At 41.0% G+C, this 144,179-nt stretch overlaps 1 protein-coding gene across 1 annotated transcript; it reads left to right on the forward strand.

Annotated features, from left to right (window-relative positions):
* The first annotated feature begins 56,787 nt into the window (after positions 1-56,787).
* On the forward strand, positions 56,788-115,724 carry LOC148507436 (galactose-3-O-sulfotransferase 2-like). The gene is made up of 4 exons (XM_088446098.1): positions 56,788-57,109; positions 86,576-86,636; positions 106,099-106,354; positions 114,924-115,724. The coding sequence occupies exons 1-4, from the start codon at positions 56,788-56,790 to the stop codon at positions 115,722-115,724; spliced, it is 1,440 nt and encodes a 479-aa protein (XP_088302224.1).
* The last annotated feature ends 28,455 nt before the right edge of the window (positions 115,725-144,179 follow it).

Here is a 144,179-nt window from a genome sequence, read left to right on the forward strand (position 1 = left end):
AGCCTTAACCAATATATCATGGGGGTACCCCTTTTCCTCCAATACTGTACATAGTTCAGAGGCTTGTTCTTCATACTTAAATACAGAGGAGCAATTCCGTTTGATCCTGCACAACTGTCCCTGAGGTATACTTGAGAGCCATTTTTTGTGATGATTACTAGAGTAATCTATATAGGTGTTTGTATCTACCTCTTTCTTATATGTATAAGATGTTATTGTACCATCAATAACTTCTAGTGTGATATCCAGAAAGTTGATAGTGGATCTATGAAAAGTGCTCGTGAAATTCAAATTAAAAGAATTCTCGTTTAACCTAGTGACAAAATCTGTGATAGATTGATCATCCCCATCCCAAATAAAAAATAGGTCATCAATATAACGGCCATAGAATACCAGGTGCGCCCCGAGGTCCGCCCCCCAAATGAGCTCCTCCTCGGCTCTGCCCATATAAAGGTCCCAGACTTAAGAAGGGTACCTTACCTCCCAAACAGATTCGAACCCCTCTACCCGGGGACTCCAAAAAGAAGAAGAGACACAGATTTAGGGGCTCTAGAGGAGGAAAATATAAAAAGAAGTCGAAATTTAAGACCATATTAAACCCTTCTAATGTTTTTAATTTATCCTCCCGTTCATTTAGTGAGGCGGAAATCAAACTTTTATCTAAGGGAATGAAATTCGCCCATCTTCCGGTCCAAATTTTTTTGAGTTATTTATTGAACTCAATCGTTATGTGAGAGCCCTCAGTCGTAAATGTTATTTTACACATAAAAAGATGAATAAGAAAGAAATAGAGGGCTCACCTATTATTTTGGATGAAGGAGACAAAGAGAGTTTAATTCAATTTACAGAACTTTTGGGAGAAAATTATTCGGAATCAGAGAAGGAGGACTTTAATTCAGTGCCCCTCTTTGATATTAATCTCTCCCAAAAGGGAACATCTACCAAATCCAAAAACAAACTATTTACGAAGAAATCTCAATTTTTCCCCTTGAAATTTAAAAACGGATGCATAGATACGTTTTATAAAAATAGTTTGACTCAATTCAAAAATCTATGTAATAAAACTACTAAACCTTTATATCATAATCTGACTCCCCAAGAAAGACAAGCTCTAAAGAACCTCTCAAAGGATACAGCGATTACTATAAAACCGGCGGATAAGGGAGGAGGGGTGGTGGTATTAAACACCTCCGACTATATTGCCGAAGCATTAAGACAACTAGGTGATTTAACCTTTTACACCCCCCTCCCTAGAGATCCATCCCAGGGATTTCAGAGTGAACGTAAGTCTCTTTTGGAGAAAGCCTTGGATGATAGTGTGATATCCAGAGGGGAGTTTGATTTTTTATTCACTATGCATCCTGTTACACCAGTTTTTTATTATTTGCCCAAAATTCACAAGTCACTCACTAATCCACCTGGGCGTCCCATCATTTCGGGGATAGGGTCTTTAACGTCTAATCTTTCGGCATTTGTTGATCACTTATTGCAACCGTGTGCGACCTCTCTGAGATCCCACCTTAAAGATACTACTGAATTTCTCAGTAAAATCTATAAATTTGCTTGGAAAGATAGTTATCAATTCTTGACATGTGATGTTACAGCGCTCTATACCAATATCCCACATGACAAGGGAGTGGAGGCTGTAAATCATTTCTTGATTCTACAGAGTGGGATCTCAGAGAGATTAAGATACTTTCTCACTAATTCTATATTATTTATTTTAAAACACAATAATTTTATTTTTGATCGGTTTCACTATCTACAGCGCACTGGGACGGCCATGGGTACAAAGTTCGCCCCGAGCTTCGCCAACCTTTATATGGGCAGAGCCGAGGAGGAGCTCATTTGGGGGGCGGACCTCGGGGCGCACCTGGTATTCTATGGCCGTTATATTGATGACCTATTTTTTATTTGGGATGGGGATGATCAATCTATCACAGATTTTGTCACTAGGTTAAACGAGAATTCTTTTAATTTGAATTTCACGAGCACTTTTCATAGATCCACTATCAACTTTCTGGATATCACACTAGAAGTTATTGATGGTACAATAACATCTTATACATATAAGAAAGAGGTAGATACAAACACCTATATAGATTACTCTAGTAATCATCACAAAAAATGGCTCTCAAGTATACCTCAGGGACAGTTGCGCAGGATCAAACGGAATTGCTCCTCTGTATTTAAGTATGAAGAACAAGCCTCTGAACTATGTACAGTATTGGAGGAAAAGGGGTACCCCCATGATATATTGGTTAAGGCTAAATATAAGGTTGATAATTTGGATAGGACTACATTGGTTAACATAACCACAAACTTTGCAGATGTGCTTGCACAATCTAATTATGTGCATATAGAAGAGACAGACAACATTAGCACTCAAACCACTAATAAGAAGAAACGCAAAGATATAGGTACAACGGTAGTATTTATATCCAAATACAATCAATCCGCCAACCAAATTAAGAGGATTATTAAAGATAATTATTCCTTGTTATTATTGGATCCATTACTTAAGGAAGGACTGGAGGAATATCCCACAATTATATTTAGGAAAGCCAGAAATTTGCAAAGTTATTTAGCACCTAGTACATTTAGGTCAACAACAGACTCCAAAACTACATGGTTAAACCCTAAATTAGTGGGGAGTTTTCGCTGTGGACATACCAAGTGTATAACTTGTGGATTTATCCAAAATAAAAGTCTTTCAGTTAGATCCACAGTTACCAATAACATACATCAGTCCACAACCTTTATAAATTGTGAAACATCTTATGTAGTGTATTTGTTACAATGTAATTGTGGACTCCAATACGTGGGACGTACCACTCGCCCTTTGAAGAAACGATTTTTAGAACATCGTAGGAACCTAATGAACCAATTATTGACTCACAGTGTTCCTCGACATCATGCAGAGAAACACTGTGGAGAAATTATGGACTGGAAACTATGGGGACTAGAACATATACCTGGAACCATGAGACAGGGAGATAGATTTTCCAGATTATGCATGAGAGAGGCCTATTGGATCCACTTATTGAGCACCCTCCGTCCGGATGGGCTCAATGAAATAGTGGATCTGGAGTTCCTTTAACTCATGCATCGCTTAGCTTCCGTAGAATATATTCTCTTAGTCCCCTGTTACTTTCCATTTACCCTTCACTCTTCTCTATTTCCTTGGGACTTTATATTATTTATTTGTTGCCCCTTTCTTTAGTATTATTTTACATAATTATTGTAGTTCGTTATATGGACAACTTGTGTTGTCTTTTGGTTGTCGGAGGGAGTGTGATTAACCATCCCTAACAGGATGCGGTTACACTCTCCCCTACACCTATTAGATAATTTGTTTATGAGCTGGTCCTCTAGAGTTTTATATATATAAATACTTTCATTTGTGCCAGAATTATATTTTGGTATCTATACACCTCTTTGCATATATATATATGTACGTTTAGTAATAATTCCTAATATATATTTCCTGTAATAGGGAGTATATAATGTTGACCAATATGCACTATGTTTTATTAGTGACAAGGAATAAATAATAATATAGATAGATCTACGATCTGCATGTGCTTCAACATTTACAGATGATGTTTAATTATACATTGATTGCATTTTACTTTGACAGATTTGATATGAGTTTCTATTTACTTAATCTGTGAATGCAGAGTAGATATATGTGGATTACAAACGTGAAAAATGAAAAAAGAAGTATCTAAATCAATTGGGTTCAGGAATGCCGATTACACAGGGACAAAATAGATTGCAGGTGCTGTCTGGACTAATGAATGAAATTGATTGGCAGGTTCCCTCTTTAAATACGACACCTTCCTGCTCCTAAGACATCCTTCTGAAGAAATTCTCAATAGTGAAAGAAACGCGTTAAGGGTGTCCCTGCTACTAACCTGCATTCCTGCCTTGCTGAAGCACCTGTGTAATTGTAGCAGAGCCGTCTTTCTGATCCAGCCGTTAGAGCTCCATCCCTCCTGCTGGAGTCGCAGACAACGCTATGCTCCGGAGTTGATATACTCCTGTGAGTGCCTCCCTAGAGCTTTAGCCTTCCATCACGGCCTAGGATCCTCCGGTGAACAGTCGCAGCTATATATCAGCTAGCGCCTATTGAACCAGCGCTGACATGGGACATATTGCCTCCACACCGTACATTGACGGCATCACTGCTTTACTTTCCAAGGCACAGATCCAGTGCACAGCAGCAAGTGTCTAAGAACACTAGGTGAGAGACATATCCACATCATATCCCCCAACCTTAATCCTAGGTGGGCTAGAGGAGGATTTATATGCATTAATACTCACCCTTCTTTTTACCTCAGCGAGGAACACATTTTTGGTAACATTGGCTATATTATCTGTTACATTTTTGCATTCACAGCAAATGATTGGATACAAAATTTGTGTCAATATGGATTCACAATAACGGAACTATCATTTTATGCCAGTAATAGGCCATTTATTCATCTATTCCTGAAGAGGATTTTATTCTATATTATAGAGGTGTATTTATTAACAGCACTTTAGTACAACACATGTGATTGGAGTACACAGCTGGTGCTCTAATCTCCAATAATACATGTGAGGTTTTTTTCCTTTTTTATGTACAAATTTCTGCAGTAATTTATTGTGGTCATTGACCTTTCAATCTATCTCCAATATCTACCATTTATTATCTACACTTGTATGTTATAATAAACAATTTATCTTTTATTATCAGTGTGTCTTTTGGGTCCGGTTAGACCTACATGCGCCGTTTCTATTTTTTCTACTTTAGCCTTTCCTTGCCACTTCATGTGGTGAAAGGCATATTGCCAATTTTATGTCTTTCTGCAGCTAACTTTCCCTTTGATATTTTTCTTTACCACTGTAAAAGATTGCTTCTTTGATTTTAGATGCCCTGACTTAACCATCTATGCCTTTGACCATTGGTTTTAGTAGATGACGTAGATGGACTAGTATTATCATGACTGGTGGCACTGGCAGCAACTCCAGAACTAGTATGTGGTTCCTACTCTCCTCTAAACTGATCGTTCTCCATATCAACAAACACAAATTATGTGGGGTACAGCACATATGTCAATTTGTACCAATTTTAAATATTACACTGCGGTATAAATGACCTACGGTATCACAATATTTTTTATATATAATATACTGCGCTACCACTTACAGTGTCACAATATTTTTCATAAATAATACACTGTATTTTCTAATTACAGTGTCACAATATTTTTTATGAATAATACACTGTTTCCACTCACAGTGTCACAATATTTTTTATTAATAATACACTGTGCTACTAGTTACATTGACACAATATTTTTTATGAATAACACACTGCACTATTTACAGTGTCACAATATTTTTTATGAATAAAACACTGCACTACCACAGACAGTTTCACAATATTTTTTAAAGTTAATACACTGTTTTTCCACTTATGGTTTGACTATAGTTTATATGAATACTACTCCCCACCACTTACAATGTCACAATATTTTTTATGAATATACTGTCAACCACTTACAGTGTCACAATATTTTATGAATAATACACTGTGTTTCCACTTACAGTGTCACAATATTTATTATGAATACACTGCACTACCACTTACAGTGTCACAATATTTTTATTAAAATTACAATGCAATAGCACTTACAGTGTCACAATATTTTGTATGAATATACTGTGCTACCACTTACAGTGGCACAATACATGTATATAACTCTGCAGTTTCACTTACAGTGTCACAACTCACAATACATCTATGAATATTAAACTGTGCTATGACTAGTATTGTCACAATACATGTATGAATATTACACTGTGGTCTGACCGACAGCATCACAGTAAATAAATATATGTATATAGTACACTGGGGTTATAGCACAAACAAAAAATATATTATTTTTTAAAATGATTTTATTAGCATTTTTTTACACTGGGCAGCATTAGATGGACAGAGCAACCCTGGATGGACACAGCAGTCTCTGCTCCTGGATGGACACAGCAGCTCCTGGATGGACATGGTAGCCCCTGCCCCTGGATGGACACAGCAGCCCCTGCCCTGGATGGACAGAGCATCACTGAAAGGAAACAGCAGTCCTTGCCTTTGGATGAACACAGAAACCCCTAGATGGACACAGCAGCTCTAGAATGGACACAGCAACCCCTGGATGGACACAGAAACCCCTGGATGGATACATAAGCCACTGCCCTGGATGGACATAGCAGTCACTGCCCCTGGATGAGCACAACAACCCCTTGATGGAAACAGAAGCCCCTGTCCTGGATGCACACAGCAGTTTCTGGATGGACACAGCACCCCTCTGCTCACTACACTCTCCACAACCGAAATAAAAATGGCACCGATGACCGGGTAACCTTATATTATAAAAACCTGTGTGAATCCAACAGCAGGATGACGATGTTTTGCCTAATTTTGGGATCTGGGTCATGCCTGAAAACCCGAGCCAGACACGGATTGGAAAGTCCAGGTGGGTCCAGTTCTTTGAGAACCAGACCCGCTAATCTCTAGTGTACAGTACAGGTGTGTGCTTATAATAAAATTACTGGAGTGTAAAATGCAGGGGTGTGCTTATAAGTGTGTATACTACAGGGGTGTGCTTATAATGAAGTAACTGGTGTGTAAAGATCAGAGGTGTGCTTATAATGAGGTCACTGGGGCAGGGGAGTGCTTATATTGAGTTCACTGGTGTGTATAGTACAGGGGAGTGCTTATAATGATGTCACTGGTGTGTAAAATACAGGGGTGTGCTTATAATGAGCTCACTAGTGTGAAAGTACAGGGGTGTGCTTATAATGAGGTCACTGGTGTGTAAAGTACAGGTATGTGCTTATAATGAGGTCACTGGTGTGTAAAGTACAAGGTTGTGCATATAATGAGGTCACTGGTGTGTAAAGTACAAGGGTGTGCTTATAATGAGGTCACTGCTGTGTATAGTACCGGGTGTGCTTATAATAAAATTACTGGTGTGTATACTACAGAGGTGTGCTTATAATGAAGTAACTGGTGTGTAAAGATCAGAGGTGTGCTTATAATGAAGTCACTGGTGTGAAAGTACAGGGGTGTGCTTATAATGAGTTCACTGGTGTGTAAAATACAAGGGTGTGCTTATAATGAGGTCACTGGTGTATAAAGTACAGGGGTGTGCTTATAATGAGGTTACTGGTGTGTAAAGTACAGGGGTGTGCTTATAATGAGGTCACTGGTGTGTAAAGTACAGGGGTGTGCTTATAATGAGGTCACTGGTGTGTATAGTACAGGGGTGTGCTTATAATGAGATCACTGGTGTGTATAGTACAGGGCTGTGCTTATAATGAGGTCACTGGTGTGTATAGTACAGGGGTGTGCTTATAATGAGATCACTGGTGTGTAATGTACAGGGCTGTGCTTATAATGAGGTCACTGGTGTGTATAGTACAGGGGTGTGCTTATAATGAGATCACTGGTGTGTATAGTACAGGGGTGTGCTTATAATGAGATCACTGGTGTGTATAGTACAGGGCTGTGCTTATAATGAGATCACTGGTGTGTATAGTACAGGGGTGTGCTTATAATGAGATCACTGGTGTGTATAGTACAGGGGTGTGCTTATAATGAGATCACTGGTGTGTATAGTACAGGGGTGTGCTTATAATGAGGTCACTGGTGTGTAAAGTACAGGGGTGTGCTTATAATGATATCACTGGTGTGTATAGTACAGGGCTGTGCTTATAATGAGATCACTGGTGTGTATAGTACAGGGGTGTGCTTATAATGAGATCACTGGTGTGTATAGTACAGGGGTGTGCTTATAATGAGATCACTGGTGTGTATAGTACAGGGGTGTGCTTATAATGAGATCACTGGTGTGTTTAGTACAGGGCTGTGCTTATAATGATATCACTGGTGTGTATAGTACAGGGGTGTGCTTATAATGAGATCACTGGTGTGTATAGTACAGGGGTGTGCTTACAATATCGTTTTTTTTGCTGCAACAAAATGCAGATAATTCTATTAATTTTAAACTGTTGATTAACAATAAATGGTTCCAACTCACAGGTCTTTTTTCATGCATATTTTCAATTTAATGGTTAATAGAACTGCCAGGAAGGAATGTGTGCTTGTACAGGGACCCTGGGCCTCATTCAGAGGCGGTCGTAGGATGCAAGCGGTCGTTCTGAAACAGGGCGGCCGCTTGCATCCTGAACGGCTGCCTCCATGTCGGTCGTTAGGCTGTGGGTTAACTCCCACAGCTATAATGACCGCTAAGGGTCATGGTCGCGATGGTCAAGACCATCGCGACCATCGGGGCTTACGACGAGACCCTAAGGTAGGGTCTCTTCAACCTAAAGCCCCAGGGAGCTTCCTGCTCTGTTTGAGCAGGAAGCTCCCCACTGACATCACTGAAGATGTCAGTGTGGCCGCCCCTAAAAAGCAAGCGTTCCAACAGGAACGCCTTCGTTTGGCCGGGGACACACCCCTGGCCCGCCCAGCAAATGGAGCAAGCTGTCACTCAACATCGACAGCTCGCCCCATCTGCTACGAGACCTCTAACGATGGATCACCCATCGTTAGCCGGGTCTCACACATGTGCACTGGAGCAACATCATCCCGGTTGCGAGCTCGTAGAGCTAACGACCGGATCTGAATAAGCTCCCCTGTCTCTTGGGACACGTGCAGTGTGTGACCATGCAAGCTACTGTGTGACTCCTGGGTCTGTCACTCTATGGGCAGATACTGCAGAGTGACTGTTAAACTGAAGGACGCACTGCTGAGTGCATACCTCCCAACTGTCCTGCATTCAGCTGGACAGTCCCATTTTTCTGGGACTGTCCTGCTGTCCCACCCATGGGTCACAGTGTCCCATGGTGGGGGGGAAGATGGGGGAAGCATATTCCATGAGGAAGACCTTTACCAGCACTTAAGTCTAAAAAATACAGAAGCATCTGTAATGTTCGATTCCAGCGGGGACGAATTAATATTTTGTGAAGAAGAGGAGGATGCACACACTGATGGGGATGACGATGACGACATCTAATCTAATGTATTGTAAAGCCAGTTTGTGTATGGGATTATTGCCACCAATGCCCACTGCGCATTGGCAGCTTGTTTTATGGGGGGTTCAAACAAACCAATCATTTCAGCCACAAGTGGCAGTCCCTGTTGCTGAAGTGATTGGTTTGTTAAACTGTGAATGCCCTGTTTCATATATACAACATAAGGGTGGGTTGGAGGGCCCAAGGACAATTCCATCTTGCAACTTTTTCTTTCCCATTTTGCTCCCCCCTGCCGAAAAAGTCTCTGCCCCCCCCCCCCCACACACACACACACACCCGCCTTTGGCATTTTGGTAAATTGAAAAAGGAAAACATAATTCTTGCTAAATATTAGATTTCAAATGACATTAAACACAAATTTTAACATCTAGACCATTACTCACTGCTATAGAGGGCTAATGCAGGTGCCTATCCAAATTCCATGCAGCGACAAAGAACATCACAGGGGTTGCTAAACAGTAAGATCAACTGTCCATTGCCAGTAAAAGATTGAAAGAAGAAAGTTCCTCTATTTCTGAAGTCTACCTTTGCACTCTTGTTAGTTTTCCAGGTTGCTATACTGTAATGTGCCAGTATGGTTTTTTTATGTGCATGCCAAATATGAATTCACGCTGAAATCAAGCTCAGCATGCACATAAACAAAGGGATGTAGTCAGGAAGCCGACGGTCTAAATGTTGACCGCAGGCTTCCGGACTCTCTAATCCCGGCAAGGTACTAAAGACAGGTGTCAAAAACTCAAGCTAGAGCTACGCCGGAAGACAGACGCCCGGCATACCGAATGAAGGTAAGCAGGGCGCAGACAGCCATGTGGGGGGGTTTAGGGTCTCCCAGGGGGGGACTTAGGGTTAGGCACACCCCCCGGGTTAGGTGTTGGCTAGGGGAAGGGAGGGGTTAGGGCTAGGAACCCCCAGGGGGAGGTTACGGTTAGGCACCCCCCAGGGAGACTTAGGTTTAGGCTGCGGGGAAGGGGGGGTTAGATTTAGGCACCCCTAAGGGAGGTTTAGGGGGTAAAATTAGGCTAGTTAATACTTACCTTTTTAATGATCGGGATCTTCACTCCTGCTGGGCTGCCGCTGTCGGGAATTGAACCATCGGCCATGGGGCCGGCGGTAATACCTACTACACCCTAAACAAACTATATTGGCACGTTACAGTATAGCAACCTGGAAAACTAACAAGGGACCCTTGAGAGAGAGAACTTCAGAGTTTCTTTTACAAAAAGTTCAATTAGGCGTTTGATATATATAAAATATACATAGTAAATAAAATATTCCATATAATATATATCACATTACTTTTCTTGGTACAGTCTGCAGCTATTCCACTGTGGTGTGTGTGTATGTATATATACTGTGTATATATACATACACACACACCACAGACAGGACAGCACTATGTAATTATGTAACAGGTTTACTTACAGCCTGTTGCACTACTTGGCAGGCTCAAGCTCCTTTGTTATCTTGCCTTCTGCAGGCTGCTCATTGTGGAAGTCGGAGGGCACAGGGGAGGTGTAGAGGCAGGCTGAGGTCACGTGAGTGACTCCCGGGCTGGAGGCGGAGCCATCAGCGGTGACTGATGGCTCCGCATAGGCTTATGGGAGGAGCTGCTGTGGCAGCTCCCCTGTCGGCCATATTTATTTTGGTTTAGTAAGCAGAACTGAAGACTGCTGTATGCTTTTGCCTGATCGGAGCTGAGCTCCGATCACAGCATCCGGCCCAGCACCCCACGGAGGGAGGGTGTGAGTGAATGGGGGCCAGTGTGGGGACAATGAAACCGGCCCAATCCACCCCTGGCATTATGGGTAAGGACACGACAGTCTTCATCCTCACACAGGCAGGAGCAGCTGCTGCCCAGCCCTGTATCACCGCTGGTGATTCACTGGCTGCCACGCTCCCCGCCTAGTGCGGCTCTCCCCTCAATCCTTTGATGCCAGCGCCGCCCTCATTCCTCGGCACCCCCAAGACAACACGGGGGCTGCAGGGACTGTAGTTACACCACTACTGGTTGGGGCATTGCTGCCTGACATTTTTAATGATATGGTTTATGAATGTCCCGAAATTGTAATGGCCACAGACAGCATCTCCTGCATGCCCCTTTGATTTTTTTAAAAGACAATTCTGACCCAATTGCTGCTTGTTGTGTCAACCCGATGGCACAAGTCGTACAACAGTGACATTCAGCCAAGGGTTCTGAGCTCTTAATGCTGCTACATGGCCCAAAGGCCGCATCCTGCTTCACGGCCCAAAGGCCACCTGTCATCACTCCTCACTGGCCCTTAAGGCTGTAACGGCCGCAACTTGCCAAGAGTTCCAGGCCTCAAAGCTTTTGCAGGTCTGGTTCCTTCCAAATCATAGCTCTGTATTCCACTACTACTCAGCCCAGAGGCACCAATTATCAATTCTTCAACCAGTGGCTGCACCAATTTATCAATATCAACTCTTCTTACTTTAGCCATTAGTTCTCTATTGATAACTCTTAAAATGTAATTTTTCCAAGAGCAACAGGGAGATTCAAATCACATTGTGACTATTGATTTTCCATGGACACGCTGACTACTAATTGGCTTCCAAAACCTAGAGAGGATGTTGTAGCTTGCTGTAAATACATTGAGACAATAGGAAACATTTATGAACCAACTAACCATGAGTGGATATCTTTCCTTGGAGCGGCACTGTCAGGTGACATTGATCAAACTGCCATCTAGGCAGCAATGGGCTTTAACACAGATCACTCTGCTACTAACATCATGAATATCAATAACATTGTTTCTCAACTAATTATTCTATTTCCATAGAAAAGTGACTCCCAGAAATGGTTTAGGGCTAGACAACCAAATCGAAATTTGGTAAGAAATTATATCAAAAGGTCTGCATAGACTATGGACAGCAGCCACAATTCACTGTATCCACCTAAACCTAACACTTTAAATCAGTGGGTAATGAAAAATGGAGGTTCGAAGGAATGCATTAAGGACATACCGGATTATTTCGAAAGGAATCGGTATGAAATACCACCAGCCGCATGTCCGGCGGTTTGATTCCCGGCAGCAGCAGCCCGACACTGGAACAGATCCCGGCTGCAGCAAGCCCAACAGCGCTGGAAATCCCGATCGTCGCAAGGTAAATAATGACTAACCTAACCTAACCCCCTAACCCTAACCCTCCTTAGGGGTGCCTAACCCTAACCTCCCCCCCAAGTGCCTTACCCTAATCCCCCCTCTAAGTGCCTAACCCTAACACCCCCCTTCCCCGCTGCCTAAACCTAAGTCCCCCGGGGGTGTGCCTAACCCTAAGTCCCCCCCAGGGGTGCCTAACCCTAACCCTCCCTCCCCCTAGCCTAACCCTAACCCTCCCGGGGGGGTGCCTAACCCTAAGTCCCCCCTGGGTGCACGAAACAAAACCCCCCCACGGCTGTCTGCTCACGGCGCCCAGCATCCCTTCGATCGGGATGCCGGGCGCCGGTCTCCCGGCATCGGTGAAATGAGCGGCATCTACATCTAGACGCCGGGCATTTCACCCTCGCCGGGATAAGACAGTCTGGAAGCCGGCTTCCAGATTGCATCCCTTTCGAAAGGAGACCAATTCCTGATGTTAACCCTTGTTAAAGCTCTCCACAGCACAGTGCAACTTGTAATTAATGGATTAGGTTTTTTCTACAATTACTTTAATACTTAATTTTTGAGAAATATTTTGATTTATTGATTTTTGGACATTTTTAAGGTTTTGTTTTTTGCTATATGCTATGTATATGTTTACTATGAGGTTTGTTGTTTTTGATATATTTAGCCAACAGTACAAGTCCGGAGTATAATAATATAATATGATTAATTCATTAATTAAGAGGTGCCTCTAGTAATTAATGCATTTAACAAACTTATGCAATTTTATATTTACAAGTTAGTATTTAAATGACCATGATCAAGGTTTTAATATGTTAATGTGCTGAACCGGATATTATTTTCAGATTGCTCCCTGTGGTTCTGCAATTGTTGAATTGGAGTGTCTCACATAGAAAACGCTTTTGCTTTCATTTTTCAGTGCTATAGTAAATCGTCATATGCCTCATTTGTAAAAAGGAAAATATTATGCTTTGTTTTAAAAAAAAAAAAAATGATCGCTAAGGAGTAATTTTATTCACAACCTTTCTGGGTAAGGAACATTTCACTGTTGAATGACAGATGTCTTGGTATGATCAGGAAATTCCTATCTTGCTGAAAGTAGGCAGTGAAGTTGACGCTTACCTGCTGTAGGTGAAGTGTTGCAGTTGTTGTTTAAAAGTTCTAAGGAATTTGCATTATCTTATTTTATTTTTCTATTTTATGGATTGCAATGTAGATATTACTCTGGTCAAATGTGAAATTTTAAACCCACTATCTCGTTACAGGTTGATGAAACTGATGAAGTTTTAGAGAGGGGGTGGGGAGGAGAAAAGTATAACAGTTAACATGTTAATGGTAGCATTGCAGCAGTATATAAATAATAATAAAATAACATGTTTGCTCATCTATTGATACAGTATATGTATACCAAGGGAATCAGTATGATTTACCGCCAGTGTCAGCCCGGCAGGGGTGAAAATCCGATTGTCCAAAGGTTAGTATTGACCAACCTATTCTACACCCTAAACCTCCCTTAGAGGTACCTAACGCTAACCTCCCCCCCTAAGTGCCTAAACCTAACCCCCCTTCCCTGCAGCCTAAACCTAAGTCACCCGGGGGGGTGCCTAACCCTAACCTCCCCCTGGGGATGCCTAACCCTAACCATCCCTTTCCCTAGCCTAACCCTAACCTCCGGGGGGGCTGCCTAACCCTAAGTACCCCCCGGGAGCCCCTAACCTAACCCCCCCCCCTCGGGTGTCCGCTCCTGGTGCCCGGCTTACCTTTGATCAGTAAGCCGGGTGTCGGGCCCCCGGCATAGGTCTTATGACAGGCATCGGGATTTGGACACCTGTCATCAGACACTTTTTCTGTAAATAATTAAAAGAAATTAGATTAAATTTGGTTTTACACTTATGGTGTGTAGTGTTCACTTATAATGTTTGTCACTAATGTATACACCAGATTGCTTTCACTTATCACTTTCACATAAAATTATATTAAAGATACTAGATTCATAGATATTCACAACAAACATTTTGAGACACCTATATACACAACATGCTATCATTCTATTTTGGTATTTATAAGAGTGATATATTTCACATAAAAATTATATTAATATCATATATTTCTTTAATTTCATTTATCATTTTGGTACACATAAAAATACACATTATTTGGTTAATTGATTTTTTGTAATACTTATGTTTTGCGAACCAATTTTTTTGGATAAATAATATAATATTATTTAAGTATGTATATTTAAGTCTGTCATATTAAGTGACTCACGCATGGGTTAATATATATGAATTAATGTATATATTTCATATTGGGTAATATTTTTGTGAAGATGATTTTCATGATATTAATAAAAGTAGGGAGATTAATTTTAGGAGATATATTCTTATGATGTTATAATAATTGTATTTATTAATAAGCACTAATCCTATATTTATGTAGGGAAATAGATGGATTTGGAATCGTTATTTGAATGAGATGAGCCTATAGGGACTAAAGACTAAAGGAACATGGAGGTAATCCCATCGCTGGTTGGAGGGAACTATCCTCCCTTCAGATTGGCTGAATAATGCTATTTAAATCTCCAACCTGGCAGGCGTCGGCTCTACTAGCCTTGATAAAGCTGATTAAGCGAAATGCACATTGGCGTCTGCCGTGTGTTTGTCCGTTGATGTGATAAATTTAATATGTATATATGTTGTGGTTGTAAAGAGTGAGGAAATGCCATCTGTTATAAATGTCTAAACTAATAACAAGACCTGTTGCATTAGCAAACAGTATGTGAAGCAGAAGAGACCACGGGGATATCAGAAAAACAGTGCAGGTGGCACCTTAGTAATGCTGATTCTGATATCAGAGGTACGCTGCACGAGGGTTGTTTGATACGGTTATATTAGATGTATGTGGTTCTGCTTCAGGTATATGAATTATGCTGCAACGACTCATACTCCAGCTTGTATGAAGTAAAGCATAATATAAGCAAAGTACTGCTGAATTTATAAAACAGACATTATGGAGGGTCTAATTAATGCTGATATATTAATTACCTTTACCATCTTATGTATAACAAGGCAGTGCTAAATGCTGTGTTAATTGTAATAAAATGCAACTGCAAATGGCCTTGCTCTGATCTATAAAACACTGCCATAGTATCTACTACATCATACGAAGATTGAAATCTAGCTAGAATTATTAGATAATTGGTAATATTATGACAAATCCAGGAATTAGATCTCTGAATATATAGCAGCTTTAAGCTGCTGCATAAATAGATTAAATAATTTTTCCAAAAATAACTAGCTTTCATTTCAGATATGGGATGTTGGCAAAATATGTATCCATTGTTAACAACTGATGGTATAACAGATACTATGTATATTAATTTGTAACAGCGGATGATGAGATATTATTTATATCAATAAGCAGTAAGAATATACTAAGGCTCTCCGTTAGGATCAGACTGAGCGGGATGTAGTCAGGAAACCAATGGTCGAAATCCCGACCGCCGCTTCCCGACTGTTAAACAGCGGCATGGGACTAATGATAGGCATCAAAATCCCGACGCCTAGCATTATCCACCCACCTAAATCCTGACGCCCGGCATACCGAATGAAGGTAAGCCGGGCATCGAGAGCGGACAGCTGCGGGGGGGAGGGATAGGTTTCAGGGCTTCCGGGGGGACTTAGGGTTGGAACCCCCCCGGGAGGGTTAGGTTTAGGCTAGGGGAAGGGGGGGTTAGAGTTTGGCACCCCCCAGGAGGGTAAGGCTTAGGGTGCAGGGAGGGTTAGATTTAGGCACCCGTGGGGGTAGGTTAGGGTTAGGCACTAGGGGGGAGGTTAGGGATAGGCACCCCTAAGGGAGAATGGCGTTAGGGGGGATAGGGGTAGGGCTAGTATACTTACGGGCGTTGTTGGGATCTTCACCCATCAGGATGCCGGCATTGGGATTGTGACCGCCGCACTAACATCTGGCGGTCATTCATATCACACCCGACTGAGCTAATAAACATCTAGAATTGTTGGACTGAGTCACTATTACTTGAAACTATTATTTAGTTTGCATGAACAACAACACACACAATTTAAAATAACATTATACCTCCACAAATAAAGAGAGCACACTGCCTTGTTTTTAAACAGACTTTACTTTCTTCACAATTTCTTTGTCTTCTTATCACTCTATATTTTTATATTATCTGTCTATATTATATTTTGCTTCAGAAGGCCCTATTTCAGGGCATATTGTTAACGATGTGCTGGCATTGAATACAAGTGAGCAACAAATAGCATTGGCATATTGTAAAGATGTAAGGGGGCGGCTTGGACTGCACACCCTAATTTTTAACATAATAGGAGGTGCTGCCATGCTGAGATTTGTAATACAATACAGGGGACATAGAATGCAGGTGCACACTCTAGGTACTAAGAACAATGATAGACAAAAAAATCCAGATAAACTCTACAATTAACATGGAATATAAGTGAGGTTCTTAGTACATGTTTGGCCATCCACCGCGTCAAGGTGAACCCCATAAGATGGATCCCTAACATCCCTAATACTAACACATTACATTCAATTTATCCAGGACTTACCTGTAATAGTGCCCATTGTTAGTAACCAAAGTGTGCTCCTGCAGTCTATGTCCCCTGTATTGTACTACAAGTCTCAGCATGGCAGCACCTCCTATTATGTTTAAAATTAGGGTGTGCAGTCCAAGCCCCCCCCTTACTGTTATATTTGTGTATATTTTGTACACTTGGAGGTTGAGATGCCTCCTATTTGGAATTTGTACCCCACCCATCTGCCCTCAGGTGTTTTTAATCATCAGCCCAGGTTCCTGCATTTCTGTCTACATATTAGAATGGGCACTATTACAGGTAAGTCCTGGATAAATTTAATGTAATGTGTTAGTATTAGGGATGTTAGGGACCCATCTTATGGGGTTCACCTTGACACAGTGGATGGGCAAACATTTTTGGCCAAACATGTACTAAGAACCTCACTTATACTCCATGTTAATTGTAGAGTTTATCAGGATTTTTTTGTCTATAATTGTTCTTAGTACCTAGAGCGTGCGCCTGCATATCGTAAAGATGTGCAAGTTTTTGAATAAAAATTAGCAATAAATAACATTATTATTGTGACTTGAAAAGCCCAAATAATTTTAAAGCATATCTAATAAAGTTTAAAGTATTTTAATCCTTTAGGAGGGATTGAGTGTACCCGTAACAAAATTGATTCCTTTTTCTTTGTATATAAAAGCATACTATTTTGAATCAACGGGTGGCACCTATATAGGACCTATAGTTTAATATAATATTGGAATCTATAGGGATAACTATAGGATTATCCCTCATTCATTCATTTTTAGTAACCTGGTGCATGTTTCCTTACATTCTTTAGTAAAATAAGAAGTTTCAATTACTTTCTGGAAGCCCTGGGGTCATCCTGTGTAGTTTCTCTTCAAATTTGCATTCAATTATGACTGAACAGGGATATTTAAATACAGCATTCTGTCTAAAATCACATATGAATTTCTTGGACATGTGAAACTGGTACTGAACGCAGCAGGGGCAAGGAATCAGCAGGCTAACCAACAGGTGTGACTGCACATAAACAGTGACTAGAGCTTCAACATATTTTATCTGGTTTTGAAGTAAAATTTATATTTTTATAATAGCTAAAAACAGATACAGTATCTAAAGTATATATGCTGGTTTGGTGCAATGTGGGAATCACTACCACTTATGCTGTGAGAGAAATGGGGGATATGACCAAACACACATCATAACACAGTCATATTTACACTCATATCTTAAATAATGGAGATTAATGTGAACATACCATATATTCATGTAGCGGTATGTAGTCAGGAAGCCAGCAGTTGAAATGACGACTGCCGGCTTTCCCGACTGTCAAATCCTGGCATGGGACTAATAATAGGCATCAAAATCCCGACGACTATCATTATCCACCTGCCGAAATTGCGATGTCTGGCATACCGAATGAAGGTAAGCTGGGCGTGGGGACCTCTTAGCTGCGGTAAGAGGGGTTAGGTTTAAGGACTCCTAGGGGGAATTAGGGTTAGGCATCCACCCAGGAGGGTTAGGGTTAGGCTAGGGGAATGGGGGGTTAGGTATCCCCCCCAGGAGGGTTAGGTTTAAGGTGCGGCGAGGGGGGTTAGGTTTAGACACCCCTGGGGGGAGGTTAGGGTTAGACACTAGGGGGGAGGTTAGGGTTAGGCACCCATTAGGGAGGGTTAGGGGGGAAGGGGTAGGGATAGCCTACTTTCCTCTGCTGTCAGGATCTTCACCCATCGGGCTGTTGGTGTCGGGATTTTAACTGTCGGCCTCACGTCCGGCGGTTATACATACCGATTCCCTTGTAGCTATCAGACAGGAATTTAATCCATGTACAGTTAATTGGGCAGTCAGTCAGCAGAGAATTAGTTATGACTTCACTTGTGTGGTGGGCAGGTGATAAATTACATGGGAGTCTTTTGTTCTAAAACAGACTTTTAGGGATGAATTCTAAATTGAAGCCTGTACCTGGATTTCTTGCCTGTCCTCCCAGCCAGAATAGGCTTCTTGTTATATTCTATACATTTTTCTTTTTATTTGCAACACACGTTTGTCTATGTAATCTGTAAACCTTTGTTCTAACAAATCACACATCACAATACAGTCATATTTATAATCATATTATAGCTTAAATTATGGAAAGTAATTTGAACATACCCTATTTCTTGTAGCTATCACACAGAGGAATTTATGTTCAGTTAATTATTTAAATTACGTGGACAGTCCTGGGAGTGAGCCTGATTTAATTAACTTGTCAGTTAGTCAGCAGAGATTTGGTTATGGTCTCATTAGAGAGGTAGGCTGGTGATAAAATATATGGGAGTCTTTTGTTCTATTACTGTTATTGTTTATTTATATTGTGCAACAAGTGTTCCGCAGCTCATTACATGGACAAGAAGCCAGTGATTTACAGTACAATACAATGCAGAACAAGGACATGGTTTATTAACCCTAGTATGTATGTATGTGTGTGTGCATATGATAGGGAACATAGACTGTAAGCTCCTCTGGGGCAGGGACTGATGTGAATGGCCAAATATTCTCTGTAAAGTGCTGCGGAATATGGGGTCATTCAGACCCGCTCGCGAGCAGCAGTACGCTCGCAAGCGGGTCGATGTTCCCCACTGTGCATGCGTATGACGGAGGGAGCTCCGTTGTGCGCATGCGCGAGACCCGGGGAGCGACAGGCATTCCATCGCTCCGGGTCTCGCTCCAAAGGGGGCGTGCTGTCGATGTTGATTGACAGCACGCCCCCTTTGGTGGGCGTGCCGGGGGCATGCCTGCCAGATGGAGGCGTTCCCATGGGAACACCTACCGTCTGAAGCCGGCCCCACTGACATCACTAGTGATGTCAGTGGGAGTGATTTTGGCTCTGATAGAGCCAAAATCACTCCAGGGCTTGTGGCAGGGAGACCCTACTGCAGGGTCTCCATCGCAAGTCCGATGGTCGTGATGGTCAAGACCATCGCGACCATTTTTTTGGCCGCTCACATATGCTGTGGGTGGTCACCCACAGCTATACGAGCGGCCGGGAGGCCGCTCCATTTTCATGGAGGAGGGCCCTGATTCAGAGCGAGCGCTCTGGTCAGAGCGTCCGGCTCTGAATCAGGCCCTATGTGCGCTCTATAAAAATATCTGGTAATAAATAAATATAAATTGCTGCATTAGCATTCATAACACTCAAAAAAGCAACAGGGCATAAGAAAGCAAGTGTTAGGTTCCCTAGTGGGGAGTACAGAGTACATGAAAGTATAAGGAGAAGCACAAGAGGGTAGAGGGCCCTGATCATGAGAGCTATATTCTAAAGGGGTGGAGCAGACAAACAGGCATGACACATATGGGATGGACAGGAAAGAAGTAGCATGTAGCAGCAAGTTAGATGAAGATGAGAGCTGGAAGGCTTTGATAAAGTAGTGGATCTTGCGAGCCCGTTTAAAGGATTGTAGAGAGGTGGAGAGTCTGATGGGGAGAGGAAGAGATTCCAGAGGTGGGGAGTAGCATGATCAAAACCTTGGAGGCGGGAGTGGGAGGAAGTAATCAGTTGAGAGGCGATGTGCATTTGTTGAACGAAGAGGGCAAACAGGAGAGTGAAGGGAGATGAGGTCAAATATGTAAATGGGAGAGGAGTGGGTAAGGGCTTTGTAAGTGAGTGTAAGAATCTTGATGTCAGACAGTCTCATATAATTACCACCATGATCCAGAAAAGAGGGGTTCTTTAGCAGAAATTATCCTGCACACTGATAGATGGTTAGTGACAAATGTCATAGTAAATCCAGATGGAAGAATCCAAGGCTTGGTCCAGGTATTCAAAAGTGATGATAAAGGCCCAGTGAAAAAGATAGTCCAGTACAGTATGCATTACTTTATGTGACATCAGCCAAAATACTCAATTACAATAGAAACAGGTGTTTGTTGGATTATAACTAGATTATCCCAGATGCCTATGACCAACTGATTCTTCTATATTCTCTAAAAATGTATTAATTCGTAAGATGATATGTTGATTATATATACTGTATATATATTAGGGATGTGCAGGCTCGGTTCTACTCGGTTCCGTTCGGTTCTTTTTACCGAATCTTATTGGCTATCCAAAACTCGTGACAGCTGAAACCCAATAAGATCCGGTAAAAAGAACCGAACGGAACCGAGTAGAACCGAGCCTGCACATCCCTAATATATATATATATATATATATATATATATATATACACATACTGTATATTAATTGATGTATATGGCTAATTGACTGTTTTAAAAAAATTTCAATAATTTTTAAAATATTTTTATTCAACTATATTAAATATTCTATTGCATAATCCATTCCATTCTATACTTGTATTATTTATATGTTGATTATATTACTGTTTATTCTTTCTGTCCTGTATATTCACCATTATGAGGTCTGACTAGCCTCATATTTAACAGCAGCTTTAGAATTACTACCCTGTGCAGTGCCTAAAATAGAACTAATTGGTAGTTTCCTTTTTGGAGAATTGGAGGAGGTCCAAGAACATAACCTTGAGGAACACCTACTGTAAGTGGATGTGGGGGGGAGCTGAGTCATGAGTGGAGACAGAAATAGTTCAGACAGAGAGGTAGGAGGAAAGCCAGGAGAGGGCAGTGTCACATAGACCAAAGGAGGGAAGTATTTGCAAGAGGAGAGGGTGGTCCACAGTATTGAAAGCAGCAGAGAGGTGGGGGAGAATGAGCAGAGAGTAGTGGCCCTAAGATTTGGCAGCAAGGAGGTCATTGCTGACTTTAGTGAGGACAGTTTCAGTGGAGTGGAAAGAATGAAAGCCAGATTGAAAAGGGTCAAGGAGGAAGTGGAAGGAAAGAAAGATGGTAAGGCAGCTGTAAACAATACACTCAAGGAGTTTGGAGACAAAAGGGAGGGGAGAGATGGGTTTGTAGTTGGAGATACTGTTAGGGGTCAAGGGTAGGTTATTAAGAATGGGGGAGACAAGGGCATCTTTGAATGTGGATGGAACAGTGCCAGATGAGATGAAGAGATTTAGGAGGTGGGCAAGATTGGAACAGGCACAAGGAGAGAGGTAGAGATGGGAAGGGATAGGATGAAGGGGGAGGTTGAAGGAAGGAAAATCATATGAGGACCACGACTTCCTCTCCAGATACAGGGGAGAAGGATGTCAGAGTTGGTAAAATGGATGGAGAAGGGTGATCTGGGAAAGGAGGGGGTGGAGTGCTGATGGTCTGGTGGGATATGATGTCCTTGCATATGGAGTACATTTTAGATGTAAAGTAGGTAGCAATGTTAAGGGCAGATAGTCAGGAGAGGGGGCAAGGAGTGGGTTAGCAGAGGAGAAAGTTGAAAGTGGTGAATAGATGCCAGGGATTTGAGGACTGAGATTAGATGAGGTTCATAAAATATGACTGGATGAGAGCATACATTTGAATTTGAGAAAGTCTGCCTTAAATTGTGATTTTGTCAACTGTTGTTGGCAGCTTGTAAACAGTTTTGCAGGTATCTGGTGCATTTGGAATGCCACGGTTGAGGTATGGATCTGCGAGAATGAGTAGTGAATGCCGGAGCAACATTGTAAAGAGCAGAAGTAAGAGATGCATTATATAGGGTATTGGCTTGTTCACAACAGGAGAGAGAGAGAGAGAGAGCAAGAGAGAGAGAGGGAGAGAGGATAGGGGAGAGAAGTGAGTCAAGCAGGGAGGAAATATAAATGGTGTTGATAGTATAAATGTTACACTTATTGATGGTGGCCTTAGGAGGTTGAAGAGAGGAAGGGGAAAGGGAAAGGTTAAAAGAGATAAAGTGATGGTCAGAGAGGGGGAATGGGGATTTGGAGTAATTAGAAATATCACAACGGTGAGGAGGTCCACTGGGAGAGACCAAATGAAGATGTGAGGGTAAGGAGAATAGAGGCAGAAAATTCTGTGGGGATATCAATTGAATATTGAAGTCGCCTAGGATAATGGAGAATAGGTCTGAGGAGAAAAAGTGAGGGAGACAGGTAGCAAAATTGTCAAGGAAATTGGAGGGAGGTCCAGTGGGATGGTAAATGACAGCTACTCGAAGGTGTACTGGTTGGAAGAGGCATATAGCATGAATCTCAAATGTTGAGAATGTGAGGTATGGTTTTGAGGGTATGAGTTGATAGGTGTATCCATGGGATAGAAGAACCCCAACACCACCACCATGGTGACCCCTGGTCCAGGGTGTGTGAGAGAAGGTGAAGCCCCCAGAGGAGAGAGCTGCAGGAGAAGTAGTGTCTGAGGGTGAAATCCAGGTTTCAGTAATGGCTAGGAGATGCAAGTAGTTGGAGATGAAAAATTCTTGTGTTGGGACCAGTTTATTACAGACCAATCTGGCATTCCAGAGGGCACAAGATAGAGGGACAGAGTTTGTGGGAAAGATGTATGTGAAATTGTCAGGGTTGCTGTAGCAAGGAGGTGAGATTAATTTGCCGGACCAAGATGAATAGATGGCCTGATTCAGAGCCGGACGCACTGACAGAGCACTCGCTCTGGACCAGGGCCTGGCTTTTGTTTATTTTTGAACGGCCTCCTGGCCACTCGCATAGCTATGGGTGACCACCCACAGCTTTTGCGAGCGGCCATGATGATGGTCGCGATGGTCAAGACCATTGCAACCATCGTGCTTGCGATGAGACCCTTGTGGTAGGGTCTCGTGGCCGCAAGCCCCAGAGAGATTTCGGCTCTAACAGAGCCGAAATCTCTCCACTAACATCACTCATGATGTCAGTGAGGCCGCCCCCAAATGGTAGGCGTTCACATGGGAACGCCTCCGTTTGCCAGCCATGCCCCTGGCCCGCCTACCAAAGGGGGCGAGCTGTCACTCACCATCGATAGCTCGCCCCCTTTGTTGCGAGACCCGGAGCGACAGAGTGCCCATTGCTATCCGGGTCTCATGCATGCGCACAATGGAGCCGGCTCCGTCATGCACGTGCGCACTTGCCCACCATCGACCCGGTTGTGAGCGCACAGAGCTTGCAACCAGGTCTGAATCAAGACCAGAGTGTAGAAATTGTGAGGGCTCCAGTGCTAGGAAGGAAACCTGTAGAAGATGGGCAGGGAGGGAGTTTAATGAGATGTGGAATGGTGGAAGCAGTGGTGTAGTAGGACCATGGTGGGGCAGAAAAAAATGAAAGTGAAGTAGTGGGAGAGGATGAGGTGGAACGCAGGCAGAGGAGGGGAGATAAGTGGAGGATGAGGTGGAGTAGACAAGGGAAAAGGATAAAGGTGGAAGCAGCTGGCAGAACAGAGGAATCGGTAGACAGTGATTGAAGGTGGGAGTTGTAGAAAACATATGGTGTGGATGAGGTCAATAGGGGGAGGAAAACTTGAAGTGCAATAAACTATAAATGTGAGAGAAAGTGTAGGAAATTTACAGTGAAAGTAAAGTGTAAGAAAAGGTGTATGCACAACAACAAAAGAATATTATTTAGTGGAATAAAAGTAGAGATTTAATGGGTGCAGAAATTGAATATTACACTAGACTGTGTAAGTAAATAGATGACTTGAGGCTAGGCAAAAAAGCTAAGGTAAAATGACGTTATTTCTAAGTGTAGAGAGGATACTGTACAGTATGCATTGACATGCTTGTGATAACCAGAGAGCCAGCAAAAATAGTAGCAAGTAAAGTGCTAAGTTCTTTCAGCGAGCAAACAGAGAGTCCAGTGAGCAATGTCCTGGTGCAGACAGCAGGTGCTTGAAGTGAAGAGATTTTGAACTCACATTTCTTGAATCAACATTGTCCATTTTGTGTTTAGGTTTCTGAGAGTTTGAAGATAGAGTGCTCTCCTTCTGTCTCACTTCGGTTTAATGCCGGTATATCTCCGAAGTTATGTTTAAAGTTTAAATGCACTTTTCAATTCTGCACTTGTAATATTATGCAATACAGCCAAGGCTTACAGCCTAATAATGAACCTTAAATAAGAAAATCGGCATGTGTATGCAATGATTACAAACAACCCCCAATATCCTCCCACTAGAATGGCTAGCAAAAAAATAACTTAAACAAACATACAAGCCATACCACAAAGATAACAACTGGGTCTATACACCTATAAACCAAAAATAATACATCAGATGAGATACTCTGCAGCAGAGTTTGGTTTTGGTTTACCTATTAGTCAATAGAATAGCCTATTGCACAGGTTCTCAAGCTTAGACCTCAGGACCCCAAACAGTGCATGTTGTGCAGGTGTCCTCACAGAATCACAATGAAATAATTAACTCCACCTATGGATCTTTTAATATGTATCGGCAGGTAATGAGTACCTTCTGGGTGACCTTGAAAACGTGACCTGTGTGGGGTCCTGAGGACCAAGTTTGAGAACCACTAGACTTTTGCAAACATCATAATGAGATTCTCTACAACAAAGGTCCAGGACAGACTTTGGGGGATTAGTTCTATGTTGAAGTCTGTACCTACATTTCCTGCCATTCCTCCTGGCCAGAATTAGCTGTGTGTTATATTCTGTAAGTTTTCCCTTTTTATTTGAAATTGCAACTATGTAATCTTTAACCTTTTTTCTTTATATCATTTCTGTAACTAAGCATTATACTTCCTTTGTAAATAAAGTGCCCGATTCAGCAGCGTGTGCAGATGCCTACGCATATCGGCCGATTGTTCACTAGTGCACGTGCATAAATGCCGCAATGACGCAAGCGATCCTTGCTGAATCAGGCCCAAAGTATTAATTTATGTGAGTCCTAAAGCTGGTGTGATACAGTCAAGGTGAACAAATGACTGCCTCTGACCATCAGAGAGCAAATGTTTGGATACTTACTGGGGTCTCTAATGCTTGTATAACCATGTGTGCGGTCAGGGCCAGATTAAAGATTTTGGGGGCCCCCTTCAAGCCAAACGCCCCCCTGCCACAAGAAACCCACCAATCCCTCCCCCACTCCACCAACCAAGCCACATGAAGCCCATACTCACCTGTTATCCTTGCTCAGATCCTCCTGATTCCAGCAGAGCTGCTCCTTAGTCCCATCATCAGCATCACTGATGTGATCTGTCACGTGACACCGATGAGGAGACTCACCCGGGACGGAGGCACGGAGCCGGTTTGCACTGTATGCAGCAGCACTAACTTTGCTGCTGAATGCAGATGTACACAGCCATGGCAGGGGAACCCCATCTAGGAACAGGTGCCACTAGGCACCTGTTCCTGGCTGTGTGGGGGCCCCTCTTTGTGTGAGGGCCCCGGGGCTGCCGCCCCTATGTAATCATATATGGGGTACCTCTGGTATAACTAATGTGTGGCATTACTTGTGATGTAATTATATATTGGTTACCTGGAGGAACCCCACGCATTCACAGGGAGAATATACCAACTTCACACAGGGCCGTGAAGTGAATTAAACTGATGTCCTCTGTAATGCACTCTTTAATGTACCACCCAATTCTCTTTTCCCTTCATGGTCCATTTACACTGAGCAAGGGGTTTGATTACCCAAAACTACTCATTGCAATTATTGACATTTCTGGTAATGGGGGATCTACCAAAGTCGATGCATTTGTATGCACATGTGTATTCATACAGTATGTGCATGGGGTAGGGGGCATAGGTTATACAAAGACACACTAAACTTTCATTCATACATTTTATACAATGAGCAGGTATTTTACTTGCTCATTTATTACACAGACTATCCTGTACTTTGTATATTTAATTGAAAATGTACTCAAATTAGTGATGATAGGGCCTGATTCAAACCCGCTCGCAAGAGCATTGCACTCGCTAGCGGGTCGATGGTGGCTTTGGCACTCGCAGCAAAACGGGGCGGCTGTCGATGTTGATCAACAGCTCGCCCCATTTTGTAGGCAGGTAGGGAGGGGTGGCTGAACAAATGGAGGCATTCCCAAAGGAACACCTACTGTTTGTGGGCATCCCTACTGACATCACTCGCGATGTCATTAGTGGACTTCCCACTCTATTAGAGCTGGAAGTCCACTCGGCATTGCGAGTGCTGAGACCCTACCTTAGGGTCTCCTCGCAATGCCGATGGTCGTGATAATCGCCACCATCTCCTGCCCGCTCGTACTAGCTTTGGGTGGGCACCCACAGCTTAGCGAGCGGACAGGAAAAAAGAAAAAAAAAACTCCCCATCCTGATTCAGAGCGTGTGCTCGCAAATAGAGAGCGGCTCTGAATCAGGCACATAGTTTTGGGTTTATCACCCAGAATATAAAAATATATCTAAGTTTGTCTAATTAACAATTTAAAACTCCTTGTGTAGTAATAAATACTTACATGGTACACATCTCTAACATATTGAAAATACTCTGGGAAGTGATCCAAGGTCATAAGAGAAATAATGAAACTAAGCGTCTTGCCCCAGGTAACAAGAACAAATACTATGGATCTGCAATTATCACCGTCTATAAATATCAATCATCACTATTAGCAATCTCTTCTTTTTCTGTGCAGATGAGATCCGGGTCGTCTCTACCTTCTGTCTTGCACCTGCTGCTACTGTAATTCATCTACATAGTATGTACTTTATTTATTTGTATTTTGTATGATTTAACATTCTTCTTGTCTGGCACTGTGGAGCTTTGGGGCACCATGCAAATAAATGATGATAAAAATAGAAGTTCTGTGGCAAGAGGAGGGTTTACCATGAGGTTGGTGGAATTTATCACTTAATAACATGATGGGCTACAGATTCCATTGCGGTGCTCTGAGTAATGTGAAGTTATGGGGTGACATACCGTAAAAGCCTATACATCAAGATGATATATAAGCCTATGGAAGGGTATAGAGTGAGACAATGTGCAAGTTTCTGGCATAAAATTTCTATCTAGCTTTCTCATGCAGTATCTACATATATCTATAGCTTTAAAACTTGTTTTAGGTAACTGACTACCCCTCTCAGCATTTAACTTACAAGTAATGTTATATAGCATATCACTGCTTAGTATCTCTATATGATGTTTTTTTTTAGTTAGCTTATAGATGTATATAGCCAGATGCCAGCTTAGTGGTATGGCCTGTTTGTTTGTTTAAGTTAATTTATTGCTAGCCATATAAGTGGCAGTGTTTTGGGGGTTGTTAGCAATCAGTGGATTCACATGCCAGGTCTGCTATGTAGAGGTCTGCTATACATCAGCAATTGATTGCAGCAATCGTGCAATTTGCAATCGATTGTGTATAAAAATCTTTCCCTGTTTCAATCGATTGCAGATTGCAGAATTGCCAAAGTCGATTGAAAAAGGGAAAGATTTTTATACACTATCGATTGCAAATTGCACGATTGCTACAATCAATTGCTGATGTATGGGGGCCTTTAGGTTCATTATTAGGTTGATGTGCCGAATATCATAAGTGCCAAATTCAAAAGTGCACTTTACATTTTAAATCTAATTTTATTGTTATTTTATTGTTATACCTATCTACACTCTATAAACAACCAAAACTATATTTGGACAAAGTTGGATCTACAAATGTGAGTTCACAATCTCCTTACAACAAGATCCTATTAACTACATGACCAGGACATTCATCACTGGACTCCCTGTTTGGTCGCTACAAAACTTGTGCCTCCATTGCTACTATTTGTGCTGCCTATGTGCTTTACATATAATCTTAATGCATACTGTATCTGTGTTAATAGTTTTTCCTCTGTAATAATGCATTTTTACCTTAGCTCTTTTGTCTACTCTTACATCATCCAGCTACTACCACTGTCTACTTTATATATAGTTTAGGCTTCCATCAAATCTCCACTTTTATTATACTCAATAATAAACTTTTGTTGTGCAGACACCTTTTCCCACACTTTATTTTTACTTCCATTTCTGGATATCTGCACTTTCTCTTACATTCTTTATTCAATCCTTCTTTCAACTTTTCCTTCCCTATCTACCTCATCCTTACCATAACCAGGTTTTCTTCAACTCCCCCCTTCACTCAGTGTCTACCTAATCTTTTGTTCTACTTTTGTTCTACTCCCTGCTTCCACCTTTATCCTTTACCCCTGGTTTCCTCCACTTCAACCTCCCCTTATCTCCCCTCCTCTGTCTGACTTCCTCCCCTTCTTCTCTCATTATTCCACTTTCATTCTCCTATTACCCAAAGGGGTCCTACTACCCCACTGCTAATCTCTCCTCCCACCCTACCCTCCATGTCACTTCACCCCACCTTCATCCACATCTAATTTTTCTCCCACCCTGCCTACCTCCTACAGGTTCCACTCCAAGCACTGGAGCCTGCATGATCACTTCACTCTATTCACCTCAGTCCCCCAAATTAATCTCACCTCCATACTACAGCAACCCTAATAATCTCATTTACATATCTTCCACAAACTTTGTCCCTCTATCCTGTGCCCTCTGGCATGTCAAATCAGTGTGTAATAAACTGGTCCCCACCCATGACCTTTTCATCTCCAACTCCCTGAATCTCCTAGCCATTACTGAAACCTGGATGTCACCTTCTGTCACCACTTCTCCTGCAGCTCTATCCTCTGGGGGCCTCAATTTCTCTCACAAACCCCAGCCTGTGGGTTAACATGGTGGTTGTGTTGGGGTCCTTCTATCCCCTGATACTCCTATCAACTCAAACCCTCTGAAACATCCCCTACTTTCTCTACATTTGAGGTTCATGTTATATCCCGCTTCAAACCTGTACACCTTTGAGTAGCTGTCATTTACTGTCTCCCTGAACCTCCCTCCAAATTCCTTGACCACTTTGCTTCCTGGCTCCCTCACTTTCTCTCCTTATACCTTCTCTCCATTATCAAAGGTGACTTTAATATTTCAATTGATATTCCCACAGAATCCTCTGCCTCCAAACTCATCACCCTCACATCTTCATTTGGCCTCTCCCAATGGACCTACTCACCCTCCCAAGTGAGTGGGCATTCGCTTGATCTGGTCTTCACTCACTGTTGTGATATTTCTGATTTCTAGCCATTGATTTCTAACCCTCTGAGACCATCACTTTCTCTCTTTTAATCTCTCCCTCTCTTCTTCCCCTCATCTACCTCCTAAGGCCACCATCACTAAGCATAAAATTGAGGCTATTGACACCATTTCCTTTTCTTCCCTGCTTAACTCAATTCTCTCCCCTATCCTTTCTCTCTGCTTCCCCATACAAGCCACTACCTTTTACAATGCCTCCCTTCCGCTTTTGACTCTGTTGCTCTGATGATCACTACTCACCCTCATAGATCCACACCTCAACATTCCAAATGCACCAGATACGTGCAAAAGTATTTACAAACTGCTGAGCAATAGTGGATAAAATCACGCTCTGAGGCAGATTTTCTCCATTTCAAATTTATGCTTTCAAACTACAGTGCTGCCCTTTCCCTCTCTAAACAGTCATATTTCAAGAACCTAATCTCCTCCCAATCCTCAACTCTCCAGCATCTTTTCACCATCTTCAAATCCCTCTTCTTCTCACCCCCTCTTCGATTCCCCTCCTTGCTTTCTGTCCTTGACTTTTCTACCTACTTTACATCTAAGATTGATTCTATATATCAGGACATCATATCCAACCAGTCTGCCAGCTCTCCACCTCTTCCTTTCCCAGATCACCCCTCCCTATCCAGTTTACTGACTCTAATATCCTTGTCCGCTGTATCTGGAGAGGAAGTCATGCCCTAATCTGGTGCCCCCTTCCACCTCCTCCCCTGACCCTTCCCCCACCAACCTCCTCTGCTACTTCTCTCCTTCTGCCTGCTCCCATCTTGCCCATCTCCTTAATCTCTCCCTCTCATCAGACACTGTCCCTTCTACATTCAAGCATGCCTTTGTCTCCCCCATTCTTAAAAAAACTACCTTTGATCCTAACATTCTCTCTAACTACCAACCCATCTCTCTTCTCCCTTTTGCCTCCAAACTCCTAGAGTGTATTGTTTACAGCTGCCATACCACCTTTCTTTTTTCCAACTCACTCCTTGACCCTTTTCAGTCTGGCTCCATTCTCTCCACTCCACTGAAACTGCCCTCACAAAAGTCAGCAACAACCTCCTTGCTGCCAAATCCAAGGACCACTACACTCTGCTTATTCTCCTTAATCTTTCTACTGCTTTCAACACTGAGGACCACCCTCTCCTGCTGCAAAACCTTCACTTCTTTGGTCTAAGTGACAGTGCCCACTCCTGGCTGTACTCCTACCTCTCTGACTGATCCTTCTCTGTTTCCTCTCCACTTCCCCCCAACATCCTCTGACAGTAGGTGTTCCCCAAGGTTCTGTTCTTGGACTCCTACTATTCTCCCTCTATAAGTCCTCTCTAGGTAAACTCATCAGCTCATTTGACCTCCAATATCATCTCTATGGTGATGATACTCAGATCTACCTTTCCTCCCCTGATCTCTCCCCCTTCTCTACTGACTCGTACCTCCAACTGTCTCTCTGCTATCTCATTCATGATGTCCCAGTGATTTCTTAAACTAAATATGTCTAAGACTGAGCTGATCATCTTCCCACCCTCCCACAAAACCTCATTTCCCACTATTTCTTTATCAATTGATGGCACAACTATATCATCTAGCCTCAAAGTGCGCTGTCTTGGAGTTATCCTGGACTCATCCCTCTCCTTCAAACCACATAACCAGAACCTCTTGCAGTCCTGTCATTTCCATTTCAAAATTATTTCCAAGATCAGACCCTATCTCACCTGGGATGCTACTAAAACCCTCTAACACTCACTGGTCATCTCCACATTGGATTACAGTAACCTTCTGCTCCAGTATCTGGCATCCCAAAATCCCATCTCTCTCCTCTCCAGTCTGTCCTCAATGCAGCTGCTTTCATGCCAAATGACTACTTCCTCATACTCCCGCCTCCAATATTTTTCCTGTGCTGCCCGCTACCTCTATAACTCTCTCCCTCTCCCCATAAGACTCTCCACCTCTCTGCAATCATTCAAACAGTCTCTCAAGACCCACTACATTATTAATGCCTTCCAGCTCTCATCCTAACTTGCGCTGCTACATGTTCCATCCTACCCGTCTACCCCATCTGTGTCCCACATGTTTGTCTGCCTCTCCATTTTATAATGTAAGCTCTTTCGAGCAGGGCCCTCTACCCTCTTGTGCTTCTTCTTACATTACTTTCATCTACTTCTTACTCCCCACTAGGGCACCTAACACTTGGTTGCTTATGCTCTGCTGCTTATGTGGGTGTTATGGTCGCTAAAGTAATAATGTATATTATCCATGTCCTTGTCTTGCATTGTACTGTAGTGTACTGTAAATAACTGGTTAACTTTTTGTTTATGTACTTTGTAAGGCACTGCAGAACACTTGTGGCACCATATAAATACAGGATGATGATAATAATAATAATAATAATAATAATAATAATAATAATAATATCTATCTCTCTGTATATCTATCTATCCATCTAAATACATCATGTATCTATCTATCTATCTATCTATCCATGTTTCTATATGTCTTTCATTTTAACAGCTATCTATTTATCTACAGTATCTAAATATTATCTATCATCTTTTGCATGCAGTATCTACAGTATCTATCTATCTATCTATCTATCTATCTATCTATCATCTCTTTTATCATGCAGCATCTATCTATTTATGTTCAGATAGATAGATTACAGATAGATGTTTTTCTAACATCTATCTGTAATCTATCTATCTGAATTTCTTTTATCTATTAATCATCTTTATCATACAGTATCTATCTATCTATCTATCTATCTATCTATCTATCTATCTATCTATCTATCTATCTATCTATCTATCTATCTATCTATCGTTCTTTCTAACATTTGTCTATTTATTTATCTATCTATCTAGCTTAATTTCTCAAATCTATCTTTCTTTTCTATCTATCTTTCTTTTTATCTATCTGTTTTTCTATATGTTTTTCATTTTAACAGCTATCTATTTATCTACAGTATCTATATATTATCTATCATCTTTTCCATGCAGCATCTACAGTATCTATCTATCTATCTATCTATCTATCTATCTATCTATCTATCTATCTATGTTTCTATATGTCTTTCTTTTTAACAGCTATCTATCTACAGTATCTATTTATCTATCTGTATATTTTCCATCACCATGTTCATGTAGTATCTATCTATCTATCTATCTATCTATCTATCTATCTATCTATCTATCAATCATCTATCGTTTATCATGCTGCATCTATCTATTTATCTATATATATTTATATCTGTTTTTCTAACATCTATCTATCTGAATTTCTTTCTAACATTTATCCCCACCTTTGGAACTCCCTCCCTCTCCCCATCAGACTCTGCACCTCTCTACAATCTTTCAAACAAGCTCTTAAGACCCACTGCTTCAAAGCCTTCCAGCTCTCATCCTACCTTACTGCTACATCTTCCTTTCTCTCCGCCTACCCCATCGGTGTCACTCCTGTTCATCTGCCCCTCCCTTAAAGAATGTAAGCTCTTTTGAGCATGGCCCTTTACACTCTTGTGCTTCTCCCTACTGTAATTTAATTTATCTCTTACTCCCCACTAGGGCAACTAACACTTGGCTACTTATGTGGGAGCAAAGGTCGCTAATATATCAATGCTTATTATACATGTCCATTTCCTGATTTGTATTGTATTGTAAGTCACTGGTTACTTATTTGTTCATGTACTTTGTAAGGCGCTGTGGAACACTTGTGGCGCCATATAAATAAATGATGATGATAATAATAATAATAATAATAATAATAATAATAATCTATTAATCATCTTTCTCATACAGTATCTATCTATCTATCTATCTATCTATCTATCTATCTATCTATCTATATCTCTATCTATCGTTCTTTCTAACATTTGTCTATTTATTTATCTATCTAGCTACATTTCTCATATCTATCTTTCTGTTCTATCCTCTACCTATCTATCATATATTTATCTATCTATCTTTCTAACATTTATCTATTTATTTATTTATTTATCTATCTATGAATCTATCTTTCTATCTATCTATGTCATATATATATATATATAAATATATATATATATATGTATATATATATGATTTTTCTCATATCTATCTTTCTATGTATCTTTCTACTTGAGATATGCAGGCTCATATAGGTTAGAATTTGCACACAGAGTTCGGATTTTTCCCTCTAAAAATCGGGTCTCAGAAAGAGGTAAAATGCCATCTTTCATGGACAAACATCATCATTCCTGGACAGAAGCCATGGAAGATGATGTTTGTCCATGAAAGATGACATTTAGCCTCTTTCTGAGACCCAATTTTTGGAGGGAAAAATCCGAACTGAATCTATCTATCTATTGATTTTTCTCATATCTATCTTTTTATCTAAGTATCTATCTATCTATATTTCTAACATGTATCTATTTATTTATTTATCTGTCTATGAATCTATCTATCTATGAATCTATCTATCTATTTTTCTCATATCTATCATTTTATCTATGTTTCTACTTGTGTTTTTCTAACATATATATATATATATATATATATATATATATATTTATCTATCTATATATCTATCATCTATCTATCTTATATCTATCTCATGCAATATCTATCTTACATCTATCTATCTATCTATCTATCTATGTTTCTACATGTCTTTCATTTTAACAGCTATCTATTTATCTACGGTATCTATATATTATCTATCATCTTTTTCATGCAGTATCTACAGTATCTATTTATCTATCTATCTATCTATCTATCTATCTATCTATCTATCTATCTATCTATCTATCTATCTATCTGTTTTTAATATACACTGCTTTCTTTTCTTCCCTACTTGGCTCACTTCTCTCCCCTATCCTCTCTTACTCCTGCGCTTCCCTATACAATGCCTCCCTTACTTCTGTTCTTGACTCTGTTGCTCCAGCAATTACTAATCACCCTCGAAATCCACACCTCAACCCAGGCATTCCAAATGCACCAGATACCTGCAAAAATGTTCACGAACTGCCAGCGACAGTGAAGAAAATCACGCTCTCAGGCAGATTTTCTCCATTTCAAATTCATGCTGTCATCCTACAGTGCTGCCCTTTCCCTCTCTAAACAGTCATATTTCAGGAATCTCATCTCCTCCCAGTCCTAAAATCCCCAGCGTCTCTTTTCCACCTTCAACTCCCTCCTCTGCCCACCACCTCCTCGTCTCCCCTCCTTGCTCTCTGCCACTGACTTTGCTACCTATTTAACATCTAAAATTGATTCCATACATCAGGACATCATATCCAACCAATCCTCCAGCTTTCTACCTCCTCCTTTCCTGGTTCTTCCCTCCCCATCCATTTTACTGATTCTGACATCCTTCTCCCCTGTGCCTGGATAGGAAGTTAAGGCCCTTGTCCAGTCCTCCCCCCCTTCCACCTCTCCCATTGACCCTATCCCCTCCCGCCTCCTCCACTACCTCTCTTCTTCTGCCTGCTCCCATCTTGCCCACCTCCTTAATCTCTCCCTCTCTTCTGGCACTGTTCCATCTGCATTCAATCATGCCCTTGTCTCCCCCATTCTTAAAAAACCTAACCTTGATCCTAACATTCTCTCTAACTACCGACCTCTCTCTCCTCCCTTTTGCCTCCAAACTCCTTGAACGTATTGTTTACAACCGCCTCACCACATTTCTTTCCTCCCACTCCCTCCTTGACCCTTTTCAGTCTGGCTTCTGTTCTCTCCACTCCACTGAAACTGCCCTCACAAAAGTCAGCAATGTTCTCCTTGCTGCCAAATCCAAGGGCCACTACTCCCTGCTCATTCACCTTGACCTCTCTGCTGCTTTTGACACTGTGGACCACCCTCTACTGCTGCATATCCTTCACTCCCTTGGTCTATGTGACACTGCTCTCTCCTGGCTGTCCTCTTACCTATCTGACTGCTCCTTCTCTGTTTCCTCTCATGACAACTCCTCCCCACCACAGCCTATTACAGTAGGTGTTCCCCAAGGTTCTGTTCTTTGACCTCTCCTTTTCTCTCTCTATACGTCCTCTCTAGGTAAACTCATCTGCTCTTTTGACCTCCTATATCATCTATGTGCTGATGATACTCAGATCTTCCTTTCCTCACCTGATCTTTCCCCCTCTCTAATGACTTGTATCTCTAACTGTCTCTCTGCTATCTCTTCCTGGATGTCCCAGCGATTTCTCAAACTTAATATGTCTAAGACTGAGCTGATCGTCTTCCCACCCTCCCACATAACATCATGTCCCACTATTTCTTTATTAATAAATAGCATAACTATCTCATCTAGTCCCAAAGTGCATTCTCTTGGAGTCATCCTGGAATCTTCCCTCTCCTTCAAACCACATATTCAGAACCTCTCGCAGTCCTGTTGTTTTCATGTCAAGAATATTTCCAAGATCAGACCCTTTCTCACCCAGGATGCCACCAAAACCCTCATACATTCACTGGTCATATTGGACTACTGTAACCTCCTCCCATCTGGCGTCCCCAAATCCCATCTCTCTCCTCTCCAGTCGTGCTCAATGCTGCTTCTCTGCTCATCTTCCTCTCCAAACACTCTACATCTGCCTCCCCTCTCTTACAAGCCCTTCACTGGCTCCCCTTCCCTTTTAGAACCGAATTCAAGGTTCTCACACTCGCTTACAAAGCCCTCACCCATTCCTCTCCCATTTACATATCTGATCTCCTCTCCCTTCACTCTTCTGTCCACCCTCTTTGTTCATTTAATATATGCTGCCTTCCATGCCAATTGATTACTTCCTCCCGCTCCCGCCTCCAAGATTTTGCCCACGCTGCTCCCCACCTTTGGAACTCCCTCCCTCTTCCCATCAGACTCTGCACCTCTCTACAATCTTTCAAATGAGCTCTTAAGACCCACTACTTCATTAAAGCCTTCCAGCTCTCATTCTAACTTACTGCTACATCTTCCTTTCTCCGTACCTACCCCATCAGTGTCACTCCTGTTCATCTGCCCCTCCCTTAAAGAATGTAAGCTCTTTCGAGCAGGGCCCTCTACCCTCTTGTGCTTCTTCTTACATTACTTTCATCTACTTCTTACTCCCCACTAGGGCACCTAACACTTGGTTGCTTATGCTCTGCTGCTTATGTGGGTGTTATGGTCGCTAAAGTAATAATGTATATTATCCATGTTCTTGTCTTGCATTGTACTGTAGTGTACTGTAAATAACTGGTTAACTTTTTGTTTATGTACTTTGTAAGGCACTGCAGAACACTTGTGGCACCATATAAATACAGGATGATGACAATAATAATAATAATAATAATAATAATAATAATAATAATAATATCTATCTCTCTGTATATCTATCTATCCATCTAAATACATCATGTATCTATCTATCTATCTATCTATCTATCTATCTATCTATCTATCTATCTATCCATGTTTCTATATGTCTTTCATTTTAACAGCTATCTATTTATCTACAGTATCTAAATATTATCTATCATCTTTTGCATGCAGTATCTACAGTATCTATCTATCTATCTATCTATCTATCTATCTATCTATCTATCTATCTATCTATCTATCATCTATTTTATCATGCAGCATCTATCTATTTATGTTCAGATAGATAGATTACAGATAGATGTTTTTCTAACATCTATCTGTAATCTATCTATCTGAATTTCTTTTATCTATTAATCATCTTTATCATACAGTATCTATCTATCTATCTATCTATCTATCTATCTATCTATCTATCTATCTATCTATCGTTCTTTCTAACATTTGTCTATTTATTTATCTATCTATCTAGCTTAATTTCTCAAATCTATCTTTCTTTTCTATCTATCTTTCTTTTTATCTATCTGTTTTTCTGTATGTTTTTCATTTTAACAGCTATCTATTTATCTACAGTATCTATATATTATATATCATCTTTTCCATGCAGCATCTACAGTATCTATCTATCTATCTATCTATCTATCTATCTATCTATGTTTCTATATGTCTTTCTTTTTAACAGCTATCTATCTACAGTATCTATTTATCTATCTGTATATTTTCCATCACCATGTTCATGTAGTATCTATCTATCTATCTATCTATCTATCTATCTATCTATCTATCTATCTATCAATCATCTATCGTTTATCATGCTGCATCTATCTATTTATCTATATATATTTATATCTGTTTTTCTAACATCTATCTATCTGAATTTCTTTCTAACATTTATCCCCACCTATGGAACTCCCTCCCTCTCCCCATCAGACTCTGCACCTCTACAATCTTTCAAACAAGCTCTTAAGACCCACTGCTTCAAAGCCTTCCAGCTCTCATCCTACCTTACTGCTACATCTTCCTTTCTCTCCGCCTACCCCATCGGTGTCACTCCTGTTCATCTGCCCCTCCCTTAAAGAATGTAAGCTCTTTTGAGCATGGCCCTTTACACTCTTGTGCTTCTCCCTACTGTAATTTAATTTATCTCTTACTCCCCACTAGGGCAACTAACACTTGGCTACTTATGTGGGAGCAAAGGTCGCTAATATATCAATGCTTATTATACATGTCCATTTCCTGCTTTGTATTGTATTGTAAGTCACTGGTTACTTATTTGTTCATGTACTTTGTAAGGCGCTGTGGAACACTTGTGGCGCCATATAAATAAATGATGATGATAATAATAATAATAATAATAATAATAATAATAATAATAATAATAATAATAATAATAATAATAATCTATTAATCATCTTTCTCATACAGTATCTATCTATCTATCTATCTATCTATCTATCTATATCTCTATCTATCGTTCTTTCTAACATTTGTCTATTTATTTATCTATCTAGCTACATTTCTCATATCTATCTTTCTGTTCTATCCTCTACCTATCTATCATATATTTATCTATCTATCTTTCTAACATTTATCTATTTATTTATTTATTTATCTATCTATGAATCTATCTTTCTATCTATCTATGTCATATATATATATATATATAAATATATATATATATATATATATATGATTTTTCTCATATCTATCTTTCTATGTATCTTTCTACTTGAGATATGCAGGCTCATATAGGTTAGAATTTGCACACAGAGTTCGGATTTTTCCCTCTAAAAATCGGGTCTCAGAAAGAGGTAAAATGCCATCTTTCATGGACAAACATCATCATTCCTGGACAGAAGCCATGGAAGATGATGTTTGTCCATGAAAGATGACATTTAGCCTCTTTCTGAGACCCAATTTTTGGAGGGAAAAATCCGAACTGAATCTATCTATCTATTGATTTTTCTCATATCTATCTTTTTATCTAAGTATCTATCTATCTATATTTCTAACATGTATCTATTTATTTATTTATCTGTCTATGAATCTATCTATCTATGAATCTATCTATCTATTTTTCTCATATCTATCATTTTATCTATGTTTCTACTTGTGTTTTTCTAACATATATATATATATATATATATATATTTATCTATCTATATATCTATCATCTATCTATCTTATATCTATCTCATGCAATATCTATCTTACATCTATCTATCTATCTATCTATGTTTCTACATGTCTTTCATTTTAACAGCTATCTATTTATCTACGGTATCTATATATTATCTATCATCTTTTTCATGCAGTATCTACAGTATCTATTTATCTATCTATCTATCTATCTATCTATCTATCTATCTATCTATCTATCTGTTTTTAATATACACTGCTTTCTTTTCTTCCCTACTTGGCTCACTTCTCTCCCCTATCCTCTCTTACTCCTGCGCTTCCCTATACAATGCCTCCCTTACTTCTGTTCTTGACTCTGTTGCTCCAGCAATTACTAATCACCCTCGAAATCCACACCTCAACCCAGGCATTCCAAATGCAACAGATACCTGCAAAAATGTTCACGAACTGCCAGCGACAGTGAAGAAAATCACGCTCTCAGGCAGTCATCCTACAGTGCTGCCCTTTCCCTCTCTAAACAGTCATATTTCAGGAATCTCATCTCCTCCCAGTCCTAAAATCCCCAGCGTCTCTTTTCCACCTTCAACTCCCTCCTCTGCCCACCACCTCCTCGTCTCCCCTCCTTGCTCTCTGCCACTGACTTTGCTACCTATTTAACATCTAAAATTGATTCCATACATCAGGACATCATATCCAACCAATCCTCCAGCTTTCTACCTCCTCCTTTCCTGGTTCTTCCCTCCCCATCCATTTTACTGATTCTGACATCCTTCTCCCCTGTGCCTGGATAGGAAGTTAAGGCCCTTGTCCAGTCCTCCCCCCCTTCCACCTCTCCCATTGACCCTATCCCCTCCCGCCTCCTCCACTACCTCTCTTCTTCTGCCTGCTCCCATCTTGCCCACCTCCTTAATCTCTCCCTCTCTTCTGGCACTGTTCCATCTGCATTCAATCATGCCCTTGTCTCCCCCATTCTTAAAAAACCTAACCTTGATCCTAACATTCTCTCTAACTACCGACCTCTCTCTCCTCCCTTTTGCCTCCAAACTCCTTGAACGTATTGTTTACAACCGCCTCACCACATTTCTTTCCTCCCACTCCCTCCTTGACCCTTTTCAGTCTGGCTTCTGTTCTCTCCACTCCACTGAAACTGTCCTCACAAAAGTCAGCAATGTTCTCCTTGCTGCCAAATCCAAGGGCCACTACTCCCTGCTCATTCACCTTGACCTCTCTGCTGCTTTTGACACTGTGGACCACCCTCTACTGCTGCATATCCTTCACTCCCTTGGTCTATGTGACACTGCTCTCTCCTGGCTGTCCTCTTACCTATCTGACTGCTCCTTCTCTGTTTCCTCTCATGACAACTCCTCCCCACCACAGCCTATTACAGTAGGTGTTCCCCAAGGTTCTGTTCTTTGACCTCTCCTTTTCTCTCTCTATACGTCCTCTCTAGGTAAACTCATCTGCTCTTTTGACCTCCTATATCATCTATGTGCTGATGATACTCAGATCTTCCTTTCCTCACCTGATCTTTCCCCCTCTCTAATGACTTGTATCTCTAACTGTCTCTCTGCTATCTCTTCCTGGATGTCCCAGCGATTTCTCAAACTTAATATGTCTAAGACTGAGCTGATCGTCTTCCCACCCTCCCACATAACATCATGTCCCACTATTTCTTTATTAATAAATAGCATAACTATCTCATCTAGTCCCAAAGTGCATTCTCTTGGAGTCATCCTGGAATCTTCCCTCTCCTTCAAACCACATATTCAGAACCTCTCGCAGTCCTGTTGTTTTCATGTCAAGAATATTTCCAAGATCAGACCCTTTCTCACCCAGGATGCCACCAAAACCCTCATACATTCACTGGTCATATTGGACTACTGTAACCTCCTCCCATCTGGCGTCCCCAAATCCCATCTCTCTCCTCTCCAGTCATGCTCAATGCTGCTTCTCAGCTCATCTTCCTCTCCAAACACTCTACATCTGCCTCCCCTCTCTTACAAGCCCTTCACTGGCTCCCCTTCCCTTTTAGAACCGAATTCAAGGTTCTCACACTCGCTTACAAAGCCCTCACCCATTCCTCTCCCATTTACATATCTGATCTCCTCTCCCTTCACTCTTCTGTCCACCCTCTTTGTTCATTTAATATATGCTGCCTTCCATGCCAATTGATTACTTCCTCCCGCTCCCGCCTCCAAGATTTTGCCCACGCTGCTCCCCACCTTTGGAACTCCCTACCTCTTCCCATCAGACTCTGCACCTCTCTACAATCTTTCAAATGAGCTCTTAAGACCCACTACTTCATTAAAGCCTTCCAGCTCTCATTCTAACTTACTGCTACATCTTCCTTTCTCCGTACCTACCCCATCAGTGTCACTCCTGTTCATCTGCCCCTCCCTTAAAGAATGTAAGCTCTTTCAAGCATGGCCCTCTACCCTCGTGTGCTTCTCCCTGTTGTAATTTAACTTATCTCTTACTCCCCACTAGGGCAACTAACACTCAGCTGCTTATGTGGGCGTAAAGGTCGCTAATATATCAATGCTTATTATACATGTCCATGTCCTGCTTTTTATTGTATTGTAAGTCACTGGTTTCTTATTTATTCATGTACTTTGTAAGGCGCTGTCGAGCACTTGTGGCGCCATATAAATAAATTATAATATATACTGTACATTTATGTTTCTATATGTCTTTCTTTTTAACAGCTATCTCTTTATCTACAGTTTCTATTTATCTAACCATATTTATATTTTCCATCATCTTGTTCATGCAGTATCTATCTATCTATCTATCTATCTATCTATCTATCTATCTATCTATCTATCTATCTTTCTCATATATATATATATATATATATACTGAATATCTATGTTTCTATATGTCTTTCTTTTTCACAGCTATATATTTATCTACAGTATCCATTTATCTAACTATCTATATAATATCTATAATTCCTATATCTATCTAATCTATCCTATATGTTATTTATCCGCCTTTTCATGCAGTATCTATCTATCTATCTATCTATCTATCTATCTCTATCTATCTCTCTATCATCTATATACAATATCTATCTCTTTCTCATATCTATCTATTTATTTTACTATCTGTCTATCTTTCTAACATCTATCTATATTTATCACCTACTGTATCTTAAGCAGTATCTATCTATCTATCTATCTATCTATCTATCTATCTATCTATCTATCTATAGGCACTAAGGGGGGAAGGTTAGGTTTAGGGTGCGGGGAGGGGGTGGCTAGGTTCAGGCACTTGGGGGGAGGTAAATGTATTGAGAGGGGAAGGGTTAGCCTGTCAGGATTCTGAATGCCAGGATCCCTACTGTCAGTGTTTCATAATGATCCCTCTAATATATATATATACTTCTCCATGATCTGCCGGCACTCTGCTCAGCATGCACAACTTACTCAGGTGCAAAGGTATACATAAATAACAACATCTCCAAAGAAACACCCGGCACTCAGAGATTTAAAAAAGCAACAGTAAAAATGTATTGGTCCATGGCCATTTCAGGGCCAGAGCCCCATCTTCAGGACCACATTATATACAAAAGCACTTACACAACATTAAAACACTCACCCCATTAAGTACCTCTCTATCTGTTTGCCCATCAATCCTCCGTCGCCACTCAGGTGCCGCCCGCTGGATGCACGTCACCACCAGTCCTCACTGCCAAGGGAACTGCTGTGTGCATTCCACGGACCCAGAAGTCCGAGCTCCACAGTTGCAGGCTCGTTGCGCCCCACGGCTGTCCGGCTGGTGGCCACAGAAAAGACTGGATGTTAGCAGAGGTACATACATCCCACCACAATATAGAGTATTAATAAGAAAAAATATCACATAAGCAAAAAAGTTCCATCTACATCTCAACTATAACTTGTACAAAATGACCATGAAGGAAAAAAGATAGATTATACAAAAGCTAAACCATTAAATTTAATATTCAAAATTCCTTTCATATAGGAGACTATTCTGGTTAATTTTTATCCAATCTCACAATCCATCTTGATTATTTAATAAGCAATACTTTGGCCCTGTCTCCCTGTCCCAATGACACTGGCACATGGTCAATCATGTAGTACCTTAAGGATGCCAAACTATGTCCCAGTTCCTTAAAATGCCTGGCAACCGGCTGATCTATTGTCCTTCCTGCTAGTGCCAGCCTAATAGCTGACCTGTGCGCAGCCATTCGCTCCAATAATTTGCGGGTAGTTTGACCTACATAGTAGAGATTGCAAGGACACACAATGCTATAAACAAAAAAACAGTTGAGCAGGTTAGTACGTGCCAGATGTCAAAAATCGTATTACTGTGTGGATGTTTAAATGTTTTGCATGTAGTAAGAAACGAACAAGTCGTACAATTGTTGCATCTACAGCAACCAGGGAATTTTCTATGCACATTTGCCAGAAGCTGAATGGCTTTCCCTGTGATATCAGCCCATACCAATATATCTCTGAGGTTTCTCCCTCTCCTAAGTGCTACTATGAATCTAGACTTCTTAAAGATGGGCAAGTCCTTGTCAGAAGATACCAGAGGCCACAAAGCCTGAGTGGCTCTTCTAATAATGGGACTAGCTGTGCTGTGATCACTGGTCCGAGGGATCAATTTTTTGAATCCCTTTTGGTAGGGCACAACAGGTCATCTCAAGACATCCACAGTACTCCTGCTTTCTGATCCTGTAGGGACTTATAACCATAGCCCCTATTGATAAATCTATCAATGAGGATGTCAAGGTGAGCCGATACCTTTTCTCGATCACTGGTGATGTGGGCTATATGCATCATTTGTATTACTTGCAGGCCCCTCTTGAGGGTTTCCGGGTGATGACTAGAGGCTAATAAGAAGGTTCCTATCTGTGGGTTTTTTGTACACCTCCGTCTGAAGAGATTGATCAGTTAATGTCACTTTAACATCTAGGAAATGAACCTCAGTAGAATCATACATCAAAATGAACTTAATTGGAGATTCAGAGTTGTTAATAGTATCCATGGTTTCCTGCAATTTATCGGCCCCCCGGTCCATAGAAGAAATATGCTGTCTATGTACCGGGTATACCACAAAGTATGTTGTTTCACATCTAAATCCCGAAAGAACAACTTCCATTCTTGTTCAAACTTGAACACATTAGCGTACGAGGGTTCTACCAATGAACCCATTGTGCAACCCCGTAGCTGAAGGAAGAACTCCCCATCCTAAAATAAATAATTTGTGTATAATGTAAGATCAAGTAACTGTAAAAATAAATCATGAGCAAACGTAGAATTAGACAAATTTGTTTCAAGGATTTTGTTCATATCCCAACCTGATGTGGAATGGATGTATAGAGGCTGCAAATATCAAGGCAACACAATATTTTATTAGATGGAACATCTGTAAATGTCTCCAATTTCTGTAAAAAAGTGGTCGTGTCTTTCATAAATGTCTCTTGTAGGCAGACAAGTGGTTGTTATACACAGTTCAACAGTTGGGAGACAGGCTGAAGTAGAGACTTCCGTGCCGATATGGGCCATCCTGGGGGTTTACTGCTGCGTTTGTGCAGTTTAGGCAAGGTATACTAGACTGGAACTTTAGGAGATTGTACAGATGGAGCTTTAAATATATTTGGGATGATCTTTTGTTGATCTCTAGCCACCGTCAGGATACCCTCCAATTCTCGCTGATATTTAATTGTGGGATATTTTTGTAGTTTTTGTATATGGCTCCATCTGCAAGTTGAGATCTAATTTCAGCCCTATATTCCTCTATGTCCTGTATGACAATAGCACCGCCTTTGTCGGCGGGCCTAATAATTATACCTTCGTAAGATTCCAAGTCTAGTAACACCTTAGTCTCATCTTTTTAAGCTTTCTTCTTTGTTGTTGTCCTTCCTCTGCCTCTTGTTTTGCCCACCCCTGCGAGTGGCAGGTCTGACAGGGATTCCTCGGCTGTCATGATTACCTGTCCTAAAAGGACACTCTGACCTCTATTGGATTCTTCATTCTCAGACACCTAAAAATCGCTATCAGTGTTGCTATTGGAAGAATTTTTACCCCCTGTCCTCCTGGGATTCATTTTTATACATGATTTTCATCATAATCAGTGTCAACTGTATATTGCTTATTCTTTTTTAACTTAATCTAATACCTTTTATAGGTTTCACATTGTTCTTCAAGTTTACTCAGCCAATCCTGGCTAATTTCCACCCTGAGACTTTTCAGATGTTTTATTTCAAACAAAGTGATCTTTTCTTTTGTAATTTGTAATTCCCGGTTGGCTTCTTGAATTACATCTACCATCAGGTCGAACGCACACTTATTTAGTATTGTGATCCACTTCTGTACAAATTCTGGATTATTTCAACCTACATTATGTACACGAAACCCACGTGGAATTTTGTGTTCTCTACAATACTTAGATAAAGAGATTCTGTGAAGGAAAAAATCAACTTCACAGCGCTTCAACTTAAGAAGTTGATGATAGAAATGTTCTGATTTGTGCACTGGATCACTCAGAGTCAGAACATCTTTAAATAATATTTGTTCAATTTCTGTTGCAGAATAGCTAAACGTAGCTCCTATGTCCTGATTGAATAGTCCACGGCAACCAGTCTGGTCCCTAGACTGAGTAGCTGTTACTGGTGGATCCATCCTTACATAAACTATAGTTCCAGTGTTAAGCAGAAGGTCAGAGCCCCGTCTTTAGGAACACATCATATACAAAAGCACTTACACAACATTAAAACACTCACCCCATTGAGTACCGACGGATGATTGACAGACATGCGGAATTTGATTAAGTTAAAAAAGATTAAGAAATATACAGTTGATACTAATTATGATGAAAATCGTGTGCATAAATGGCTTACGGGGGAGATCCGGCTAGATATCATAGAGAACATGCTGCCAGATGCAGACCGTGGCAAAAGAGAACCCCAGGAGGACAAATAGCAGCACTGATAGCGATTTTCAGGTGTCTGAGAATGAAAAATCCAATAGAGGCCAAAGTGTCCCTATAGGACATGTCGTCATGACAGTCGAGGAATCCCTGCCTGACCTGCCACCCGCAGGGGAAGGCAAAACAAGAGGAAGGATGACAACAAAGAAGAAAGTTTAATTTTTAATCTTTCAAAAAGAACTCTGATGCCACTTGAGATCCAGGTATTAAACTGTGGAATCAGGGCCTGATTCAGACCCGGTCACTATGAGCGTACGCTCGCATGATGCGTATGCAAATTTGTCAAAGCGATGCCATGGGAAGCGAACGCTCGCCATGGCATAAGCATGGCCACCATGTCTTAGCGAGCGGCCACTTTGTCTGAGCGTATGCCCAATCGCACAGACATAGCCGCCCACCAGCAACACGTCATCTCCAGGAAGTGTATTAAAACATTGGTACATCGAACACCATCAGATGCTAACACTACCAAAACACTGTGAGTCAATCAGTGTAAAAAAAAGGCAAGTGACGTGTACTATGACGCTGCCTGTTAATTATGCACGCCTCAAAAATGGCGTTAGAACACTTAGGCATGCCTGCATTCACAAATCCAGCCCACCATTTTACTGGACTTCCCCATCACCACCCACAAAACGGCCTCTCCTGTCACTCACTCTGCTGGGCTGGCTTTGCTGGGCGAGCGAGCGGTCAATGAACGCATTGTGTAGTTCGCGCACATACACTGTGATGCATGCGCAGATTAGCAAACATCGGCAATAGCGAGCGCATTCCAGATACCATCCGGGTCTGAATCAGGCTCCCAGTTTTGTACCTACGAATCGATACAATGAGTTTAATTGGAGACGTGATGCCCATAATTTTGCTCGAAAACTCAGGCTGAAGGAACATTTCCAGCATGAAGTCATGAGTTCAGAACCATCGATTTTTGACATGTTGTTAAGGCACACATCTCATTTAAAATTCAATCCTATCTCCAATAACGCATCAATGAAGACATTCGTAGGTTACTGGAAGAAGACGTGACAAAATTTGCTTCTGCACAGGTCAATGTGCGATGTAATCTCTCTAAAGCCGAGACTAAGACATTACAAGACTTGGAATCTTATGAAGATATAATTATTAGGCCCGCCGACAAAGACGGTGCCATAGTCATATATATGAATATAGGGCTGAAATTATATCTCAACTTGCAGATGGAGCCATATACAAAAAATTACAAAGATATCCCACAATTAAATATCAGCGAGAATTTGAGGTTATCCTGACGGTGGCTAGAGATCAACAAAAGATCACCCAAAATATATTTAAAGCTCTTAAACAAAAAAAGTAAATCCTTTTATCTATAAAGCATTGATGGTGTTACACTATGGTATTTCCCTCTGTATAAATATTTTTGAGGTACAAGCCGCCAGTGAAGCACTGTTTATGCAGGAGAATCCATCGGGCTATATAAGAGGGAAGAATGACACCCTTTTACTAAATGTAAGTAGGGATATATGATTCCACTTGAATTATTGGGCATTCACTGAATTGTGTATCTTTTCTTCTCTTGGAGGAACATATCAAAAAGAACCAGCCTCAAAGGGAAGACTCAGGATACATGTGGACTATTTGACAGCTGTTACTGTTTTTTGTGGACACTTATAGATCGATAAGTACCCCAAAAAATATTGCGCTTGGTTTGTGTATTTTTCTTGTGATATTTAAAGCTCTATCTGTACTATATCCTAAAGTTCCAGTCTTGTATACCTTGCCTAAACTGCACAAAGACAGCAATAAATCCCCAGGATGGCCCATAATATCGGCACGGGAGTCTCTGCTTCAGCCTGTCTCCCAACTGTTGGACTGTGTATTACAACCACTTGTCTGCCTACAAGAGACATTTATGAAAGACACAACCACTTTTTTACAGAAATTGGAGACATTTACAGATGTTCCATCTAATACCTTATTGTGTTGCCTTGATATTTGCAGCCTCTATACATCCATTCCACATGAGGATGTGGGCTATGAAAAAATTCCTTGAAACAAATTTGTCTAATTCTACATTTGATCATGATTTATTTTTACAGTTACTTGATCTTATATTACACAGGAATTTTTTCTTGTATGAATGGGAGTTCTTCCTTCAGCTACGGGGTGCGCGATGGGGTCATTGGTAACACCCTCATATGCTAATGTGTTCATGTTTGGACAAGAATGGAAGTTGTTCTTTTGGGATTTAGTTGTGAAACAACATATTTTGTGGTATACTTGGTACATAGACAACATATTTCTTCTATGGAGCGGAGGCCCGATAAATTGCAGGAAACCATGGATACTATTAACAACTCTGAATCTCCGATTAAGTTCACTTTGACGTATGAATCTACTGAGGTTCATTTCCTAGATGTTAAAGTGACATTAACTGGTCAATCTCTCGAGACAGAGGTGTACAAAAAACCCACAGATAGGAACACTTTCTTTTGCCTCTAGTCATCACCCGGAGGGATGTCTCATGATGACCTGTTGTGTCCTACCAAAAGGGATTCTTTAATATTGATCCCTTGGACCAGTGGTGACAGCACGGCTAGTCCCATCATTAGAAGAGCCACTCAGGCTTTGTGGCCTCTGGTATCTTCTAATGAGGACTTGCCTATCTTTAAGAATTCTAGACTCATAGCAGCACTTAGGAGAGGGAGAAACCTAAGAGATAGATTGGTTCGGGCTGATAGTCATGACCGGCATTTCATGGCATGGTGGTCGATGGGTGTTACCTGTGAGGTCACTATGGCGGGGGGCGTCTGGCAGTGGCACTAGTGTTTGGCGAGGGGCATTGGCTGTGCCTGGTTATATGCGGGCATGTTGTCACTTTGGGCTGGTGAGGCCTGGTGGTGCTTCCGTTCCGCTACAGCAGGGGTGCCGCCATCTTGTCACCGGTCACGTGACCTAATTGCCCAATCCTGGTTTGTCACATGCTCTCTCTGGCCAGTCACAGCACAGCACTTGGTATTTAGGGAGGTTCAGAGCCTCACTTCATTGCCAGTGCAACGTGTTTCTCAACATAGCTGAGAGAGAATTCCCTGTGCTCACCACCTTTTCCTGTGAAATGCTACCTGCCTGCCTGCTTGTCTGCTCCAACCCTGTTGGACAACCCTGTATCCTCCATTACCTTCCCCTTGCCTGAGTACCTGAGTCTGCTGTTCACCCTGCACCTTGCCTCCACTGACACTCTGCTGGATGATTCTTCCTCAGCCTGCATTCTTCATTTCAACCACTACACCTGATTTTCCCTGCCTGCCACTACCTGGACATTCTCTATTAACCAGTCATTACCTGGACAGTTCCCATTGTCTGCAACTACCTGGACATTTTCTATTAACTATTCACTACCTGGACATTTTCCATTGCCGGTCACTAACTGAACTTTCTCCCATTACTTCACCACTGCTCCCAAGTGCACTTAGTGCTATATCTGGACTTTAGTTTTTTGTCATATTCATGTCTACCAAACCACATTAAAAGTTCCACATTTTCATTTAAACTTGCTTCAGTGTCTGCTCCTATCACCACCCTGGGCCCACAACAAAACCAGAACCTCACAGTTTGCACTGGCCCCATGGACCCGGCCATGGAACAGGAGTTTGGAGTAGATTTATTCTGGTGCATTGCTGGCCATTTGGAAACCTGGAAACCATGCAGCACCAAATGGCTCAGTTTTTACAGTAAATGTCTAAAAGACAGGATAATCTGCAAACCTCCTTATCCTCCCCTGGGGTAACAGTCCCTATGCTCTCTCCTGCACCTGGGAATACTGGTAACAGGACATCTCCTTGCTTACACCTTACTATGCCCAACAAATTTGACAGCAACCCTAAACTCTGCCGGGGGTTGCTGAATCAATGCGATATACATTTTACCTTACAGCCTGATAACTTTCCCACTTCAAAAACATAATGTGTCTGTTGTCTGGCTCAGCCTTGTATTGGGCTTCCCCACTCTGGGAGCATTCAGATTCTCTACTGGTTAACTATACAGCCTTTGTGTCATCATTCAGGAGGATCTTTGATGAGCTCGGACGTACTGTATCAGCTTCATCTGGTATTATGACTCTGAGACAAGGAATTCATACAATTTCAGATTTTAGCATCAGAGCTCAAGTTGGAATGAGGAAGCCCTTGCCGCAGCCTTCTGGCAAGGACTGTCTGACCAACTAAAGGATGATTTAGTCACCCGTGAGCTTCCTAAAAATCTAAACGATATGATTTCACTCTGTAACAAGATCGACCTATGCTTCAGAGAACGTCAGGCTGAAAAGCACAGAACCGGTTGACAAAGGTCATCTACCACTTCCTTACCCCTCCTCCTATGGAAGAAGAGCCTATGCAGGTGAACCATACCCATCTCTCCTAAGAGGAATGTCAGAGAAGGATATAAAAAAACCTCTGCCTATACTGTGGAGATTCGGGTCACCTGGTGGCCTCCTGTTCCCATAAATTGGGAAACGCCCGATCCTAACTGCCACTGAGGACTGCAAGTTAGGAATAATGAGCCCGTCCTCAAACTCTAAAGATTTTGTATTAATCTTAGCCCTAGATCTCAAGCCTAAACCTGTCCTCGCTTCTGCTCTATTGGATTCGGGAGCAGATGGAAATTTCATGACTTTCAGTTTAATTAACAAATTTCAGATCCCATGCAAATCCCTCAATCATGCGATTTCCCTGACAGGTATAGATGGCCGTCCTCTGGACGTCACCCACGAAACACAACCAATACTAGTCTGTATTGGAGCACTCCATTCCGAGTCTCTGAAATTCCTGGTGATACCCGAGGCCTCCCAAGAAATTATTTTAGGAGTATCCTGGTTACACCAGCAAAATCCCAAAATAGACTGGTGTTCTATGCAAATCCTCTCATGATGGGTTGATTTCCAGAAATCCTGTCTTACTAAGATTCAACCTGTAAGGAAAACAGTTTCATTAGTTCCTCCAGCTATCCCTAGAGAGTACTAGGAGTACACTGATGTATTTTCTGAGCAACAGGCTAATATCTTACCTCCTTACAGAGAATGGGATAGTCCAATTGATTTATTGCCCGACAAGATGCCACCTTGGGGCAGCACCTATCCTCTTTCCTTGCCTGAGACCAAAGCAATGGCTGAATACATCCAGGAGAATTTAGAGAAAGGATGTATTCGCCCCTCCACCTCTCCTGCCGGAGTGGGGATCTTTTTTGTGGCCAAAAAGGATGGTGGTCTAAGACCTTGTTTTGATTATCGTGGACTCAATGACATAACGATCAAAAATCGATATCCACTTCCGCTATTCACTGAGCTATTCAATAGAGTCAAGGGATCCATCATATTCTCTAAATTAGATCTGAGGGGCCTATAACCTCAGTCGTATTTGCACAGGTGATAAGTGGAAGACCGCTTTTAATACCAGAGATAGACATTTTGAATATCTCGTGATGCCTTTTGGATTGTGCAATGCCCCTGCTGTCTTTCAGGGTTTTGTTAATGAAATTTTCAGGGACTTGCTTTACGTATCAGTTGTTGTCCATTTGGACGATGTATTATTTTTTTCATCTTCAGTTGAAGAACATCACAAGAATGTGAAGGAAGTACTGTCCCATCTGAGGAGGAATCGCCTCCATTGTAAATAGGAGAAATGCATTTTAGATGTACCCAGTGTGCTATTCCTTGGCTACATAATTCCTGGCTCTCATCTAGAAATGGACCCTAAAAAGGTGCAGGCAATCTTGGAATGGTCTCGACCTCAATCCCTGAAATCCTTCCAGAGACTACTTGGATCCGCCAACTACTACAGGTATTTTATCACAGGATTTTCTTCTTTGATGGCTCCAATTACGGCCCTGACCCATAAAGGTGCTAATCCAGCCCTATGGTCACCAGAAGCAGAGACTGCCTTCCGACTTCTGAAACAAGTGTTTATTCAGCTCCGGTTCTAAGATGACCAGATCTGGATAGGCCCTTCCTTTTGGGGTTAGATGTATCATCTGAAGCTGTGGGAGCAGTTCTGTCCCAGCAGTATGAAGACAACCGAATACACCCTTGTGGCTTTTTCTCCAAGTTTACTCCCGCCGAAAGAAACTATGCTATAGGTGAACAAGAACTCCTGGCAGTAAAGCTGGCGTTAAAAGTGTGGAGATACCTGCTGGAAGGGGCCAAATTTCCCTTTACCATCTTCACAGACCATAGGTATCTCCCTTTCCTTAAGAATATCCAGTGTGTGAGCCCCCGTCTAGCCCGATGGTCAATCTTCTTTGCTCGATTCTAGTTTACCCTGACTTTCCAAGCTGGAGCTCTAAACCAGAAAGTAGATGCTCTGTCCAGGTTCCTCCGCTGTAGCGACAATTCAGAGACCATACGTAGTGCCCCGGTACTGGAATCAAGAGTGTTTGCTAGCATACAATTACAACCTCCTACTGGGAAAACCTTCGTGGCCCCAGAGTTAAGGAAGCAGCTCATCACTTGGTCTCATTCATCTCATTTTGCAGGTCACTCAGGTACTCAGAAGACTCTGGAACTTCTAAGAAGGGGCTACTGGTGGCCATCTATGAAGTCTGATGTGATGGAGTTAATTTCTTCATGTACCTCTTGTACTCAGCATAAATCTTCATGTCAGCAGGTGAGTTGTTACCCCTGCCTATCCCATCACATCCTTGGATAAATCTCTCCATGGATTTCATTACAGATTTACCAAATTCTCAGGGTTAGACCACCATCTGGGTTGTGGTAGACCAATTCTCAAAAATGGTCCATTATGTACCTTTAAAGAAGTTGCCGACTGCTCCTGATTTGGCTCTCTTGTTCATACAACATATATTTTGTCTCCATGGACTTCCTGCCGAAATAGTCTCAGATCATGGTGCTCAATTTGTGGCAAAATTCTGGAGAGCGCTATGTTCTGTTCTGCAAATTAAACTAAACTTCTCCACAGCCTATCATCCACAAAGCAACGAATCTACAGAGAGGGTTAATCAGGACCTTGAGACTTTCCTAAGGATCTTCATGACATCTTCTCAAGACAACTGGTCTGATTTACTGCCCTGGGCTGAATTTGCGCATAATGCCTCTTACCATTCATCTACAAATCAAACTCCATTCCAAGTAGTCTATGGTCTTTATCCTCAGGTTCCCTAGTTTCAAAGCCTGCCTGTTTTTTATGTGCCTGCCGTGGAAGACACTATATGGAGATTTGGAATCAAGTACGTACTGACTTGGAGAAGGCGTCCTCTTGTTACAAATTTCAGGCAGACAGGAAACGTAGGAATGTACCACGCATACAAATTGGAGACCAAGTCTGGCTATCCACTCGGAATTTACATCACAGGGTGCCTTCAATGAAATTCGCCCCACGTTTCATCAGGCCCTTCTCAATTATCGAAGTGATCAATCCTGTTGCTTATCGCCTTCAGTTACCTCCTTACCTGAAAGTCCCCATTTATTTTCATATTTCACTGCTCAAACCCTTGATCCTGAACAAATTTTGTAAAGTTCTTCCTGTTCCTCCTCGGATTCAGACTGAAAAAGGTGTGGAACTTGAAGTCTCTCAGGTTCTGGACTATCGTATTCGCAGGGGCGACATCAATATCTTGTGGATTGGAAGGGTTACAGCCCAGAAGAACACTGTTGGACCGATGCCTGAGATATCCATGCTCCCGCCCTGATCAGGAGATTCCATACTGCTCATCCGGAGAAGCCTAGTGAGTGTCCTGAGGCCACCCATGGGAGGGTACTGTCACGACCAGAGTTTCTCGGCATGGCGGTTGACGGGTGTTACCTGTGAGGTCACTATGGCAGGGGGTGTCTGGCGGTGGCACTGGTGTTTGGCGAGGGGTGTTGGCTGTGCGTGGTTCTGTGCGGGTATGTTGTCACTTTGGGCTGGTGAGGCCTGGTGGTGCTTCCGTTCCGCTCCGGCATGGGTGCCGCCATCTTGCCTCTAGTCACATGACCTAATCTCCCAATCCTGGTTTGTCACATGCTCTCTCTGGCCAGTCACAGCACAGCACTTGGTATTTAGGGAGGTTCAGAGCCTCACTTCATTGCCAGTGCAACGTGTTTCTCAGCATAACTAAGAGAGAGTTCCCTGTGCTCACCACCTGTTCCTGTGAAATGCTGCCTGCCTGCCTGCTTGTCTGCTCCAACCCCGCTGGACTACCCTGCATCCTCCATTACCTTCCCCTTGCCTGAGTACCTGAGTCTGCTGTTCACCCTGCACCTTGCCTCCACTGACACTCTGCTGGATGATTCTTCCTCAGCCTGCATTCTTCATTTCAACCACTACACCTGATTTTCCCTGCCTGTCATTACCTGGACATTTTCTTTATTAACCAGTTATTACCTGGACAGTTCCCATTGTCTGCCACTACCTGGACATTTTCTATTAACCAGTCACTACCTGGACATTTTCCAGGTCACTAAGTGGACTTTTTCCCATTCACCACTGCTCCCAAGTGCACTTAGTGCTATATCGGGACTTTAGTTTTTTGTCATATTCATGTCTATCAAACCACTTATTAAAAGTTCCACATTTTCATTTAAACCTGCTTCAGTGTCTGCTCCTATCACCACCCCGGGCCCACAACAAAACCAGAACCTCACACTGATGTCACAGGGAGAGCCATTCAGCCTCTGGCGAATGTACATAGAAAACTCCCTGGTTGCTATAGATGCAACAATTGTATGACTTGTTCGTTTCTTACTACGTGCAAAATATTTAAACATCCACACATTAATAAGATTTTTGACATCAGGCACGTACTAACCTGCTCGACTGATTTTGTTATTTATGTCATTTTGTGTCCTTGCAATCTCTACTATGTGGGTCAAACTCCCTGCAAATTCTCGTATGACTGCACACAGGTCAGCTATTAGGCTGGCACTAGCAGGAAGGACAATAGATCAGCCGGTTGCCAGGCATTTTAAGGTACTGGGACATAGTTTGGCATCCTTAAGGTACTACATCATTGACCATGTGCCAGTGTCATTGAGATGGGAAGATAGGGCTAAGGTATTCCTTATTAAAGAATCAAGATGGATTGTGAGATTGGATACCCTTGCCCCTAGTGGATTACATGAAAAAATTAACCGGAATAGTCTCCTATATGAAAGGATTTTTGAATATTCAATTTAATGGTTTAGCTTTTGTATAATCTATCATTTTTCCTTCATGGTCATTTTGTACAAGTTATAGTTGGGATGTAGATGGAACTTTTTTGCTTATGTGATATAATATTTTTTCTTATTAATACTCTGTATATTGTGGTGGAATATATGCACCTCTGCTAACATCCAGTCTTTTCTGTGGCTACCAGCCTGTCAGCCGGGGGGTGCAACGAGCCTGCAACTGTGGAGCATGGACTTCTTGGTCTGTGGAACCCACACAGCAATTCCTATGGCAGCGAGGACTGATGCTCCCAGAAGTATGGTGGTGACGTGCATATGGGGAAGGCACCTGAGTAGCGACGGAGGATTGACGGACATGCATATAGAGAGGTACTTAATGGGGTAAGTGTTTTAATGTTGTGTAAGTGCTTTTGTATATGATGTGGTCCTGAAAACAGGGCTCTGGCCCTGAAATGGTCCTCGACCAAAACATGTTTATTGTTGTTTTTTGAAATCTCTGAGTTTCAGGATTTTCTTTGTAGATGATATATATATATATATAAATAAGCCTTATGGATGGCACTCCCACATAGAAACAAACGAACCTGGGTGCCCTCCGTGGAAAGCTGAAAAACTTCCCCAATGTATCAAATGTATCGGCGGCACTCCTGAAAAACACACCACAGCGCAGGTAAGATTCAACGTTTCGATGCTTTAATGCATCTTTGTCAAGAATACTCAAAAAGCACCAGCAAAAACAGTTACTTACATAGCCCTGCACCACACCACGTGTACAGCCACGGCATCCGGCTCCAGCCTCAGGGCGCCCACAAGTGATGTCACTGGCGCAACCCATTGCCTAGGCAACGCTAAAAACAAACCACAAAAAAGCAGAGGTGTGAAATCAGTGACACGACCAGCATAAATAGACATGAATTGAAATACATGCGATTAATTGCATGAGAAACAATGGATTAATAAATGGCAGCATAATGTATACTAAATGAAAGCTAATTACTAAAGAATCTGCTCAATCATATATAATTGATCTTAAAAGCATAACACACTAACAAACGGCATTGATGAGAAAAATTGTCATACCAAAAAGGCAATAATGGTAAATGTCCGCTCTGGGAGACCCAGACAGACATCCGTGGTCACCTAAACGTAAACACCTCAAATAAAGCAGCAACACTCAAAGAAAACAATGGAGGCCCAAGTTATCATTAAGACCCATCGGGTATAATGTACCGAGCCTATGGATCCACCGTGACTCACATTGCAACAGTTTCTGGGATCTATTGCCCCCATGGATCAACGTGGGAATGTGATCTATAATAATATTCCACAAAGTTGATAGATTATGGCCGGCCTCAGCGAAATGTCTGGCCACCGGTTGGTAACTTGAGCCAGAATCGATGGCCACTCGAATGGCCAACCTGTGTAGTGCCATACACTCACGTAGTCTCCTATTACCAATATAACTGAGACCACAAGGGCAAGTGATTAAATAAATCACAAATTTTGTGGTACAAGTCACCCTATGGCGTATGTTGTAATGTATGCCACTATGGGGGTGATGGAAATAATCGCCTGTTGTCATATACCTACAAGTGAAGCAGTTCAGACACTTATGGCCAAGGATAAAGCTATGCTCTTGCCTCGTGAGAACTTGCTGAGTAAGAAAAATCACATAAAAATGCAGAAACGATTTACATGGGTGAATCATTACAACACCTTAAGTCATGATATTAATTCAATCTCAAAACAACATTGGCCTATTGTACAGAAAGACAGTGATTTGAATTTGACTGAGACATCTATAATGCCATGCTATTCCCAGGGTAAAAACATCAAGGACTGGGTAGTCAAGACCGACATCAGCAGACTAGGTACTAATGGGAAGGATACATTTTTGAGCCTGAAAAGGGTTGTTATAAGTGTCTGAACTGCCTCACTTGTAGGTATATGTGTGTGTATGTATATATATATATATATATATAATATTATATATATGTATACAGTATATATATATATATATATATATATATATATATCCAATTGTGACCCGGCACTCACCAGTCCTCTCAGCTGTAAATGGCTCCGGTGCCTTCCAAAGGGGTAAGGTTTCCCCAAATGCATATGCAAACAAGAAATGAATGAAGGTGGCACTCAGAGGCTTCAATATAAGGTAAATCAAGCACCCACTACGGAGTAGCTTTAATGTGACAACATATCAGTGTCAACGTTTTGGGGATTGAGTCCCCTTTCTCAAGACAAAATATGTTTTGAGAAAGAGGACTCGATCCCCGAAACGTTGACGCTGATATGTTGTCACATTAAAGCTACTCCGCAGTGGGTGCTTGATTTACCTTATATTGAAGCCTCTGAGTGCCACCTTCATTCATTTCTTGTTTGCATATATATATGTATATATTTATGTGTATGTATGTGTATATATGTATGTGATACTTTGGGTAATTAGCTTGGTAGACTAGTGTCAGTGGTGCAGTGATTAGGTGCAGAATCAGACACCACACATGGCATTCCAGTAAAAAAAGTGAACATGATGCTTTGCTTCCAGCATAATCAGGAACAACCAGAAAATAATAAATGCCTAGCCCTTTCTTAGGGCACTAGGTCACTTCTTGAACCCTCTCTACAGAAGCAGCTACTCTGCATGAAAGTCTGTCACAGTCTCTGAGATTGGTGGTCTTTCCTGCCACATGCAGGACTGGACCCTGGCCTCCTGGCCTGGTATAGCTTTCTCAGCTTGTTGGTTGCCGCCTCTCACAAGGACAGTGTCAGAGGTATATGGATCTGCCAGCCTCCTTGCAGGTATGATCCTGACCACCTGGTCTGCTTCACTCACACTGCAGCCTCACCTGGGCTCTGGTCAAATGACAGCCAATATAAATCTTTCCACAATGCTTTTTAGTCTGTGTGGGCGGATCTCCCCTGCCTCACACAGAATCTGCTGTTCACCAGTGCCACCTCTGTTGATACTGCCACAATATACAATATATATGTGTATATATGTGTATATATATATATATATATATATATATATAATGTGTGTGTGTGTATATATGTATGTATATATATATGTGTGTGCGTGTGTATATATATATGTATGTATATATATGTGTATGCATGTGTGCGTGCGTGTGTATATATATGTATGTATGAAAAATAACAAAAAACAAGGGCGCCTCCTAGTGCAATAACTGTGAAACAACACCAAAATTGTGTGAAGAGGGCTAAGAGTGAACCCGTACCATGTGCATAAGATTAAGACAGCTTATCTCATGTCCTTTGTGAAGATCCTCATAAGGTCACTGACATCAGTAGTGTTTTTCACAGTTTTAATAGCAATCCAAAAATATAAAAATAGACATACATAGTGTAATACAGTTTAAAATGTCAGAGCTTCAATATTGCAAAATGAATGCCCGTACATTAGAGAGAGTAAAAAACAGCTAATCTGAGAATCAAAATACAGTAAAGTACCCATATATGTGTGTATATATACAGTGTTCGCAAATACACACTATAGCACATTTTTTTTCCTGGTATGGAGGACCAGAGACTCACTTTTTCAAAATGGCGGGTCCCCGGGGATGCGCTCTGCTGCGGCCAATCCCTGGCTCCCTTATGACCTGACCCATCTGCAGTATATAAAAAGTGGGGGTGGAGTTAGGGCAGAACTCATCATTGGCGCCATACCTGGACGTGGACCCTGTAACGGCACTACAGTGACATGAGGCTCAGTGACGGCTTCCCCTGCTCCTGTAAGTATAAATAGGTAGTGGGCGGGGTTTTGGTGGCGAGCGGGGTGACTGGTGATTCAGCCAAGTCCCAGCTGCACAAGGTTGCCATAACATAGTGGGCACTGTGTGACCACCGCCAGGACCCGCACCCAGTACACATATTCAGCACTCTGGTCAGAGCATCCGGCTCTGAATCAGGCCCACTGTGTGACTGCCGCCGGGACCCGCACCCAGTACATATATACAGTACATGTACATACTTTATATAAGGGTCCTGGAGTGTTTGGGAGGCCTTCTTATGTCTGCCCGATGGCTGCTGGGTGGCTGTCTATACTTGCCGCCCTGGCAGCATTGAGTGAGGTATGACAGGTAGTCTAGCAGAAAGTCAGATTGGCTGCCTGTCATTACAGTGTGGCTGCTGTGCGGAGCTCAGTGTGGTGAGCAGCTCACAACACCAATGTACAAAGTACTGCAGAGTTGACTGAGAGCGCTCCGCAGCCGGCGTACTATGACAGGCAGCCAATCTGATGTTATGGCTGCCAGGCCCCAGTGAGTTAGAGCTGTCCCAACACACTCCCTCTCGCTAGTTGTGTATTAAATATGAATCTACAGTTCATTGACTCCCCCACACCATCCTTGCCACCAAGTACAATATGTCTATGGCTATATATATATATATATATATATATATATATATATAATTTGTGTGCCTCTCTCTCCCCCTTCCACATGTGTGCCTCTGCTCCAACCCCTATATGTATTTCTGCCTGCTCCCCATGTGTGCCTCTGTCCCAACCCCTAAATGTATCTCTGCCTGCCTCCCATGTGTGCCTCTGCTCCAACCCCTATATGTATCTCTGCCTGCTCCCCATGTGTGCCTCTGTCCCAACCCCTAAATGTATCTCTGCCTGCCCCCCATGTGTGCCTCTGTCCCAACTCCTAAATGTATCTCTGCCTGCCCCACATGTGTGCCTCTGCCCCAACCCCCATATATATCTCAGCCAGCCTCATGTGTGCCTCTAAACCAAACCCTAAATGTATCTCTGCCTGCCTCCCATGTGTGCCTCTGCTCCAACCCCTATATGTATCTCTGCCTGCCCCCCATGTGTGCCTCTGCCCCAACCCCAATATGTATCTCTGCCTGCCCTCCATGTGTGCCTCTGCTCCAACTCCTATATGTATCTCTGCCTGCCTCCCATGTGTGCCTCTGCTCCAACTCCTATATGTATCTCTGCCTGCCCCCCATGTGTGCCTCTGCCCCAACCCCCATATATATCTCTGCCAGCCTCGTGTGCCTCTACCCCAAACCCTATATGTATCTCTGCCTGCCTCCCATGTGTGCCTCTGCTCCAACCCCTATATGTATTACTGTCTGCCCCCTATGTGTGCCTCAGCTCCAACCCCAACATATATCTCTGCCTGCCCCCCATGTATGCCTCTGCTCCAACCCCTATATGTATCTCTGCCTGCCCCCATTTGTGCCTCTGCCCCAACCCCTATATGTATCTCTGCCTGTCCCCATGTGTGCCTCTGCCCTAACCCCGATATGTATCTCTGCCTGCCCCCCATGTGTGCCTCTGCCCCAACCCATATATGTATCTCTTCTTGCCCCCATGTGTGCCTCTGCATCATGCATGCCTCTACCCATCCCCTATGTATTCCTTTGCCCACCTCCATCTGTCCCCCTGCCCACCCTCCCTATTTGTGCCTCTGCCCACCCAACCTTTATAAGCATCTTCTCACTTCCCCTCATTTCTGTGCCCCTGATTGGGGAGCACTACTTGTTTCATTTATATTGGTCCCCACAAATTTTAATACAACACTGCCTGCACCCACCATGTTGCATCTTGTAGGCTGGCAGTGCTGGACTTTTCCAAGTGCCTCAGATGCAGCCCAATCCTGGCATGAAACAGAGACCAAGATGCATCGATATGTTGTCATGTAGCTGCATGCTACCTCCTGCTACAGTTATTCAGTGACAGAACAAGGCAGGCTGCCTCCGCTACAGTTATTCAGTCACAGAGCAAGGCAGACTGCCTCCCTCCACAGTATATCCGTCACAGAGCAAGGAAGTCTGCCTCCCGCTACAGTTATTCAGTCAAAGAGCAAGGCATGCTGCCTCCCGCTACAGTTATTCAGTCACAGAGCATGGCATGCTGCCTCCTGCTACAGTTATTCAGTCACAGAGCAAGGCAGGCTGCCTCCCGCTACAGTTATTCAGTCACAGAGCATGGCATGCTGCCTCCCACTACAGTTATTCAGTCACAGAGCAAGGCATGCTGCCTCCTGCTACAGTTATTCAGTCACAGAGCAAGGCAGGCTGCCTCCCGCTACAGTTATTCAGTCACAGACCAAGGCATGTTGCCTGCCGCTACAGTTAATCAGTCACAGAGCAAGGCATGCTGCCTCCCGCTACAGTTATTCAGTTACAGAGCAAGGCATGCTGCCTCCCACTACAGTTATTCAGTCACAGAGCAAGGCATGCTGCCTCCCGCTACAGTTATTCAGTCACAGAGCAAGGCAGGCTGCCTCCCGCTACAGTTATTTAGTCACACAGCAAGGCAGGCTGCCTCCCGCTACAGTTATTCGGTCACACAGCAAGGCAGGCTGCCTCCCGCTACAGTTATTCAGTCACAGAGTAAGGCAGGCTGCCTCCCGCTACAGTAATTCCATCACAGAGCAAGACATGCTGCCTCCCGCTACAGTTATTCAGTCACAGAGCAAGGCAGGCTGCCTCCCGCTACAGTTATTCAGTCACACAGCAAGGCAGGCTGCCTCCCGCTAAAGTTATTCAGTCACAGAGCAAGGCAGGCTGCCTCCCGCTACAGTTATTCAGTCACACAGCAAGGCAGGCTGCCTCCCACTACAGTTATTCAGTCACACAGCAAGGCAGGCTGCCTCCCGCTAAAGTTATTCAGTCACAGAGCAAGGCAGGCTGCCTCCCGCTACAGTTATTCAGTCACACAGCAAGGCAGGCTGCCTCCCGCTAAAGTTATTCAGTCACAGAGCAAGGCAGGCTGCCTCCCGCTACAGTTATTCAGTCACACAGCAAGGCAGGCTGCCTCCCACTACAGTTATTCAGTCACACAGCAAGGCAGGCAGCCTCCCGCTACAGTTATTCAGTCACAGAGTAAGGCGGGCTGCCTCCCGCTACAGTTATTCAGTCATAGAGCAAGGCAGGCTGTACAGCTGACTCAGGCTGCAGTGCAATGAATTTGAATAATTGTGTTTTTTTTCCTGTGGGGTCAAAAAGATTTTATTTTTCCTATCTGGGCCAATGTGTGTGTGCTTTTCTTCATGTGAGGGGTTAATGTATTTGGGTTTTTTTCCTACTGGGGTCAATGTGTATGTCTTTCTTTATGTGGGGATTAAAGTGTTTGGTTTTTTCCCTGTGGGGGCCAATGTGTTTCTATTCTCCCGTTGGGGCCAATGTGTTTGTTTTCTCCCGTGGGGGCCAATGTGTTTGTTTTCTCCTGTGGGGCCAATGTGTTTGTTTTCTCCCATGGGGGGCCAATGTGTTTGTTTTCTTCCGTGGGGGCCAATGTGTTTGTTTTTCTCCTGTGGAGGCCAATTTGTTAATTTTGTTTTCCTACTGGGGCCAATGTCATCAGTTACATGCTTCAAGGTCTATAGCTGCTAAATTGTTATATTTACAGAAAACCTTCATTTAGATGGGACCCAGAAAAAGTCAAGTAGGACCCCAATTTTTTTAAAGTTAGAGGTCCCTGGGACCCACATTTTTTTGGGCTCAGCGCAATCACTGTACACATATATATATATATATATATATATATATATATTTATATATATATATTTTTTTATATTTAATTTATTTATTGTGTGTTTGTATATATACTCTCTCTCTCTATATATATATATTTATATATGTGTGTGTGTATATATATATACAGTATATGTATAGGTGTGTGTATATATGTAATGTATGTGTGTGTATATGTATATATATATATATATATATATATAATTTTATTCTTTTTCTTTACTGCATTTGCAAATACGCGCTATAGCGTGTATTTTACCCACATATGAGGACCAAAGACTCACTTTCTGACTGGGTGGGTCCCCGGAGATGCGCTCTGCTGCCAGCCAATTCCCTGGCTCCTGGTTACTTGATTGATGTCTCCCCTGGCCCGGTTGCAGCGGAGACATAAAATAGGAGGTGGAGCCAGCCATTATGCGCCCCTTGTTTGATGCAACTGCTCAATCAGCATGCCATGAGAGGACTTCCCCGGCATGCAGAGTGCGGCCAACAGCTCCTGGCATCCTGTACACAGTGTCTCAGCCCCCGGCATCCTGTACACAGAGTGGCCCAGCATGAGAGAACTTCCCTGGCATACAGAGTGCGGACGACAGCTCCTGGCATCCTATATACAGAGCGGACCGGCTCCCTGCTCAACCCGTGCTTCTTCCACACACCAGACCACTGGGGTTTGGGCCACGAGACCATTCCCCCTTCTAAAGTGACCACGCCCCCTGTTCATCAGGCCACAACATACCTCCCTTCCCCTGGTGACCCCATGGGGAAGGACGCCTCTAGTGTTTTTTTGTTTTCCAATATCTGACACGGTGCTAAAACTGGGATCACCCATTACCAGATCTCTAGTTTCGCCTATGATCACCACCTTTTTTGTCTATTCCTATATGCTCTAATCCCATAAATTTTAGGGAGTTGGAATCACTCCTCTGACAATTTTGAAAATGTCTGGGCACGCTGTGGTTCTCTTCCTTATTTTGATATTTTGCCAGTGCTCTAATAACCTCATATTTAAAGCTCTTTTGGTTTTACCAATATAATATGTACCACAACCACAGATTAATAAATATACTACAAAGGTGGTATTACAGTTAATAAAACCATTAACTTTATTTTCTTTACCCTTTATGTCACAAACGTTTTCTTCCCCTTTAATCCATGTACACACACTTTACATTTACCACATGTATAAAATCCATCAACCCTATTTAAAAATGACGGATTATGAATTCCTACTTCTTTTAATATCGACAAAGTGCTGGGTGCCAGATAAGATTTCACATTTCTAGCCCTTTTAAATATGATTTCAGGTCTTTCTGACATAACAGATGACAATACTGGGTCCATTTTAATGATATACTGGTATTTATTCAATACTCCTTGTATTTATTTATGAGAACTATTATATTGAGTGACAAAAGCACATTTCAATTGGTCAGATCCACTTTGTTTATCTATTTCCTTGTTATAGGCAAATAGAGTATCTCTCACTAAAGATCTAGCTCTGGCTATGGCTGATATGATAAGTGAGTGAGAATATCCCTTTTCAAGGAACCTGTTTTTATATATCTCACAAAGCTCATCAAATATATCCAAAGTGCTGCAATTATATCTAAGTCTTATCAACTGAGAAAACAGCAGATTTTTCTTCCATTTATTATGATGACAACTAACTATTACTATCTACCTGTTTAAAAAAGGTATATATTTCCACCTAATTATTCTTACAATTTTCTGTGTTCAATATTAAATCCAGAAACTCGATCTTTTGTTCTTGGAAATTAGATGCAAATTTTAATTTAAATTCATTAATATTTTAATAGTATACAAAATCTTCTAAATGGCTTTTAGTGCCTCGCCATATGCCTAATATATCATCAATATAGTGCAGTGTTTCCCAACCTCGGTCCACAAGGCTGGCTGTTGTCCTGTCCATAGGGGCTGGCTGGCTGTAGTGCTGTGTTGTCCAGGAGCCGCCCTGTCTGCTGTAGGAGTACACTCATCCAAAAAATTTTACAGGAGGTGCCCTGTCTGCTGTAGGGGTACACTCATGCAAATAATTTTTACAGGGGGTGCCCTGTCTGTTGTAGGGGTACACTCATACAAATAATTTTTACAGGGGCTGCCCTGTCTGCTGTAGGGGTATGCTCATACAAATTGTTTTTACATGGGTGCCCTGTCTGCTGTAGGGATACACTCATACAAATTGTTTTTACAGGGGCTGCCCTGTCTGCTGTAGGGGTACGCTAAAACAAATAATTTTTACAGGGGTGCCCTGTCTGCAGTATGGGTACGCTCTTGCAAATATATTTTACAGGGGGTGCCCTGTCTGCTGTAGGGGTACGCTCTTACAAATAGATTTTAAAGGGGGTGCCCTGTCTGCTGTAAGGGTAAACTCATCCAAAAAATTTTACAGGAGGTGCCCTGTCTGCTGTAGGGGTACACTCATACTAATTGTTTTTACAGGGGCTGCCCTGTCTGTTGTAGGGGTACACTCATGCAAATCATTTTTACAGGGGGTGCCCTGTCTGTTGTAGGGATACACTCATACAAATAATTTTTACAGGGGCTATTCACTCCATAATAATAATGGAGAGCAAAAAATTGGAGGATAAAAATAAAATATGGAAAGATCAAGAACCACTTCCTCCTAGTGCTGAAGCTGCTGCCACTAGTCATTACATAGATGATGAAATGCCATCAACTTCGTCAGCCAAGGCCGATGCCCAATGTCATAGTAGAGGGCATGTAAAATCCAAAAAGCCAAAGTTCAGTAAAATTAAAAACACACAATCTAGCGCTGGATACAATCAAAATTGGATTAGTCCCACAGCTGTTTTAAAATCCATAATAAGACTGCTGCTTCAATATCAAGATAGGTTATACCCTACCTATCAGGTATGAAACACAAACAAATATAATAGAACAATGAAGCGCTGTCTCAATATTTAGCAATAAATGAAAATAAAATTTTAATCAAAATTGAAATAAAAAGTTAAAGAGTGTAGACTACCAGGGAGACCTGATGACATACAGTATAATACACAATATCTAAAAAGCTAATCTAAAACCTATGTATGCTATTACGGCAGATATAATGTAGCAGATAATTAAGCAATGTTATCTGACAACCGTAACTGTGCTAAAATAGCACTATGATACAAAGATATCAATATGTATATATTGTGTAATATTGTGAGGTGTGAGGTGTTCAGAATAGACTGAAAATGCGTGAAAATGAATGTTATTGAGGTTAATAATAGCGTAGGAACAAAAAAAAAAAATCTGTGATTTTAGCTGTCTTTATGCTTTTTTCCAAAAAAATACAGATCCAAAACCCAAAACCCAAAACATAATACACGGAAGGGTGGTTTTGGCAAAACCAATCCAGATCCAAAATACGAAGAAAGATCCAGATCCAAAACCAAAACACAAAACACGAAAAGTGGCCGGTTCACACCCCTAATATATATATATATATATATATATATATATATATATGTATATATATGTTAAACATGCACACACACACATATATATATATATATATATATATATATATATGTAGCAAGCATACATATTACATACTAACACACACACATGTACAGTGTAGACACATAAACACATACACAGTATACACATACTAACACATATGTACAAATGAACACACACACATATATATATATATATATATATATATATATACATTCTAACACATTCACAGTATGCACACAATAACACATATAGTATATACACACAAACACATACATATATACACAATAAACCATTATACATACACTTACATTTTTATGCTGCAGCTGCAGGTTGATAATGAGGGTGGGCACCTAACATCATTAGGCCCTGCCCCCCACTTTGCCACTTGTAAAGGGGGATTTGTCTGTCAGGAGGGATTCTAAGTACTCAGAACCCCCCGACCTGCATGCTCTTGTTGTTGGGCCCCCTCTATATGTTGAGGCCCCAGGATGACCTCCCCTGTCGCCCCCCACCTTTATTTGGCCCTGGGTAGACAGTGAGGAAGAATCAGGTTAGGATGAGAACTGACAATAAAGAAAAGGGTGTTGTATCTTTGTTGGTGCACATAGAGGATAATTATAAATAAAAAATAACTTTTATTAAATAAATTATTAAAAAACGTTTTCCGCCTTATTAGTGAAATATTCCAAGAAAAAATATAATGAAAACATTGAAACAAATATGTGTCATCAATTGATATTAAATTATTAATAATTCATTTTTCTCTGTGTCCTTTTAGGTTATGTTTCTGAGTGAAGATTCTATTAAATGTTGTTGTCTCCAGTGTCATTAATCATAACATGTGAATTATATCTATTTATATAGTTGAAATCAATTAGCCCTGCATTTACTACCCACAATTGTAGTTAGATATACTGTAATGAAACCAAACCAAGATATAAATTCCATTGGTGATATTATGCTGCCATCTATTGGTTATGGTATGCCATTACACCATTTGTTGTTAAATGTAGAAAGGAAACCAGGTTGATTTAATGGGTGCTACATTATGCACAATGTCCTGTATGAGGGCCACCTATTTGTATTCAGGGAATATTGTTACATGGGAACATGTATCCAGTGCCTGATACAAATCTTAGTGTCCCCTCTTGGGTTAAGAAATGAACAATCAGCTGCAGCAATCAAATAAATGAATAGGTTTGATAGTCTCTAAGAAGTTTTATATTGAGAGGTGTTGATAACATATCAATCAAAAAGCATTAACATTTGTGCTAAATGGTGTACACCACATATTAAACTTCAATTTGTATGGTAAGTAATAAGTATGTTCTACCTCTATTGTGGTGTCTCCCATAAGGGTTATAAAGGTTCTATTTATATTATATTAACTCCTCTTATGGGGCTGCAAAATACATTCATGAGTTATAATGCTAATTCAAATGATATATAAACTATCAGTGATTCAAAGGAAGCTATAATGACTAGTATATAGCACAATCAGCTTGATTAATAAGGGTTGTATCTTACAGCTCCCCCGATTGGGTTCTATTGAATTGCATCACATTTGGCTGGTTGAAATTACTTATTATAGTTCCCCCTATTGGATTACATCACACTTTGCTGATAGAATTGATTTATTACTGCTCGCCCTATTGGATTGCATCATAATTTACTGATATAGATTTTATGATATCTAAACTGATTAATATGCGGACACCTTAGTGCCCCAGTTAATATTATTGCTTAACCCAGATATAAGGGTTCCCTTGTATAGCTATAGGGTTTAATAATGCAGTATGGTACTGTATTTGGTTTGTGCTCAGAATGTGGCACCCCCTGTTGGTTTTAATTATACCTAATACAATACAGTGCTATTGTTGTAGCTCCCTCTATAGGGCTGCAAAATTGGTTTAATAAACTGTTACTCACTCAGACTAACATTACTGAGTGTCTAATGTGGGTTCCTCATGCCCAGCTGCAAGGTTTAATCACAAGTAGTGGTATTGGAGTAGATTATATATATTCCCACTATTTACTCAGAGTAACACTATAACATAGTCTAAGTACTAGGAAAGCATGTTAATGCATGCCATTTTCTTCACTGTGATAATCCCATTTTCTTATACACACAGTGGAGGCAGTGCTTTCAAGTGCTACTGACGCAACATAGGACACTATGGGCCTGATTCAGACCCACTTGCGAGCGGCTGTCCGCTCGCAAGTGGGTCGATGTTCTGGACTGAGCATGCGCACGACGGAGGGAGCTCCGTCGTGCGCTTGCGCCAGACGCGACGAGCGAAGGAAAGTCCTTCGCTCGTTGTGTCCGATCAAAGGGGGCGTGCTGTCAATGTTGATTGACAGCACGCCCCCTTTGGTAGGCGTGCCTCCCTGACGGGGGCGTTCCCACGGGAATGCCTCACGTCAGAAGCCGGCCCACTGAGTGGGAGTGATTTTGGCTCTGATAGAGCCAAAATCACTCCGGAGCTTGCGGTTGAAAACCTCAACCGCAGGCTCCGGCTTGCAAATTCGATGGTTGCGATGGTCTCGACCATCGCGGCCATCAAAATGCACGCTCGTATAGCCTATGGGTGGTGACCCACAGCTATACGAGTGTCCAGAAGGACGCTCCATTTTCATGGAGGCCGGCCCTCATTCAGAGCGTGCGCTCTGCTCAGAGCGTACGGCTCTGAATGAGGGCCTATATCAGCAATGCCGACGTATGTTTCACAAAAGTTTGTGTCAGCATCGGACTATTCCGAACATCTCTGCATATATTATCTGTGAAAATAAGCATTGTGTAATTTGGACATAAGAGACTATACAGTATATCAGTCATAAATCCAATACCAGTTTTCTCCCGCATGTCAGTATATTAGACATAGTAATGATGGAATGATAAGTCTATATTACTAACTGGAGATTCTCATTATGTTTCTCAGTATCGTATGCAAACATTCTATGAAGTGTTGTAGGAGATTGAATATTTGACTATTCTAAAAAAAGAAACTTTTTGGATAAAATCTGTTGAGACAAGTGGATACAGACTATCGATTATGTTACCGGTTGGTTAGACACAACCACCTGAAAGTACAGTGTCAAATGTGTCGTTTTTTTTAGTAAATTATAATAGACATATATGTATATATCCAAACTGAGATCTTTATAAGTGGAGATATGTTTTTTTATTGAAATAGATGCATTATGTTTGATGTAATAATATGCAACACTTTTTCATACATTTTTTTATATAATTAAATTTAGCTATTTGACAGCGCCTTAAATTATATTTTTAACATTTGGTGGGTAGAAATATTTCCCACCTCTATATTCTAGGCAGCAGTCAATATAGTTTGCTCATACTATTACTTAGGAGGGGCAGCACTAGATTTTTTGGGTGTTTGAACTGTAGTTCACTCTGGATCCTTCATTGTGCCTGACCAAGTAACTAGCATCATTGTGCTACTTGCCGGTTGGCGGACTGGCCAGGAAAGAGGGAGACTGATTAATGCCAATTCCCAGTAAGGTATCGTATTACATTCCAGTACAACATTGAGTAAATCATGCTGTACATGGAAACAATTCTGTGGACTGAACTTAATTGATGGATTAATAATAAAAGTATTAGCGCTCTAGAAGGAATTTGTTTTAGTTTTGCGGGAGCAGCTTGGCAAGCGAGTGTTTCCTTCTCGCGTGATAATACTGTTAAAAAGGAGTTATGTCAAGCGCTGCACCTCTAAAGAAAATGTGTCAAAATGTATATGCTTTAGTAGAAAAGAATTGGTTCGGGTTGAGTAGGGGATGCTTGTGCTCTGGATCCCAGTGGTCACAATCCAGATGCTGGCATCCTGACAGAGTTAGGATGCTGACACCTGCCAGTAAGTACCCTACCCATATCCCTAAGCCTAAATCTTTCTTCCCACAGCCTAACCATAACCCTCACCCCACAGCCTAACTTTAAACCTCCGCCTTGCATCCTTACCCAAATCCTAACCCAAATACTTACCATCGGGATGCACACAGTCAGTATGCTGGTGCCAAGATACTGACTGGTGTTGGGATTCCAGTGCCAGTATTCTAAGTGCCAGCATCCCGATAGCCAGGATCTCATCCACTAGGTCTAATAGGTGAGTATCACAATTGTGACTTACTGTATGTAAAAAGCCCAACTCTATTAGTAAATGTCACATTCAAACAAGCAGAAGAACATCAACATCTTTATAATTAGGAATGTGCACCGAACCCTGTGTTTTTGTTTTGGATCTGTAGCTTCTTCATGTTCTGGATTGATTTTGCCAAAACCGCCCCTTACGTGTTTTGGTTTTGGATCAGTATTTTAAAAAAAATGATAAAAACTGCTAAAATCACATAATTTGGGCTTTTTTTGTTTCTATAGTATTATTAAGCTCAATAATAATAATTTCCACTAATTTTCAGTCAATTTTGACCACCTCACAGCTCACAAAATTGTTTTCATCCAGTTTGGGCCCAAATTTGCACCAAGCTAGCTGGCTGACTAAGCTAAATGGCAGCAGTGGGCGGCACAAAAATGTGGCAGTTCAATCCCCAATGTGGCACATAAGGAAACATATGTTTTCATTAATCAAGAGGCATGAGGGGGATGGAGTATGTAGGTAGTGGAAGGCAGGGATAAGAAGAGTTGATTAGCAGTAAATTTAATTGAATATTTTGATTCTGAAGCAAATTTTTGAGGGAGGAAAGGAGAGTATGGGTGAACAATATGTCAGATGTTTGCCAATAAAATCAACTTGGCCATAAACATTTTTGGATATTTTTTGCAATCAGCAACCACATGTCAAAGATTGCAGCAGCAGTGGCAGTTCAACTTCCAACATTACACATAAGAAAACAAATGTTTTTATTATTTCAAGAGGCCTGATGGAGTTGGAGTATTTAGAGTACATAGCTGAATGCAGGGAAATGAAGGTTTGATTAGTAGTAAATTTGATAAAAAAAATTGGATTCCAAAGAAAATATATGAGGGAGGAGAGGAGAGGAGGGGAGGAGAGGAGGGGAGGCATTTACAAAAAATACAAAAAATATTAAAATCATTCACATCAGTCCTTGCCCCACAAGAATCCTGCTGCTGCTGCTGGGAGTGGATCTTCATCCCAGAAAGGGACCAGGAAGACTACTAGTATTTTTTTTTTTTTAAAAACCAATTGACTGTTAAACAATCCTTTGCAAGGGGAAACAAGAATGACAGCAGTTGCACAGCAGATCACTAATGCCATAACATCTATGCTGGTATTAGATGTGTGTCCAATATCCGCCAATAGTGCAGTGGGTTTTAGACAGTTAATTGAGGTTGTGTCCCCACTACCAAATCACATCTACTGTAGATTCCACTTTAGTAGAAAAGCAATTCCAAGCCTTTAAAGGGCCATTAAAAAAAAATTTAATTAGTGCCCTCCAAAATGCCGTTATACCCACAGTCTACTTAACCACAGATATCTGGACAAGCAGAATAGAGCAAACGAAAGGTGGGTGGGTGTATTGCCTTCAGTGGCACCAACAACAGCAGCAGCATCCAAGAAACAGCAGCTCATTCAGAGGCAGGCTACTCTGTGTGCACTGGTTTCAAAAAGAGGCATACCGCTGACAACCTTTTACAAAAACTCAGGGAAGTTATTGCAAAATGGCTTACCCCACTTGGACTTTCCTCAGGATTTGTGATTTCTGACAATGCCACCTATATTGTGAGAGCATTACAGCTGGGTGAATTCCAACACATCCCATGTTTTGCACACAATCAACTTGGCGGTGCAATTTTTTTTTAAATGGCAAGGCCTTGCAAGAGATGCTCTCTGTGGCCCAAAAAATTTCGGGCTATTATCTCCATTCAACAGGTGCATGTAGAAGTTTGCAGCACCTGCAATAAATGTTGAATTTGCCCTGCCACAAGCTGAAGCAAGAGGTAGTTACAAGGCGGAAATCCACCCTTTCTATGCTTCAGCGGATGGAGTAACAGCAAAAAGCCATCCAAAGATACACAGCGAACTATGACATAGGAAGAGGAGGGGGAATGTATCTTACTCAAGCTCAGTGGAAAATACCTAGGGGTAAATTTACTAAGAATCGAGTCTGGGAGAGTTTGCTTTGTTTTCAACTCGATTAGCTTCACCTAAACTCCGGTGATTTAAAGCTCCTAAGGCTCGCACATTTACAAAGAAGTGAGTTTAGCTGACAGTGAGATGGCCGATGGTCCCAGCAAGCCTCCCCTGCATGCTGGTACTCGGAGAACTACAAGTACCAGCATGTGGGGCATTAAGGGCCTGCTGGTATGTGTAGTTCACCTGTAAAGAAATGTGTAAAAAAAAGACACACACACTGTAAAAATAAAGATTTATTACACCCATACACAGTCACACATACTTACCTGCTGCCAGATGTTCACGTCCCCTTCTCAACGTATAGTATCCATTGGAAGTACCTGAAAAGAAATATGATACTCACCTTTTGTCCCACGATGCTCTCCGCAGTAATCCATGGACTTTGAAAAAAAAACAACAAGTTTACCGATCCACGCACCCGGTATCAGTATGTGTGTTGCCACACATACTGATACCTCCCAAATACCAGCTGAAAGGACTGCACGGGCTATGCAGTCCTCCCAGCCAATCAGTGGCCATGCTAACTGTACAGCGGCCGCTGATTGGCTCAAGCTACTGACAGTTCCCATGTGTGAACTGTCAGTGGCCACTCTACAGTTAGCAACCTCTGATTGGCTGGCAGGACATGGGAAACTTTGTGACATCCCATCAGGTGGCATTCATGAGGGATCTGTATGTGTGGCAACACACATACAGATCCTGTGTCTGTCTGGTCGGCTAAGTCATTTTTTTGTTTTGCCAAGTCCCAGGGATGCTGCAGAGACCAGCGCCAGGATATAGGTGAGTATAAAATATTTTTGCAGGGCCAGTCATTATGGATTCTACTGGAGAAGAGGACAAAAGCTTCTGCAAATACTGTCACATAAAGTAGAATGTCAGAGCTGTAAATCTTTCTCCATCTTACTTGCTCACATAATGTAAAACTGGAATCCACCCATCTGTCATTCTAACCCTCTGTTCCGTGCTCACTGTCTACCCCATCTGTGTCACTCCTGTCTGTATGCCCTTTCCCTTTAGAATGTAAGCTCTCACGAGCAGGGCCCTCTTCCCTCATGTGCTTTTCCTTCCTTTACTTATATTATCTACTCTATACTCCATATAACAGCACCTAACCCTTGACTCTTGCCATCCTGCTACTGTTGCAGCAATGTTTATGTACCATGTACTTGTCCTGCAATGTCTTGTACTGTATGTCACTGTTTTCTTGTTCTGTTCAACTGTTTATGTACTGTTTCTGTACTTTGTTTTTGTACTTGTTAGGCGCTGTGGAACCCTTGTTGCGCCATATAAATAAAGGATAATAATAATAATAATAATCTGCTATAGGTAAGTATGTGTGAGTGGGTAGGAGTATGTAGTAAAGTTATACTTGGCACGGTGTTTGTGTTTTGTCTTTCTTTAACAATTTATTTTACAGAGGGGGTACAGATGCCGCCCATCTGCTGGCACTTGTAGTTCCACAAGTGCCAAAGGGCAGGCATGCTGGCACCTGTAGTCCCTCTGTAAAATATAATAGTTTACTTATATTTCCCCACTTTATTATACCCATACCCTATGCTCCAGGGGTGCGGGGAAGAGCCCCGGGCTTCAGACCAAGGGGTTAAGGGAGAGGGGGGACCCCTTTTTTGAGGGTCCCCACCTTCCCTGAGATCCCCGGCTTGGGCAGATAATGCCCTGGTGCCATTACAGCCTGGCCGTTTTGAGTCTGGTGTTGGTTTCTAAATTACAGTGGAACCCTGCACATTTTGTTCCCCATAATTTTAGAAACAAGGACTGGCTGGCAAGCCTGGGGCTGGTTAGACTTTTGGGGGGTAACCCTATGTCATTTTTTTTCTGATATATACATTTTTTTTCTATATTTACAGGCAGAAACATATATGGATCACAGCAATCTGTGTATGTTTCTGCCAAACTGTCAGATCACAGGCAGGTGTATTTTTTCACAAGTTTTTATAGAGAGTTTTCACATCTCATGAGAGTTTAGAAACTCTCTGCTTGGTAAATTCCAAAATCCTATCTTCACTAGTGAAAAGGTTCTCGAGTTTTCCTGATGGTGAATTGAAGAGAGTTTGCTAACTCTCTAGTGTTTTCCTGTAGCAAAGGAGATCTCTTTCCCAAGTTTGTCATTAGTAAATTTAAGAGTGAGAATAAATGCCCAAACTCTCAGTTTAGTAAATTTACCCCCCTACTATGTTGTGCAAAGTGCTAAAACCCTTCAAAGTAGTCACCTGTGAGGTGAATTCAGACACTGCCAGCTTGAGTCATGTAATTCCCTTAATTAGACTGTTGGAAAGAAGCTCGAGAAACTGAAGGAGGAGCTGAAACAAAGTGATTCTGCTAAGTATGTCGGACTTGTAGATCAAGTCCTTTATTTGCTTTGCCAGGATCCAAGGGTTGTCAGGATCTTAGAATTGGATTAATACATTTTGGCGACCGTGCTGGATCCTAGGTTTAAGTCATACATTGTGTCATACATAGTGTCTTTCCTCCCAATGGACACAGATCTGAAGAAATGCAAAGATCTGTTGGTAAGCAAATTGACAGCTCAAGTGACACATGATGCAGTGATGGCTTCACCTTCAGTTTCTTCAGCAAGTGCATCTGCCGAGAAAGAACTAAACTTTCCTAAAAGACCAAAAGGTGATGCAGATGAGTCAACACAACCAAATTGGGTTGCGTCTAAAAGAATTTCCTACAATTAATGAGACCTCTACCATGACTCCATCTGATATGGTCTCCATTCAAGAATGGTTTAGGACTATTTTAAATTTTTTAATGATAGCATCCAAATGGCATGTCAGACAGTCCATATGACTACTGGCAGAAAAAAAGACAAGTTGGAGGCCCTTGCACAAATTGGCTTTGCTATACTTGAGCTGCCCACCCTCCAGTTTGTACTCAGAAAGAGTTTTCAGCGATCGGCAAAGGAGGCTACTTCCTCATAATGTGGAAAAGTTAATGTTCCTCCAAATGAACTACAAATTCTATGATGAAGACCTTTACCATCAATCATATCCAAAAATTAAAGAGGCATCTGTAATGGTGGATTCCAGCGGGGTCAAATTAATATTGTGTGAAGGTGATGTAGACACTGATGAGAGTGAGGAATTGGATGATGATGGTGACAACATCTTGTCTCTGTAAAGTCAGTTTGTGCATGTAGAGATCATTGCCAGCAATGTCAGCTGCACATTGGTAGCTTGTTTTGGGAAGGCCCAAACAAATCAATCGCTTCATGATTGGTGTTAATGGTGAAGATGATTGGTGCTTGGATCTAGCAGAGAGAAGGGAGCTAGCTGACACTGGACTGTTTGTTATTTTTTTAGCCAAAGTGTCTGAATTTTGCAAAAAGTTTTTGATGGATGCGCTGCAGATAATGTAACAGGGAGGAGGATCCTAGTTGGTTAAGGTCCCTAACTCTACTTAATCTGGCTTTACAAAGGGTACAGATGGCTTGACTATTGTTGTTCGGACTTGGGTAGAAATAATTCCACACATAAGAACTGGATTTTTTTTTCTTGTGCCCAGGCATGACAATGGGCTTTTCCATCTCATGGGCAATTACTGTTTCTTCCACTGGTGCCTGATTTACACAAACAATATTCTCATCAACAACATCCTCATCATCAACATCCTTATTAGCGTCAGCTACCCAAATATCCTGCTCATCCAGGTGCACTTCCACAGAAGCATCCTTGATTTCTATATCAGCATGTTCACTTGTGCTTACATCATCATAAGAGGCAGAATCACCAGTCATAAATAAAGGCAAAGGCCTTAGCCTTTCCTTGCCACTTCATGTGGTGAAAGGCATATTGCCAATTTTATGTCTTTCTGCAGCTAACTTTCCCTTTGACTTTTTATCTTTACCGATATAAAAGATTGGTTCTTTGATTTTTGATACCCTGACTGTCTTTGGGCATCAGTTTTAGTAAATGATGAAGACGCAGTAGTATCTTCATGACTGGTTGCACTGCCAGCAGCTCCAGCACTAGTATGTGGTTCCTGCTCTCCTCTCAACTAATCATTCTCCATATGAACAAACATGAATGGAGTGGGGCACAGCACACATGTCAGTTTGTACCAATTTTAAATATTACACTGCGGTATCAATGACCTACAGCATCAAAATATTTTTAATGTATATTACAACTCATTTACACTTAGTGTCACAATAAGTGTTGAATATTACACTGCACTACCACTTACAGTGTCACAATATGTGTATGAATATTACCCTGCATTTCCACACAGTTTCATATTTTTTTATGTAGATTACAATGCATTTCCACTTACAGTGTCACAATACGTGTACGAAAATTACACTGCGTTTCAACTTACAGTGTCATAATATTTTTTTATGTATATTACAATGCATTTCCACTTACAGTGTCACAATATGTGTACAAATATTACACTGCATTTCAACTTACAGTGTCATAGTATTTTTTTATGTATATTACAATGCGTTTCCACTTACAGTGTCACAATATGTGTATGAATATTACACTGCACTACTATTTACATTGTCACTATATGTGTTGAATATTACACTGCGCTACCACTTACAGTGTCATAATACATGTATGAATATTACACTGCTCTACCACTTACAGTGTCACAATACATGTATGAATATTACACTGCATTTCCACTTGCAGTGTTTCTCACAATATGTGTATGAATATTACACTGCAGTCTGACCGACAGCACCACAGTAAAACAAAAAATAATAATATAGTACACTGGGGTACAGCAAAAAAAAAATATTTTTAATTATATTATTAGCTGTTTTTTATACTGGGCACCCTTGAACAGACAGAGCATCCAGAGCACTACTAGATCAATACAGTAGCCCCTTTGTGGACATACAGAGCACCCCTAGACTGACAGAGCACCCATGAAGGAGACAGCAGCCCCTGGACATCCATTCACTACACTCTCCAAAAGCCAGAGTGAAATGGCGCAGATGACCGGGGACCGGGGACCTTTATATAATACAATACCCATGAGAATCTGACAGCGGGAGGATGACGTTTGACCTCATTTTGTGATCTAAGTCAGGCATGAAAACCTGAGCTGGACTCGGATCCCAGCCTGGATCGTGAAGTTTCGACAAGTAAAAAATAAAATACTACAGTACAGCACAAAAATAAATATATATTTTTTTAAATTATATTATTAGCTTTTTTTTACACTGGGCACCCTTGGATGAACAGAGCACCCCTAGACAACCACAGCAGCCTCTTTATGGATGGACGGAGCACCCACAGACTGACAGAGCACCCCTGAAGGACACAGCAGCCCCTGGATGAACACAGCAGCCCCTGGTTGGACACAGCAGCCTTTGGATGGACAACAGAGCACCCCTGAAGGACACAGCAGGCCCTGGATGAACACAGCAGCCCCTGGTTGGACACAGCAGCCTTTGGATGGACAACAGAGCACCCCTGAAGGACAAAGCAGCCCTTGGATGAACACAGGAGCCCCTGTTTGGACACAGCAGCCCTTGGATGAACACAGGTGCCCCTGTTTGGACACAGCAGCCTTTGGATGGACAACAGAGCACCCCTGAAGGACACAGCAGCCCTTGGATGAACACAGGAGCCCCTGTTTGGACACAGCACCCCTTGGATGAACACAGGAGCCCCTGTTTGGACACAGCAGCCTTTGGATGGACAACAGAGCACCCCTGGATGAACACAGCAGCCCCTGGATGGACAAAAGAGCACCCCTGGCTGGACACAGCAGCCCCTGGATGAACAACAGAGAACTACTGGATAGACACAGCAGCCCCTGAATGGACAAAATAGCACCCCTGGACAGACACAGCAGCCCCTGGATGGACAACATCAGGGAGCATGTCCACAACCCATTGTGCTTATCAGATGCGACACTGTAGGGGCCATGGCTACACCCCATTGGCCAGCCCAGCCCTGTCCTGGTGGTTTTATGATATTATAATCCACCACTTCTCACTGGTTCAGTGTGTCCTTTATTCTCCTCAATATAGTGACTAGTGCAGAAATAATCCCTTTTTGTTTTATACAGTATTTGATCCAATGATACAAGAACAATAATCATATCTTCATCCTTCTTACTACATAAATAATATAGTGAAGTGGACTACTATATCCATCCAATAGCATAATGTTTTTTGTGTAAATGTATTTATGTTGTTCAGAGAATAAACTCATTTTAGATAAAACTACTTCAACATTGACCTTTTTATATAGAGAGATATAGGTTGGATAGCACCATTCATTTTCCAGTTACAAAACATTCACATTAATACTATATCTATCTGTCACACACCTGTTTTGCATGAAAAACTTATTTCGTATTAAAATAGTTTCTTTTCCCTCTTACACTACTTTGATGTGTACTGTATGATACCATGTGTATATTGTATGACTTGTCACTCTTCATAACACAGGTAGATAGCCAATATAGGCCTGTATTCAATTAGTTTCACACTCGTAATACTTTTTCGCCTGCTGGACTTTTCGCCTACATTGCAAATTTTAGCCGTGGAAACTTATCGTGCAGGTACCGGCGATTCGCCCTCTTCAATTCCAAAAGACGTGAAAACGGAGATACGCAATGTCAGAACAGGTGAAAAGTGGTGTCAGAATTGGGGAAATCAGGCTGAACCCCCCAAAAGATGCGGAAACTTTGAGGATCAATGTAGTAATGCCCGATTAGCCCTAATGAAACAATTTGAGGTACAGTACTTAAGCTCGCACAATTGCCACTATTTAGCATCTTTGCACAAGCAGGCCTGCTAAGAGCCACGGCGGGTCCGGGTAACAGGGGGCATGGCCTAATCAAGGAAGGTGTGGCCATGCCCCCTTCCCAAAAAAAAAAGGTTTGCAGCACCATGAAGCAGCGCTTCGTGCTGGGGAGGGGGGCGCTCTGAGCCCCCTCAGCCCTGCTCAATGCCAGGGGGGGTGCAATCAGTGTGATCGCTCCCCCCCACAGGCATAGGAGACTGCTGTGGCTGCTGGGCTGCTGTGAGGGAAGGGGGGGCGGTGGCGCCAGACCCGGGCCTCCGCCGGGACCCTCAGCAAGCCCGGGTCCAACTAATCTGTACCCGCTCCCCCCCTCTTGGCGCACCTGTTCACAAGTGGTGAAGAATGGCATTAAGCAGTTTTTTAGGCGAAAATAAGTATTCCTGTGAAATTTGGGGTACTTGAATTTGGTTGCTAGCATATTTAAAAGTTGCTAAAGTGAAGTTATAAGATACGTAAAAAGTGTACCTTCAGCAAACACCTGCAATGAAAAAATCGCGTCACCCATACTTGCAGACCCCCCAAAACCTATTTTGCTACTTTTTAAGTTTGTACCCCCACTTTGAACTTTTTTGCCCCCTTTTTCAAAGGGCTTTTTTGGGGAGTTCCTCACTTTTTTTATTCACACAGCTGTTACAAGGGTGCTGAGTGGTATCCCCACCTTTTGCAACCCTAAATAGCGATTTAGCACTTTTTTTCTCCACTTATTCAGAGGCGAATCTTTTCCGCCTATTACACTGCATTGTGTTTCCGCGTACGCGAAAAGCAGATGGAATTGAATACGGAGATAAGTTTCCGCCTGGCGAAAAGTCGCAATCGGCGATACTTTTTTGCGGATCTCGACTTTTCGCTTCTAATTGAATACGGGCCTAAGATTAAAATTTGGATTAATAAAAAATAACTTCTAAATTGACTATTGGCTGATAAGGGGGTCCCGCATGTCAATCACATAAATTTACCATAATATTAATATAACTTACTCTAAAATAAACACATTGACACAGGATATTGTATGCAAAGTAGGTTAGCTTTTTTTCCAATAAACAATTTACTTTGAATAATAGAGATTACTTAAAGAAAAACAATTTGGTGGCAACAGGGGATGGTCTAGAACACAACACAATCTACAATGCACTACTGACCTAATAAACCTGCATTGTAAGCAAAAACAAACGAGTTCCCCGAAAACACACAACTATAACATGGGTATCCAACTCATCCAGAGTTGTCATGAAGGTAAGTGCACCACAAAACAAATATAAATACAGTATAACTTTGAACTCTAAACTTACAACCTATTAGCTGTTCCATCGTGCTTTCCGGCATACTCATAATAGATAATGTCCAAAAAAACAAGAAAACAGAAAAGACAGGTAAGAAAAACCAATAGTGAAGGGGAAGGGGGAATCCATACCAAAGAGGTTTTAGTCCCAGTAGGGCTACAGATAAATCCTGTGTTACAACACCCCTTAATCTAATAGGATAAACCATATGTGATTGACACATTGGACCCCCCCCTCCTGCCTTATGGTTTAAGCTCTCAGTTCTTCTTAAAAAAAACTCCACTGTTGTTATGTACCACTTTCACCTTGATACAACTACATATGTATTTTAGCTTCTCACTTCCACATTATCACAAAATGATTATATGTAATGGTGTCTATATACAAGTATGGGCCTTACTAATTAACCACACTATTTCTATCTCTACCCATGTGATTTTGTACTCTAAGTAGGGGCATCTAATAGGCAGACATTTAGGATGTAGGTCTCCAGCAACTTTCTTCAGAGCTAATCATACAGTAGGGGGTTTTGTGACAAACCATTGTTCGAAGTTCTAGAAATTTGAACTCATAAACCTAGATGGAAAAAAAACACTGGATCTTGGTGAGGCGTGAAAACAAAAACTGGCTGAAGGACTTTTTGGGGGGCCAAATTAAGTCCATCTAATCAGGCAAAAAAAATTAAATCCTTCAAGACTCTCACTATTGAAAGTGATGAGTATTACCCGAGTAGCAGTGACAGGGAAGACAAAAATAACAATAAAAAACCAATAAGGACAACAATAAACACAGCAGGAAAACATAAAGCAACAAAACATCAACCAGTAGAAACATACCTAAAAAGCGCTTATAACAACCTGATTTCCATCGGACAAGCACCATGGTCTGTGGCACAGATGGGGCAGATGTAACGGCAGCTAACTGAAATGAATGAGTCCTGTAATCGCTCAGAGAGAGACCAGTGTGAAGGGGAGTACCATCAGCATGTACTAATTAGAGATGTGCTGTTCAGTTTTCTTGAAATATGAAAACACCCAAATTTAGGGGTTCCTTTTCATATTGAGTCGCAGTTCAGAATCACTTTGGGGTTGCAAGTCAAACCAAGTCCCAGGTCGGGTCGGGTCTGCTGTCAGTTTGGATTTAAAAACCAAGCTTGGGTTTGGGATTGCCTGTAAATAGGTCTGGATTACATGATTTTAACTGTTAAATTGATTTTTAAGAAATCCAAAACCAAACCAAAACCATATCTGACCCAAGACACTGGAGGGTGGTTTTGCCAAAACCAAAACACAATGCTGAATTCTAACCAAAACCAAAGCATGGGGGTCCATGCACATCTCTTGTACTAAATATGCTCCCCCAATAGTCGGTCGTAAGGCTAAGTATGCCTTGGCCAGAGAAACCGGGCAAGTCTGTAAATCAGTGCAAGCCATCAGGGAGACTCAATGGCCACCACCCATTTGTTTTGTTTTAGTATGCCTGATTTTGCACAGCATTGCACTCTCCCTAATACAAACATCAAAGCAGAGCATGGTTGGCAATGCTGATTGAAAAAGGTAAATGTTAAACTCAGAAACTGCACTAAAAGGGACTGATAACAGGACTCAAACAAAAAGCAGAATGTCGATTGGCCATCTCTTCTTGACTTGTCATGGAGCAGAATGAGTCCAACCCATAAAGGGCCTTAACAATGATAAAACTCTTAGTAAGGTAAGGGCACCTTTTTAAGTGTGAAAAGAAACATATAAGAGCCATAAATTGGGAGACAAAGGCCGAAAACTGACCAGAGACATAGAGTCCCATATCAAAGCTAACTAAATGACCTGCCAAACATAGGGAGTGCAAAGGTCACCAACTAAACAAGCATCAGGTGTTAGAACCCTGAGTCTGTTTCTTTAAAAGAGCAATAGTGTCAGGACCCGGACTATCAGACTGCGAACAAGTCCTAGGGTGTCTCGCATGCACAGATTCAAATGCCTACTCTGGCACGCTCGTCCTGTGGTGTGCAGTGTAGACCGTGTGAAGTTACTTAGCTCTGTCTGAGGGATGTCCACCTTTCTGTGTCTTACATTTGCTGGCATGTCCTGTGGCTTCTGCCAATATACTCCGGTGCATGGGTGTGGCCATATTGGTTCTGTCAGGTGTGTGTATAGATCTCCAATCCTAAGGTCCCTTGTGGTCAGCTGTCCACATGCTCCAATCAACATGACACTAGGTATAAAAGTTCATCACAGACACTCAGTCAGTGTCTGTGCAACGTCTCTTCTAGGTCTCCTTTTGGCTCCTGCCAGCTCTCTGCTCTGTGCTGCTCCTGTTGTTGCTATACTGGGTGCTGCCCAGCCTCTACTCTGGAACTTTGCTACTCTAGCGCTACTCAGCCTCTGCTCTAGAACTTGGCTATACTGAGCATAGCTTAGCACCCTTTTGTTTTGAACTCTTGCTGTGTATCATGTTTTCCCTAAAGATTCTCACTGCTCCCAGCACCTGTATTCAGCTCATCACTGGGTTCAGCCTAGCACCTGTGCTCAGTTCATCAGTGGACACTGTCCAGCTCCTGTATTCAGCTCATCACTGGGTTCAGCCCAGCACCTATATTCAGCTCATCACTGGACGCTGTCCAACACCTATTCAGCTCATCTCAGGACTCAACCTTGCACCTATCGGCAGATGCATATATAGACTTTCCAGTAATTCTCCAAGATATCAATATATACTCTTCCTTTATTCATAGAATTAAAAGCAATGGGAACGCTTGTAGACGGCTGCTGGTTTGAGAAATATTATGATTTATTGCACATTATACAATTAAAACATTTAAAACATACCAAAAATATACACAGATGGAAAATAATCTATAGGGCTAATAGCCACAGTTATAGCATGGATTCAGCTCAGACCATATATAAAAAACCAAATCATACATTTAACAAACCTATTCCACAGTAACATGTAAAAAATACACTTATAATTGTATTGTTAAAGCACCGGTCTTGTTAGCAGGAGTATATGAGGCAAAGCATAAGTTTAGATGTTCAGTCACAGCTAGCAGGCATATAATAGAAAGGGTTAGTAATAGTGTCCAGTCACAGCCAGTTAGTATGCAGATTAATAATAAGTAATGTTGATATTACTGCACTTTATGTCAGTGTTTGTACTTAGTACATTACCATCCATCCACTTCTGATAATAATCCACTGGATTTGAGTGTAATAATCTTAGCCTTTACCCCAAAATTAGGGGGAGGAAACTATGTGATCCTGGCTGAATGGGGCAGTTACTGGGCACTTAGTGTTGATGTGCCTGCAGCGTGTATCAAGTGGTCCGGGGGTGCTTGGGTCCTCAGACAGAGGGGCCTCTACAGCTGAATCGTGGCACTCCTCACCACTCACAGTATACCATGCAGCTGGGACATGCTGGCTGCCTCGCGCTCCGCTACTTCTGGTTTCGGACTTCCAGCTTCCGGTTAGCATTCCACCTGCATTCCAACAGTCACCTGATGCGTTTCTCCGCCCTATAACATGGCGGTTTCATCAGAGGATAATTGTCTACCCATTGGTGCTTTGTTTTATTCATCCTGGTACGTGCGGATTGGTTGAATTTCAATCCTAATCAAAAAATTAACTACTAACATCCCTATTGATACTGTTTTGGAGGATAAACATTCTAAGCTCACATACTATGTTGGAGCATATAAAATACAATTTCTAGAATTATATATATTATTTAAATCTTACTTTGAGGTGCCTACATATATAAATATATTAGAATAATTCATCATAATATTAGTTTACCATGACTGCCGAATAAGGGAACTCAAATATACCACTAACACCTATAATTAAATTTATGATCACCAATATGGGATAATTATGTCCATACTATATCTATATGTATCAAACATAAAGATTATTATAATTAACCGATCTACAGGAAGGGGAAAAAATATATTTACCCCCCAAAAAATGATAAGTATGGGATATTACGACCATAATAATGGATAAAGAATAATAATAAATAAAAAATACATATAATATGACAAATATATATATATATATATATATATATATATATAATACATATAAAAATAATAGAAAACAAATAATAAATCTAAGTCCATATATAGACCTGAATTGATATTGATGTTCTAGAGATTTAGTTTTATACTATATCCACAAATAGTCAGATTATATACATACATTGTAACAACTAAGCATATAGTTTATATGGGAGAATCACAACATCCAATACATGATATGATTCACAAATAGTATTATAGGTTCCCATCATAAATTATCCATTTTGAGTCATTTGACTAACATATATATATATATATATATATATATATGAGAGATAGGAGGGGTAAAACTACAATGTAAATAAATATATCTTACTATAGCATATATATATATATATAAATAAATATATATATGTAAACACAGAAGTAGGAAAGAATATATCTATTAAAGTAACAATGGAGATGACAGTGATTATTAGAATCAACCTTTTTGTCTGTTTCAGTATAGATCTATCCCTCTGTGGCCAGTAGTGCAATATCCAGGAATTGTATGTGTGTTTGACTAATAGTGCTAGTGAATTTAAGACCATACTGTACATATTGGAGTTAAGGTGATTAACAAATATGTGAATGGAGGTGATGTCCCCATCCGAAAGATAAAATAAATAATCTATAAATCTGCCATAGAGGACCAGGTTCACCCCAAAGCCACCGCCCCAGATGAGCTCTTCCTCTAGTGAGCCCAGATTGGTGTATGTATGGGAAAAATAAAAATAAAACTGTTAAGAACAATAAAAAAGAAAATAATGGACAAAATATGGGTGATCATTTAAGTTGGCTACCAGAGAAACCAATTGGTTTCTTTCAATGTGGAAGAGATGAGTGTATGACTTGTAAGAATGTGAAACATAAAGAAAAAGTCTTTCTATCAAAGACCTCACAAAAATCATTCTGCATAGAAACCTTCCTTAACTGTAACTCCAATTATGTAATTTATATTGTTGAATGTGGTTGTGGCCACCAGTATGTGTACATACATTAAATGTTCATTTTTTAGTACATAAGAAAAATATTCTGAAGAAAACTCCTGTACACAGTCTATCAAGACATACGTCAGTTTGCGTAGGAGGTGACATCAGCAAGATTAAGATTAAAGTGATTGAACAAATTAAGAGTACAGTTAGAGGAGTAAATACATTCAATATACTATGCAAAAGAGAGGCATACTGGATACTTAGGTTGAAAACTCTGGAGCCATATGGTGTCAATGAGACAATTGAATTAAAGAATATATCATCTTTGCCAGTTCCAACATATAGAGTTTTGGTGTAGCCTATATGCCCTATTTCGATCTCCATTGTTACTTTAATAGATATATTCTTTCCTACTTCTGTGTTTACATTTATATATGCTATAGTAAGATATAAATGTGTTATTTATTTGCATTAAAAGTTTGGGCTTGGCATTGATGAGTCAGGAAATTGCATGTGGGAAGAAAACATTTTATCCCTTTTCACCCCCTTAGGAGTCACATTTCAAAATGTTAGTGGGTGCTTAGATCATGGAAGTAATATACTCCCTTAAATACATGTTTCTACAGTACAGTAGGTCTAGGGATTTGGGCTGGGCATTGATAAGTCAGTGAGCTAGGACATTATTTTTATTTTAAATGTGAATGGACCCCCATGATTTGGTTTTGGATCTGGATTCATCTTTGTGTTTTGGTTTTGCAAGACCACCCTCAAGTGTTTGGTTTTAATTTTAGATCTGTATTTTTTTTAAAAAATGAGAAAAACAGCAAAAGTCATGTAATTTAGGCTTGCTTTTGAGACTACAATATTATTAACCTCAATAACATCAATAATTTCCAGTCAATTCCCCTTAATTTTTGATCACCTCACAGTTCACACTATTGTTCATCAATATTGTCCAAAGACTGGCTGGCTAATCTAAGCAACACATGTCAATTTAAAAGACTATAGCACAGCTATGAAACATTGCCCACAGCAGTAGCAGAAAGGATAGCAGTTTAATAAACTATATGACCCCATAGAATCCAAAAATGTTTTCATTAATGTTTTCATTAATCAATAACTAGATCAGAGGCACAAGGGTAGTACAGGAAAATGGAGGTGGAGTTTGCATGTAGTGGAAGGCAGGTAAATTAAGGATTTATTAGTATGTTAATATAATTGTTTGATTGAAATAGAAAATTTATTATGGAGGAGGGTTAGTATGGCCAGCAGAACAACCTCCTAATACTTGTGAAATGTTCTTTAACCACTTAACTGATGAATTCTCTCTCCAAAAACCGCTCCAAAATTGTTGTTTTTTTATGATTGAATTAGGTCAGGAACAGCTTTTTAAAACTTATCCAACACGATTTTCTAAAAAAAAAATTTTTTTAAGCGCTGTATACCATAAAATTGCCAATTTTTATGCTATATAGTACAGTTGGCCATCGATAGAAACATCAATTGTGACCACAGCTACCGATGTTTCCTTAACATCGGTTGGGGTCTGCCATCTATATACGTGTGTATATAAATATATATATATATGCATATATATATATATATATATATACATGTGCATATATATATATATATATATATATATATACATAGATATATATATATACACAGATATATATATATATATATATATATATATATATATCTGTATATATATATATACATATATATATATATATATATAATATATATATATGTATTTTGGCCAGAGCTTTGATTTATTTATGGGGGTGGGGTTATCGTCAATGGGGAGAGGCTGCTGATAGAGGGGGTGGAGTGAGGGAAGGACAGCGCTGATAGCGCTACCTTCCCTGCCCGGCGGCTGCTGCTAGCCGGAGTTGGAGGGAGAGGAGGACAGCACTGTTAGCGCTGCCTTCTCTGCCCTGTCAGCAGCCTCCGGGCTGCGGCTAGCCGGCAAGGAGGGTGAGAAGGACAGCGCTATCAGCACTGCCTTCTCTGCCCTGTCAGCAGCTGCTGGGCTACTGTTAACTGCCAGAGTAGGGAGAGAAAGACAGCGCTGTCAGCATTGCTGCCTTCTTTGCCCAGTCAGCAGCCGCTAGGCTGCTGCTAACTGCCGGAGGAGGGAGAGAAGGACAGTGCTGTCTTCTCTACCCTGTCCTCTCAGCAGGGGGAGGTTTGCCGGCGCTGGGCTGGGCGATCACTGCAGTGATCGGTCCACTGGGAGGGGCAAAGTGTGCAGAGGGACCAGGAGGTCCCTCTGTGATTGGCGGCTGCTAGAAAATTATTTTCCAGCAGCCGCCCATAGAGCTTTTCTGACTGGTCGTATCAGATACGACCATGTCAGGGAAATCCCAGTCTGGTATGGTCGTATCTGATACGACCATGCCAGGCAAGTGGTTAATTCTTGTTTGGAATCCTTGGATAGTAACTTATTATTATTATTATTAATTTTTTTTTTTTTTTTTTTTTTAAATGTGTAGTAGTGTATTAAAACAATAATCAATAAAGATGTTTGTGTATGCAAAAAAAGACCATCCCCAATGCCTCCCAAAAACACAGCCCATTATGAAAAGAAAAGTGAAGAAAAATGGAAGTGCCCTCCCACCCACACATTTGTTGGATATTAAAAAGCAAATGAACTGATTACCAAACCAAGCACTTTAGCGACAGGGACTGACACTTTTTTGGCTGAAATCCTTGGTTTGTTTGGGCCTCAACAAAACAATATTTTGGAAGGGCTACCTCCAGTCATTAATGAGAAGGTTGATGATGAGGGTTTTGGCAGTGGAGATTAAATGTGCTGGTCCAAACTGCTGGAAGCTGATACATGACTGCTTGTTATTATATTTCAAATCATTATAAGTTTGTTAAATAAGTTGCATGAACTTGCAGGGAGGAGGAGCCTAGATGGTGAACATCCCTACTTCTACTAACTTTGGCCTCACAAATGGTATAGATACTGTACTTTCACAAATGCTGTCAGGATTTGGGTAAAAATAACTCCACACCCAAGCAATGTCTTTCCTGGTCTTATGCCCAGGCATAACAATGGTTTTCTTTTTATCACAAACAAGAACTGCTGCCACTGGTGGGTGACTTACACAAACAACATCCTCATTAGCATCAGGTAATACACAAATACCCCCTCTTCCACCTGTTGCACTTCCACACTAGCATCCTCAATTTATAATGTCACCATCTTTACTTGAACTGCTCATCCCTACATTTGCAGAGGGTGCAGAAAAGGCAAAAGGAACTTCTCTTTGAGTACAGTATCAGAAATATCAGATTCACACATAGCTAACATGAACACCCCTAGACTCTACTCAGGGATTTGTAAACACACAATTTGTTCTTTAGCCTTAATGTTCTTCTTTTTGGGGGCACTGATTTGTCTATTTTGAAGGTGGCACCTCTACTAGACTCAGGGCCTGATTAATAAAGCAGTGTACACAATTGCAACTACGTATGCAACTCAGCTGATTGATCATTACTGTGCACTGCATGTGTGCTGCAATCACACTGAGATTATGCATGCAGATAGGAATCCATTGCAGAGTGAGTGACAGGCCATGAGCATTTGAGGGTGGTAATGTGGGGAGTGGTTGCAGAAATGCAGGCGTGTCTATCCATTTGAATGCCGTTGCATGGGCTTGCATAAATTGGGCACAGTGATGGCATATGCAGCTTAAGAATTCACAGGGTGCGACAGGACTTTCAACTTCTGCAACAGGTCAGAGTTGCTGTAATTGTGTATGATGGGCCGATGGGCTCGATGTTACCAATGTATATGCAGTACTGTGAGTTATTATGGATGAAAGAAAGTAGCAATGGGTGTCTCTATACTGTCTGACCTTTGATAGGCATTAGCATATTTTCGCAGATTCATTGTGTGCAATTACGCAGCTGTGATCCATACTGATTCAGGTCCTCAGAATGAAAATGTGTTGCTTAATAATCATTATTATAATATGAGGTTACAGAAGAAGATGCCTGACTGCATTTGGCCTTAGCTTCCAAAATAGGCATTCTTCTAGTACCTGAAACAGCAGTAGCACTAGTAGAACCAACACTGGCAATTTTATGTTTTTTTTAGCAGTAAAGTTTCACTTATTTATTAGAAGTGATATTTCCTTCTTTAACATCTTGAAATAGTGTTTTGATTTCCGGTGTCCTGTCTTAATCCCTTATGCCCATGAGCACCAGCTTTAGTAGATGTTGAAGTACTAGTATCATTATGGCTGGCAGTATCATGTGAGATCTGATGCCGGGAAGATGATGTTTTGCCAAGTCTGATGTGAAAAAGTACTCAGATATGCAAACTTCTGGTGGATTCCGTTTCCAAACCCACTCATCTCTAGTTTTTATATATTATATGGCAATCACTGAGGCTCTCTATATTATATGGCAGTCAATGATGCTCTCTGTATTATATTGAAAATAGGAGAGTATCTGTGGGTATTGTTCTACCACTAGTGCAGCTTTCCTGTGGGAGGAAATCCTGGCATTGGTGCAGTCACTGCTGTGGTCTCATCCTACCAGACACCTGAGAGAGATGTGTAGTTAGTGCCACCACCTCCTGTGTGACATTACATCATTAGTGCAGCCACTGCTGTGGTCTCATCCTATCCAGTGGCGTTACTATGGGGGGTCAGGTGGGGCATGTGCCCTGGGCGCCTTCAGTCCAGTGGTGCCACCAACTGCTGCCCAGGTTAATGATTTTAGTTTGTAGTACAAACCCTGCTGAGGGCCTGATTCATTACCAATCACAACTGCAATTATGTACGCAATCTGCCGACTGTTGCATTCTGTGCATTTGTATGCATTGCAGTGCACAAACTCGAAGGGGATACAGTCAAATTGCCGATGGCCGGGAAGTCATCTGACTAAATCCCAGCATCTAAATACCAACGGGGGACTAAAGACAGGTGTCAAAATCCTGATGCCCATCTATATTATGACACCAGAATCTAGACTGATGGCTTCCTGAATGAAGGTAAACCGGGCAGTGTTAGAGCTTAGCCATGGGGGGAGGGTTAGGTTTAGGGACCCCCAGGGAGATTTAGGATTAGGCACCACCCCAGGAGGTTTAGGGTTAGGGTGCAGGGAGGGTGGGTTAGGATTAGTCTCCTCTGAGGAGAGATTAGGGTTAGGCACCACCTTGGTAGAATTAGGCTTAGGTGCGGGGAGGGGGGGTTGAGTTTATGCACCCCTGGGGGGAGGTTAGGCACCACTGGGGGGAGGTTAGGGATAGGCACCACTACGGGAGGGTTAGGGGGGAGAGGGGAGGGTTAGGGTACTTACCAGCTCCAGTCAGGATCTTCAGCGTTCGAACTTGAAGTGTCGGGATTTAGTGAGATGGCATTTCATACCCAACCCGTGTGATGGCTTCACTGCAATTGGACTGTGATCAGAGTAACTACGCAGACCCATCACAAAGTGATTGACAGGAAGTGAGCATTTGGGGTGGTGATGGGAGGGTTGTCATTGAAACGCAGGCATGCCAGTGCATTTGAATGCTGTTACAGGGGTTTGCATAAATTAGCCATTGTGATGCCATACACAGCTTGGGCTTTCACTGCTTGCAATGAGGTTAGCAATTCCTGTGTAATGTCAGGCCTTATGCAAGTGTGCCTGAGGCTCCAATTGTACTTAATGTTACCGATGGTTTCACAGACTTGCAAAGTATTATGAATGTGTGTAAGGTAAAGTGGATTTCCTTATGTTTGGCTGCAATGGCATAGCAAATGCAATCATTAGCAAATTTTCACAGTGAGACTGCATACATAATCACAGCTTTGATCGAAATAGCTATCCGTATTGAATCAGGCCCTGAGTGCAGTCCACACTACATGGTAAAATAAACACAACGCCAACATTGCTGGGTAGTATACTCACTGACAGATAGACTCTCATTGGCTGCTGCACCCAGCGCCAGAGCCAGGCTGGAACTAACTCTTGATCTCCGCCTTCTGGCTCCCACAGTGGGTGAAAGGAGAGATGTCATGATGTCTCTCCCATTGTGCCAAGTGGGACCAGAGGAGCGGATGGCGGTGGGTGCAGGAGCAGGGATTCAGGTTATTATAATGTGTGTCTGTGTTTTATGTGCAAGGGCACTACTGGGGGCACTGTGTAAGGAGCAGTACTGGGGGCACTATAAAAGGGAAACTGTGCAAGGGGCTTTACTGGGGGCACTATATAAGGGCACTACTGGTGGTATAAGGGGCACTACTGGTTGCCCTGCATAAGGGGCACTACTGGTGGCACTGTATAAGGGGGCACTGCATAATGTGCATTACAAAAGGAGGCATTGCATAAGGGACACTACTACTGGGACACTCCATAAGGTGCACTACTACATGGACATTGCATAAGGGGCACTGCAAGTAAGGTCATTTCATGAGGGGGACTACTACTAGGGGCATTGCATAAGGGGCATTACTACTGGGGGCATTGCAAAAGGGGCACCACTACTGGGGGAAATTAAAGTGCATATGGAATGGAAAGGAATATTCCCAGAGTGATGAGAATTGGTGGTATGTACCTGCCACTTTTTCGACATGCGCGCCTTCGACACGCGCACATATTGGGGCGGGGTGGCTCTGTTTTTCATCTTGCCTTGGGCTTCAAATACCCTAGTTATGCCACTGATGCTTTATTAGGCCAGACACCCCTGCGAGGTTGCAGAGTTAGTGCCACCAGCCCTTGGGTGGAATTACATGATTAGTGCAGCCACTGTTGTGGTCTCAACCTAACAATAGGCTAGATACCTCTGCATGGTAGTGGAGTTATTACATCTATTGTGCAGCCACCTTTGAAGAACATTGGAATAAGTGCAGCCATCTTTGTGTGATAACATCTGCTCATCTTTGTGTAACATATTCTCATTATCTTATAATAGGAGAATGAGGTTCCCTAAAGACTACAGAGTACGGATCCTGGGTTTATGTATTATTCTGTTGACCATTGGATATACAGTGAATTTTTTTCCAAACAATATTCTAAAGCGGTGAGTGAATAACTAAATTGTTCTGTTACATTGAGAAACAAGACAGAGGGCTAGTGCATGAGGCTAGAAACAAAAGGTTCAAAACCACCAAAAACAATTTTGTAGCCAGGTATAATATAACTCTTATTAAATATACAGTACACTGGTTACTAAGGTCATCTTATAGTCATCACCCAAGTCTATTACTGTATGTACTCCAACCCCTAGAAGCAAACTCAGAAACACCTCTAATATAAGTTATAAACTTTTACAGATCTATTTTATTTAAAACTACTATACTTGAAATTACATTTAAATACCTTGGACTTCCTGCCTTCTTTTATATTAGCATAATATATACATTATTAAATAACAAATATTTACTAAAGTGAGAGTTTTTAGAAGTGGAGATGTTGCCCATAACACCAATCAGATTCCAGCTATTATCATCTAGAAGGTGGTAGTTAAATGTTAAGTAGAATATGATTGGTTGCTATGGGCAACATCTCAATTTCTAAAAACTTTTACATTAGTAAATATACCCCTTTAGGTTACATTTACTAAGAATTGTGGCCCTGATTCACAGCCGGAAGCTCTGACAGAGCGCTCGCTCTGAATCAGGGCCGGCCTTCTGAATTTAATAGCGGCCTCCTGGCCTTTCGCATAGCTGTGGGTAACCACCCACAGCTATAGCGAGCGGCCAAAATGATGGTCGAGATGGTCAAGACCATCGCGACCATAGGGCATGCGATGAGACCCTTGCGGTAGGGTCTCGTTGCCGCAAGCCCTGGAGTGCTTTTGGCTCTATCAGAGCCAAAAGCACTCCCACTGACATCACTTGTGAAGTAAGTGGGGCCGGCCCCAGACGGTAGGCGTTCCCATGGGATTGCTTCCGTCTGGGCAGAAACGCCCCCAGCACGCCCACCAAAGGGGGCATGCTGTCACACCCCATCAACAGCACGCCCCCTTTGGTGCGAGACCCATAACGACAGCTTGGCTGTCGTTACTCGGGTCTCGCGCATGCGCACGACGGAGCCGCCTCCGTCGTGTGCATGTGCACTTGGCCAACATCGACCTGCTTGCGAGCGCTCAGCGCTCGCGAGTGGGTCTGAATTAGGCCCTGTGTCTGGTTGTGTTTAAAGTAAACACGCTGGGCATTGCAATGACTCACATGAGTTTTTTATGCCCCAGATCATGGATTTACTAAGAATCGTGTTTCCCTGGCTATTTTGATTCAATGGTATCGTGCCATATAGTGGGCCTGATTCAGATCCACTCACGAGCACACAGCACTCGCAAGCGGGTCAATGTTTTGCACCTGCGCATGCGCCACCTCCGGTGGACGCATGTGCGAGCCCCAGCAAGCGTCTGAAGTTCATCCGCTCCGGGGCTCACTACAAGATGGGGCGGTTGTCGATGGTGAATGACACCTCACCCCGTTTTGTAGGCGGGGAGGGGGGGTGGCAGCACAAATGCAGGCATTCCCTTAGGAATGCCTAGAGTTTGTGGGCGGCCCTACTGACATCACTGGTGATGTCAGTAGTGGACTTCCTGCTCTATTAGAGCAGGAAGTCCACTCGGGCTTGTGGGATCCAAGACTCTACCACAGGGTCTCGTCGTGCGATAATCGTGACCATAGCCAGGCCACTCGCACAAGCTGTGGGTGGTCACCCACAGCTATGCGAGCGGCCTTGAGGTGGAAAATAGAAAAAAAAAACGCCCTGATTCAGAGCGAGCACTCGCAAACAGTGAGCGCCTCTGAATCAGGCCTAGTGTGCGAGTTCAGTCGTACTGGCCCCTTCTCAATAGACCTTGCTGGGCACTGCACAGATCATTGTCTGTTTATCTGTGTGGGCAGAATTATAACACAACATCAAAAGAAAATAACAAAAGGTTTTCAGGGTACCTGCCCCTGACTTATGGCAGGGTTATATTACTAAAATGCAGATTTTTAGAAGTGGAGATGTTGCCCATAGCAACCAATCAGATTCTACATAACATTGATCTAGCACCATATAGAAGATAATAGCTAAAATCTGACTGGTTGCTATGGGCAACATCTCCACTTCTATAAACCCGAGGTTTAGTAAATATACCCAATAGAGTCACAAACACCAAATCATCTATACACAGTTATCCTTTGAGCAATAGTGGAAGTAACATTTCACTGAGTTATGGCAGAATTTAAATAGTACATTAAGCACAAACATAACTCACAATACAGTATGTCCCCATATCTTTATTTCTCTACAGCTCTTAACAAACTAAAGCTGCATACACCCGGTACAATCTGCACAACCAATGATATCGCTGCCTTGAACTTTTCTGTAGTACAGGACAAACTATGTTGGGTGTACACACTGTACAGATATCTATGATACATATGTTTCAGTGAAGTCAACCTGCCACATTTCTGAAAATGCTAAATTAAATTAAATCAACCAAGTTGGTCAGCATGTATGGACGACCATAGATAGCGTTATCGTCCATGGGGGAACTCGCATCGTCGGTCATTCGTTGGTCGTTCACTGCATAAAAATTAATGATATGAATGATTTATCATTGAACGATATCGTTATTGTTCATAGATCTCGTACCGTGTATAGTCTAAATTGCATTCTTTTTGGTGGTGCACTTTGTAAGTCTGAACCCGGGGTCATGTATGCAAAAAGATTCCTCTGCTGTGTGGTCACAAAAATAACCCTCTGAGAAATCTTTAGTTAATAGGAATGGTCTTATTCCTAGATGAATTAACAGTAAAGTGTTGCAGTTAGTAAAGCTTAGTTAGGTAAAAAAGTTTGGAATCTCATGCTAATGGCTGAAACTCACAAGTGCAGATGCTATTTGCTAGTAATGCTTTAAGTTTAACTTGTCACTAACAAGCCTGTTCCTAGGGAAATTGGTATGAAGTAGGAGTGTGCACCGGCCACTTTTCGTGTTTTGTGTTTTGGTTTTGGATCTGGATCTTTCTTCATGTTTTGAATCTGGACTGGTTTTGCCAAAACCACCCTTCCGTGTTTTGGGTTCTGGGTTTTGTGTTTTGGATCTGTATTTTTTTTTTAAAAAGCATAAAAACAGCTAAAATCACAGAATGTGTTGGTTTTTCTGCTCCTATGCTATTATTAACCTCAATAACCTTAATTTCCACTAATTTCCAGTCTATTCTGAACGCCTCACACCTCACAATAGTGTTTTTAAGTCCAAAAGGTTGCACCGAGGTAGCTGGATGACTATGCTAAGCGACACGAGTGGGCGGCACAAACACGTGACCCATCTAGGAGTGATACTGCAGTGGCAGACAGGATGGCAGTTTGAAAAACTAGGCCCCAAACTGTACATAATGCAAAGAAAAAAAGAGGTGCAAGGTGGAATTGTCCTTGGGCCCTCCCACCCACCCTTATGTTGTATAAACAGGACATGCACACTTTAACAAAGCAATCATTTCAGCGCCAGGGTCTGCCACACAACTGTGGCTGAAATGATTGGTTCGTTTGGGCCCCCACAAAACAAGCTGGCAATTAATCTGTCCCTGCACAAACTGGCTCTACGGAGGCAAGATGTCGTCCTCATCCTCCTCATCCACCGATTCCTCACCCTCTTCAGTGTTTTGTACATCCTCATCCTCACAGAGTATTAACTTGTCCCCACTGGAATCCACCACCACAGGTCCCTCTGTACGTTCTGGAGGCTGGTCTCCCTGGAAGAGTTGATATATCATTTTTATGAACATAATCTTCTTTATTTTGTGGAAGCAACCTCCTATGCCTTTCACTGACAAGGTTCCCGGCTGCACTAAACACTCTTTCGGATTACACACTGGAGGGGGGGCAACTCAGGTAAAATAGAGCTAGTTTGTAGAGGGGCCTCCAAATTGCCTCTTTTTCCTGCCAGTACAGGTATGGACTGTCTGACATGCCTACTTGGATGCTGTCACCGATGTAATCCTCCACCATTCTGTCAATGGTGACAGTATCATATGTAGTGACAGTAGAGATGTCATAAATTGTTGCCAGGTCCTTCAGTCCAGACCAGATGTCCAAACTTGGTCCTGCCTGCCCTGCATCACTGCCAGTGGGTTGCTTAGGATACCTAAGTTTTTTCCTGGCAGCCCCAGTTGCAGGAGAAAATGAAGAAGGAGCAGTTGACGTGTCACGTTCCGCTTCAGCTGACAGTGTGTTCACCAGCAGGTCTTTGCACCTCTGCAGGCTTGTGTCAGCTGGAAAGAGAGACAACACATAGGCTTTAAACCTAGGATCGAGCACGGTGGCCAAAATGTAGTGGTCTGATTTCAACAGATTGACCACCCAGGAATCCTGGCAAATCGAATGAAGGGCTACATCCACAAGTCCCACATGCCGAGCGGAATCGCTCCGTCTTAGCTCCTCCTTCACTTTCTCCAGCTGCTTCTGCAAAAGCCTGATGAGGGGAATGACCTGACTCAAGCTGGCAGTGTCTGAACTGACTTCACGTGTGGCAAGTTCGAAGGGCTGGAGAACCTTGCACAACACGGAAATCATTCTCCACTGTGATTGAGTCAGGTGCATACCCCCTCCTTTGCCTATGTCATAGGTGGATGTATAGGCTTGAATGGCCTTTTGCTGCTCCTCCATCCTCTGAAGCATATAGAGGGTTGAGTTCCACCGCGTCACAACCTCTTGCTTCAGGTGATGGCGGGGCTTGTTCAAGAGTGTTTGCTGGCACTCCAGTCTTCGGCATGCAGTTGCTGAATGGCGAAAGTGGCCAGAAATTTTTTGGGCCACCCAAAGCATCTCCTGCACGCCCCTGTCGCTTTTCAGAAAATTCTGCACCACCAAGTTTATTGTGTGAGCACAACATGGGACGTGCTGGAATTTGCCCAGATGTAATGCCCGCACAATATTGGTGGCGTTGTCAGATATCACAAATCCCCAGGAGAGTCTAAGTGGGGTAAGCCACTGGGCGATGATTTCCCTCAGTTTCTCTAAGAGGCTGTCGGCGGTGTGCCTCTTACTGAAACCGGTGATACACAGCGTAGCCTGCCTTGGAACAAGCTGGCGTTTCTGAGATGCTGCTACTGGTGACGCTGCTGCTGTTGCTGCGTAAGGTGATAAATCTACCCAGTGGGCTGTCACAGTCATATAGTCCTTAGTCTGCCCTGTTCCACTTGTCCACATGTCCGTGGTTAAGTGGACATTGGGTACAACGGCATTTTTCAGGCCACTGAGGACACTTTTTCTGACGTTTCTGTACAGTCTCGGTATCGCCTGCCTAGTGAAGTGGAATCTAGACGGGATTTGGAACCGGGGACACACTACGTCCATCAATTGTCTAAATCCCACTGCACTAATGGCGGATACCGGACGCACGTCTAACACCAACATAGCAGTCAAGGCCTCAGTTATACATTTTGCTTCAGGATGACTGCTGTCATACTTCATCCTCCTCGCTAAGGACTGTTGGAGGGTCAATTGTTTAGTAAAAGTAGTGGTGTTCCTACTTCCTCTCTGGGATGATGAACGACTCCCAGCAGCAGCGGCAGCAGGAGGCATAGCAATGCAGGATCCTCCGGAGGAATCCCGGATAGGAGAGTCAGTCATGCCAGTGACTTGGCCTGCAGGACTACTTCCGATCCTGACTAAGGTGGAAATTGATGAGGAGGGAGTTGATGGTGTGGTATGCAGGTGCTTGGAAACAACAGGACAACGGGATTTGGGTGTCCCTGGACTGCTTACGGTCTTAGCCAAAGTTTCTGAACTTGACTGTAACTTTTTATGAATGCGCTGCAGGTGCTGTATAAGGGAGGATGTTCCTAGGTTGTTAATGTCCCTACCCCTACTTATTCCACCTTTACATATGGTACATATGGCAAGACAGTTGTTGTCCGGATTTAGATAGAAATATTGCCAGACCAAAGAGGTGGAATGTTTGGTCTTCTGCCCAGGCATGACCGTGATGGGCTTTTCATCCCACGGACAACAACTGTCTCCCCTGGAGCCTGATTTAAACAAACCACATCACCATCAGAATCCTCCTCGCCAACTTCCTCCTCAGCGCCAGCTACACCAGTATCCTCATCCTGTTGTACTTCAACAGTGACATCTTCAATTTGCATATCAGCAAGTGGACTGTGGGTGCTCCATTCAGCACTTGCAGGGGGCGTGCAAATGGTGGATAGAGCCACCTCTTCCCATCCAGTGCTGGGAAGGTCAGGCATCGCAACCACCACCACACTTGGACTCTCCTTGGGGATTTGTGATATCTTCTTAGAATGCACAGTTCTTCGCTGTGCTTTTGCCAGCTTAACTCGTTTGATTTTTTTACTGGGAGTAGGGCTTCCATCGTCATGTGAAGCTGAACCACTAGTCGTGAACATAGGGAAAGACCTTAGCCATTCCTTGCCACTCCGTGTCGTAAATGGCATATTGGCAAATTTACGTTTCTCTTCAGATGATTTAAATGTTTTTTTCAAGGTCATTTTCCTGAACTTTGTCATTTGGGATTGTATGTGCCCTCTACTATGACATTGGGCATCGGCCTTGGCAGACGACGTTGATGGCATGTTATCGTCTATGTCATGACTAGTGGCAGCAGCTTCAGCACTAGGAGGAAGTGGTTCTTGATCTTTCCCTATTTTATTTTTATCGGACAAAGTTTGGTCCTCCATTTATGTTATATTGATATATACGTGTGGCTAAGGCGCACACAATCACAGAAAATTATTTTTTATTTTTGTTGGAGACTAGTGAACTTTGTGGGTTACACCACCCTTTAAGAAATGAGCCAGCCGGCCCTTTACTTATGGGACACAGGCGCACGCTTGGCGCTGCTCCTTTGTTGATGCACGTGCAGCCACAGTGCACACAATTCACAAACACAGAAATTTTTTTTAAATTTTGTTTGGACTGCCCTTTGGGGGTTACAGCACCCTTTAGCAGTCAATCCAGCCGGCCCTTTATTTATGGGACACAGGCACATGCTTGACACTACTTTGTTGATGCATGTGCAGATACTGCGCACACAATTCACAAACACAGAAAATATTTTTTTATTTTGTTTGGAGTGTACTTTGGGGGTTACAGCACCCTTTAATGGACAAGCCAGCCGGCCCTTTACTTATGACATAGGCGCACACTTGGCACTACTTTGTTGATGCACGTGCAGCTACTGCGCACATAATTCACAAACAGAAAATATTTTTTTATTTTGTTTGGAGTGTACTTTGGGGGTTACAGCACCCTTTAACGGACAAGCCAGCCGGCCCTTTACTTATGACACAGGCGCACGCTTGGCACTACTTTGTTGATGCACGTATGGCTACTGCGCACACAATTCACAAACAAAAAAATATTTTTTTTTATTTTGTTTGGAGTGCCCTTTGGAGGTTACAGCACCCTTTAGTGGTCAATCCAGCCCGCCCTTTATTTATGGGACACAGGCGCACGCTTGGCACTACTTTGTTGATGCAAGTGCGGCTACTGCGCACACAATTCACAAACACAAAAAAATATATATTTTTATTTTGTTTGGAGTGCCCTTTGGGGGTTACAGCACCCTTTAACGGACAAGCCAGCCGGCCTTTTACTTAAGGGACACAGGTGCACGCTTGGCGCTGCTCCTTCGTTGATGCACGTGCAGCCACAGTGCACACAATTCACAAACACAGAAAAATAAATTTTTTTATTTTGTTTGGAGTGCCCTTTGGGGGTTACAGCACCCTTTAATGGACAAGCCAGCCGGCCTTTTACTTATGGGACACAGGCGCATGCTTGGTACTGCTCCTTCGTTGATGCACGTGCAGCCACAGTGCACACAATTCACAAACACAGAAAAATATATTTTGTTTTTATCACTTGGGGGGAGCACCCCTGACAGACAGAGCACCCCCTGGACAACACTACAGCACCCCTTTAGGACTGGGACACTGCACAGGACTTTGGAGTGGACACAGCCCCTATGGACAACTGACTGCACAACACAGTCCAGCCAGCCCCTCGGACATTGAAGTAATGGACACAGCCCCTATGGACAACAGCAGCACAGCGCAGCACAGCACAGAACAACACTACACTGCACTACACTAAACTACACTACAACACTACACTACACTACACAGCCCAGCCAGCTCTAACTCCCACCCTCCCTCTTCACTGTCCAGAGCCGAGTGAGAAAATGGCGCCGACGCGGGTACCTTATATAGGATCCAAAATCCGCGAGACCCGGAAGGTGGGATGATGATGTTTTGCCTCAATTTCAGATCCGAGTCTGGCGGGAAAAGTCGAGCCTGACTCGGATCGGCCTCGGATCGGGGGGGGGCTCGGGGGGGTTCAGATTTCAGAAATCCAAACCCGCTCACCCCTAGTATGAAGCTGTTGAAAAGATACTGGGCCTGATTCATAGGTGGACATTACGTGACTGGGTCTTTATGCTAATTACGCAACTGATTTGCTTCCTACTAAGATTCCTAATGGTTGCTGCACTAATCTGCACCATCATACATTGCACCTGCCCTACGGAGGAGCAGAATGTTTGTCTGAACATGGTTGTTGGTGCCAGTGCAACTGCAGAAAATGCTGATGCTGATGCTATCTGCAAAATGCCCGCCTTTGGCTAGCCACCCCCTTGTTACCATCTAGGAATGCCCACTGATGGTGCCTCTCTCTGAGTGTGAATTTGTTCTGTGATTCCTAGTGATAACCATAGGGATGCATGTGCAGTGTGGCTCACATGCTTTGCGAAGACTGAATACAATGCCCACCTCTGACTCAGGCCCACAGTGTCTCACAGGGCACTTGCAATCACATTTTACTTTAAATAAATGAGACTAAACAGCTGCTATCCTGGGATCCTGTTAGAGTCTTTTTATACAGACCTGCTCTGCACTCACTCACTGGAAGCTGTTCTCTGTACTCACCCAATCAGCAGCCCTACTAAGGAGCTCAGCAATATATACCCTTTTGATGAACCACACCTCAGCTGTGAAGCCTCTATTCTGTTCCTTTCCCTTGCTCTGGCACCACATGAGGGTTGTACTGGCACTTGCTATGGAGACCTTTTCTCCATCACCTCCCCCCTGGCCTTGGGCACCACCTGAGGGTAGTCCCTTAATCTGGCACTTTTCATGGAGAACTCTGTTCTGTTGCCTCCCCTGAATCTGGCATCAATTGCAGGTTGTCTCTTTGATCCAATTGGGCCAATCAGAAATAGGGAGGGTCTAATAGGCCACCAGTGATAGGGCTAAGTTCTGCCCCATCACACAAAAACAACCATCGGGTCCTACTCTGCCATTGATGAAGGAGAACCATTGGCTTGCTGCTATCAGTGGCAAAACCTTTGAAATTTGTAATCTAACCATCCATGATTGTTAAATATTGTTGGTTGATGGCCATCACTAGTCTTAACTGGGACGCAGGCATGTCTTTGTCACCCAGAGCTGCAATAGACCTCACTGTATCACATCCAGTATGACCATTCCCTCTTCTTATTATCTGCACCCCTATCCTCAAGACTCTCCCACTCCATCCTCAAGCTCTTTCTCCCAGCATCAGTGCTAGCATGTGCATCTTCTACAGTAGAAAGTCCTAGAAGGCTGTGGACATTCATTTAGCTTTGGCACAATAGCTCCATGAAGTCTACCAGAGCTTGTATATAGTGCTTTACTTCAAAACAGAGTTTATTTTGCTTTCAACCAAGATCATTGACAATAAATAAACATGTTGCAGTAAGCACCAGTGTTACAATGTATCCAAGTTGCAACCTTAAATAGAATCAAAATGTAAATCATGTTGCAGTAAGTACCACAGTGTCTCCATAAAATGCAGCTTCTCAAAGCAATCACAGTGAATAACTAATATTGTCATAAATATCACATCAACAAATATATGAGTCACATTTCAACTCCCGCTTACCGACGTTTCAGGTTGGCTATCCTCCCTTTTAGAAAGGCCGGAAGGGAGAGTAAAATACAGTACTAGTGATTATAAAAAAATGCCATATGTTGTCTCCCTACGTGTGCTAGATTACCGGAACTCCATGCTGTCCCTTATCTAGAAGTAGAGGCCTCGGTTATATATGGTCATTATAGTATGTGTGTGTTGCTAGGCACCCAGACGGAGCTAGTACTACACAGCAGTGCTAATCATACGAGGGGTGCGCAAGAAGTTTCCATATATACAGTACATAAAGTATTATATTTACAGACAAAGTGAGGGAAACAGTCGGGAAGCCGATGGACGGAATCCCGACCATCGGCTTCCCGACTTTCTAATCCCAGCAAGGGGTTAAATGACAGGCGCCAAAATCCCGAAGCCTGTCTTTTTACCTATGCCAAAGGCCCGACACCCTACTTACTGATCAAAGGTAAGCCAGGTGCGGACAGCCACACAGGGGTTAGGTTTAGGGTTCCCGTGGGGGACTTAGGGGTAGGCACCCCCCTGGGAGTTTAGGGCTAGGGGAAGGGAGGGTTAGGGTTAGGCACTTAGAAGGGGGTTTAGGGTTACGCACTTGGGGGGAGGTTAGGATTAGGCACCCCTAAGGGAGGGTTAGGGGGTAGAATAGGGTAGGAAACACTTACCTTGGGATGATCTGGATTTTAACAGCTGCCGGGATATGGACCACTGGCCATGTGGCTGGCGGTCAATCATACTGAATCCCAAAGTGAACATTACATATTTTCATAGTATTCACCATAAAAGTCTATGCAATGTTTCATGCACTCAAACCACTTGGTGAAGCAACTGAACATGTTCAAAGCAGGTACAGTATGTATTTTACATGCTGGATGAAGGTCTCCAGTGCAGCTATCGGTGACTCAAAAATAATCCCACACATCTTGTGCTTGATTTGTGAGAACATGGAGATGTCACAGGGGGCCAGTTCTGGACTGGACTGTACTGAGGTTGACCAAGCTCCTGGATGCATTTCACTACTTTGCTGGACTTGATAAGGGCACCACGAGAGCAAATTCTTAGATGGCTCCTGGCAATGGCTTCCAACACTTGGGGTAGGCATTGGTTGGTGTACCAGTCCCTAGCGTTGCTGCACGAGTGGTATGGAAGCTACATTACCAGTTTTGGCCAATATCTACTTGGCCATGCTGCACTCATGTCAGAACTTTTTGGGTCGCACACCTCCAACTGGGGTCTACTTGGCTGACTTGTTTTTTCTCAGGTTCAAAACTGTAGATCCAGGATTCATTACAACTGATGATCTCCCAGACAGAGTTTGAGCATCTGCCATAAAACCTGGCCAGCATGTTGTGGCTCCAAGTCACCTGAGCAACCTTTTGTTCTCAAGTCAGCTGATGGAGCAATCAGCGTGCAGAAACATTGCTCACGCCATGCTTTGTGTAGAGTATTGAGCAGATTGGTCCATATGAGATGCCTATCTCCTCTAATTGGGACATAGTTACTCTGGCACCCACCTCAACTATGGCCCACACAGAAGCAATATTGTCTTTGGTGATGCTGGACAATAAATTGACCACAGTGCTCTTCATCTTCCAGGGATGGACTCCAGCACATAAATTCTGCAAACCACTCAAACACAGTGGTTTGGTTTGGATGGTGCTGCCTCCCCAAAAGCAGTTTGCAATCAGACGTAAACTCTCCTGCTATTGCAGACCACTCTTGTTGTCGTAGAAGATCATGGCTCTCCAATAGTCTCTGTTGAGTTCCATAATGAGTTTCTTGAAGGAAGTGAACAAGCTGACTTCTTCAGTGTGAAAATCTGCTTATATACAGTTCTGTGCCCTGAAATTTCACAAGAACTTTAGTCAGAGATTAAAGTCAGCAACCAGTCAGATTGTGTCCACTCTACCTATGCACTGCACATCCATAAATGTATTTCACATCCCTTGTATAGATAGATGTAAACACACAGAAGTTCCACTGTAATAAAATCATCCTGCAGCACATAAAAGAAAAACTAGAGGTGTGAAAACCATCTAATTACAGAAAACAGTGTACTCTACCTGGTATTTAGCAGAGCTATAACAATAAGAATATTTAAAGCGAGAAAAAAAATCCCATCTGTTGCAAAGGATGTATACTAACAAAGGATTGTCAAATAGTGCAAAGTTCAATAAATACATAGGGCCCAATTTAAGAACATATCTAATTACCAGCTGCATATTTTGTTTAGTGTAACAGTAATACTTTTATCAATGTCATTCCTGACATTTTCCAGGTGAACTGATTAGCGGATATCTAGTTTGTGGTATTATACCCCTGGGGCAGGTTTACCGTACCTCTGAAAGGTGTCTAGTCTGTGAGTCATCCAATCATGAAGAATGGTGACAAGATCACAATGCTATGGGAAGGCTTCTCTGCTATAGGATCTAGATATCTTGTTAAAATAGATACATATTGTTATCTATTTTAAAAATATGTCTAGTCCCTGAAGCAGAGAAACCTTCCCATAGCATTGTGATCTTCACACCATGGTTCATGGTTGGACGCCACACAGAATTACTCAGTTTCATGACACCATAGATTTGAGGGTCTTCCACATTCTGGCAAAATGTAGGTGAGAAATATGGATAGCTTGGGGTGCTTATGGCACAAGTAGTCTAATTGTATCTGGCTACAGAAAATGATACAATTGGTGGAATAAGTGGGATGGAACAGCAGAAAGAATAACCATAAAAAAGAGATGAGATAAATTTAAAAAATAATGTTGCTTCCCTTAAACATTTAAGGCAGAGGGTCCAAAATTCTACCATTAGAGTCCATGTTTTAAATAAATCCATGCTTGAGCACAGATGACTCAATTAGTATCTTAGTTAAATTGATTTAACCATCTGGACTCAAACATGGATATCCTTAAACCTGGACTATAATGGCAGAGTTTGGGAAACCCTGATTTAAGGGAAGCGATATCCTTTTTATATTTATCTTTTGTCTTTATTATTGGCTATTCTTGCTGCTGTTTCATCCATCTAGCACCATTGATTGTACAATTTTCTGTTTCCATAAAAAGAGAGTTTCCATCCACAATGCGTTTCTTACTACTCTGCCATAAAATAAGGATTTGTTTGTTACATATCCATGCTATTGTCCCAATGACAGGTTTGATCATCTCTAGTATGGAAGTCTTAAGAATTGCCTCTTACTGCCCACCCCCTAACAATTGCTAACAAATACTCTTATTGCAAGAATGCTCAGTCATAGAGGGCAGCCTATTCTAGACAAAATCAGTTTATGCCATGTTCTCTCTAATTATTTTAGAAGTACTTGACATTGGTCTCAGTGATACTAAAAGTCCTTGATACTTTCTTATAACCATTTCCTGACTGGATGTTCAGTTATCTATTTTTTTGGACTTGCTCTCAATGTCCTTTGATCTTCATGATAAAGCTATTTCATTGCTAATGCACTAATTAACTGTAGGATAAAAACATTTATTGTACACAGGTATATTTTATTTTGATACTATATGTATTCAATTATTGTCTGATTTTGTATGAAATTCCATTTTTTTTAAAAGTAATTTTTTATTGACATAGCCAAAAATTTTGTGTTGATTATTGTTAAAAATTCACAAACCTGCTCTTTGATAACATTGTGAGAACAAATAAAACGTAACACTTCTGCTAGGGCCATGTCTTAATTAGTATGTGCTGAACTGTGTAATGAGATGTAAATGTCTGTACTCCTTTGTCAGGTCTCCATCATCTTCTCGGACATGCCAGGCTAAAAGACACATTGTGTTTTTAAAGATACAAAAAACAGCTTCGAGTACCGTATTGAACGTACTGCACCGTTATGGAGACAGGAACGGATTACTTTTTGCTTTACCTTTCGGAGGTCATTTCAGCTATCCCAATTTCTTCCACTCTCGCATGGTAAAGGGGTTCAATTCATCCATGAGGCAGAAGTATGACCTAATATGTTACCACATGCGCTTCAACCTGCCAGAGGTAATGCCACAGTCTTGTGTTCTACAAAACTTCATGTTAGCATGTAAACTGTGCTAAACATAATGGGGATCATTCAGAGATGGGAACAAAGCCGACCAAGCAGTAACTTTACACCTTGTCGGAACCATGTTAGGGAGATTTAGATTTGGGAGGGACAGTGTAGCATAAAGCTGTCTAACATCAGTGGGCTACATGCAAGAGCAGCCAGTATTTACCTGGCATGCAATAAATAAATAATGCATATTAACATGGTTTGTTCCAGATACAAAAGTACTTTTTTGTTTTGTGTTGATCTCAATTCATAATCAGCCCTAATCTTTCTAGCTTGTGCTTGACAGCTCCTTTTAAATATTTGACTTCGTAGAATGTTTGTCTCATTGTACAAGTGTGTTTACAGATGTCTCCTTATACTTCTTTGCAGGCAGTTGTGCTAAAAAGTCCCTCTCTGCGCGCCAGTTCCTGTGAGACTCTACTAGCACCTGGCGTCTTATTTGCACCTTTTTTTCTGAAAAAGAATCTAAGTCACAAGTGATGCGACTAGGACCCGATTACTTTGATATGCCACACTTGCACACTTGTATATCTGTGTGTGACTGAGTCTCTGAATCTGTATATGAAGTGCTACAATGTAGTGGCCACAGCTTTTTTCATTCCAAGTTCTGTTGTGCTTCATATACAGACTCAAACTTACACAAATATATAAGTTTCACATATTAAATTAATCAGTATAGTCTGCTGGTGAGTCCTAGTGACTTACAGGGCCGTAATTAGGGTGGTGCGACATGTGCCATGGCACAGAGTGCCGCAGGGCAGGGGGTGCTGTTCGGGCTCCTCCTCATCCTAGTGCCTTCTCCTTCTCCTCCTCTCCGTTCTCCAGCCCCATTTCCTCCTCCCTGTGCAGCCACCTCTTGATTCCTATGTTGCTAAGCCTAGAGTAATCGAGCCCAGATAGTGTTTGACAGCACTGTAATAACTAAGCCTTTTTAATCCATCCCCGATAAAGGACTGAGCAGTAGTACCGACAATCCCATGTAATGATTTCACCGTGGGGTAATGTGGGCTCCTACTTGCTAAAACTGTTCACATACATGTTTCAGCAGCTGTGTAATGGTTCATGTGAGAACATGACATCATTATATCAGCCCTCATGCGGGAGACACATGGCACATGTTCAGGTGGAACACCCAGCTTAGAGTGCTAAACCCCATCCTGCAAACAGTAATATATGTATTTTGTGGTAATAGTAGCCATGTGCTTGTGTTACACTCAGCAGCAGCAGAACCCAAGTGAACTGACTTCCTCATAGCCTCATATATAAGACTGGCAGGGGCTGCCCAGATCACAGTAACGCATGCTACCAGATATATATTTATTTTGCCTTTTGTGAAATATGCTTCTGCTTCCCAGTCACCCTATTCATAGCTAGCTTTATAACCACCCAAACCTTATGCTATGAGCAGGTATTCTCTTAGTGGATCAGTTGACATCCTCAGGACTCCTATGCACAACCTGCTTTTCCATATCCTGCCATGCAGCACGTTTGGCATTCACTACATCAGTATTTTTCAAACTCTGAACCTCATTACGAGTTGGTCGTAAGCGGCTTTGTCGTACGCATCCGATGTTTCCAAACCACGCATGCGTACGGTCAGTTGTGTGCATGTGCGTACGAGACCTTGCGATCCAAAATGCTGTCAATCGTACGGCTTACGAGCAGGAAGTGGCGATTGACATGAAAGGCCATTTGTGGGTGGTGACGGGGGTGGTGGTCTGAAAATGCAGGCGTTCCTCTCCGTTTTCAGGGCGTTTTAGGGCCGTACATAAACTACCTGCTACGACCGACATAGAAGGCCAGAAGTCACAAAACGTCACTCTACGAGCAGGTTCGAGGCCTGGCTGATCGTACAGCTTAAGGTTGGGTAGGTGCTCTCTCAAGACCCAGAGTACAATCGATACTATCGAATGTTACTGATGTTTGGAGTGATGTTTCTATTTTGAGCCACACAATGCAAGCAGCTAATAATCATTTGTTGAAGCTAATAACACTGCTAATTGGCATGTAATTGATTCAGCTGCATTTGCATTAGCAAATAATAAGAATAAATAAATTTCAAGGGGATGGCTTATTCTATGTGTTTTTTTAGTAATTTTTGGAGTAACTTGCACACAACACAAGCGGCCGCAACCATAAGAAGAAAATTAACATACAGCGACTGACAATGACTGACAACGATTGACTCAATCGCTAGCTACTATCACTCGTTAGCTAGAGGTGCATTGTTCACACATGGGCGTCACTTTGGTTACGACCGACCGGCCGTGCGATCACTTCCTTTTTCAGTTTTGCGGTCGTTAGGCGTATGACCGAGTGGCTGCTTACGACCGACTCTGAATGAGGTCCTCTGCCCTCTAGCACAGGTGACATTTTGATCTAACCATCTGTGCTCAACCATGGCTATCCTTATAACCTGGACTGTTAGTGTGTCTAGAGGTCAGAGTTTGAGAAGCAACTGCACTACATGGTGAATGTAACATAAACAGCAATTTATATAAGATCATTGATCTTCAAGAAGAACATGCCTCCATGACACATTTATAGTGGGCCATGCATAGCAGTATATGTTATTATTTATTGGGCCAGGGGTCCCCACCCAACCATCTCCAATTTTGATAACATTTTATATAAAGTCACTCAGACCCTCATTTAGAGGCGGTCACAAGAAGCAAGTGCTCGCTCTGAATGAGGGAGGGCACTTGACTTTTGAAGTGCGGCCTCCTGGGCGCTAGCTAAGCTGTGGGTCACCACCCACAGCTTTAGCGACCGACCAGGTTGATGGTCGCGATGGTCAAGACCATCGCAACCATCGGGGCTTGCAAAGAGACCCTAAGGTTGGGTCTCGGCAACCGCAAGCCCCAGGGATCATCCTGCTCTGATTGAGCAGGAAGCTCCCCACTGACATCACTGCTGATGTCAGTGCAGCCGCCCACAAAACGCCTCCATTTGTGAAACCACCCCCCCGCCCCGCCTTCAAAATGGGTCGAGCTGTCGATCAACATCGACAGCCGCCGCTTTTGTAGTGAGCTCCAGAGCAAGAGAATTTCTCTCTCTCGCTCCGGGGCTTGCGCATGTGCCGTGGCCTAAACATCGACGCGGTCCTCAGTGTGGTCGTCAGAAGCAAGTGAGCAAAAGAAAAAAAATGGGCTATTTGGGTGCCTGGATCCAAGTTAGTAATTTAGAAGCCAGTTTTGCTTCTAGTTTGAAAATGTCTAAAGGGGCAGTTGTTGGTGTTTCAATAAAAGTAATATTGGAAGATGGGATCTTCTAGGGAAATGTCTGTGGTTTCTATTTCATTTTACATTACAGTGACATGCTATGAAGCCACGCCCCTCCCCACGAGATCACGCCTCTTTTTTTTGGCGGGCGCCAAAGTCATAATATCCCTATTTAAAAATTGTGGGGGTGGTGCCGAAGCTATTTCTGGCACAGGGCACCAAAATGTCTAGTTATGGCTCTGGTGACTTAGATGCATTTTCGGCAAAAAGATGCCCAACACTAGCACAGTAGCATGGGACCTGGTGGCTCACTCACATCAGGCATACTGAGACGAGATGTATGAGTACACATCTTTACATATGCCTAACCACAAGGGCAAATTAAAAGATAAAAGAGCCCATCTGCAGACTCCATGTGGGCCCCCTCTTTTCTGGCAATGCACTAGACTCTGGCTTTGTTCTAGAGTCTACCCAGCATATCAAGGTCTCTGGAAACATGGCACCTACTGTGACCTCTCTACTGTGCATGCAGGAATCTCTGTACGTATAATCAATAGTACAGCTTGTTTTTCCAGATAGTCCCCATTCTTGTCTAAACCTTTGTGTGTCACATGATGCACCCACGGTTGATCCCTGTAACAATACGCTGGAGGAACTGCACTCCCTCCTCATGGTGCCATGTCAAGTGCACGAGAGACAATCCCATCCTATTGGTTTTGGGAACTTCTGTGCATTGCTTTGGTACCCAGTGTGAACACTTTTAACTGTACCCCAGTTGCTCATGAACAATGTTGTGCACAGGACCCACTAAGATATTCAATAAATCAGCAATATCACTAACTCAAATGCATCTGCGCTCCTGAATCAGATCTTCAGTGTGGCAAAATTGTCATCTGTAGAGGACATGCTTGGCCAGTTGGATCGCTGCTCATCGTGAACATCTATCCTGCGGGTGTCAAAGGCCATGTACCAAACCCAAACCTTTTTCTGTGACATGATGCTATCACCGTACACCTGATGGCAATGAATTTCAGCTGCTGATGTGCCCTTTACACATTGAAATCTAATTACCCTATGAACCTCAATATCTGACCACGTTTCCACCAGCCCCACCATCTTTCAACTGATGTGGGGACATATGATGGATATGAGGCACAGTCTAATGGCTGTGAGGTGAAGCAGTGGTCTCCCTGCTCTGGCCTGGCAGGAAATTAGAATGAAATAAAGAACATTAAACTAGTGAGAGGTCTTGAGAGGTGAGATGTCTTGTTACCTTACATACTGAAACAGCTTTGTATAAGAATATTTTTAATTACTAAGGTGCCACAAGGGTTTCATATAATATTACAATCTATAGGGGGTATGGATGGATTAAATGGGAGAAGAGGCAGAAACTGCAGTGTTAGAAGCAGTTAGTTGAGAGTCTGGATGAAAGTTCAATGGAGCTAGAGAGGGTATTACATAGGTTGGTGCAGACCATGAGAAATTCTAAAAAAGGCACCTGGTTATCAGAGAAGAGATGTGGCTGTCATCATTAGCAGTGTGAAGAGGGTAGGAGGGAGAATGAGAGAAAAGAATAGTGGTGATGTAGGGAGGAGCAGAGAGTTTGAGAACATTGTGGGTGAGAGAGAGGAGTTTGAAAATCATTGTGAGGGCTATAGAGAGACAGTTGAGTAAGGATAGACTGAAGAGAGGCAGCAGAAGTAGAGCAATGATAGATGAAAGTGGAGCAGTCAGCATAGTTGTGGATAGATTAGAGAAGGACAAGGCAGGAGTAAGGAAGACCAGAGAGGAGAAGATTACAGTAATCAACAGGGCTGTCAAGAGTTCCAATGGGCCCTGGCACTGCAAATGCATGGACAAGTCCAGAATGCACATTGAGCTGACGAGGACTTTTTAGGTGGAGGCTGTCCTGTGTATGTAGTATCTGCTTCTTCCTCCTGGTAATCAAGGTGGGATATGAAGAGAGCACGAATGAGAGTTTTAGAGGTTTCCAGGGTGAGAAAGAGCCTGATTCTGGAAGTATTGTGGAGTTTGAAATGGCAACGGTTGTGAAAGAGACTGTATGTGGAGGAAAGGGAAAGGGCAGAGTCAATGGTGATGCCTACATCTGTGGGACAAGGGAAGGAGGAGTGGGTGAGAGGAGGAAAGTGAAGGTTACATAAGAATCAGGAGATGAGGGCTTTGTTGTAGGATTGTTTAGAGAGTGAGAGAGCAGAGTTATAGGATGAGAGAATGAACTTAAAGTGTCATCACATATGGATCTATACTATTGCACTGTTGGTGTATATGCACAGTATGGAAATGCATATCTTACTACTTTACATTCATCTCCAAATAACTGTGAAAGCATACATCTGCCACAGAGTAGGTAGCAGCACTATTCCTTGAGAGACATTCTGCATCATATAAGGGACATTGCATATCCAAATGCAACAACATGTTTAAATCATCTATATTGGTAAACTTGTATCATTCTACTTGTTCCAATATCACTAGTAAGCAGATGCACACAAATCTCACTCTCCACTCTGGAAATATTATCTTATTATCTAGTCTTCTGCTCATGGCTGTCTCAGATGCATCTAAAGTAAAACTTAAATAGATCTATAATGGTGACAGACAAATATTCTCCTTATATACTCTCCACTTCCAAGCTCGCTGCCTCACACTCTCCTTTATCACAAATATCCAGACAATTAGAAAATTGTGCTGCTTGAACATGATTGGAAATTATAGCGTATCTGGATATAAGCTCGACAATAAAAAAAAAGTTGACAGTCATTAGGTGGACACCATTGGTCAACATGCAATAGGTCAACAAGGACAAAATGTTGACAGGTAGAAAGTTCAACTGACAAAAGGTCGACACTGTAAAAGTTTAAAAGGTCAACAGGTTCAAATGGGCAAGACGCAAATTGTCGACATGTCTTTTATGTTTTTAAGGTTCGGTTAGGGGTTAATGTGAGGGATAGGGTTAGGCACTTGTAGGAGGGTTAGCATTAGAGGATAAGGTTAGACACTTGGGGACATATAGGGTTAGGCTGCCAGAGGAGACGGTTAGGGTTAGGCACTAGGGAGAGTGATAAGGTTAGGTTTAGGCACTAAGTTGAGGGTTAGGTTTAGGCCCTAGGGGAGGGTTAGTGTAAAGCATCAGGAGGAGGGTTAGGCACCAGGGGGAGGATTATGATTAGGGTTAAAATAATAATAATAAAAAAGAAGTGTTGACCATTACTGTGTCAACCTTTTGAACCTGTCAACCTTTTAACCCTGTTGACCTTTTGCACTGTCGACCTTTTAACAGTCATAATTTTGTACTTGTGGACCTTTTGCCCCTGTTGACCTATTACATGCTGACCATTTGGTGTCAACCTATTGACTGTCATCCTTGTTACTCTCAATCTTCTATTGATACTCAAATTATAGATTATGTCACTACATCACACAAGATACTACCATACTCCTGGTTTACTTAGAAAATAAGACATTCTGAAACACAGACTTTTCAAACTTATAGCAGTCACAGGATGTGACACCCCCCACGAAAAGCCTGCAGTCTTTGCTTCTACTCCCCTTTAGCTCCCCCAAATGCTTCCTGACTGTCATTCACACTGTGAATATATAGTCGCTGGTAGCAACTATGGTAATGTGCCTTGACACATGTGCAGTGTGATTAAGAAGGATGTGTGGTTTTCTCAACTCCATAAACAGTGGGATAGCATACAACTCTCAATAAGACCCAGGAGAGGCTGGGAGCTTCCCAGGAGCTACTAGAGTGCCAGGCAAGCCCCAGGCATGATGATAATGGTTGCTTGACACATAGGACCTGATTCAGACCCAGTCACTAGTTGCGGCCGCTCGCACCTAGCATATGCAAAATTGGGTTAGTCACGGCATGGCAGGCGGGGCATAAGTACTCCCACTATGTCTTGGCAAGCGAACACTTTGTCAATGTAGATGCCCACTAGTGCACGTCATTTTCAGGAAGTGTCTTGAAATATTGGTACATCGAGGACCATCGGTAGCGAACGCAGCGCTTGTGGTTGTCTCTACCCACCCGCAAGCACTGCAAGCTCTTAAGTGTAAAAAACAACCAAGTGACATGTAGGATGCATCTTTGCTAATTATGCACACCCACAAAACTCCATTTGGACAATCAGACACGCCTCCATTCGCACATCCACTCCCCCATTCACAAGCACCTTCCCCTGTTACCACCCTCAAATGGTATATTCTGTCACTCAAATTAGCGGGCAGTCTGTGTGCTACAAGTACACAATTTCCCATTGCTGAGACTGGCTTGCGCATGTGCACTGAAAGTTATACGCATGCGCAGATGGGCGGCTATTGGTCAGTGCGAGCGGCTGCAACTTAGCGAGCAGGTCTGAATCAGGTCCATAGTCATGCCCCAAAAATGGCACAAACCAGAGCATGTGGTTTTGCAGGAACTAGGCCATGCCCCCTTTCACATGTGAAGTCTACACATTGCAGCACCATGTGGTACCATGCATAGTGACTCCACTGGCTACCATTATTATTTACCCTGTGACTTTTATATTTCATGTACTTGCTGCCCTACAGTAAAATCTACCACCCTATTGACAACCTAGCAGTGACTGTGGAAACTGGAAGCACTATCAGTCCTAATGCCGTACCCCATTTGTTTCACCCATGTTTGTATGTCCCTCCCCCTTAGAATGTAAGCTCCTATGAGCAGGGCCCTCTAACCTCTTGTGCTTCTCCTTACTCTACCTTCTTCTACTTCTTACTCTCTACCAGGGGACCTAACACTTGGTTGCTTTGCATTGTTGCTTATCTGGGTTTTATGGTCACGAATGTAACAATGTATATTTATCCATGTCCTGTATTATATTGTACTGTACTGTACTGTAAGTCACTGCAAATCAATCTATTTGTTGGCGCTGCGGAACACTTGTGGCGCCACATAAATAAATGATAATAATAATAATAATAATAATAATGAGAGGTGTTTTCTAGCCCTGGGACTAGCAGTCTTGACTATGATAGCAGAGAGTGTTTCCCATGGGAAGTCATTCTCCTGCTATCAGGGTAGCCCTTACCGGTTTCTAGGGGATGCAGCTTATGCAGTCCCTAGATGACGGTTGGCTTGTTAATTTGTGCATTGCCTGGGAATGTGATTCTGCCCATGCACACAATTACAGACCACCCCTGGGTGGCAAAGACAGGAGCCATGGCTGCTGCTAGTCACTGTGCACATAAGTTATGGAATAATTATGCTAAAATGTAAATAAAACAAAGTTTGTATATGTTTCAGGTACGGAAGGTCATGCCGTCAGACTCCTTCTACTTCACAATTCTTCGGGATCCAGCTACATTGGCCGAGTCCTCCTTCTCCTACAATCATTATTTTGTATCTGCTTTCAAGAAGGCATCTAATTTTAGTGCATTTATTTCCAATCCATCACACTACTATAAACAGGGAGAAAATAATCATCAATATGCACTCAATCTGTTGTGGTTTAATCTAGGATTTAACCCAGAAGCCCCATTTACAGAAGATCTGGCAACTACAGGTGTCCAAGCAGTGGAAGGGAGTTTTGACTTGGTCCTTCTAGCTGAGCACTTTGATGAATCCATGATCCTCCTAAAAGAGGAGCTGTGTTGGGAGCTTGATGATGTGGTGACCTTTAAAGTTAACATGCGTGAGGCCTCAATTCCACTGGAGCAAAGAGAAGTAGAGAAATTGAGGGCATGGAATGCTCTGGACTGGTACCTCTATTCCCACTTTAACCGTACATTTTGGGAGAAGGTGGAATATTTTGGGAGGGCAAAGATGGACAATGAGGTTAGGAAATTGAGAGAAAGGAGACAGGAGTTGGCTAAACTTTGTCTTGAGAGCTTGGAGCCTGTTCAACCACAATATATTAAAGAAAAAGCTTTTAGGCCCTATCAATCTGGACAGCATAAGATCCTAGGATGGGATCTTAAGACAAACATTCCACTCCAAGACCATTTACTTTGTGTTAAAATGGTGACCCCAGAGCTGCCATACTTGGATCTCTTAAATGCACGTCAATTTCTAGTAGGGGGACAAAATAAAAAGAAGATACAGTAACAAGGGCTACAGGTCAGTGAGAGTACCAGATAAGCCATGTAAGCAACATACTTTAAAGTGATTATTTTAGCTACTGATTAAATCTGATTAAAAAACATGTATGTATGTCACCATCTTTATAACAAAAATCTGGCAACCATTTTATGGGCCCTCCACTTCCTTTAAGTTTTCTACTACACTGAGACTTTGTAAGATTTCAGAGAGTATATAAAGAATAAAACTTTGCTCTGTTGTTGACAACACAACGTTGATCAAAATGATGTTGATGACTCTTTAAGACCCACTTGCATTACCTCTGAAAACTATAGTTTATCTTGGGAAAAAAAAACAAATTAAACAAATATATTTACTAATTGGCACTTTGTGCCTGATTAAGAATTAAATGTAAAATTGCTACTTTTGTTTTCCAATCTCAATTCAATTCATACACTTATTTTCTAGATAACATTTTAATTGTAAATGTCTTTAGATGTGTGTAACTTTAAATCCAACATATAGATATTTCCTAACAAAATCCCTATTTGATACAAAACAAACAAAAAAAGTGTGAAAAATTAAAAGATATACCTGTTATTCACCTTATTCTCGTACACGTTTCAAAAACTGCTGTCTATGGCCTTATAGTATTACTATGTGTTTTCAATTGGGACTTGGAACTATCTATTACTTCTTCAAGCATTAATTGAAGTGATACTTAAATTCAGAACCTTACCACACATTCAGATTCCATGAAGGCTCATCCAACAAATTCATTCAATCAATCATACGATTGTCAACAAGATTATGACAGTCTTTTAAAATAAACAATAAAAAGGAAATATTGTTTAAATTATTTAATATTCAGTCAAGAATTACATAATACTTATACTTAACATTTCTTGAAAGAAAAGAAGTAACATAGAAATACAAGATATTACAAAGAAAACACATACAGTAGTTACGTGCAGCAACAAGTCATCCTAGAGCTTCAATCCCCTGTCCTCCCTAATAGCCTTTAGTCAAAAAATTTATACTTTTCTCTATTAATTTACATAAACATGATGTTACTTTTAAATATTAATCATTATAGTGGAATATCCAGAACTCAATTGCATGCATCCTCCATCCTCCATCTTGGTGGTCTTGTCTTCACCTAGTGATCATCATTGGTCAATAATTACATGGGATGCTACTTAGCCAAGCTAATTTGGATATTTGGATGCCATCATCATCTCCACAAGTGTATTTCTTATCTGAAACATATGTCAGTACAAACTAGTGAGTGCATGAAGGCTATTTTAGGATTCACTATTTTATTTTTATTTGTTATTTATGACAAATAGAACTTTTCTACATTTATATTAATTATAACAAATAGAACTTTCTGCATCAATATTCTGCAGTATATTTATAAATATTTTATAACTAGAAATGTTATCTTTTTATAGAAGAGACATTTCTATCTTAATATTTATTGTAATCCAAGGTAAGTTAGTTTCTTAAAATAATAAATATATATAAAATGTTTCTTCTAATTATGTGCTATTCTTTGAAGGTTGTAATTTATTATTGTATGTTTAATTAAAACGAACTACAGACACATCTTTAAAATGTCTCTTGATTCTTTTATTTCTATATTTTTCAAATACCTATTATTTTACTAACACATTCTTACTGTTAACCATAATTAATATCATTAATCATATAAAACATATCTTAGTAAAACATATTTCATTTTTAATATCGATCTTTTAAAGCACAGTATTTTAGATACTTTCTTAAGTATTAAAAAAACTAATAAAAGGACTTACTAACAGTTTTTATATTATTAGAAAATAAAAGCTACTGGTAAATATTATGTAAATTTTATGTTTTATATATATATATATATATATATATATACACATGGAAGGAATGGAACGCACACATTTCAGCAACTGCCAGGTGCAGGGTCAATCACTGTTCATACCAAAAAAAAGGTCCCAACAATCATGGAGCCGGACCAGCACACTGTATTCAATCATCACAATTTTAATATCTAAAATCAGGGTTTCAAGCAAACTTTCAATTCATAATGGTACTTAGCAGTGCGATGAGTAGTAATGATATCCAGGGAGCAAAGCTCAAAACCAGGTCAGCCCCGACAGCTGTTTCGCATTCCTTCTTCAGGGGACTGACAAACAGTAAATGCAAGCCATTTATATACCCTTATCAATAAACAACAAATAGACTCACCTGGACCCCCTTCCAAGCAACGCCACCGTATCGGCAGGAGATCACGTGTCCACATGTGCAGTTGGTGCACCCACGTCACCACCACGGTTGCACCGGAAGTGACATGACGGGGGTAACCAGGGAACATAGAAAAATAATGGAAGCGCTAATAAATGGCTGCTGGTTTAAGAAATAGTATCATTTTTATTGCACATATTACAATATAAATAAGTATTCTATCAATCAAATAAACAACGGGTGGAATAATTAATAAGGCTCAATGCCACAATGTTAGCACGGATCTGGCTCAAATAAGTTAAAAACCCCAAATATATATGTACACTATAAAAAAATTAAAATTTATTTCACAATAATGTGAGTGAAAACAATCTACTGTGAAACAATATGCATCAATAGGTAGGAATATAGGTAGCAAGCGAAAAATATATAGATACAAGTAGATCATGGCCAGCGAGTATGTATTAAAGCTGTTAGCAAAGCTATCCAATCACAGTCAGTTGTAGATAGTGCATTATAGCCAGCAAGCATAGAGTAGAAACTGTTAGTAAGGGGTATCCAATCACAGCCAATTAGTATGCAGGAAAATGAAGCTTAGCCACAGTTATTAGTATAAAAATAAAGCAGTTTGTAATATGCAGATTCTGCTGCTGAGTTTGGTATTAGTATTGTGTTTGGTACATTACCACCTATCCATTCATTGGTTGGATGGAGTACAGTCCTGACCTCTACCCCAAGTCCAGGGGGAGGAAACTGTAGTACTGTCTGGATATTGATTTTGGGTTGGACGCTTAATGTCGTGTGTCTGCCGCGTGCGCCATTGGGTCCTTAGGTGCTGATGACCTCAGGCAAAGGGACCTTCACTTCGGAATCATGGCACTACTCACTGCTCACAGTGTTAGAGCTCTGTCAGAGCGTCCAGCTCTGAATCAGGGCCTGTGTGTGTTCCATTCCATCCATGTACATATGCAACTATTCTATAATCGGATTACACCAGCAATGAAGATATGTAAACACCTTATGATGCTTTAATAATTATTACATTTTTTGAGTGCATTTGAGCATTTATTACGACAAGTGACTTTAAAGAAGAATTTACCACTGTCATGGATCTAGATACTTTTGATTTCACTGGTACTAAGAGGTTCATGGACAAGGATGTGACAAAAATCTTGTTTTCTAATACATCTCAACTTGCCTTTGATGTGGATACGCCCACTGAAATATATGCTGATCTCATCAAGTTGTGGAAAAGGGCAGTTGAACTTGAGTTACACGGCCTTACCCTCTCACAGTATCACAAAGAAGGATTAATTCCTAGGGGTTTTAGAATTTGCAATCAGCCCACATTGCGCAGAAGTAACAAGGATTTTTGTAGACAATGGTGTATGATACTTAACCAGTGTAGTCTAGACCTTATGGTTTTGGTAGTCCAACAGGTTAATTTAGACATTGAAAGTGTCAAAAGAGACATAGCAGCATGTGAAGCTACCAATTTGGAAGCACTAAAACAGATACCAGTGGTGAGTGGCTGGCCAAATTAGATAGTACAATTTCCAATTTTAAGTCTGAGTTGTCCTTTGAAAAAGCTAAATACAGGAAAGTCAAAGATGACTACAAGGAGTTGAGAGTGTACCCTTGGCTATTGAACTCAGGAACTAGATGTCCTTGGTGGACAGTCTTTGGTGCATGCAGAAGGGTTGAGACAAAGGCCATGATTCAGAGGCGGACACTCTGACAGAGCGCTCACTCTGAATCAGGGCCATCCCTCTGAAATTAAGTGTGGCCTCCAGGCCGCTCACATAGCTGTGGGTGACCACCCACAGTTATAGCGAGTGGCCAAAATGATGGTCACGATGGTCAAGACCATCGCCACCATCGGGCTTGCGATGAGACCCTAGCTGTAGGGTCTCGTGGCCGCAAGCCCTGGAGAGCTTTTGACTCTATCAGAGCCAATAGCACTCCCACTGACATCACTAGTGATGTCAGTGGGGCCGGCCCCAGATGGTAGGCATTCCCATGGGAATGCCTCTGTCTGGGCAGCCACGCCCCCAGCACGCCCACCAAAGGGGGCCTAATTCTGTGGAGCCTCCTCCGTCGTGCGCATGCGCACTTGGCCAACATCGACCCTTCTTGCGAGTGCTCAGCGCTCGCGAGCAGGTCTGAATTAGGCCCACAGTACACTGATATTGAGTCTCACACTTTTCACAGTGATTCAGATAGTTCTGTTTACAACAAGGGGGCTTTATTAGGAGACAGAAGCAGCACACAAGGGTCATTGAGAGAGGAGTTTATCAGAAGAGATCCTGCAGGAGAGGGGGCTGTAAGTACAAGAAAACAAGGCAAGGGCAATCAGGGTCCCAATAGATAATGGTCTTTAATTTATCTTCACATAATTTGACTGAAGACGAGATGTGTGTTCTGTCAAGGGGCTTATCTTTTGTTCAAACTTTTAAACAAAAAGATTTTAATTATGAGAGAGAATTATATAGCTTTCATAGAACTTTGAGGCTTAAGGATTTCTTTGCTAAGGAGAGTGTTGATGCCATGGCCAGCCCTTTTAAAGTGGCAAGCACCTTTGATCCACCTACACCGAATGTTTCGATTGAAACTATTATGCGGCTGGTGAAGGCAAATACTCTCCCTTCTGTATGTAAAGCAAACATTTTTAGATCGAACCTCTCCAACAAAGAAAATTTGGCTATTAAGCAATTGCATGACAATGCTGCCATTGTGATATGACCCGCTGATAAAGGTGTAGGTGTGGTTGTTATGAACCATGATGACTATGTCGGTGAGGTCAACAGCCAATTGACAGACTCCACCTATTTATATATATATATATATATATATATATATGACAAACACAATGTCCGGCACTCCACTGGTATATATAAAAAGCAACTGTCCCGGTGCTCATCTGAGATAACTCAATATCATATATGTCAAAGCAATAGATGTCACTCGGATGAAAAACATATAGTCAAGCTGCGGTAGATCAATGTTTCAGGGCGCAAACCCCTTGATAAAGGGGTTTGCGCCCAGAAACGTTGATCTACCGCAGCTTGACTATATGTTTTTCATCCGAGTGACATCTATTGCTTTGACATATATATATATATATATATATATAAAATAATAGAGCAGAAGTCTGGCACTCAGATCAAGTACGTCAGCTTACCGGGTGCCCCCACAACATAGCGTAGATTAAGTTCCAAGTGGTGCGGCACTCATGGACAGAGCTTGCAGACACTGGTAGTGAGATATAGAAGACAAAAAAAGGATCTGCGGCACTCTGGGATTTGGGGAGTAACAACTCCAAGTATATTTCCAAAGTACATATCAGGAAACCAATGGTTCGCGGTCTTAGAACCCTTTGTCCAGGTGTGAAAACAAAGTGCAGCAAAATAGCTTACCCTAAATAGGTGGAGAAACCCGCGAAAAGACTGTTTGAGATCAAACAGATGCCCGGGAATAGTGTTCCGGCTTGTAGATATGACATAGCTGCACCATCTGACACCCGGCAACCATGGTAACCAGGGACGCCTGGCAGCACTGCCCACGATCACTGCAAGTGGAAGAAAAAAGTAAACAAAGATTATGCCAGTGAAACAAAATACCAGGGTCTGTGAAGAGATGAAAAAATACCTTAGTGAAAGTCTGAGAGTGAAAGTGATATGAATAAAGGACAAAACATCCCAGATAGTGAGGACAAAAAAAGTAAAAGGAATTCCATTCCAACTATTACATGAAAAATAAGTAAAAAGCTACATCATTAAAATGTACACTAAGGACTAAAACGATAATCTCAATTAGACTGTTAAGCAACAAGATGAAATATATTCAAGAGACTCTGTGGAGATAATTATAGAAAAATGTATTTGAAGATTTAAACATATATAATGTATAATATGTAATATAACACATAATATATAATACGAGAGCATGAAGGACTACTGCAGTAAATAAGATACTGATGGAATGCATGGAAAAAAGAACAGAATGTAACTGGTGAGGAACCTCAAGCTTATTAAAACACGCTCCAGATGATTTTTTCATTGGGGCCGTTGGGATTGATCATATTTAATTTGTAGGTCCACTTGTCCTCCAATTGCAAGAGTCTAGTGCCCCGATCTCCGCCCTTGAGGGTTTTGGGGATATGATCAATGACCATGTGTTTGAGAATGGATATAGTGTGGCCTTTTTCCATGAAATGGCGTGCTACTGGTTGTTCGGAAGACTTGCCAGACAGGGCAGCTTTAATGGCGGATCGATGCAAGGCCATTCTTTTTCTCATAGTCCGTGTGGTCTTCCCCACATAATAGAGGCCGCATGGGCAAATGATGATATACACTATGAAAGAGGAAGTGCAAGACAAAACATGTCTTAATTTAAACATCTGGTCGGAGTGAGGATGTATTTACATTATCATTATTATCATTTATTTATATGGTGCCACAAGTGTTCCGCAGCACCTTACAAAGTACATAAACAAATTGTAGACAAGTGACTTACAGAACAATACAATACAGGACATGGATAATAGATATTGCTACATTAGCGACCATATAACCAAGATAAGCAGCAGAGCATAAGCAACCAAGTGTTATGTGCCCTAGTGGTGAGTAAGAAGTAAATGACACTATAGTAAGGAGAAGCACAAGAGGGGAGATGGCCCTGCTCGTGAGAGCTTACATTCTAAAAAGGAAGGGGAAGACAAACTGGGTGACACAGATGGGGTAGATGGGGACGAAGGAGCATGTAGCAGGGAGTTAGAATGATAGCTGGAAGGCTTTAATGAAGTAGTTGGTCTTGAGAGCCCGTTTGAAGGATTGCAAACAGGTGGAGAGTCTGATGGGGAGTGGGAGAGAGTTCCAGAGGTGGTTCCAGATTTACATCTTCAAATACATTTTTCTATAATTATCTCCATAGACTATCTTAGCTTAACAGTCTAATTGAGATTATCGTTATAGTCCTTAGTGTACATTTTAATGATATAACTTTTTACTTATTTTTCATGTAATAGTTGTAATGGAATTCCTTTCACTTTTTTTTGTCCTCACTATCTGGGACATTTTGTCTTTTATTCATATCACTTTCACCAAGATATTTCTTCTTCTCTACATGCACAGACCCCTGTATTTTGTTTCACTGGCAGAAATTTTTTGTTTACTTTTTTGTTCCACTTGCAGTGATCACACGGCAGTGCCGCTGGGCATCCCTGGTTACCATGGTTGCCAGGTGTCAGACGGACCGGCTACCTCATCTCTACAAGCTGGAAAACTCTTCCTGGGTGTCTGCCTCTCACACTGTCTTTTTGCGGGCTTCTCCGCCTATTTAAGGTAAGCTATTTTACTGCACTTTGTTTTTACACCTTGACAAAGGGCTCTAAGACCCCGAAACATTGTTTTCCTGGTATGTACTTTTGAAATATACTTGCAGTTGTTACTGCCCCAAATCCCGGAGTGCTGCAGTTCCCTTTTTTGTCTCCTGCATCGATCCTTCACTGAGGGCACCCGGGTATCATTATCATCATGGTGTGGGAGAGTGCCGGATTGTTCCCAATATCTATCTATCTATCTATCTATCTATCTATATATATATATATATACACAAAAAATACTTCAAGGGCGCAATTTAGTAAAAAAAACTATATAATTGTCGATATTGAAGGAAACCTTATCAGTCCAGCAATTTACGCTAATGTTCATAGCAAATATAGTCAGAGTCTTTTATATAACTCCTGTAGCAAACTTGATATTTTTCTCTCCAGAATCTTTATTCATTTTGATGTTAATACTGGATTGTTCCAAATAATACTAAAAAGACTCTCTCACCAAAAAAAAACACAAAAATGGCCCAAAGGCCAGTCATCAGATATATTTTCTTTTGAACATTTAATTTTATCAAAAAATATATATAAATGCTAACTAGCACATAATTTTCACATGATAAAAAGATTCCTTACATCAATTTCATTCAACATTCCATTGTCATAGATTAGGGGCAAGATGGCTGTATCCTGTTGTCCACCCTACAGGGTAAACACGTTATTCAGCTGGTGCCTCCCCATTGGCACATGTATCTTTTAACCAAAATCTAATACTCAACGCATTTCATTTTATGGACTTCATCAAGGGTACAATTTCTTAAAATAAGAACACATACACACAAACATAATAATGGGTGAATAAAAAGTCTTAAAGAAAGCCTATCAGGTGAGAGGTCAGCACATACAGTCAGGTCCATAAATATTGGGACATTGACAGAATTTTCAGATTTTGGCCTCTATTCACCACCACAATGGCTTTGAAATGAAACAAACAAGATGTGCTTTAATTGCAGACTTTCAGATTTAATTTGAGGGTAATTACATCCAAATCGGGTGAACGGTGTAGGAATTACAACAGTTTCAATATGTGCCTCCCACTTTTTAAGGGACCAAAAGTAATGGGACTGTCAACTCAAAAGCTATTTCATGGACAGGTGTGAGCTATTCCCTCATTATTTCATTATCAATTAAGCAGGTAAAAGGTCTGGAGTTGATTCTAGGTGTGACATTTGCATTTGGAATCAGTTGCTATCAACTCTCAATATGAGATCCAAAGAGCTGTCACTATCAGTGAAGCAAGCCATCATTAGGCTGAAAAATCAAAACAAACCCATCAGAGAGATAGCAAAAACATTAGGTGTAGCCAAATCAACTGTTTGGAACATTCTTAAAAAGAAAGAACGCACCGGAGAGCGCAGCAACACCAAAAGACCCGGAAGACTGCGGAAAACAACTGTGGTGGATGACAAAATAATTATTTTCCTGGTGAAGAAAAACCCCTTCACAACAGTTGGACAAATCAAGAACACTCTCCAGGAGGTAGATGTATATGTGTCAAAGTCAACAATCAAGAGAAGACTTCACAAGAGTGAATATAGAGGGTTCACCACAAGATGCAAACCATTGGTGAGCCACAAAAACAGGTAGACCAGATTAGAGTTTGCCAAACAACATCTAAAAAAGCCATTACAGTTCTGGAACAACATCCTATGGACAGATGAGACAAAGATCAACTTGTACCAGAGTGATGGAAAGAGAAGAGAAGGAAAGGAACTGCTCATGATCCAAAACATACCACCTCATCAGTGAAGCATGGTGGTGGTAGTGCCATGGCGTGGGCATGTATGGTTGCCAATGGAACTGGTTCCCTTGTATTTATTGATGATGTGACTGCTGACAAAAGACAGCAGAATGAATTATGAAGTGTTTCGGGCAATATTATATGCTCATATTCAGTCAAATACTTCAGAACTCATTGGACGGCGCTTCACAGTGCAGATAGACAATGACCCGAAGCATACTGCATAAGCAACCAAGGAGTTTTTTAAGGCTAAAAAGTGGAATGTTATGCAATGGCCAAGTCAATCCCCTGACCTGAATCCGATTGAGCATGCATTTCACTTGATGAAGACAAAACTGAAGGGAAAATGTCCCAAGAACAAGCAGGAACTGAAGACATTTGCAGTAGAGGCCTGGCAGAGCATCACCAGGGATGAAACCCAGCGTCTGGTGATGTCTATGCGTTCCAGAGTTTAGGCTGTAATTGCCTGCAAAGGATTTGCAACAAAGTATTAAAAAGTGAAAGTTAGATTTAGGATTGTTTAATTTGTCCCATTACTTTTGACCCCTGAAAAAGTGGGAGGCACATATAGAAACCGTTGTAATTTTTACACCGTTCACCTGATTTTGATGTAATTACCCTCAAATTAAATCTGAAAGTCTGCAGTTAAAGCGCATCTTGTTTGTTTCATTTCAAAGTCATTGTGGTGGTGAATAGAGGCCAAAATATGAAAATTCTGTCAATGTCCCAATATTTATGGACCTGACTGTATATACAATATTACCCATAGGGTGGTACATTCTGTACCAGAATTATGTTATTATAAATCCAAACTAGGTAAGGTGTAATGCAATCGAATATGACCTAAAAAGTCAAACATATTTCTCCTAAATTTCCATGTAATACAATGTCACACAAATATTATTTATACTAAGATTGTGCAAACCAAATTTCAAGTAAAAATAGTACTTCAAGTCTATAACATACTTGAAGTGCATATAGATAGTGCAAAATACTACATAGATCACAATAAACCATTTGTCTAGTCTTAATATACAATCTCATTTATATTATTATTTTTTTTAAACCACATTCAAATACTATATAAAACTTTATCTGATACATTTATTCAGTGATAACAATAGTCAAAGCATAAGACTATTAACAAAAAATATAGTAAAAGATTCCAAAGTACTTACAATAGGACAAACATGTGAATCACCAGCATCCAGGACTATAACCTGCTCAGAGTCTGAAGCTTGAATGAAGGCTCTATCCCTTCATCCCTTGTTATACCCATCCACCTATGACATCATTTCCTTTGCTGGATTTTAACTATCCTAATGAAAATCCACTTTCTGGGCATCTTTAGTATATAAGACTGACAATATACATATAATTAATCATTATTATTTCATCCCTATAGATATATGTATGAAACTACATTGTTGCTAGTTTAAAACACCTTACCTGAAGCCAATATCTAACAATCAATGGTAGAGTTTCCTTTGGTGTGCTCTATTAACTCTTCCCTTGCTTTCCATTCCCTTATGTTCCAAGCCTCTATATGACGTAATGAACCTTCCATTCTTGATATAGTAACCAGTAATTAGGGCGCTTCCACCTTTGTGATTCACAGTCTTCCCATCTGTGTTATCACCCCACATGCTCTAAAACAAACATGAATACAATTAATGTAAATTAACCGGCAAGCTTGTATACCTCATCATGGTGGACTCACAGTAATGTCCAATTGTCAAGCTGTAATGCACACATCACTTCCTGTCTGTGTTCCATACTTGGTAATCATAGGAAGACCGGTAATTTAGGATGAACACATGGATTGCTTCCTATTTGCGTTCCACATTCTATAAATGTGGGACAGCTGAACATAACAATCAATGTACACTTATTTCAGACAACTTTAATATTTGGTAGTGTTACAAAGTTTTAATATCTTACTATATAAGATATTAATACTTTGTAACACTACCAAATATTAAAGGGCATTAAATGATCATTTGTATATCCTTTAATGTACCAAATTTTTCAAAATATATCGCCCTTAAGGGATTGTAGCTTATTTCCCACCTTAAGGAATCTTTTACTATATTTTATTATTTTTACAAGAACAGGAAAAAGAAAAAAAAAACTCATTGCCAATAAGATATATTAGTGGAAACCTAAAAATATATATAATAATAATTCCCAATTGTTCTTAATTGTTAAGACCACAGTGGAAAGTTAGTGAACTAAAGGAAAGATACTGTATCTTTACTTTCATTCCAGCCATTTGGAACAAGAGTGTTAAGTATATAAATCCAAAAAGTTTCTTTTTTGGACAACATCAATTCTTTATTACCACCACTAGGGTCGTTTTTCACTTGTTCTATAATTGCGAATGATAAAGCTTTTACATTAGAATTATGAAACTGCAAAATTATGGGGTAAATTATGGGTTGTAATATGCTTTTTTATATTCCACAAATGCTCTTGAATGCAGATTTTTACACTCCTTTTGGCTTTACCAATATAGCTTAGTTTACAACCACAAGTGATCTTATACACTACAAATTCGGTGTTGCAAGTAACTATTTCTTTTAGAGCAAAGGTTGTATTATCCTCTTTTTTATATTAAAGCTTTTTTTGTCCATGAACTTGCAACAAATACACTGATTACAGGGATAGCAAGCAGTTCTTTTACTCAAAAATCCATCCCTAGTTTTTTATTTGTATTTGCAAGTTGATTAGATTTAAATCTACTGGGTGCCAATAAACTTTTCAGATTGGTGGCTCTTCTAAACACAAGATTTGGTGTAGTTGGAAGATGTGGCCCTAGAATTGGGTCCTTCCAAAGTATCCCCCAGTGGTGTTCTAAAGTCTTTCTAATTAGATGACTCTCTTTATTAAATTGCGTAATAAAGGGACTGCTTGGCCACTTGTTGTTATCAGTCAGCTGTTGTTTACATTTTTTGACCAATAACTCCTCCCTGTTTTTGATTGATGCTTTATATCTGGCATCTGCTATTCTTGAGGGGTCATATTCCCTATCTTTATACAGATCTCTAAGGACAAGGGATTGTTTCCAATATTCATCAATTGTGCTACAATTTTTTCTTAACCTACAGAACTGTGCAAATGGTACATTGTTAATCCATAATGGATGATGGCAGCTACCAGAAGGGATGAAATTGTTTGCATCCACTTCTTTAAAAAACATACAGGTCTTCTCAACTTCATTATTATTACCTTCCACTATCAGATCCAAATAATTTATAGAGTTATTATGAGATTTATGGGTAAAGTTAAGATTATAATCATTATTGTGGATAAATCTAATAAATTCTTCAATACTAGAAACATCCCCCCTCCAGATAAAAATCAGATCTATATATCGCCCATAACATTTTACATTTATACATTCAAATTCTGAATTATACACAAAATGCTCTTTCCATTCTCCCATCAGCCGGTTGGCATACGATGTGGCAAATTTAGTCCCCATCGCAGTTCCCTGCTTCTGGAGGAAGAAAGTGCCATTAAATTTAAAAAAAGTAGTGTTCTAAAATGAACTTAATACTCTTTATGGTGGGGAATAGATGAATAAAGAGTCTAAACATTAAACATCAACAGTTAATCATTTATCCTTAGAAGACCATATATAATAAAGAAGATTGGTGGAATCTTTTAGATGAGATTTTTGTAATTTCACATAAGGTTGCAACTTTAGGTCAATGAAATGATACAAATTGGCAGTTAGCAAATTTACTCCAGAGATAATTGGTCTCCATGGGGGACTTTTTTTTTGTCCTTATGAACTTTAGGGATATGGTAGAAAATGGGTAATACTGGGAACTTATTGTACAAATAATTAAATTCCTCACTTCAGATTATATCATCCCTTTTTGCTTAATTTAATAAATTAAATAACTCTTCCTGATATAACATGGTAGGGCTATCAGGTATCTTAACATAGGTAGAAGAGTCCTCAAGGATTTTATATGCATCAAGCAGATAGGTTTCCCTATCTTATAACACAACAGACCCCCCCTTTGTTAGCTGTTTTAATGATTATATTTTCATCCTTCCTTAGTCGGTTAATCACTTGTATCTCAACACTATTAAGATTACAATTATATTTATCACTTTTGATTTTAATTGATCTAAAGTCATCCTTGATCGACTCATAAAAATATCTAAATGGCTCATCCGAGATTCAACTGAATAGAATTTGGAGGGGGGGTGCCACCAATTGATTTGTTTAAGGTGTATAAGCTCATTTCAGTATTGGATTTTTAAAGAAATTTCTCTCTATCATCAGGTTGCGGATATATTTAATAAGATCAATAAAGAGATTGAATTTGCCCAAATGTTGTTCTGGCACAAATTTTGAGCCTTTGTCTAAAATTGTGACCTGTGCTGTGGATAGTTCCTTCTATGAGTTATTGATGATCCCCGTTTGTAATTCTCTTGTGGCTGTAATTGTTGTCTCCTTTTTTGGGGGGATTTTTCTCCCTCCTCTATTTCCTTCTAAACATAACCCTCTTTTGATTCCCTGTGGGGAATCTAATTGGATGAATAATTCTTCCCTCCTCTGCATGCAAGGGAGATTGTGACCCCCTTTCGTTCCTCTAAAAAAACTTTTTAATAGAAAACATTAGGGGAGGGAGATCTTAGTACCTCATATCTATTATGCTGAGGTTGAAATCTTTCGCTATGTTGGCCATATTTGGACACTTGTTCCCTTTGTCTATCTTGATATCAGGGTGGAAACCTTTCCCTTTGATTACCAAAATACGGGAATAGTTTGAAGAATTTTTACGTCGATTATTACTAACCTGTAGCCATTCTGACTGGCGAGTTGTAATATAATTAGGTGGTTTTCTCATTCTTTCTTCCTGAAATGTACTATTTATTATCAGTTGTCTATTAGTATAGGGGATACTTTCTAGTCTTGGTTCTGTTTCAGACCAATTATGGATCCTTCCATTTAGTCTCCTAGTGCTAGAGGTAAACAGTCAGATTATTGACATTTACTATGTTGACATTCATATTGTAAACATCAAAATTTCAAATGTTATGATGTTGAGTTAAAATGTCAGCATCTAAAATATCGACATATGCAAACTGTCGACATGTTGACATAGTGAGAATGTCAACATTAGCATTAGGGTTATCTTAAGGGTTAAAATTAGGATTAGCATTACGTTTAGGGGTCTACATTGTGAACATGTTGACATGTTACATTTCCAAATGATAATCAAACTGAACTATCCACTTCAGCCTATATTATTATTATCTGCTGAATATTAGCACTTTGCTTTGTTATATTTCAATTTGATTATTATTATTATTATTATTATTATTATTATTATTATTAGGATACTGGTCCATTTTGGATGTCTGCCCCTGACCCAATACCAAATTGTGGGTAAATTACCCACACCCAGGCAGATATCCATGTAAAAATAACATGAAGGTTTATTTAAAACAAATAGGCATAACAGTCTATATAGCATATACAGACATAGATCAGCACAGGCACATACTGTATAGCAATAGGAACACTTTACTATTCCTACATAAGCATTGTGGATAACCAATCCAGTGATGGCTCATTCTAAAGGTGGCTGTAAGTCTTGGAGAGGCACTGTTAATCTCCAGTTACTGCCAACAAGACAGTGGTCCTTATTACTGTCTCCATGATTTTGGTGGACACACAGCATCACAGGACCCTCTCCAGATTCTCCAAGGTAGAAGTCGCTGGTTCCTTGCAATCCTTACGCAGTGATCCTTATGTCCATCTGCTGGTAAGAATCATCACAAATCTTAGGTCTCCAATTCTCCAGGACTTGACAGCTCAACTGATTGGGCATTTAAATTGCCCGCCAGTTGAGCTGAGTCAATCACTGCTGGGTCCCTGTAGCTTGTCTATGGGCGATTGTGGGTCACCTGTACACACCAGCAGATGTGCATCTGCTGTGCAACACAGCATATTGGATATGTCTGTGAACAAAATTGTTCACAGACATATCTGCTGTACACACCCGGCGATGCACTACAGATATATTGTCTTTTCAATGGAATGTGTGATATAACTATCAGTGTGTACCCAGCTTGCCACAGGATGGATCTCTGCTTAGCTAGAGCTCTGAGGCCATGTAGTCAAAAGCTGTATTCTGACTCTCCATTAACAATGATGAGTCAGTCTACTAATTTACTCATCCCTGTGTTCTAAATGACAGTACACATTTGCCGGCAGCGGTTGACAATGGGTTCTGGACATGATATTGGTTGCTGAATTGCTGAATCTGGATAACATATCAACTAGAATCTTACTCAGTAGATTGGTAATACCATGCTGGTGGCTGATGCAGAACATTATTCCCTGGAACAGTTTTACAAAAACAGCAGTCTAAACATTGAATACACTATAACCAAATAAACTAATACATATGTAACACTATAACTTATGTATTTCAAATATAACAGATACAGGGTAAATATAAAAAATATTAACTCTTCTACCTTAATTTAAAGTCTGTAATAGGGACCAGGGAATAAAAGTACTCATGCTAATCCCTGTGAGAAATGAGCCACTGCATGGCTGTGGAATAAGGGACCCCTCATTTCGTCATAGTTATTAGCAACAATAAAATGTTCATTCCTATTCAAGAACTGATTGCCATTATTGGGTGAAAACCTTTTCCATCAGGCAACTCTTTGCCATCCAGAAACACCTGACATCCATGACCGACTGACAATGGCTGTTAAACGAACATCTAATGTTAACAGATGCCCACTTTAATGCTAGTGACATTTTTTTAGTATTCCTCCAGACAACAAACTCTCCCATGAGGAACCATGGATGACACCACTTGTTCCATGAGACACCATGGATGACACCACTTGTTCCATGAGACACCATGTGTTCCATGAGACACCATGGATGACACCACGTATTCCATTGGGCACCATGGATGACACCATTGACATCAACTAAAAGATCAAAAGAGCCAGCTGTTGCCCAGCAACCACTGGCAGATTTTTTTTTATTTTTTAGAAAGCACTTGAACAGACTGTATTTTAACAGGTTACACAAAGTTCTTCTCTTTCCCCTTCTTTTCTTTTGTCTCCAGCTTCACACAGTGATAACCAAATCAAATTTCTGGGTTGTGCAAAAATAAACTACTTTTTTCCAATAGAACTTTGTGAAGCTTACGGGTCGATGTCCTGTACATGCATTCCAATTTGGACGATATCTTCAAGAATTGCCTGCTCAGAGATGTGGCAGGATGACGTCACTGAAAGATAACTATCATATATATCTTTCTGTGTGTACAACCAATATTGTTTGTACTGCACTACAGATAGTTCAAGGAAAATCGTTCAGCAATATAGTTGATGCAGCACATCGTTATGAGTTTACCCGGTTTTAGATACAATTATGTATCTAATAACCATAGTGAAAAAACTCTAATACCTGTAATAAAAGCCTACAAGGGTTCTAACTAAACCAATGTTGGACATTACTAAGCATAAAATACATATTGGGAGAGACTTATCAAATGTTTGAGAGATTGGTTGATGTGAGCAATAAGATCCTGTCATTTTTCTCATACAACCTGTAAAATGACAGAATTTGATTGTTTGCTATGGACAACTTAATCTTTCGCCAAGATTTCATAAATCTCCCTTATTGTCTTATGTAACATACTGTACCTAATAGTAGCATTAAATGGAATGGGTATGAAAGCTGTTTAGCTGCCAGTTCAAATCCCAACAGGAGAGGCCTGACAGGACAATATGCCTACTAGCACTGGTAAGTACCCTAACCCTCCTCTCTCCCTCATAACCCTCCTTTAGTGGTGCCTAACCCAAAACTACAGGGGTGGTGCCTAACACTAACCTCTACCCAGTGGTGTCTAACCCTAACCCCCCCTTCCCGTAGCCTAACCCAAACCCATCCCAGAATGAGCCTAACCCTAAATTTCCCCAGGAGTCTCTAAACCTAACCCCCAATGGCTAAGTCCCAAGATGCCCAGACATACCTTGTTCAGTCTGTCTGTCTTCTGGCATTGGGATTAAGATAGGCATTGGTAATTTGATGCTTATCTTAAATCACCTGTTGGACTTTAGCAGTCGGAAAATATAGACCAGCAGCATTCAGTCCACCAGTGTATTAACTACTGTACATCCCGCATAAAAAATGCATGTGGATTTTCCATTTTTATCTGACTTTTTTAAGACCCACTCTACAAGCTTTTGGCAGTAATAAGTTCAGTGTAAACTTGTAAATCCAGCCTCTGACACATTGCAGACCTGCTGAACAGGATCTGTGACTTCCCCAATCCTCAAAGCACACATCAGAACAGAGGTGAACACAGCTGATGGCTAATGACTCCTTTTAACATTGGGTTGGTTCCTGCAGTGCCTTCAGCAAAGCAGATCTTAGATAGTGATTCCCTGGTACACTGAGTACCTGTCTAACAGAGGATGGCCTTTCATACTTCTCTCCAGTATTTGGTTTGCACCCGGGATGGGGGCTTTCTTTATAAGATATGCTGGTACCAGAATTTTATTTTTATATTTAATATATATATATATATATATCAGCTCTGCAATAGGTGGCACTCGGAGACTTGTAATCCAGTAAACAAAGTACTGTTTATTTCTTAATAATTTATAATTTATATGAATCAACTTTCCAGCCGAATTCATCTGGGAAATTAGTGTGGACAAACGTGAGACCTTTGCCCAAAATTTGTAATTCCATGGGTGTTAATACAGATGAAGACAAATTAAAGATTAAGTCATTCTCCCCTGGGAGAATGACTTAATATAAATTATTAAGAACATTAAAATGAAAAGATCATTTTGGGAAACAACCAGTGTCAGCAACTTCAGATTTGCTTCCTTCGAGATTACGTCATATAGAGATCAAGTCTCAATTTGAACCTACTGTGTCCAATTCCTCATTGAAAACATTCCATAGGATGTTGGAGTCATCTCTGTATGAACAGAAACCCCGATGGTTCATAATTTAAAACACGAGGAGAGGATGGCCCTGGACGCCTTATCAAAAAGACAGGACATTATAATCCACAGTGCGGACAAGGGCGGAGCCCTGGTGGTGATGGACTTGATTGATTACCAAAGGGAATGTGACTGTTTATTAAGTGATACTGAGACCTATACCCCTTTGGGTAATGATCCCACTGAGTGTTATAAGCTTGAATTAGATTCTTTATTATAGCAAGCAGTGTCTGATGGAATCATTTCAGAAAAAGCATGTGAACGATTGATGTCCCCATATCCCATAGTGCCTATCTTTTATATCATCCCAAAAATACACAAGGACACACTGAGGCCCCCAGGGAGACCGATTATTTAAACCAGGGGGTATCTGGGGTGAGCCTATAGCGCAATATCTGGATGTATGGTTACAGCCATGCATACAGAATACATTCACACATTTGAAAGATTCTAATTTGGATGAGGATTATGGTAAATTAGAACATTTGTTGGCTACTTTGGATGTTGTCAGCTTTTACACATGTATACCCCACAAAGCATGACTTCAGGCGGTGAGACAGTTAATTATCAATATTTAATTATATGAAAGACCTGATGTTGTTTTTTTTATTTCCCTTTTGGAGTTTATGTTAACTCATAATTTTTTTCTTTACAATGGGAAATTGACAGTATGACAGTTTCCATCCATGCCCCACGAGAAAGGGGCTTCCATAGTCTCAATTTTTGAGAGTGCGTCAAACTACTAGTGACTCTAGGGAAACAGAACAACAGATGGAGTTGATGTTCAATAAGTTCTTAGCCAGAGGGTATCCATTGAAAGAATTATAAAAGGCTAAAGCCAAAGCTCTTGCATGAAGCAGGGAAGAATTATTGTTAAAAATGTCAGTGAATAAGAACAACAACCAAAAGATTCTCTGGGTTAATCAATTTAATACTGTAAGTAAGTTTACTAGCCAAAAAGCAAAGCAGTTATGGCCACTGGTTTCAACTGACCCAGTGTTGCCCCTTTTGCAAAATACTAAAATTATGCCCAGTTATACCAGAGGCCGGAGCATTCGGGAGCATTTGGTTAAGACTGATATCATGTCTTTTAAGAATCCCATTCAAAAACAACACTTTCTGTCTAGGAAAAATGGCAACTACAGATGCCTGGGGTGCACAACGTGCAATTATTTAATTCAGGGTTCAGAGATTAGACACCCTTACTCTGGTAAATTATTTAACATCAGGTGGCCCTTGACATGCACCTCCAGGATTTTTATTTATGCATTGTCTTGCCCGTGTGGTCTCTTCTATGTTGGGAAAACGGAATGTCAGTTCAAGGAATGGATGGCCCAACATAGAAGTGCCATACAGGTGTCATTGTTGTCATGAAATAGTGAACAACCGGTGGCCAGGCATTTTGCCCTATTAAAACATAGTATGGCCACGTTACGTTATCGGATGGTAGATCATGTGCCGATTGCTCTGAAAGGTGGCAATAGGGCTAAAAAACTATTGCAGCTGGAATCGAGGTGGAGCCATCATTTGGACTTCTTATACCCTAAAGGATTAAATGACAACCTAGGATTATCTAACTTTTTGTAATCTTTCAAGATTAGATTCATATTTCTAAATTGGTTTACCTTTTCTTATAGAGTGAGTGGTCCATTTAATCTGTCTCCAAGCCATCACATGTAGCTCATTTATTAGATTACCTTTGTAATGTTATAGTTTTATTATTGATATTAACCATTGTAACGAGTTTGACCTGTCAATGGTCCCATATTAAGATAATTTTTAATGTAGGAAATAATTATTTTCTCAATATATGTGTATTTTTGACAGAATATTGGCACATTTAGCTGATTTTTAAAAACACAGTTTTTTGCCTTAAATGTTAGGCCTTTGTTTATCACATTTTAATGTATTTCATACAGCGATTTGTCTCCCTGTATGTCTTAAATTTGATGTTTTATCACATGCATTATATTTTTCATCCACTAGATGGCACCATTACTGTTCACTAAGAGAGAGCCTGTATGCATTGTATCTATGGGGATTGCAATCGTAATTTTGCATTTTTTCATATGTCTATTGGTTTTTAGATATGGTTTAATAATGGGTATTTCAGTGTGTTAAGATGTTTGTTTTATGTACATCACAGCATGCTTGTTGCAGCAGTAGATCTCTATGCACTACACTGTTTATGTTTCTTCACAGGGTCGCCATGGTTATCGCTGCTGGACTCCCGTGACATCACTTCCGGTTGGAGCTGAGATGCCGATTCCAGAAGTGTAGATCGTAGTTTTCTGCATGCGGCGGCTGTGGCGTCCAGGGGGAGTGAGGGAGGTAAGTCTATTTAAGTTTTTATGTGTTGGTTGTACACTTATGTGTATCCTGAGGACGGGGATACATTCCACCGAAACGTTGAAATAAACACTACTTTGTTTACTGGATTACAAGTCTCCGAGTACCACATATTGCAGAGCTGATCTATGTTGGAGGTGCTGTCCTCCTTGGGAAGGCACCAGGGTGAGTTACCCCATGGTGGGTCCAGAGTGCTGGGCTATACAGATTATATATATATATATATATATTTTAGAGATGTACCGTTAGTTTTTCCAGAAATCCGAATCCACCCAAATTTCAGGAATCTGGGTAAAGCCAAGTCGCGGTTCTAATCTCGTGAGGAGATCTGGGTCAATCCGGGTCATGGGTCTGATCTTTTTGCAGTTTGGAATTCAGATTTTAAATCCAAATTTTGGGCTTTGGATTGCATAAATTACATGATATTAGCTGTTTTTAAAACTGTTTATCTATTTTTTATTTAAAAAATCCAGATCCAAAACCAAAACACTTGAGGGGAAATCCCGCCGCTAAGTTCTCATTCGGGAAGTGCCATTCTTATAGAACGGTACTTCAGTTTGTGGCTCCACGCTTTCCATTTTTTTTTTTTTACCAAGTCCCTGGATGTCTACTTTGCACAGGAGATGGTGAGAATGTTTTTTTTAACAGGTACTGTTTGGATAATCTACTGGAGAAGGGGACAAATAGCTACAGGGATACATAGGTGAGTATGTGTAGAAAAATGCTATCTAATGGATGCGCAAAACCTGCAGCCCCTTGTATTGCACAAATTTATTATCTCACTAAACTCTTAATATAAAGCAAAAGAAACAATTATTGTCCCACAAGGTGGCACTGGATATACATAAAAAGTGTCTTAATCGATGTATATAAAAGGAAAGGGAAAGATACTTAATCGTTTTCAGAGAAGCAAATTCTCTCTAATGATCATCCCTTTTTAAAGTATCAGAAATTCCTAACGATCTCCGTATGGTACATAAAAAAGAAAGCGAAATACAAAAAAGATTCCTTAATGGTAATATGAACAATATTTTTATCAGATGACAATTCAATGTTTAGAAAGTGATGATCTTTCAAATTTGGCGTGTGCAATAATGGCGTACCCAAACTCACATATAACTGAGTGAGAATGTTCTCATCTAGGTATCTTTGTTCTGTCACCCTTTAGATCCCCAAACATCAATCACTTGGTGAATATAGGGTTATCAACAAAGGATAAAATATTGCATACCCTACTCACATTCGGTGTATGTTGTAGCAGCTCATAAAGGTTTCTTTATATGTTTCAATATTCTTTCAGTTTGTCACCATACATGATTCATCCTCATACAAAAGGAGAAGGGTAGCATGGATGACTAATAAAATATTTAATGAGCAAATAAAAGACAGACTATTACAGAATAAGATGATACAAATAATTAAGAGGGTGATGATCTGATATAATAGAGTCAGTGGAGTCTGGAATCCACCGTCTTATTCAGGAAAAAAACTATCAATAATGTCCAAAAGCAAAAAGGTTCCCTGTGACCAACACATTTCGATCTGCCACTGATGATCTTTTTCAAGGTGTAGGGAACAACTCATATTGTGGCACCTTAAATACCCTATGTGATTAATCAAAACATAATTACCAAGTCTGTCCAATGTATTAGAATATTCAATGCCATGTATAAGTGGAAAAAAGTTCTTATAATCCACATTCTAGGGTAAGGTCTGATGGGCTGTTATCCTGTGTCCTGTAATACCTCCCAGCAAGGACTTCCCTGGAAACAGCGCTCTCCCATTTGGCATGTAGTTCCTTCCCCACTGTGTCCCGTGTGTGCGCGCATCACAGCGTATCCCTGGATTCATCATCCTGCGATCACGTATCCCCACAACATCACCAAGGTGGACACAATGTGGACTTCCCAAATATCCAGAAGTACTGTGTTATGATCCATGACGTACTTCCGGCATAGTATCCATTTTGGAGACCTTATAGTGCAACAGAACTCCTATAAACAAATAAATACATATGTCAAGATGTACATAATCCAATTGGAAAAAAATAAATAAAAAACGTTTTGGTTAGAAAACATAAGAATCGTGTTGATAAAAAACTGGTACTTTTGGTTAAAAATTGTATATATGTACGTAAAATATAATATACTGAAAACATGCCAAAATATTCAAACTTAAAAGAATCTCATATAAGAACCATATATGTAAAATATATACTAAAAACATACCAAAAAAATATACAAACTTAAAAAAACCTTAATTATAAGAACCATTTCACTTCGAAATCTTGGTTCAAATCACCAGGGATCAAAGTTTTATATTTATAAATGATTTGAATTTCTTCCCTGGCGATAGCCACCATATTATCATTTTATCTAATTGATCCCTTTACTAGTTTCAAACCCAAAAGTTTTTTGTCTCATCTGTGGAACAATGGTGCATGGTTTTGAAATGGGATGGCAATGAATGTGACCCTAAACCTTTTTTGATGTTTCGGTTAAAAATTGTAAATGTAAAATATAATATACTGAGTTAACATGCCAAAAAATTCAAACTTAAAAGAATCTCATATAAGAACCATATATGTAAAATATATAGTAAAACATACCAAAAAAATATACAAACTTTAAAAAACCTCAATTATAAGAACCTTTTCACTTTGTAATCTTGGTTCAAACTACCAGGGATCAAAGTTTTATATTTATAAATAATTTTCATTTCTTTCCTGGCGATAGCTGCCATATTATAATTTCATCTAATGGATCCCTTTACTAGCTTCAAACTCAAATTTTTTTATTTATCTCATCTGTGGAACAATGATGCGTGGTTTTGAAACTGAATGTGACTCTAAACCTTTTTTGATATCTCGGAGATTTTCTCCAATATGAATTTTAAGGTTTCTCATGGTCTGCCCAATATAAAACAATCCACAGTTACATTCAATTGCATAAATAAGATTTTTGGAATTGCATGTAATAAAATCCGATATTACAAATTCTTGTCCATTTATAGTGGATCCAGGGAAGTTCTTCTCTTTCCCATATTTTTTTTATATTTCTGCAGCTCAAACATAGGCTGCATCTTTGGAAACCTACAGATTTATTCGTAGTTTGGACCTCATTAGATTCCAAGTGTGCACTCCTAACCAATTTTGTTCTAAGGTTAGCTGCCTTTCTCTAAATACAGTATGCACTGGTTTTGGTGGGATGATATTTCCCAAAATGGGATCTCTCCTAAGTATGGAACAGTGTTTATTGAACACTTTTTCAAACTCCTATGTTGGTAGTTGAAATCCGAGACAAATGCCCATTGGAATTTGTTGTCCATTGTTTTTTTGGTTTAGTGATCATTAATTCATTCCGAGCCAGTTTTATTGTAGATTTAATTTCTTCTAAAATATGATCCCCCCTATAGCCACTTGCTATAAATGCTTCCTTTATTTTATTGGCTTGTTCAATAAAAACTTCCAATTTGGAGCAATTTCTTCTTATTCTCTGAATTGCCCCCCTGGTATAGAGGCAAGCCATTGATGGTGATGGCAGCTACCCATCTGTATATATGACAAAGAGTCCATTGGTTTTTGATAGGATTTGGTCAGCATATTTCCTTCTTCTAAATATACTGTGACATCCAGAAAGTTAATTCGTTCTGTTTGAATATCAAATGTCAGTTTGATGTTACGGTCTTTACAATTTAAATTGGCACAAAAATGGTCTAAAAGTACCCTCTCTCCTATCCAGACAAAATATATATCATCGATGTATGGGCACCAGAGCACTAGGTTTGCCCCCTGGGGGTTAAGATTCCAGATGTTTAAATCTTCCCATACCCCCTTGAAAATATTTGCATAACTAGGGGCAATCCTAGTGCCCAAACCCGTGCCGACCTCTTGCAGCCAAAAATCAACTTTAAAAAAAAATAATTCTGTCTTAAAATGAATTTGATACTTTGTATTAAAAAGTCCTTTAGTCCTTCATCCATATTTGAACCCTGTAATGTTAGTTTGACAATCTCCAGACCTTGATCATGTTTAATTATGGTGTAGAGGGAACTAACCTCCGCACTAACCATTGCATAATCATCTTCCCATTGTAAATTTGGAATTTTATTTAAAAAATCCCGGGTATATTTAAGATGTGATTTGTTTAAAAGGACTAATGGCTATAAGTAAAAGTCAATAAACTCCGACAAATTCACCATGACTGAATCAATGCCGGACACAATTGGTCTCCCCGGGGGCTGGATCGCATCTTTGTGTATTTTCAGTAAAACATCAACTACTGAAACTATAGGTATTTCTTTAATCAAAAATTTAGACTCCATATTTGACAAAAAACCTTTACCCGTATATTCATCCACCATGGTTTTTAATTCCTTTATAAAGGTTTCAGTGGTATATTTCCTTAACTTTCTATTTGCGTGGGCATCATTTAGTTGCCTAAATATATCATTTTTGTAATCCATAGTATCCATGAGAACAATTTCACACCCCTTATCAGTGGGTTTGATGATGAGATTCTTATTCTCACCAAGTTCCTTTAGTGCAATCCTTTCCCCATAATTCAACTTGAATTTAATTTTTTAAGATGTTATGCTTTTTAAATCTTCCACCACTTGTGTGCTAAAACTTTTGATAAAACTCCCTATAAAATGAGAGGGGAAAAAAGAAGATTTTAGTCTAAATGAGGACCTTGGTATAGATTCCACTGGTACTTGTATATCTTCTCCTTTCATAAGAAAACACCTTTTTACCGCTTTCTTATGTATTTCTGCATATCAATGTAGAAATAGAAGTCATTAATCTTTGCTGAGGGAGCATATTTCAGACCTTTGTTAAGGACTGATTCATCATTGTGGTTCAAAGTATGTGTACTTAGGTTAAAGATTTTTACTTTACCATTTATATTGAATTTTGTTTGATATTAGTCTCCAATCTAGACCCATTCTAATGGACTTTATTCAATTTTTTTTTTTTTTTTTTTGTTTCTTTTGTATTTTTCCCCCCCATCTACCTCATTTTTTTTGTTTGCTTAAAGTCTGTAATTCATCTCCCTTCTGTCTCATATAAAATGCTTTCTAAGGGTGGAAATTGGTAGATTCAAAATTGGATCAAATCAATTATGGTCAGGAGTGATGGGATTTTGGTTACTATAAGTTTGGTCTTCCATTTATCAGTCCGGTTTCTCGACCAGTTATCTGTATCCCTTCTTCTCTGGTGTGGTTTATTATAATCTAATGGATAATGTCTCCCTTTATTGTAAGTACTTCTTCTCTCATGCATTTGTGGTGTTTTAAAATAATTTGTAGCCTCTCTATCTCTATGATATCGACTGTCCATAAATCTATTTTTGTGTCTAGTAGAGGGAGATTTGGTAGTCAAATATAGTGTGTTCTCTTCTTTATCTCTCTTGCTGGTCTTATGTCTATTCTCTATGATTTCTTCTCTAGTGACTTCATTTTTATCTCTATTAAACATTTTAATTTTTTTCTGTTTAAGATCACTTTCCACTTTCATAACCTTTTGTTCAATTATCTCTACAATTTCTTTACACTCTGGTAGATGGACAAGTGGTTGAACGAGGGATTTGCTGGTTTCTATTGCTACCTCAAGTTCTTTAAATTCAGATCTTCTTTCCTCTATAATCAAATTAAGTAACGAAAATGAGCAACTATTTATAATTGTATCCCATTTGTTTCTGAATGATTCAGATGTTGAAGAAAAAGAGGCTTGATGATGATCTGGTGGGCTATATACTTTTCCGAAGTTGTTAATTCCCACCTGGTCTGACTTTCACTGATGAGGTCCTTTTCCAAGTCACTCATTAAAGAATCGAGATCATAATCCCATATTTCTACATCATCTGTTATGGGCACTAGGTTTGCCCCTAGTTATGCAAATATTTTCATGGGGATATGGGAAGATTTAAACTGGAATCTTAACCCCCAAGGGGCAAACCTAGTGTTCTGGTGCCCATACATAGATGATATATTTTTTATCTGGAAAGGGGAGAGGGTACTTTTAGACCATTTTTGTGCCAATTTTAATTGTAAGGAACGTAACATCAAACTGATGTTTGATATTCAAACAGAATGAATTAACTTTCTGGATGTCATGGTATATTTAGAAGAAGGAAATATTCTGACCAAATCATATCAAAAACTTATGGACTCTTTGTCTTATATACAGATGGGTAGCTGCCATCACCATCAATAGCTTGCCTCTTTACCAGGGGGGCAATTCAAGAGAATAAGAAGAAATTGCTCCATATTGGAAGTTTTAATTGAACAAGCCAATAAAATGAAGGAAGCTATAGGGCGCATCATATCTCAGAATAAATTAAATCTACAATAAAACTGGATCAGAATGAATTATTGATCAATAAAAAAAAAAAAAGTGATGACAAATTCCAATGGACATTTGACTCGGATGTCAACTTCCAACATAGGAAGATTGAAAAAGTGTTCAAAATGCATTAAAACCTTAAAATTTGTATTGGAGAACTTCTCCAAAACCGAAACATCAAAAAAGGTTTAGGGTCACATTCATTGCCAGCCCATTTCAAAACCATGCACCATTGTTCCACAGATGAGACAAAAAACTTTTGGGTTTGAAACTAGTAAAGGGATCAATTAGATAAAATGATAATATGGTGGCTATCGCCAGGGAAGAAATTCAAATCATTTATAAATATAAAACTTTGATCCCTGGTGGTTTGAACCAAGATTTCGAAGTGAAATGGTTCTTATAATTAAGGTTTTTTTAAGTTTGTATATTTTTTTGGTATGTTTTTAGTATATATTTTACATATAAGGTTCTTATATGAGATTCTTTTAAGTTTGAATTTTTTGGCATGTTAACTCAGTATATTATATTTTACGTACATATATAAAATTTTTAACCAAAAGTACCAGTTTTTTATCAACACGATTCTTATGTTTTTTAAACAAAACATTTTTTATTTATATCTTTCTAATTGGATTATGTACATCTTGACATATGTATTTATTTGTTTATGGGAGTTCTGTTGTACTATAAGGTCTCCAAAATGGACACTATGGCAAAAGACATAAAACTTCCCATTGTTTTCTACTTTTCTATCTACCGGAAGTACGTCATTGATTATAACATGGTACTTCCGGATAATCGGGAAGTCCGAATTGTATCCACCTTGGTGATGTCCCGGGTATGCGCGGTCACAGCATGATGGTTCCAGGGATATGGTGTGATGCGTGCACACGTGGGATGCAGCAGGGAAGGAACTACATGCCAAATGGGAGAGCGCTGTTGCCAGGGAAGTCCTTGCCTGGAGGTATTATGGGACACAGGCCATCAGACCTTACCCTGGAATGTGGATTACAAGAACTTTATTCCACTTATACATGGCATTGTATATTTGAATACATTGGACAGGCTTGTTAATTATGTTTTGATTAATAACATAGGGTACTTAAGGTGCCACAATGTGAATTGTTCCCTACACCTTGAAAAAGATCTGCAATGGCATATCAAAATGCATTGGTCACAGGGAACCTTTTTGCTTTTGGACATTATTGATAGGTGTTTTTCCTGAATAATACGGTGGATTCCGGACTCCACTGACTCTATCATATAAGGTCATCACCCTCTTAATTATTTGTATCATCTTATTCAGTAATAGTCTGTCTTTTATTTGTTCAATAAATATATTATTAGTCATACATACTACCCTTCTCCTTTTGTATAAGGATGAATCATGTATGGTGACAA

This window comes from Taudactylus pleione, unplaced genomic scaffold, assembly GCF_031769625.1.
Source record: "Taudactylus pleione unplaced genomic scaffold, aTauple2 ptg000393l, whole genome shotgun sequence".
Classification (NCBI taxonomy): Eukaryota; Metazoa; Chordata; class Amphibia; order Anura; family Myobatrachidae; genus Taudactylus; species Taudactylus pleione.

Bases quoted from the DNA above. Each gene is read 5' to 3' on its own strand.
- LOC148507436 (XM_088446098.1), top strand. From the start codon at position 56,788: ATGGGGGTGATGGAAATAATCGCCTGTTGTCATATACCTACAAGTGAA. The intron at 57,110-86,575 runs GTACTAATGGGA...ATCAATAACTAG, and splicing joins GACCGACATCAGCAGACTAG to ATCAGAGGCACAAGGGTAGT. The intron at 86,637-106,098 runs GTAAATTAAGGA...CTCCTTTGTCAG, and splicing joins TTGCATGTAGTGGAAGGCAG to GTCTCCATCATCTTCTCGGA.